Source organism: Battus philenor, unplaced genomic scaffold, assembly GCF_028537555.1.
Source record: "Battus philenor isolate CCGP_79_NKW_IND1 unplaced genomic scaffold, ilBatPhil1.0.hap1 SCAF_22, whole genome shotgun sequence".
Taxonomy (NCBI): domain Eukaryota; kingdom Metazoa; phylum Arthropoda; class Insecta; order Lepidoptera; family Papilionidae; genus Battus; species Battus philenor.
The window spans coordinates 8,257,337-8,377,115 of NW_027181685.1; the positions used below are offsets into that span (position 1 = coordinate 8,257,337).

At 31.9% G+C, this 119,779-nt stretch overlaps 8 protein-coding genes and 1 long non-coding RNA gene across 10 annotated transcripts; 4 read left to right on the forward strand and 5 right to left on the reverse strand.

Moving 5' to 3' along the window:
• Positions 1–7,207: 7,207 nt before the first annotated feature.
• Positions 7,208–9,560, reverse strand: LOC137923833 (uncharacterized). The gene is made up of 3 exons (XR_011107572.1): positions 9,431–9,560; positions 9,096–9,214; positions 7,208–7,534 (listed from the first exon to the last, which is right to left on the reverse strand). It is a non-coding gene; the product is annotated as an uncharacterized lncRNA (long non-coding RNA).
• A 187-nt stretch (positions 9,561–9,747) lies between these two features.
• LOC137923806 (uncharacterized) lies at positions 9,748–13,323 on the reverse strand. Its single transcript, XM_068767079.1, has 6 exons — positions 13,135–13,323; positions 13,019–13,047; positions 12,878–12,942; positions 11,629–11,717; positions 10,595–10,718; positions 9,748–10,328 (listed from the first exon to the last, which is right to left on the reverse strand). The coding sequence occupies exons 1-6, from the start codon at positions 13,193–13,195 to the stop codon at positions 10,178–10,180; spliced, it is 519 nt and encodes a 172-aa protein (XP_068623180.1). The 5' UTR covers positions 13,196–13,323; the 3' UTR covers positions 9,748–10,177.
• A 770-nt stretch (positions 13,324–14,093) lies between these two features.
• Positions 14,094–74,869, forward strand: LOC137923739 (uncharacterized). 2 transcript variants are annotated; one of them, XM_068766999.1, is made up of 8 exons: positions 14,094–14,464; positions 15,223–15,425; positions 16,908–16,943; positions 40,892–41,002; positions 70,765–70,929; positions 71,712–71,803; positions 72,982–73,129; positions 74,478–74,869. In XM_068766999.1, exons 2-8 carry the CDS (start codon positions 15,314–15,316, stop codon positions 74,747–74,749), a joined length of 936 nt encoding a protein of 311 aa, XP_068623100.1. In that variant the 5' UTR covers positions 14,094–14,464; positions 15,223–15,313; the 3' UTR covers positions 74,750–74,869. The 2 variants fall into 2 exon arrangements, with proteins under 2 accessions (XP_068623100.1, XP_068623101.1); XM_068767000.1 differs by lacking the exon at positions 16,908–16,943.
• A 5,131-nt stretch (positions 74,870–80,000) lies between these two features.
• Positions 80,001–82,122, reverse strand: LOC137923695 (splicing factor C9orf78). The gene is made up of 2 exons (XM_068766936.1): positions 81,404–82,122; positions 80,001–80,717 (listed from the first exon to the last, which is right to left on the reverse strand). Exons 1-2 carry the CDS (start codon positions 81,825–81,827, stop codon positions 80,227–80,229), a joined length of 915 nt encoding a protein of 304 aa, XP_068623037.1. The 5' UTR covers positions 81,828–82,122; the 3' UTR covers positions 80,001–80,226.
• A 1,545-nt stretch (positions 82,123–83,667) lies between these two features.
• On the forward strand, positions 83,668–88,346 carry LOC137923772 (uncharacterized). The gene is made up of 7 exons (XM_068767040.1): positions 83,668–84,056; positions 84,128–84,386; positions 84,690–85,017; positions 85,141–85,315; positions 86,107–86,215; positions 87,112–87,366; positions 87,881–88,346. Exons 1-7 carry the CDS (start codon positions 83,806–83,808, stop codon positions 88,130–88,132), a joined length of 1,629 nt encoding a protein of 542 aa, XP_068623141.1. The 5' UTR covers positions 83,668–83,805; the 3' UTR covers positions 88,133–88,346.
• A 1,969-nt stretch (positions 88,347–90,315) lies between these two features.
• On the reverse strand, positions 90,316–95,337 carry LOC137923684 (AN1-type zinc finger protein 2A-like). The gene is made up of 6 exons (XM_068766921.1): positions 95,155–95,337; positions 94,950–94,992; positions 94,405–94,591; positions 93,136–93,290; positions 92,701–92,800; positions 90,316–91,395 (listed from the first exon to the last, which is right to left on the reverse strand). Exons 1-6 carry the CDS (start codon positions 95,207–95,209, stop codon positions 91,249–91,251), a joined length of 687 nt encoding a protein of 228 aa, XP_068623022.1. The 5' UTR covers positions 95,210–95,337; the 3' UTR covers positions 90,316–91,248.
• Positions 95,338–96,166: 829 nt separating this feature from the next.
• LOC137923606 (probable pyruvate dehydrogenase E1 component subunit alpha, mitochondrial) lies at positions 96,167–102,698 on the forward strand. Its single transcript, XM_068766824.1, has 8 exons — positions 96,167–96,199; positions 96,561–96,662; positions 97,656–97,827; positions 98,634–98,857; positions 99,977–100,148; positions 101,633–101,782; positions 101,916–102,091; positions 102,492–102,698. The coding sequence occupies exons 1-8, from the start codon at positions 96,167–96,169 to the stop codon at positions 102,696–102,698; spliced, it is 1,236 nt and encodes a 411-aa protein (XP_068622925.1).
• Positions 102,699–103,451: 753 nt separating this feature from the next.
• Positions 103,452–110,023, forward strand: LOC137923853 (probable pyruvate dehydrogenase E1 component subunit alpha, mitochondrial). Its single transcript, XM_068767135.1, has 8 exons — positions 103,452–103,655; positions 103,736–103,810; positions 104,144–104,312; positions 104,941–105,164; positions 105,761–105,932; positions 106,706–106,855; positions 108,185–108,360; positions 109,146–110,023. The coding sequence occupies exons 1-8, from the start codon at positions 103,602–103,604 to the stop codon at positions 109,323–109,325; spliced, it is 1,200 nt and encodes a 399-aa protein (XP_068623236.1). The 5' UTR covers positions 103,452–103,601; the 3' UTR covers positions 109,326–110,023.
• Positions 110,024–114,491: 4,468 nt separating this feature from the next.
• On the reverse strand, positions 114,492–116,247 carry stops (SOCS domain-containing protein stops). Its single transcript, XM_068767118.1, has 3 exons — positions 116,118–116,247; positions 115,694–115,918; positions 114,492–115,153 (listed from the first exon to the last, which is right to left on the reverse strand). Exons 1-3 carry the CDS (start codon positions 116,245–116,247, stop codon positions 114,492–114,494), a joined length of 1,017 nt encoding a protein of 338 aa, XP_068623219.1.
• Positions 116,248–119,779: the final 3,532 nt, after the last annotated feature.

Consider the following 119,779-nt stretch of genomic DNA (forward strand, 5'->3'; position numbering starts at 1 on the left):
TAACTAGAGCATATAAAGTAATACCCAGACACCCAAAATACACAGGTTCAACAAAGTTTCAAAATTTTTAAGTTTTCATCCACCATGTTTAGTCCTCATTTGGAAATTGTATTTTTTATATTTAATGTGACAAACCAAAGCTTCTGACAGTAAAAAATCTGCAGATACAGATAGTAAGCAATTAATAATTTTAATATTTAGTATTTATTATTTATTTATTATTTCTGAACCCGTTGTTTTTTTTGCTAAGATGTACATTAATCAAAAGCAAATGAGCTTTTAACCCTTTAAAGTTTTCATATCTATAACCAATAACCCTGTATATGCGACCATCATCCAAAATATTTAATGGATTCAGGCGTTACATTGCGGAAGTCCATCCTAAATAAGAAAGGACCAATATCTAGCCACCTCCGCACATGCAGTGGTTGTCGTGCATGAAAGTGCACCGCCCGCCAGCCCGCTCGTAAATGCGCATGCGACAGACAATGCCAACTACACAACCGCCACCGTAAATTCACTCCCGCACATGCAGTGGTTGTCGTGCATGAAAGTGCACCGCCCGCCAGCCCGCTCGTAAATGCGCATGCGACAGACAATGCCAACTACACAACCGCCACCGTAAATTCACTCCCGCACATGCAGTGGTTGTCGTGCATGAAAGTGCACCGCCCGCCAGCCCGCTCGTAAATGCGCATGCGACAGACAATGCCAACTACACAACCGCCACCGTAAATTCACTCAACACGTGTTTCACCCCTCCACGGGGCATCTTCAGGAGTTGTTACACAGATTAGTGCTAAACACCGAGTGAGCTCAGTCCGCTGTCGCTTTGTTATTTATATGTCACCTCCTCCCCACCACAACTTAATGTCACGTGATCGACCACGTGGGTTTTTTTTTATTTTTTATTTTACCCTCTCTTACGCATTTGTTATATTTGAGATTTTACGTAATAGACGAGTGCCCCGACCGATTCCCCAGACAAACCTGCAATAATGGAGAGGAGGAGACATTGACCTGCTCATTAAATACAGGTCCACTACCCGCGTGTCTTATTATTTCTAGCCGTTCCAACACGTCCATACGCAATCCTTTGCTACAGGTGTGCAGCACGTCATAGGAATGACCATGGGGCAAACTATGTCCAGTCTCTAATAAATGTTTAGAAAAATGAGATCTTTCAGGGCGATCATTTCTATATGCGGAAATATGCTCCTTATAACGAATGTTGAAACTTCGACCAGTTTGACCCACGTACACCCCTTCACACCCACCACACTTCAACCTATAAATACCCGACTTTTTGTCAACCTCTGTTTTTTCCCTGCCGTTGCAAATCGCACGCCGAATAGTGTTGTTGGTTCTGAATGAAACAGAAACGCCGTTTTTTCTTAATATTTTAGATAATTTTTCGGATATTGGTCCCAAATACACTAAACTAGACCTACAGTTTTGGACACCGCGTTCAGGTGTCACTGAGTATAAAAGGCCCCTCACTCGCTGGTTCATCTTCTTCCTAATTAAACCATCCACCATTCTCCGCTCGTAGCCATTTGCAACAGCTATTGCATAAATAGTATTAAGTTCTTTATTATATGCTGCTACATTCAACGGGTATGTCATCAATCTATTTATATATGAATTGAAGGCCGCAAGCTTATGTTGCCAAGGATGACAAGAAGAGGATGGAATTACCAAATCCGTATCAGTTGGCTTTCTATATATTTCAAAAACGTGCTGACAATGTTCCTTTTTGATCGTGATATCAAGAAAGTTAATTGAATTGTTAATTTCAACTTCTAATTTAAATTTAATTTTTGGATGAAATTTATTTAAATTAGTTACAAAATTGTCCAAGTCTTGCCTTGTACGTGTCCAGCATATAAGAATATCATCCACATACCTATAATAGTAAAGGATGTTACTATTACCCACAATATATTTATTCTCATAGTTGTCCATGAAGATCTCCGCCATCAAAGAGGATAACGGAGATCCCATAGCCAATCCTTCACTCTGTCTATAATAACTCCCGTTAAACCTAAAATAATTTTGTCGCATGCAAATTTTTGTTAACGTTGCTATTTCGTTCAGCTCCTCCGGATGCAGTGCCCTTCTCTCCAATAGATCTGATAATAATGATAAGCTCTCTTGGCAAGGGACATTGGTAAAAAGATTATCTACATCCAGAGATAAGAACAACGAGTTTTCTGGTAAGGTAACATCCTTCACTTTATTTATCAAATCGAGAGTATTTTGTAAACTATATTTTGGAGAAAATGCCGATTTTGATTTTATTATACTTTTTAACTTTTTAGCTTTTTTTTTATTTTTATATATATATAATAGTTACGAAAGCTGATAAGGGTAATAGTATAGTTATTTTAGATCACAATGATTACATTGGAAAAGTCAATAATATAATTCACAGTGGTGATTTTGTTGCTCTGCGCTCGGACCCAACAACCCGCTACAACACAGAAATCAAAAAAGCTATAGATAGTTCCAAGTTCGTTTTTAGTCACGAAAATTCATCAAAACATATTGTTCCGATGAATCCGCAGCCACCTGTGTTGTACGGGTTACCTAAAATACATAAGGACAATGTTCCAGTACGTCCGAGAGTTTCATGCATTGGCTGTCCAGCATATCAGTTAGCTAAAAAGTTAAAAAGTATAATAAAATCAAAATCGGCATTTTCTCCAAAATATAGTTTACAAAATACTCTCGATTTGATAAATAAAGTGAAGGATGTTACCTTACCAGAAAACTCGTTGTTCTTATCTCTGGATGTAGATAATCTTTTTACCAATGTCCCTTGCCAAGAGAGCTTATCATTATTATCAGATCTATTGGAGAGAAGGGCACTGCATCCGGAGGAGCTGAACGAAATAGCAACGTTAACAAAAATTTGCATGCGACAAAATTATTTTAGGTTTAACGGGAGTTATTATAGACAGAGTGAAGGATTGGCTATGGGATCTCCGTTATCCTCTTTGATGGCGGAGATCTTCATGGACAACTATGAGAATAAATATATTGTGGGTAATAGTAACATCCTTTACTATTATAGGTATGTGGATGATATTCTTATATGCTGGACACGTACAAGGCAAGACTTGGACAATTTTGTAACTAATTTAAATAAATTTCATCCAAAAATTAAATTTAAATTAGAAGTTGAAATTAACAATTCAATTAACTTTCTTGATATCACGATCAAAAAGGAACATTGTCAGCACGTTTTTGAAATATATAGAAAGCCAACTGATACGGATTTGGTAATTCCATCCTCTTCTTGTCATCCTTGGCAACATAAGCTTGCGGCCTTCAATTCATATATAAATAGATTGATGACATACCCGTTGAATGTAGCAGCATATAATAAAGAACTTAATACTATTTATGCAATAGCTGTTGCAAATGGCTACGAGCGGAGAATGGTGGATGGTTTAATTAGGAAGAAGATGAACCAGCGAGTGAGGGGCCTTTTATACTCAGTGACACCTGAACGCGGTGTCCAAAACTGTAGGTCTAGTTTAGTGTATTTGGGACCAATATCCGAAAAATTATCTAAAATATTAAGAAAAAACGGCGTTTCTGTTTCATTCAGAACCAACAACACTATTCGGCGTGCGATTTGCAACGGCAGGGAAAAAACAGAGGTTGACAAAAAGTCGGGTATTTATAGGTTGAAGTGTGGTGGGTGTGAAGGGGTGTACGTGGGTCAAACTGGTCGAAGTTTCAACATTCGTTATAAGGAGCATATTTCCGCATATAGAAATGATCGCCCTGAAAGATCTCATTTTTCTAAACATTTATTAGAGACTGGACATAGTTTGCCCCATGGTCATTCCTATGACGTGCTGCACACCTGTAGCAAAGGATTGCGTATGGACGTGTTGGAACGGCTAGAAATAATAAGACACGCGGGTAGTGGACCTGTATTTAATGAGCAGGTCAATGTCTCCTCCTCTCCATTATTGCAGGTTTGTCTGGGGAATCGGTCGGGGCACTCGTCTATTACGTAAAATCTCAAATATAACAAATGCGTAAGAGAGGGTAAAATAAAAAATAAAAAAAAACCCACGTGGTCGATCACGTGACATTAAGTTGTGGTGGGGAGGAGGTGACATATAAATAACAAAGCGACAGCGGACTGAGCTCACTCGGTGTTTAGCACTAATCTGTGTAACAACTCCTGAAGATGCCCCGTGGAGGGGTGAAACACGTGTTGAGTGAATTTACGGTGGCGGTTGTGTAGTTGGCATTGTCTGTCGCATGCGCATTTACGAGCGGGCTGGCGGGCGGTGCACTTTCATGCACGACAACCACTGCATGTGCGGGAGTGAATTTACGGTGGCGGTTGTGTAGTTGGCATTGTCTGTCGCATGCGCATTTACGAGCGGGCTGGCGGGCGGTGCACTTTCATGCACGACAACCACTGCATGTGCGGAGGTGGCTAGATATTGGTCCTTTCTTATTCATCATCCAAAAGTTTGTTTTTTTGTTGTTGTAAATGTAGGTCGATTTCAATCATGATAACCGCTAGTTGTTTTTTCCTCGCCTTTTCGAAATAAAACCTAATTTAAAAATTACGCATAGATCTTATATACCTTGTGTATAAATAAAAGATGACACTTGCGGAAATTATTCCATTTTGTTTGCGGGACATAAAAAGACATACACAAGTAAAGTCCGCCAAAAACGCATCTTTATCATTCAAAGATCATATCAAGTTTTGTGAGAAATAACATCTGCAGCATATAATGGTTTCCGTATTTCATCAAAGGAAAAAGGCTATTCATATTCACCTATATCTTAACCCGTAACTCGGAATAAAGGGTGAATATAAACAAATATTCATTACTTATGTTTATTGCATAATACCGACAAGGTACACTAATAGGTGTAGACTAGATAATATTTTTAATCCATCAGTCATAAGATAAACGATTAGCTGGCAGTATGTTCTTATCGTATAAACATATAATGCATAGTCACAGTTATAAAAGATACAAGTTACAATAAAACAAATATAATACATACATTACATTCATCTGAAAAATAAATAAAAAGCAATTATTGTATTTTTATACTGAATTTTTTTATGAAGTCATAAACAAGCGAAATTTTTCGTATCAAAAATCTCAATGGTGCACATTTTCATATCAAGTATATGTATGTAAATATTGTATAAAACATACCAATGTCAAGATTATTAAGTGACATTATATATTAAAATATAAATAAACTTAAATGCGAAAAATTATCTAAAACGAAATTTAAAATTAATATCACAAAAATGGCCAAATATTCACACCGATTAAAACTGTAATGGACATCGGTCACACAGGGCTAAATACGGCTAAAAGATGGCTAAATAAATACAAAAATGGCGTGTACCTTGCAGTTACAGTTATCGATTTGTGCGACAGTTTAAAAATGACTAGTAATAAAGTTCATTTTACAATAGAACTATAAATACATATTTAGCACTAAAATTTGTTACACTTAAATAATCCCTATGCATAGAAATAGAGAATAATTTCAAAATTTTATACAATTTATTAAGGCTAAAAATATTTTACGTCAAAATCTATGGGTAATTATTAATATTTAAAAATATGTGTATACATACATTAGCGTTTTCATTTGAATAATATTATCGTAATGTAAAACCAAATGTTTATTTAAATAAATGGATATTTTTTTCTATGTTATAGCTAAACATATTATAATAAAGATATTAATGATAGATTCTAATTTTTAACTGAAAAGAAGTAATAACATAATATATTATGTAAAATTTGAAATTTTTGGATTCCTTGTTTGCTTAAAGTAATATTAATAAAATACAATATTCATTTCAAAATAAAAATAGAGATTCATTTGAGATTATTTTCTGAATTATACATACACTGGCAATATATAACAGAGTTGCCCCTATACTTGTATATTTGACTAATTTAAGAAATCACTGTATTGTTAGAGAGATTGACTACTTATGGTTTATAGAATAGTAACTTTGTTTTAGACCTCAGATAGGCGTAGAAAATTTTCTCGAAGACTTTACAGTAAGAAAATATTTATATTCGAAAAATATATTACGACATACATAAGGCTGCAAATATTTTTGCTAAGACACTCTTACATTATATATTAATATTACATTTTTAACATATTCAATGGAAATATGTTATTTCTTAATAAAATTATTTGTCTGCAATCTTATTGTAAATATGTTATATAATGATGACAATGCAAATATTTTACAATGAAATTAACATAAAATAGATAGAATCAATGAAAACTTTGGTTTAATTTAGACAGTAAACAGCAGTAATTATGGATGGATTTCAACAAAGTTTACAATTGCATTTTGGTACCAATAATTTTATATAAAAAACGATGTCTGTTGAACTAATAACAAATTAAGTGTATATTAAGTACTATTCTATATTCATCTGACAGATATAATATAGCGCATATCTGTCAACTTACATATATTAAGGTAAAATAAATATATAAGTGAACACAGAAAATTTAAAATGTTTTTACACAAGTATGGTAACAGGCAACAATTAATCCAAGAACACTCACAAAATGGAAGCTAAATAGAAATTACTCCAAATACCCAAAGTTGCAATGTAGATAAGAACAATCAATATAACAGTAGCAGAACATATCCACATCATACAAACAACAGATTCATATAAATACATCCTCGTTGTCATTAACAAACAAACTTTTCTGGAAATAACTCTGTCCAAACAGTATAAATCTAATCTATCTATCTATAAGAGGTACTTGATAGTTTAAGCAATTATATATTTAATAAAACTATATAACTTGGTTTATCCCACATGAGATTAAAAATAAGATCTTAATAATTTAGTGTGTATTAATTATACTATAGTAAAAACAAGCCTTTATAATTATAGACTGTATATGATAGAAAGGTTGTAGAAATAGTAAAAAACTTTTATAGAACTTTTTAACTAAACCATTGAAGCTTATGTAAAAAATCATAATAAATATTGAATATGTTGTGCAATTTCATATTGAAACATTATCATATTTTGGACCTTTTTAATATGAATTAAAAAATAAAGTGTCCAGTCCAGTTCACTAAAATCTATTTTTTAATTGAATACTATTTTCAAGACAAATCTAATAAGTATATAAAATACATATTTAAATTCAGATATGTGACACACAATCATGACACATATCATAATATTTTTTATAATTATTCTGTATTTCTCTCAATTTATAGCTGCATAAAAAGGCTAACACATGTCAAATACTTCAAAACTAATAGTGAATAATACATGTCAAAAGTTATATACTACTAAATATTTTAAGTAACTTAGATTAGAGTATTATCCCAACATCAGGTACATAAATAGAACAGTTCTCATTAGCATGGTGTGAAGGACAGCATGGATCTGATTGCAAAGTATATGGTTCCACTTCAAGTCCCTTCTTTTTGGCCAAGTTCATGATATAATGCTGCATTGCTTTATCACTGAAACAAAGATAATACATGTTTTAATTTACAGCATCCACTACTGGACATAGGATGGACCTTAGGTTTCCAATGGGATGAGATATAAGCAAACTGCATCCAGTGTCTTCCAACAACAAAGTTGTGTGTACACCTTGTGGGAGGACACATGCACTGCTCTACCTGGTCTATAACCTCCACACCAGAAATTTAAAGCACCAGCATCTATCCATTTTACATAATATCACCTGCCCGCTGCCACATTAACTTGCCAATATGCTAGACTATGACAATTACTTCTGCTCAAAATGAGCTTATTCACTTCATTATGGATGTTGTAATTCCCCTTCTTCTTCTCCTTTTTCCATCTCATAGAAAACCACACATGGTACATTGACCAATAATTTATAAAAAAATACATTACCATACCACACAAAGCAATCCTAAAACCATTGCAATATTTTTTTTTACTCTCGCGCTATACCTCGCCAATGTAGACCTCGACGAGGTCTGCATTCTCGCCGCAAAACTCTGCAAAGCCCCCGGTCCCTCAGAGCGCTTTCTCTATATTGCGGAGCACTCAATCCTTCTCGCCACCCTTAAAGCGGAATTTAAATAATATCCGCTCCCCCATCTCAACGCCAGGATACACGTCTCACATCGAGCCCCGGTGATCTCAATGTGAGGCACATGTCATGCACTACCCACTTACATATGACACACTGTGTTCGCCTAACCCGCGTTCAAGCAAGGGCGGTACAGAGAGGCCTATGTCTCTCCCGACCACCGAGTACTTTTCGCTTCATGCTACATACACTACACCCCACTCACTACAATATACACCTACACGATTATAGTTCTCCACGTGTGGACGTCTTCTTCGTAACTGGGGTACAACCCCAGGATAAAACTTTTAATTCATGGACCTCTGTTTCCACTGGCTCAATTTCGATGAAGCTGTACAAAGCCTAGACCAGCTAGCAGCATAATTTAGACAGAGCTCACTCGGTGTTTGGCACTGGTCAGTGTAACATTACTCCTGAGGATGCCCCATGGATGGGTTAAACACATGTTGAGTGAATTAATAGTGGTAGTTGTGTAATTCACATTGTTTGCTCCATGTGCATTTATCAGCGGGCTGGCGGGCGGTGCACTTAACTACTAGTGCATATCAGAAATAGCTATATATTAGTCTCTTTCTTACTGCAAAGTAATTCTCGAATAATTATTAAACTATATGCATAAATATTGTGACACTCTTGTCTAGGCAAGAACTTGTGAATAGCTTGACCAAATGAGTTAGTTTTTTTTTTTGTTTTTGGTCAAATGACAAATGGAAAAAAATATATATGTGATTTATATAGTTATTTATTCTATTGAATTACTACGCACTACTGTTTGTCTGATGTAGGTTTCACTGTGGTATCTACAAATGACCTATCAGTAATAAACATAACCGGAATGACTAGTAAATTTAAAAACTTTTATTCTATGACTATCTTCTCATTAAATTTTATTTATAATGAATAAATTTTATTCAAATTAATATATTGATATAATAATGGTAAATTTATTCACTTACTGTGCTCTAATGCAGTAACACCATGTACAGCAAGCAATTGACATGATAATAACTATAAGAAGTGTGAATAAAGCACCATAGTCTGCCAGTCGCATGTAGTTAAAAACCATTGTGGAAACCTGAAATACACAAACAAACATCATTGAAAACTAATGGTATACTAAAAGTATTTTCAATACGTGCTGTTAAAGGTATAATAAAAGAAAACAGTATAATCCTCACAAACACTATTTGCAATAATAATATTATTAATTATAGAAATTTTTAACAGTAAATTTAAAAATGTGTTTAATATAATTAGAAGTGTAGCTACTATTTAAATGATTTTTACTTACCTATGACGTAGTGATTTGTAATCCATCAGCTTACATACCAGACTCACTAAGTTAGCATTTTTGTAGAAGTGGTTCTATTTAAACCACAAATTTGTATCAAAGGATAAATAAAACATATGTTTATAAATGGACGATGCGATTATTTTCAATTTTGTTATTGACATTTAAAAATTATACTGTTGCCATACTACACACATCTTGCCATTATTAAAAACGGAGATTGTAGATTATCTTTTAAAATTAAGTAAGTAAATAACCAATTTTAATTTAAAGATTTTATTATTTTTCACTTAGTCGTCACTGATATGGTCTTCAGATCATAACTTAATGACACATAATTTTGTAAAACAATATCCTAGATAATAACACGTCTACGCTTATTGCCGTGTGTCACCAAACTCGTGTTTTAAATTTAAATCGAAACATTTCCGTATATACCGTATGTCTAGTTTTAGAAATAAACGATGCAATTTTATTCTACTGGCTAAAAATAAATAGATACGTTTTAATAAATATTACATAATAAAGAGCAGTTTCAGTTGGATGTATCTCTGATAAGACGAAAGATCCGTTTTGTGATGATTCCTCACTTTATAGTATAACAACAAAAAAAAAATAACAAAACTGCTTGGGTTTACATTCATAAGACAAAAAAATGTAACAATTTGTTTTACATATTCAAATATACAATGAAAGAACACGCGAATAAAGATTCTGCCTTATTTAAATAAAAATGTTAATAAAAACCTATACAACATAAACACCAGCATCTTCAACCACAATATTGCAACTTTCAGATTTAGGCTCTGTTGTCATCTTTACCTTTGGTTTTTTCAAATTACAATCTCTCTTCAATTTAGATGCTAAAGCTTCAACGTCGCTTTTCAATCGGTAGTCGCTACAACATAACAACGTAAAGAATTACGACACAATACATAAAATGAGTGATCACAATTTTTTCAGAAATAAAGGCAAACTTCACTCCATGAAATGTGCAAGAATATAATAAGAAGTCTAAACATGAGTTAGCCTTCCAAGACCTATGGCTTTCGGTAATCCATTGAATAATTGTTTAATTAACCATATCCAGAGACTTGTAAAAAGTGATAAAAAGGGACGAGGAGATGCATTATAAATGTATTCATTTATGTGTTAAATACTCACATGTAATTGATACGACAGCAATAAATACAGGAACCCAAAACACATATAGTTGCACAAGATACGAATAAAATTACGGATATTATAACACCTTGAAATACACTTAAGATTTCTAAACGGATTTTATCTGAAACAAATGAAAGTAATTTCAACAATAGTTAACTAAGCTGTTAACGCAAAATAAAATAAAATTATTTTGAATGTTCAACAGTTTATGCTTTTTTCAATTATCAAACGCTATTAAGAAAGTGGATCAGTAACAATTATTTACACAGTAAACACTACAACGAAAACTTAGATTATAGTAACGCTATTAAAGTTGACAAAATTTGTAACAAAACGATCATACAAAACTGTCCAGTTCTCTTAATAAGAACTTTGTTCGTACTTCCCAAAGCTTGCAAGAATTATTTATATATTTCAAAAACTTTACAATGTTCATCTTACAACTATATAATTATCTCTTATTTTAGTCATCGTCGTCATGTCAGCTGATAGACCCTCACTGCAAAGGATAGGCCTCCCCAAAAGGTCGCCACGATAATTGGTCTTGCGCTGCCCACATCCAGCGATTACTCGCGGCCTTGACTATGTCCTCTCTATCCAATGCGGCGTGAGTAGACCCTCCTTTAATTTTACATGTCATTTATTCACAGATAAAGTCAAAGAGTTGAGCAATTACGTTAATGACAGCTTGCTTAAGGAGCCATGGAGATTCGAAGACAAACGAAATTAGTTGACATTGCTCAGTGGATTGACAAATTGAAGAGGCAGTGGGTAGATCGTATTGCATGCGCAACGTATCATCGCTGGGCCCTTAATGTTTTGGAGTGGAGACCAAGGACTAGCAAGCGCAGCGTGGGACGCCCAACCACAAGGCGGACAAACGACTTTATTAAGGTCATCAGAAGACAACGGGTGCAGGCTTCTACCTTCTGGTCTTTTAGAAATGTAGGGGAGCCTATGTCGAGAAGTAAATATCCTATTGTTGAAATGGTAACGATGAAAACAAAAATAAATTAATAAAACTTCCTTACCCTGTGTGTCATATTTCTCAGTCAAACTTTGTAAAAGAAGCTTAATGTTCATGACGCAATCATGAACAGTTTCATTATAAAAGAAACCACTGAAAAAAAAAAAATATTTTTATAAACTACACAGCCCGCTTTATCCCTCACAACATTGTCATTTCAAATGGTACTGTATTGAGATTTAAATTAGTTACAGACAAGGCTAATCATTTTTCGAGAAAAATGCTATTTCTTTCGTCATATTTAATATGACACAAGTTCGATTCACTTATTCAATCTTATGAGATCACACCTATTAATTACACTAAATACTAACTTACATCGTCATTGGCTTTACTTAATAAGTAATAGCTTGTGAGTTTTTAATCCCAATAGCGCAAAATATTTTGCACAAAATATTATGAGTAAGCTCTTTGTATGTGGTTTGTAGAGCTATCGAAACTTCTGTACCGCGCCTTAGACAAACGCGCGACAAGTTTTGGGGAATATCGGCCGCTTTGTTCAGTCAGTCCACCGGCAACGCTTTCAGTAGTAACGCACATATTCTTTTTTATAAGCGGTTTTGGTAACTCTATAGTCCAAAGTGTGAAAAGCGCTAATTTTGGTAATGAGCAATATCGCACTTTTCAATGAAAGTCTTTACTTCGTTAATGTTGACTTTTTCTTTAAAACACATCAATTCTTTGACATCCGTCGATCTAAATTCATTAGACAGGGGTAACGCCAGAAAAAGCAACACAACACAACTTAACTAAACTACGAGAAAAGGATGCGTTTACATATAACCAATACATCAGTGTTCCTTTCCTTTGAACAATATGAATGCGTTCCCTTCTATTGATAATTGTTCTTTTTTAGGAAACAAATTTACCTAAACATTGAAACAATTAATGAAAATTTAGTTATTGATGTGGACGAGAGACAAAGTGAATCATATAAACGAATTAATGGATAATGTTAAAAAAATCGTTGTTTGCCCTCTTTTAAAAAAGCAGGCATGTTTAAATGTCATTATTTTTTTATCCGTTAACGGCTACTGCAATCATCTTCCCCTTTCATTCGTTAAAAAATTTCGATACCTTATACATTTGATTATTTATGACTATTATGACTACAATTTCATTCCTGTGTAACTTGTAGATATCTTAACCCTAATCAAAACAGACATCATTTATGGAAGCAATAAAAGCAAGAGGTACGAGAGATGTTTCTTTAAAAAGTCTATGAAATGACTTTTCAGTATAAGATAACTTACATGGTATTATTACAACCATCAATTTGTGCAACGCAATCATTCTCTTCTTCGCAGTCTGTAGATAACTGAAAATATATATTTTTAATTTACCAATTATTCACATTAAAACTTTTTATAATAAAATCGATAAAATGTACGCACACTATCGTTATTTGATCCACTGGCACAATCTAAACAAAAAACAAACGGTTGTTATCATTAATTTTAATGTCTTGTTAAATATTGAAAAAACAATATTCTTTAAAATTGAAACATACATATATGTGAAATTAAAAAAACAATAAAGACTAGTATTACGTTGAACTTGAAAATAGTCATTATTAATATAGTTTAAACAAATTGTAAAGATTTAAACGCCACTTTCACTAATAAATAACAATATATCGCAAGTTGCAATGAAATTATTTTATTTTAATATTAAATTTTCTTTCTTTGATTATAGACTAAAGATATATTAAAACCCTAACCCGTCCTTAACTAAACAGGATTGTAATAGTTTCTGCAACTGTGGGACGAAAATAGTGTGACCTCGAACTAATTATAGCAATTTTTGTCAAATAACCTGCTCAAACTTTAAGCAGTTAAACTTTTAGATTATTAAAATCAAATAATCTAGAATATTTATAAACTAAATAATAACAGGTAATTTAAAAAAATGAAATAATTATAAAGTGCTAATGAAAAACAAACCAAAGAGAAAAATGTTTATTAATAATTTAATGTACTAGTTACTATTAAATTAGTTTCTAACTTTCGTTTACTAACATGAAAGACATAAAAAATATTATTTAAAAAAACATAAATATAAAGTATCTTTATATATTAGTGAGGCATTCAATTATCAGAATTATTAAAAAACTGATTAATATTTATTAAGTTTTAATTTTTATTGTGTTCGACGTTATTTTATTCAATTATATGACATAATTTAAATTAAATTTTACATTACCATGTAGTCAATTTTTACACTTAAAGCCAGCTGAAAGTTAATATTGGTTCTACTTTTTAAAATTAGTCATATATAAAAATATAATAAAGATGTAATACTACATATAAAACACTATAGCATAAGTGATTTTATTAATAAAAATTATAAAATTAAGGATTATTTATCTTTATAATGAAATTTGTTGTCTGTGGCTTAGTTTAAGCGAGACAGTAGATTCGTGAAAGACAAGTGTAATCAAAAAACCAGTTTATTTACCGATCACCGACGATCGGTCGACCGGTGGGACGCGGTAAAAGTTTGTTACGTATCGTGTATTAAATATTTCCTTTAATTTATTTTAGATACTTAAAGCGACGGTAATAGTAACCACTTTCTACTATTATTCTTTTTTCCCGTTGATTCTACGCCATAATAATACTATGAAACGTTTTTCATAAAATATGTGGGAGAGACGAGTATTTTAGCAAGTGTGTCGCAGTGGTTCAAATTTCGAATCTGGTGAACTTTTGTGCATTCACGTGAAAACTTGTGTTTTTTTTATTTTGTTACATATTGTTATTGATTTAATAATTGCCACAACTAATCGTACCTGTACATTTGAGTGAAATTCTTGCAAATTTCTATTGACTGGGAAAACGGTAAGTAAAAGTTTTCGTGTTTTATGAATATTACTTAGAATATGCTTCTTGTTTAATATGAAATACCTATCTTTTGCACACACTGATCAGCCTGAAAAAGTACGAATTTTAAAAAACTACTTATAAGTCTGTGTGCTTTCCCTAGATTTCAAATTTTATCCAACTACTGAATTATAAGGTAAAAATAAATTTGCTCATAAAGTAATTCTAATAATTTATTATTATATACAATAAAAAACTTTTTCATTATAGACAACTATTATTACAAAGGTAACAGGTGAGTACAAATTTCTCAAAGTCAATCAATTGTTATTCCAACTTGAAGATGTCTCTATCTATTGTCTCTCTACCTGTCAAATGTTATCTATTGTAAAGAAAGTAAGAAGTTGTACTGTTATTAGTAACAGCTAAGACACTATATACCATATACTATGGCATATCAGAGACTGCTTAGATTGTTTATAGCTACACCTAGAAAAATTAGCCAAATAAAAATCTAGTATGAACAACTTGTTTAGCGAAGCAATATCTGTGAAAAATATAGTGGTGTGGAAGAAATTATAACACACTAAAATTAGGTTAAGTTACATATAACTAATTAGATGGATTCTACAAGAATTTATTCATGAACAAGTTACACTAATTACAAGGACTCTAGTTTCAACAATTTTTGTTTGAAGGATCAAGATGTAATACAATTTAACGTTTTCAACCATCTTTTAAGATACACTTACAAATTTTTTTTTATTTTCTTTCAGATGATTATCTCCACATTACATTCCCACAGAACATTTAAAATGCATTCCTGATGACTGCAACATCCAGCAAGATTGGCCAAGACATGCAGCCATGGCAAGTGGGAAGGTCCTGTATTCAATAGCTGTTGTCATCCTTGGCTTCATTTGCTTTATTGTTGGAGCAATTGCTGTTGGTCTACCGACATGGGGCTATTTCTTTAGTTGTGAGTATTATGTTTTATATTATGATCATTGTTGAATAACAATTTTGTCTCATTTGTCATCTATATCAAATTTGCCACTGTTATTAAAGAATGCGGAATTAATAATAACATTGTTAGTTTCAATATTCTTAACAAACTCAAATTAGTCTTCATACAGTTTAAAACACAATATTTATATTGTAAGTTACTAAATTGAATACATTCATGTTATTTCATGCCTATTTTTAAATGTTTTTTTAATAAGGTTGAGTCAATTTTTGCACCTCATATTGAGACAATTAATTAACTCTATATTAGGTGTGAAAATTTCAACTTGTTGAGTTGTGTGTGTAATTTTTAACTGATAATGACATTCAACCGCTCTTTTGTTCTCTTAGTTCTTGGTCATATGGAACAAATTAGAACTTTATTCTATGATTAATCTGATGCCTTTTAAGTAATGATTTGGAGTACATTTTGTATTTTCACATTTTACTGTCTTGTGTGGTAAAATTTATCTATCCTTTTAGTCAAAATCTCTATGTAAATACAGCCTATTTTAATTTAAAGCTACATATATGCACAGTGGCGTAGCTATGATATTTGGGGCCTGGGGCAGATTGGGGCTTGGTGCCCCCTCCCCCCCTAAAGAGTCTAAATAATTTCAAAATTCAGAACAGATTGTAGTTTATATTTATTTTTTTGGTTCAAAATAATAATAAATATATATAAAATAACATAAGATCTTAATAAAATTTTTTGGGAAAATTTAAAAACGAACATTCCTCGCTTTTTGGCCTGCAAAGTCAATAATCACATTTTCAAAATCAATAGTGTCGACTAGTTCATGTTCTATTGACATTATTGCAAGATTATTTAATCTATTTATCATTAAATAATCTTACAATAATGTAATAATTTATTATTTTGTCATTTAGGGCCCTTTTAAAAAACACTATGTGTTTTGCGAATGAAAAGCTGAAACACCGTGTATATTATAATTTGTAACGGTTTACTTTTTTTTTAATCTTCATATTATTTTACAACTTTTTTAGCACAAAAATAGTAAAATTCGATATTCTTTACTTTAAATTATGGTTTTCATTTTTCTTTTAACATTTCATTATTCATCATTTAAAAAAAAATTCAAAAAAATTATTTTCAACTTTGGTGCCCCCTCTGCTTGTGGTGCCTGGTGCGGGCGCCCCGTTCGCCACCCCCTAGCTACGCCACTGTATATGCAAAAGGAAAAGTTGAATAAACTTATCAGATTAGGATTTGTAGGACCATGTAGTGTAAATAAATTTATTTTTGTCAACATTTTACAGTGTTGTATATTTACTGTATTTAAATATTAACATAGATATATATTCATTAACAATGGTTTAAATTTTTCTTATTTTTATACTACTTGATAACCATATTTATTAATATAAAAACTAATCACCCTTGTGTTGCCTTGGTGCACGTAGATGCATATCAATATCAAAATAATTCTTTCAGATGATTCTGACATTCAATCGGTCCCGTCATACCATTGTGAGTATCATTTAGAAATACAAGTAGCATTTGTTTGCATATTTTGCTATAGGTGGTGGATATTAAATAAACATTTTTTTTGTAGAATTTTGTCATTGCATGAAACTTAGCATTACTATGAGGTAGTTGAAATGTATGTCGGGAGATTATTTCGTTATTAGATAATTGCACTCATTAGATGTAATGCACTTGACTTGACTATAATTATTGATTGCAAAATAATATAAAGTTTAATTATGATTGTAGTAATTATTAGTAACAATGAGTCATTAAACTAATTTTATTACGCAACTAGTTTCATGACAAATAAACGTAACCAGAAAAAAAGGCTTGTTTGAAGTGGCAGGAGGCTGAAAAGCTCTCGAGAGGCAACCACGAGCCTACCATGATTAAATAACGTATATAATAATAAATTACATATTTATTCCTTTTAATCATATGAATGATATTTTTTTTCTTAAAATATTTCGTGACTCATTATTGAGAAATTCCTTTAAAGATTTATTTTAGTTAAAGTTTCATATGCGATTATTTTATCCCATGTCGGGCAATAGATGTTAATGTTTAGGCTTATAAGGTAATAATTCTTAGAAACGGAAATTTGTAAAAAAAAAACATCGCCATGAACGCGACGGAAGTTGCACTTCCAGACATGTTTAAAAAACGAAACACGCTCTTTCTCATCTTTTTACTTATCTTGGCTGTTCCCTTTCTAAAACATTTAGATCTCAGTATGCTATTTGTTTTTTTTTTGTTACTATCAATTATTTATTTGCTGCCTTTTTCATATAACTCGTGCAGGATGAACCACTGATTTATTTTTAAAATCTAAGCTACTTGCTAGAAACGTTGGTAGTCAACTATTTTCCCTTTGCTTTCTACGTGCCTGTTATTTTCAAGATAAATTCTTGTATTAATGAGTAAAATCTTGAATAAACATGTCTAAAGCGATGTGATTGGGAAGATGTTAGTAATCTTATAATAGCAACCGATCGGGCCATACTTCGTTCCTAAAAGCTCAAGCTTCATTAAGCATCCGCATAAGCGATCTAAAAGTATAGTAGACCTTCCAATCTTGTGGAATATCCAAGGTAAAGGCAAGTAAATATAAAAATAAAACAAAAATAAAAATGTAAAAAGTACTATTGATATATTGATATATAGATGAATAAAGGAAAATATGGAAAGCAATGAAAGATTATATAAAGAATAAAGGAGAGATGTACGGAAGATATTGAGGACAAAAATAAAAAAATAAAATAAAGTTCCTGTACCCAACAACAGGATGTACGATAGGCCTCCAATAACGAGGATATTAAAAAAATGTAACAGCTAACGCATAGAATTAGAAGAATGAGTTACTATAAAGAGTTTTAGTCTAAGCACCTAAGCTCTACCACCTCCAAATCTAAATAACGAAAAAAAATGAATACATATTCCTTTTTCGAAATTCTCTTGACATCCTGTTGGCCAGATACTTTTAAAACAAAATTTTTCATACGTCACGTTTAAACATAGAATGCTACGACTCATCAGACTAGAAATTTCACTGTCTCCGCCGCCACAAAATAGTTGTTACGCATTGCTATTAGAAGGCAGAATTAATGGCTATATAATATATATACAAAGAGGGCCTTTTCTAAAATAACCGCTAAATAAAATACTGCTCTCTATATATGTATAATTTTTCTCTAGGCTTTATAAAATTAATTAACTGTATTGTCTTCAAAATTATAACGTAACAAATTGAAAAACTTGATTAACACAAGTTTTAAAGATAATTATATTACAGACAATTTACTTAAGGCTATTTGTGAAAGAGACCTCAAAAAGAACACTGAGCGTTTTTTGGTTTCATTCCAATAAGGGCGTTGTTATCCCAGCGAAGTAATCAAGTCGAAGTATATCATTATAATGCAGGTTAGTTCGAACCCATTTATGATCCAAAATTAATATTGAAACTAGTAAAATTTAACAGAATCATGTCTTTAAATTTTAAACAGATAAGTTGTAAGGTAAATTATGTGTTGATATTTTATTGCGTAGATTTTATATATACATCACACTATCTACTAAACGAGCGTAAATAGTATAACTTCGTGACATTGATATTCAGAGCGAAAGTAATAATGTCTTAATAAAAAAAAAAAACTACAAATCCTGCTTGTAATGACACGAAGCATGGTATTGATCCAACGCCAAGACAAAGGTTTGTAATAAGTTTGGTTGTGTTCCATGACTACCATTCTAAGATTAAACTAAGATTGCTAAAACGATTATAACAAAACCAAACAGATCAAGTATCTCATTTATTGATGTATTAGGGGGACTGGAAAGCAATGTCGTTTCTGTCGCCATATTTTACAGAAAAACCGATTCATTTTCACCGCTCCGGTATTGAAAATTTGTATACTAGATGACAAAAGGTTGTAGATAACGAAGGCGAATATATTGTTGATTAGAAATAAAAACTTATTAAAAATGTAATCGCGGGAATTTAACTTACGAAAGTGACATTAATTTGCAGTCCTAATATATGTTTTGTTTAGTTAAATTCTTTTCACGATAAAATGGTACACGTGTTTAGAAGGAATACAAATGATAAAGAAAAAAACATTAATTTACTATTTTTATTGCCTATTTTGGTAAGTAGGGATTTTAAAGATATTACTATACTTTATACATCACATCTTTATCACTACAAATAAAAAATGAGGAGATAACCAGAAAAAATTATGTCACCAACGTAGGTCTAAGAATTGCTCGTCAGAAGTGGTATTGACCAGGGCACATCGCCTGTGCAACCGATGATCTTTGGGGCAAAAGGATCTCAAGTAACGAGCAAGAGCGGCGTAGGTAGACGCCCACTAGTTAGACCGACGAGATACGGTTGCGGAAAATCGCTAGATGCGGGCAGGGCAGGACAAGAAGATTGTAGCGATCTTTGGAGGAGGTCCATGTCTTGGAGTGAGTGTCCATGGGCTGAAAATAAAAAGATACAATTTCGATACGCCACGATCTAATTCGTTACAATTTTATCGCCGTTAATATTGTTTGCATGCTCAGTACAGGTTCTAACGTATAAATATCGTAGCGAGGTTTCAAATAGGCTTTCTTAATGTGTCCATATTCGATAAAACAGTGGAGTAAGGACTTCTGAAGAACCTATCTCTGTACAGTCTTTACGCTTTGTAAACAAAAATTAAACTTATTGATATCTTACGGGTCTCCGCTTAACCTAGACCTTGGCTGGCTAATGGCCTCTTTTGGACTCTTGAAAGTTTTCTTGGAATGTTCTTTAGAGCTGTATGAATAGACGCTTTGATTTTCTTAGTTACAATATTTTTTCTCATCAGTAAAGAAAGAACAATCGTACGCTGCACGCCAATACTTAGTACCTATGATCGGTCGGACCATCAAGTAAGAATTTATTTTGTTAGCGACTAATGTCATTAAGATTTCTAAATTATATAAATATTAGAAATCAAACATTGACTAGAATAGCTCCTTAATAATTTTGAAAATATTTTTGTTTAATGTTTATTTAAATATTTTGATATTTATGACAATAAATTAAAGATAATGTGTACGTAGATATACTTGTGGATGCCTAGTTTTAATAACTTAATAGTTATTTATGCATTTTATTTAGAGCAAATTCTTTATTTCATTCTTTATTATTTAGTTACAAAACAAATGTAACAAAAACGAAAAGAAAGATCTCCCACATCGCAGTTAACAATGGGTTCTCATCGCCTTAATGACTGCAATTTTATATTGAAACTAATATACTCATTATTTGTAATGATAATTAAAATAGTTTCATAACATTTTAACTAATCCACTCTTCTAACAATCACACTAAATTCATGACCTTATTCTATTACTCTGTATATTTTATCTGTGTTTTCGCTATGGGTGAAGGTAAAATATTTATAAAAACTCCCCGTGAGCTGCGAAGCAAATTATTTAGGTCACCAGATCGATGCAGTTTGCAGGCGATATCGTCAACTAACTCGCGGCTGTGGTCTACATTTTATTCAAATGACTATAAACAGGATTCCATTAGATTTTTAATCATTTTATCACACCCCATGTCTCTTTAAATTACAATGAGTTCTGGAACCTTTAATTAATTTTTTTGATAAATAAACTACTCATTTTAAGACTAAACCATAAATTCTTCTTCTAACCATAGTTAATTCTATATTTTGTATATTTTTTCTGATTACTGGGAAAGACGACGTAGAAATAATTTGTAAATAATTATAATCGTCATAATTTCAGCCGAAGAGCGATAAGATCCGTTAAAAAGTGGTCGTCGTGAAGATTTTCCGATTTCGTACCAATATTTTTCGATATTCTTAAGAAAGGCATCTGCTACCTTAAGGCCTCAGCGGCTATCAGTTCTGCGTGCTATGTGGCCTGCTCATTGCAACTTTGACTAATCAGGACTTCGCGGTGGCCATTCAACGTGTCTCTTCGAATTTATTATTTATTAATATCTGTGCTGGTATTAGATGTGTGAAAAGTAGCCTTATCCTATTGAATATCAATGTCATGAAGTTATACTCATTGAGCTTTTGAAGATTAGGTTGCAATTATTAATAAGACACAAATATAGTTTATTGACGTTCACCTTTTACAATTCTACCTGTAGTTTTTCGTTGAGGGAAGGCGACGTAAGTGAGGAATGCAAAAAATACAACATAAACAAAAGAGGAATGAAACGATGACATTAAGACATAAAGAAGTTTTCCTTACATCTTAATGGGTGGTATGGTAATAAAAAAAGTTACCTACTATACCTGTGTACCCAGGAGAGGGAAAGTACGCAAGGTCCCCAATAGGGGTGTCATAGATAATAAAACATTTAAAATTGTCGTGTTAAAACGACATTTTTTGTTGCGTAAACCTTTTAATGCTAGATAGGGAAAGTTTTAAACGTAATATTGCCTCTGCTCGTTACTGACAATTTGCTCCATTACGTTATGAAAGTAATCTGTAAACTTTTATTATACTCGGGACAAATATTCTTATAAAAACCACACTTAATTTTTAAGTTTAGGATTCATTACTCGCCTAAAATTGGACAGGAATTGCGTGATAATATGTACAAAAATCAGATTAGATCTTTAATCCTTATCCGTCAAAATGGATTGCACGCATGCGCTTGCATTGTGTGAGTATTCTCATGTTAAAAAGGTGATTTATTTTCTATTTAATAATGCAATTTAATAAGAAATAAAATTAGAGATGGAAAGAAAATTATATGTAAGTAAAAATTTCCATTACATTACATATTTGCATCGTTGCCAAAAATGCCATTTAAATTATTTTGAAAACAATGATTGAAAATATATGTAAATGCTGTAAACGGGCGAATGTATAGGTTAGCATACAGCATACATTTATCAGCAAAAGCTATCGAAATACAATAGGCTAATAACTTCTGGCACGTATCTAACACCTTCACGGAAAAAGTAAACCATAATTAACTTTAATGTACGTTTTTTTAAAATGATTTTTCTTACTATATTATTACATTTCCTATTTCTGAAACTATTGATTTTTGGAAATGGTAGACGATACATTATTTGACACCAAATAAGCTATACAACCTCCTCTTTAAAGTTTTTACACCTATGGGTGGAACCGGAAAGTAATGTCGATTTCTTAAGTTAAATTCACGCGTCTACATTTTAACAAGTTTTTATTTCTTATCAACAATATATTCACCTTCGTTATCGACAACCTTTTGCCATCTGGTATACAAATTTTCAATGCTAGGCATCGGCAACGGTAAGAATCAATCGATTTTTTTGTAAAATATGGCGACAGAAACGACATTACTTTCCGGTGCCTCTAATATTTTCAATTACACTGTATATAGTGATAATGCTGAAATATGTCTCTTTAATTTATTTCTCGAATGGAATGCGATAATCCAGTGACTTCTGGCAGCACAAAGCCTGCAGGAAAAATAGTTAATTTTAATTATTCATTGTATTAATGCAAATTTTGGTAAACACTTTTTCTTACTACATTATTTTCGAAACAAATGATTTTTGGAAAAAGTGCAGTGTGCCTTAATTAGCAGTAAAGGAGCTTTACATTTACATTATAGCTTTTACATCTACAAAAAATCATCCTGTAAACATGTTTTGTGTTTTAAAAAATTCCATTCTATGTTTGCGAAATAAGATAGGCGGACTTAAATTATGAACCCAAGTCCCGTACCCACGCTGCATTTAAAAATGCGGCATGCCCGCTAAACGGGTCGTTGACCTTGAGACCTTTGTGACAAAACTTGTGGGAGATGTACCACAGCGCGCGCTTATGGAGTTGTTTTTCTTTATGAACCAACCGAAGTGCATTCAACTTGTAGAGTTAAAAATGCGCCATTGAATATTTTGCATTTTTATTATAATCTACAAGATACCGTTTTGACCAACATCTCTGCGACAATATATATACATTTATGATATAATTACGTAAATTGAATAACGGTGTCCTGGTATTTTTATTTTGCTTAAGCTTTTTTTATTTTGTGCCTTTCTTAGATTACGGCACTTTTGGAACCTAGAAGGCTTTAAGTTAAAAAATTCCATTATGGAGGAGCACCATCTGATTTTAATTTCTATGAAATTAGGCTCTTCTGCCTTTCTTTTCATGACGTACACGAATCCTTGCTATGATCGATCCCATGTGAATAATAAAATGCATGATTAATAAACATATTCTCATGTCTCTGACAATTGTTAAAGTACGTACATGATATAAAGTATAAAGTTAAGTATTTTTTAAACTTTGTTATTATTAAATCTATTAATGTTTAGGTAAAAGGTGATTCATAACACCACACAAGTAAACTGAAAAATAGACATGTTTTATTTCCACTTTCTCTTAAAGCAGCGAGGTCTAAAGTATGTTACTATTAATCACTTAACATTCAAACCATAAAGAACTATTAGATAGGAGACTCTAATTTTGGAAGAACTTTTTATCATGATCATTATCGTTTCAGCTGTAGGATATACACTGCTAGATATAGACCACCCCATAAATTTCCAACACGACCGATACTGCAGAAGCGGCCAACATTCAGCGTTTTCCGACAACCTCAATAATGTCTATGTCTACTTGCCGCTCCATGATCGTCACTCCGGAACCTTAAAGCCCCTGCGGCCGTTTTTTCTTCAAGCTATGTATTCGGCCTACTGCAACCTCTTCAATTTGCTAATTCCGCTTAGCTATATCGCTTACTTTTGTTAAGAAATTTCCTCATTACTATATATAATAAGGCACTTTTAATTACACACAAAACTTTTGAACATAGTAAATGGATAATATTTCAAGTATAGTTGATTCGTTCAGTACGGAATGTTGGCTTTGCGATCTATCCTCTATAATTTCAGTTCTACGTGAGATTTATCCCACTACAATAGCTGTTATTACAGAATCCCTCGTCTAACGTGTAAACTGCTACTTGCCCACTCTGCTTATAATTGTATATGATTTATAGCTGAAAGCTGCGTCGAGAGATAAGCATAAAAATTTATTATTGCAAAGGTTTGAAATAGAAAAGGAGAATGTATAAGTTTGAATTTCTCGGGAATATCGATTTTTTTTATCTACTTGATTTTTCTTTTCTCGATTCTTTTTTTTCTCTTTACTCGATTTGAATGTACTCGGTTCCATGTGTTTCTTGTGAGTCATTGTAATACAGACAAACAGCAGGGTATTCACTTGGTTGAAAGTCATACGTTGAGTATATGTTCGGTGTTGTCAACCTTTCTGACTCTTACATCTTTTCGAACTCGGAGTACGCGGATCCGGTTAAACATATTTAAATTATTCACAGCCAGTAATAGAAGGTTAAGTAAAACGCGACTAGTTCTTTTATCTCGTTTCTTTTTTTCTCTTCAAATGGAAGTATGTTTGTGGTTGAAGAATTGACGGCAGAAATATCACTATTAACGGGCAAGAGTTCTATCAACAGTAAATATATCCCAATACCCAAACGTGAAGAAATATCTTCAAAAATGAAATCCCTTTTTAACACAAATCTACGTTACGTACATATGTCTATCGACATTGATTATGGATGTTATTTGTAAATGATCTTTTCTTCGGCCCCTCAGTGATTCTTTTCATTCGGAATTTTTAACACGTATTACATCAAGGCTCCCTTAAAAATGCATTATAGACTAAACGCCCGAAGCGCTCTGCCATCTCTAGTCTATGAACCAACTGACTGTTTAATGTGTCTAATTTATCATATAATATATTTAAATAGTTTAATGAACAAAAACTTGTAAAAAATGTCACTGTAAGAGGGTTTTTTAGTAATAATAAAGCTCGGGAATGAATTTCTCTTCTACTGTATTTTGTATATTGTGAAAGTAACCACAAAAAATAGTCTGCATATTGTGGTCTCTTCTCAGGTTAAAGCGCGTTTGAAAGAATCATAGCCTCATGCTATTATAGTACTTGCTTGGTTTCGGTTGAAGTTTATGCTGTCAGCCCGGGGGCTTTTACAGCTTCATCCAAACTGAGTTTACAGGGTCCATAGGGTCCGTAAGATTAAAGCTATTATAATGGAGTTTAATGTTATTACAGTTTTTAATCAGATTCCTCTAACCTATACGAATAGTCTCTAAAATTTTCAGTGCAAATCATGGAAATAAATAATATATATAAATTAATATATTTATTAGGACATTAGAGCTTCCTGGTTAAAAACAATAAAGTACTTACTTAGTTACGGTGTAAAGTGACATTAACTTGTATACAATTTATTGCTTACTTACAGTAATCATAAGTTCATCGTATTTGTTAACAACTATTCTCCTTACGGTTAATGATACAGTCTACTACGCTCTATTAAAAACGGTTCATTCAAACGTTATAAAAACAGCCGGGGATTATGATTGAACGTTTTTGTACATATCGTTTGCATAAAGAAAAAATTGTAGCTCATTTTTTCTGAACGGATCGTTGATAAAAAATCAGTTTACGTTAACAGTTGTTCCAAAATTCTGCATCATCTAAATATCGGTGGGAATAACACAATGGAGTAACTGTGATTGAGGTTTGCCAATGCGTGTCGTGTCCTATCAATGACTGACATGACAATGCTACTTTTGACAGCCGACGCCCTCGTTTTTAGAAGTCAAGTCAAATCGCAAGGCATGAGCAAACTTAGTATGGCTTGTAAACTTTTGTATAGCTCGCTTACCGACTGTGAGTTTTTTGGCAAACTCATACGAGCTATAGTAAGAATTATGCTCGGGATTTCTCTGTAAGATCGATTCGTAGACGAACGAAAGTAACTATTTTTACCCCGCGAATTGGCAAGTTGAAGTGGCAGTTGACAAGCCATATAACACGCATAACAGATGGCCGCTGGAACCTTAAGGTTGTAAATTAGAGGCCACGGACCGACAAGTGCAGTGCATCCATCTTCCTTAATAGAGTCCTTGAAGGAAGATGTACTTAGGCCACTTACAACCGGTCTTATTGGAAAACTCTTGGTATGGCCAATGTCCAGCAATGGACGTCATTCACTTAAAATGATGGTAGTGACCAAACATACATCTGCATTATATTAATAACTAACTTTTTTCTATTTTTCTATGTTATAGAAAATATATAATAATGATATAAACTGTGCATTTTGGCGTAGTTGTTTCCTATTCCCCTCTCTCCCGTCAACCTTCTAATCGTACAAATATACTATTAACCATGTTGCTTCCGCAGACCTCGTACTATTAGTATGTTTGACATGTTACAGTATTATTACTATAATGTCATAATAATAAACTATTACTTACTAAAATAAGTTTTCTATTTCGTACACTGCGATAGTTAATGTGACATATTGTAATGGTACACAATATTTTTTGTTGGATTAATTAAAGCATGTTTTTTGTTTTGATTGACCTGAATTTTTGACAAGCGTTTTTCTGTAAATTTTACATAATTTTTCTTCGTAAAATCCATAAACGTGTCTTAACAGAGTAAATTAAAAAATGAATCTAATTAATCGAGCCATTTTAGTAAATTTGTGCTTAACCAATACATTTAGTAGTTTCATTTTTTTTGTAGATTATCGACTAAACAGAATGATTAGTTATAACTGAAGAAGATTTAAAGGGGGCAGATATTCCTCATTTGCCAGCAAAAAAACATTAAACGTTGTACACCTATCACCAATAACTCTGTATGAAGTGATCACTCTGAAATACGTAACAATAATTTAATATTTCTTTTCGAATGCTACAGGCCAATAATTTATGCCAATACACATGCTGCAAGGGTAGGACAGTAAACTATAATTAATTTTAATATGTAGTAATTTAAATGTATCCTAGCGTGTACAATAAAGAATATTAAATAAAATAAATAAATAGATAATCCGAATTTAGAATTAGCCTTTTCTTGTTGTACTATCATAACGTAATTTATTATTTCTGTAATCATCAATTTTTACATAAAGTGTACCATTAATTGAATGCAAATAAGCTATTTGTTCACCTCTTTAAAGCTTTTATACAAAAAAATGTAATAGTATAAATCGCCCTGTACGAATTTAGATTAGTAAGTGAGAAGACGAGAAGGGCGTTCACCTGACGGTAAATAATACGTCTCGTCTCTTTAATTGTAATACAATATCGCAACAGCCCAGCCACGACGCTATTCATCTAGAAACATGAAATATGTCTCTTTAGCTCATTTATTTCGTCATCCAGTGCTTCCCAAACTATTATTTATTCAGTGATCCCTTTTAGACTTGTGCCACTGCTTGCGACGCCCATCAGCACTTTGAAAATTATCACCAGTGTAGTTGTAGTATATAATGATTTATGAAGTAAAAATTAAATGTAACAACATTATTTTTGATTAGAAATTGATAGAAATAATACTTAGACTTTTTGATCATCATCACATCAGCTATAGAACGTGTACTGCTGAACATAAGCCGTCCCCATACTTTTCTGTTAGGATCGGTTAGAAGTGTCCTGGATTCAGTGTCTTGTAACTACCTTAGCAAGGTTCTCTGTTGACTTTTAAACCTTTACAAAATAATATTTACATAATTTTATATATTTTTAAAATTAATTTTTATATTTGTCGGAAGCTTGTAAGACGTTTGGTGTTTTGAAACTTAACAGATGTGCTACTCTATTGTTAAAGGGACAGCTGTGTGTGTTTGTAGGGGTGTAAAGAAAGCCAGCCCAGTACCTGTATTCGATTGTTAGTACTACTTGGCTCCGCTTACCATGAGCATTACCGGAGTATAAACTCACCACAGTGTCGTCTGTGTGTACTGTTACAATACGGATCACAATACATGTAATATATTTATGTATATATTTGTGTACAATAAGTTATCGTTGGACATAGACATAGAATGATGAACGGTTTATTTTAACCAATAGGTTTGAAATGCCTAATTTACACTACAGTTATATGGAACACAATAACCATGTGACTTAGAGAGAGTACTTTTTCTAAGCGTTGTTTTTGTTCCGCTGTAAATCTCCGAGCGTCTCATTGTGCATGACATTGATGCTAAACGAAGCGCTAAGTCTGGCAATTTGTATCAGTGTGTTTTGAAAACCTATAACTTTTAATAATTACAGTGTCAATACTTGGTTGAATACGTCATCAATGCTAAAAATAATAACATTTTACTATTTATTTAGTACATTATAAAATTTTGCAAATAATTTTTTAAAACAACTTTAGGCTGTTATATGTCAGTGCATGATGTTATTGAATAGCTTAATGCTGCACGAATTAATGAGAGGCTTTAATTATTACCAGCTATATGTGAATGTATATATGGTATCTTAATTTATTATGCTTCCATACAACAGACATTCGAATATTTTTTATATATATAATTTCGACTTTTAGTTAACGAAATATCTAGAAATTATTTCATAGTTAAGTTGTAGACAATGGAGGTAGAGCGAAAAGCGTAACAGCAAAACTTCTATACGCTGCTGAGGAATTCAAACCATTCTAGAGAGAACATTTCTGTAATGAGAGTCCGGTTGATGAAGGTAAACTCTAACGTATATCTAGGAGAACTCTAAACCTGCTATACCCGGCCTCTCTACTCTACAAAGGTTAAATAAAGCAAAGGTTTTCATTGAAAAAATATTACGTGAGTCACTGGAAAGAAACGGCAGCACATTGCATACGAGCACGATTTAGGCTTTACGCAGATTTATTGAAATTGAGTCCGCGGAAACGGGAGGTCCGCGGACTATATTTACGCTAGGTGTAGACGTACGCACAAAGAGTGTAGTGTTAATTATGCGAAGCGAGGACTACTCGACGGTTAATCACTGGTAGGAATTAGGAAGAATACCCACGCGCCGACTGTTATCGGGTTCAATAAGTAGTGGAATAAATAGGAATTAAATAAAAGAATAAGAAAGAAATAGTCAACTAAAATAGATATAATAGTGTACCAGATGTTATCTATTTTGGGTACAGATGGCACGAACCCATAATGGAAATGAAATAATAATAGAATGAACAAGTAGTATTGTATATAGATTAAGTAGCATAAGTTAAAGTAGACATAAAAGCCGGTAAAGCTTTCCACAATAGTCTGGAAAGGGTTAAGGGGAATAGATTTGACTTACTTAATTATAATAAATAATAATAGACTAAGATAATAAAGGAATTAGAGTAGAGCCAAGAACCGATAAGATTAGGAAAAAAGAAATAAGAAAAAGATTAAGTAATAATGTAAAGAAAAATCAAACCGAAAAATTATTAATCCTATATAATACAGGTTTAATAAAAAAGTCTCTGCTACTCAACGGTAGAGGTGACGAGGCGTGAGAAAAAAGTGACATCTGAAAATAAGAAAATATTAATTTTAATATGAAGTAAGCCTAATTTGAAAACATTTTTCTTCCTTTAATATCATTTCGTTATTTATTATTGATGAAAATATTCATTATTGGATGCAGTGTATATTTTAGATCTAATACCCCTATAACCAATTATTGTGTAGATATTGTATTACATTTTATTAAACTATTATAGATTTACCGATAGCAAAGCTGGGTATACGTTTTCAAAATCTAGGCTATCAGTTAAGCAGGACTTGGCGGGATCGTTAAATTTATCGTCTTGCACTTTATGACTTATTGTTCTGCACAGTTCTTAATGATTTTACAGTTGCGCTACGGACTGACGCCTGCGAAACGCCACTGTGGCAGTCACGAGTGACTATTAGTCATTGTAGTTTCGATTTGTTACGTAATTTCAGATTCAATATTCCGCGGTAATATCACGACCGCCCGCTTTATAATAACATCAATGCTATCCATAATTTAGTTTATTTATCTTAAATATATACCTAACAAATAAATAAGACGGAATATTCGAATCTCTATTATTTTTGGTGTTAAAATTTTATGAATATTTACTTACGTTTTCACGTTTTAACGAAACAAAAAGATAAATAAACATAAAATCACTCATAGCGAAGATATACCATAATGCAGTGGCGTAGCTATGGTATTTGAGGCCTGGGGCAGATTGGGGCTTGGTGCCCCCCCCCCCCCTTGCGTGTGCCCTTTTAAAAAACACTTTATGTGTTTTGCGAATGAAAGGATTAAACACTGTGTATATTATAATTTGTAACCGTTTATTTTTTGTATTATTTTTCTTTCAACATTTCATTACAATCATTGAAAAAAAAATTTCAAAAAAATTATTTTCAACTTTGGTGCCCCCCCTGCTTGTGGTGCCTGGTGCGGCCGCCCCGCTCGTCACCCCCTAGCTACGCCACTGCCATAATGCTTTGCAGGCGGTCCCCTGCTAAATAGACCGACGACGAAGTTGAGGTCTCTGGATGCGGATAGCGCTAGATCGGTCATCGTTGCGATCTTTGTTGGAGGCCTATGCCTTGCAGTGGGCGTCTGTCGGCTGATATGTTGATGATGATGATGATAGCTGTTGTTAAATAATCCTGTAATAAGATAAAGATAAAATTCATTTATTCAACATTGGAACGGAATAAACTCCGTAACAATACATATTTTAATAAAGTTTAGCAATACAGATTCATACATGTACACTTTATCAGATAGCCTAAATTAAATCAAAATAATCAAACGACATCACTGCATAAGAGTGTTGTCATTAAAATATTCATTTATGAAATAATGAGACGTTTCCATTAAGTATTTAGAAGAACATATATATTTTTACAAATACTATTTCTTTAACTATTGTTTTGTCATATATAACTATTATTATATTATAAATACACATTAATATTAATTTATCTTAAGGATGTTAATTTAAGTTTTAAAAATCTTCGAATACATAACATTCTTTATAATTGTTTAAAGTAGACATTTGTTCAGTAAACATTTTACAACTGAATGATTAATGTCGCCGTTAATTTAGTAAAATCATTCAATGTTTTCTTGTCACACTTTCTTTGCATTTAGAACATGACTGTGAAACTGTCACTGTGTATTTAGGTGCAATAAAATATAAAGATTAATATATTTGTCTGACAAAGTTAATATAGTGCTCATTCAACCGCACTTTTCTAAGCAAGTGAAAGATACAAGACTGTAGTGGTTGGTATGGATGTCAACGATTGTGAAGATCGTTTAAATGCTACTTTAAACGCATCTTCATATTTTTCCCTTATAGAATATTGCCTATAAACTCTCTTTGTTAAAAAGTTTTTCGATGAATTAACCATTGTTAACTAAGTGGTTTAGTATAGTACGGTAGAGCCTTAAGACAAGAGAACCTAGAAATAAGAAAGAAGAACCTATAAATCTTCTGATCTACAATGTCCATTGCTGGATATAGCACTCTCCTCATAGATTCCTAATAAAAATGGCCGAAAGCATTCTGTAACCTTAACAAGGTCAAAGGTAATTATTCTACCTTATAAAAGGACGGACGTTCTTCGTTGCGATACGTATATAGTTACTGATTATTTGTTACTACTCTTTTTACCAGTCTAAAACACACAAGAAGTCTAAAACAGATTATCATTTGCTTTCCTATGTCTCGTAATATTAATGTTTGATCAACATCTTCGTCATCTACCGTTACGATTACTTGGGTCACCGCTCATCTGACATACTATATATACAATATGACTATATGTCGTCACATAAACCTCAACTTATATAGTATGTCAGCTTAAACCGAAATCCTTTATCAGAGTCCTTTCCGCCCAGACACTCCATAGAACGTCCGCATAAGAGAAATCCAAGAGTTTTTCGGCCTCTGAATCCAGTGAAGTAGATACTCCAACATAGATATGTCAATCTTAAACAAATGAAATCTTGATTAAGGGTCTCCGTTGTTTTATTATATTACTCATTTTCACTTTAAATTCTTTATTGTACACGCTAGGATACATTTAAATAACTCCACAATAATAAACAAAAAAGTACAATGGGCGTTCTTATCACACAAGGCAATTTCTTACAGGCAACCAACGTATGGAAACATTAACATCCAAAAAATACATATGTACAAACATACATAAATATTGTTACAAAGTAGGAGTTACAGAACCGTATATTGAACTGTATATAAAATATATACTTACTATAAATAAGATATAATACTTATTATAAAAATAATACAATAATAAAAAATATATCAAACTAATTTGGATCGCACTTTCTGCCATTTCACACTTTTTTCAATGTCGTTCTTCCACTTCTAATCCCGTATCGAAAACCCATCCTTTTACTTTATTAATTAACAATGTGAGAAAAAATTTTTACCCTGCTCCATCCAAAAGTTTACAATTTAATGATTTTTTTTCGTATTTAAACCGAAGATCGTAAAGTGAAATATACTTTAATCATGAGGCAAATCTTTAATAACAATTATAAAGAAATCGACACGCGAGTCATTGCTCGAATCAAGTTAGTGCCGTTTGCAAATAATACATACGTAGAGCGGAACTCCTATCTTTTACCGTGATTCGTCAATAGACTACCCGCAGAATTGCGAGATGGTTTTACACAAGACAACATTAAATACACCTTAAGTAAGACATAAATAATATACCTACTAACGAACTAAATGCTTATTTGTTAGTGCCACTTCAAAGGCTTGTAGTCTCTTTATCATTCCCATTGTTATTTCTAAAATTCTGTACTACCTCCATTTAATTTTATTTACTCAAGGACTCTAGTGTAAATTTAATCCCAGGTGCTTTTTTATGTTACGTACTTTCATAAAATTTTAACTGATCTTTTAAATAAAGTAAAGGAAAGAAAAAATATATTTAAAGCATCAAATAATATACTCGCTGTAACCCTTAAGTTGATTATTGCTAATTCTAGACAACAGTGTTATCTTTTAAGCATATCTTTATTACTCAGCAAGTGTTAAGTCGTAACTTAAAATAACAAAATGCGCCTCAATGCTATTTGAGTGATTGATGGGACGTGCACACGTAAATAATATAATTGATGATAATAGGATAATGGAATATACATAAGGTATATGATAAAAACAAACAAACAATATAAATATGGAGTAGTTTAAGTAAAATTAGAAAACTAGGAAAATGCATTTTAAGAAAGAAAAAATATGGAATTAATGTAAATATGTAATTGGACAACTAGGCATTGGTTGCATAGACAATATAAAATGAGGAAATATTGTAAAATAAAAATTCATCGAAAAAATATTTACTTTTTAATTTTATTATTGGATTAAATTGAATGAGCCCAGTGGTAGAGAACTGAGACTTGCTATCGCAAGTCGTGGGTTCGATTCCCGGGATGCATTCTTATATAATTCACACTTTGTGCATTATTTATATAGTATAGCCTCTGCTCACAAGTTTTCAGAGGATGGACAGAAGCGTCCGCTGCATACCATAATACCTCACAGCGATCACTAATCCGCCTTCTAAATGTGGCGATTATAGTTTATCCCCCCATAGATCTATGGGGGAGGCCTATGCCTTGCAGTGGGCGTCTATCGACTGAAGATGGATATAAAAGATGCCATAAATCGTTGTCAGAATTAAAAAATATGGTAAAAAAGTCACTCCTTTGGTCTCTAAAATAGATTATTGGGCAGCATTTGTTATTTATTCATATTTATGTAATACCTTTTCCACGTAAATGTGTATATATGTTCGTGTACATATATTTATATAAGTATGTTTGTATATGTGTTTAGTAATGTATGTATTTGTGTGTATGTACACCCAAAACTGCCCTCTCCTTCATGTCTCTCATATAAATCTAAAGGTTGTCTGGTAAAGATCGCCTCGAGCGAAAAGATCGCCTGTTATACCTCATTATGTATTGTTTCTTTTTTAGTTATTATCTGTGGTGTAAATAAAAAAGTGTAAATTAATAAATAAATAAAAGGTCTTTACCATTTGGCGGCAGAGGAATGAGAGACGAAAAAAAAACTCAAAATAACAAAGTAATGTCAATTTCAAGGTACAGATATCACAGTTCTTATCACCTTACCGACAATTAGACGAACGACCAAGGCTCAGCTGTTAATGATGCACGACACAGCTAAGGTTGGTCATGTACGCAATTGACATGTGACATGTGAGTCACTTCCTAATGAGGTGCAAATGTAGACGACGCCGTTTAGATGCAACCTCTGGTCGTTAACGCGTTCCCATTCTACTTGGAAGTTTCACTTTTAATGGCTTATACTATGTATGAATATTGCAAAACTAAGTCATTTTGCAGCGAAAACATACAATGATGACGATTGATGTTTTTTTTTTTTACTTATTTTGGAAAATTTTAATGTGAAAAATTTAGTGATAGGATTGACCGGAACAGATCGTTAAATGAATGAAGAGTTTAATAATGTGCCAATTAATATATGAGGGGGACCGGAATGTAATATCGTTTCTATCGACATATTTTACAGAAAAACCGATTTATTTTTACCGCTCCGGCATTGAAAATTTGTATATTAGATGGCAAAGGGTTGATGATAACAAAGGCGAATATATTGTCGATCAGAAATAATAACTTAAAAATTAAGTCGCATGCTTAGGATAAAATCTACATTAATGTATGTATTTAAGGGCCACCTACCATTACCTACATACGATTTATAAATACATACGCCAACCGTAAATGCTATGTTAGATAACATATGCATTAGCCTTTTGTGATCACGTAATGATAATCAATCATTAATTGACCACACTTATAAAGCTATTATATATATGAAATCATTTCATCTACATTAATGGAATTAGCTTTGTATTTCAGTGAAAGTATATATTTGTGAAATTTCAAGCTTCATTGCAAACGAATAACTTTCGTAATCATTTAATAATGAAAAAAGGAAAAATCGACACTAATATTTACTAATTAGCTTTCAAAAGGATAATTCAATAATCTATGTATATAAGAATTAATCCCTGTTTCTCTTGGTCACGTTATACGACTTTATCAATTACATTAACTTTTATTTATTACTTTCCTAATATTTTCCTATTATTCCTTTGTAAATCGTTATGGAAAAAAAGACAATTTGCTGTGGAGCTTGCATTTCCAATGTCGACATATAAATTTGAGGGCAATTGAAAGCTATAACATAAATCTTGTAAATCCAAGTTGCTTACATTGCCATTTGTATGTTGCTGGTTCCCGTATGGGAATAGCAACAGTAATAAAAAAAATGTTTATTAAGGTTCGAGCTGTCGCGTCTGTCGGATCAACTAGTTAACTATTGTTATAAAACACGGATTTATTTATTAATAAATCCGTCTTTTATTACAACAACATTACTCCAGTCTCTATAATCATTTTCCTATGCACATAACCTTTAAATGTCAAAGTGGATTCTTTATTTACGATCAAGTCTTTGGTAGGGCTATTTTATTAAGAATATATCTTATTATTTTATATTAGAAATACTAGCCAGAAATGCTTTTTGTATTCATATAGATCAGCATTATAATGTTGCCGAGATTGAAATAGTTACTTCCATAGTGTAGAATGAATATGCTGTTAAAAAACTGACAGTACCATTATTGTATAGCTATTTATGTAGTAGGAAATTAGTCATGCAATGATTGATGATAACTGTTAACTTATTTGTTTAGTAAACTTATGATATAAGGTCGAAAAACACAAGAGGCAGGTCAATATAAAATCGATATTATTTTTATGGGAGAAGTAATTTTTGATTCGCATACATAGACACAATTCGAAGCATATTAAAATTGAGCTGGTTGGTTTTAAAGAACTTAATTAATTTTATTTCAATGTATTCTTTTAGTTTATGTAGATTGTTTCTGCAGTTGACTAACAGCACTGAAACGTGGTCACTTATTTGCAAGCTTACAAGTTTAGAGGTCAATCATCAAATGCTAAATTGGTTGAGAAGCCTTCGGAAAACTCTGTAACATCTCTGAAAATCATCCGATGTCTACTACTAGAGACTTTCGACTGTCTAAACTGCTCTGTTACATCGGGCTATACTAACAAGCTTACAGTCACTCAACGAGCAATGGAGTCAGATATGCTCGCGATCTCTGTACGAAATCGAATCAGGAATAAAGTGCATCCGTAGTTCAACGAAAGAAACCAATACAGGCACAGATCAGACATAATGTCTTAAGGTTCTTGATGGGAGACCACGGACCAGCAACCGCAGCGTGAGATATCCACCTACAAAGTTGAAGTCGTCTGAAGACGTTGAATGCAGGCCGTTTACATCCGGCATCTACCTAGCAATCCATCCTACAGCTATATTATATTAATGAAGATAGCCTCTATAACTACGATTAAATATTTGCCAATCGGTTATTAAGTCGCTGATTAGAATTTTTTATGTAAATGAATAATGTAAATTATCATTCTAAACTAGATAGCGCGAATATTTAATGTAAATTAATTCCATAGCATTACTCATCAATACATTCTATAAGTCGAATTGAGATTTTTTTTATAACTTTGGAATTGTACCAAATAACATTATTCGATTTACAAATCATGTTTTAAAGGTATCGGAAAGTATTGATTTTTACCGCTCAGACATTGAAAATTTATATACTAGATGGCAAAAGGTTGTTGATAACGAAGGTGAATATATTGTTGATTAGAAATAAAAACTCGTTAAAAATGTAGTAGTGTGAGTTTAACTTAAGAAAACGACATTACTCTCTGGTCCCTTAATACAAATATATTAAAGATTTCAATTATTACTAGTAATTTTCTTTCTGCAACGAGACGATTTAATAATTTAAAAGTAAATTTTCTATTAGCAGCTGTAAACTGAGAGTTGCAATCGTAGGTCGCGAGATCGCTTCACGGGATACAGTCTTATATAATTCACACTTTGTGCATTAATTATACAGCATTGCCAGTGCTTACAAACAAGTGTCTAAAGGATGGACATCAGTGTCCTCTTCGTACTACAATACCACACTGCGAATACCAACCCGCTTGCCAAGCGTATATATCCTTAAAGAAGGTCTATGCCCCTTAGTGGGCGTCTATGGGGCGAAACTATGACAACGTTTCTAAATTTTTCCTAAATTAATAATTATATACGTGGAAATATTTATTATTTATACTTTGGTAAAATTACCGTTATAGGTTAACGTACACATAACAGATGTAATCTGTGACAATTTTGAGTTATTAATATGAAAGATCTTATGGAATACAGCAACGTTTTCTAAACATAAAAAATAACAAATCTGAATGTACAATTATAGTAAAAGCTCATCGTTCGCTCTTCCTATATTCGCGGCTAAAAATTTATTTATTCGCGTATCTAATAAGTTACATACAAAATATTAATGGGATTTCAATAGGTATATCCTTTGTAAATGCCTGCACTTTATTACACGACTACCACTGCATGTGCGGAAGTGACTAAATATTGGTCCTTTTCTTACTTAGGATGGACTTCCGCGAGGTAACGCCTGATTCCATTAAACAGATAGATACAAGTGACATTCAGGAATTGCTTGAATCGCAACATGAAGGTTTGTGTATATCTGACTTGGAAATGTTAAATTAACAACCATTGAAGAAGAGACTTTAACAAGCACGTCAAAGCAAGTGACGTTGAATTTGAAAAATCTTAAGAAAAGTTTGAGAATGGCAAACGGGGTTTGCAATTTCTTTATGGATATTAATCCGTCTATGATAAAAAGTCTTTTTAAGAGACGAATTGCTAAAGCGACTGCTGCTATTAGTCTGAATTGAAGGATCTTTTAAAAACAGCCAAGCATGAGAAAATTAAAAAATTCTTCAAAATATTATTTAAGACTTAAGATAATTAATTAAAATATCAAAAAACTTCATTTAAATTTATCATTTTATAGTTTTCTTTTTATGTCATCCAAGAACGTATTGTATAATCTTATATAAATTATCATTCCGTATCCACAGTTTCTGTATTCGCGGCATATTTATGGAACGTATACCACGCGAATAAAGAGTTTTTACTGTATAACGCATAACAAATCTTTTAAAACTTTAACACTAAGCATTGCAAATTTCTGGTCTATATTTTAAACGGTTTAACCTTAATGAAATATTTCAACGACCTTAGCTTACCAATGGAAATTTATTCAAATGTAATTCTTCTCAGACCTGCACTCCCGTCAGAGTGGTCGTAGTCACTCCACTGTCAGTTCTGTTGCCTACTCTGCTATCGCTATACATCGCTATGTAGCTCGAGCATTTATTTTTTTTCCTTGAGTTTTTAATAGCAGTTTAATAAGTTCTGTTTTGTTAGAGAGCGTTCGCGAGATTGCTTGCCTTCAACTTTTTTATGTACCACCAAACGTTCCATTGAGTCTTCAATACGGGTGACATGTCCAAATAACTTTAGGATTCGTAGTTGCAAAACCGACGACAACTTCTTCTTTATGTTGAGTTCTTTGAGGATCAAAATGTTGGTTCGGTGCATCGTCCACGGGATTTTAAACATCCATCTCCAGTACCACATTTCTATGGCGTCAGTTTTACCATTATCAAATCAAAAAATAATATGTAACTTTATATTTGAGACTCGTTTTCTAAAACAATAATAAATATTCAATTAGTATTAATAAAGTTATGCTATAACTTTGGATTTTTTAATCAGAAACAATGTAGGCGTCAATGTTATTTATTAACGGATTAATTAAGCAAAGTGGACAGATCACCTTATTAAGGTCGTAAGAATAGGCTGAATGCAAATGGCATCCTACAGGTCTTATTTTTAATGTATTGGCCCATCTCCAGCAGTGGACGTCCTATGACTGAAATTATGGTGATGGTGAAATTAATATAATGAACTACATGTATACGGAATCTTTACCTTTCCATAAGGTGTTTGTCACTAGTCCAAACAAATGTGTAAAAAGTTAATTACTTTTTAAATATGAAGTTAAATGATAGTAACGCGATATTTGTAGCGTTGTTGCCTGTAAATGCTGTTTTGTTACCTTCAAAACTGCTTACGTAATAGTCTAAATATTTGCTCACGAATAATTCCCGGCGGCTACATTATTTAAGTTTAGGGGGTCTCTGTCACTGTTTACGGCGAGAGACTCGCCGTAAACCTGTTTGTTTGTGACATGTCTGACCTCTGAATACTAAAATTATACTAATTTTGCTCTCAAAAGATGTTTTGTTTTTGAGTGCAATGACCTCAATTTGACTTGCATAGCCGTTTCTCAGCGATGTTTAATATGTTCAAATTAATATGTTTATTTTATAGAATTATTTTGTTTTTATTAGATCGCATTTTTACATTGTAGTCAAAGAAAAGAAATAATAAAATTAACACTAAATATATTTATTCACATAAAATATTAATTCATAACATACAAATAAATATAGACATATATTTACATAGTAGTATAACATTATCCTCGCTCCCTGGAAAGAATGATATCGTGGCATTCATGAACATTCCAGAAAGTTCATATGTTCTATACATGACCTTGAAATACTATTTCTTAGTAGGTAACTGATAAGCAATAATGCCTCGCCTACATTCTATATTTATCTATTCTCTATAAAGACGTGAAGCTAGTGTCTATGCGAGCTCATGATCTAAGAATAACTAATGCCTTAGAGTCACGTAGATAACACATCAATTAAATGTAATTTGCCTTATAATACTATTAGAATCGTAACAAGAACAAAAAATAATAGTAATCACTACTAGTAATAAAAATAAAGATATACAATAAGACTGATTGGAAGCGTCCCGCATCCAATTATGTCTGTCCACGTCTTACATGAGAGGATATTCTACGGCCGGTCTCCACTTTTACAGCCTTAACCTCTCAACTGTCTATGGACATAACTGTCCGAACTCCCCGGGAGCGTACGGGTCAGAGCTGCCCGTAACAACGTAGGCTACATTATATCAAATCACCTTAAAAATACAGTTTAAAATTGCCTGCTCTGGATGTACTACAGACGACAGGATCATAAATAATATTATTTTACTTATCATTTAAAAAAAATCATTTCTGACACAAACAGGCGCCATGTTGCAGCACTCGAAGGGTTAAATCCCCAGCGATAGTCAGGTCGGCAGGCTATGTGGCTTGCACGCTAAGTGACCTGCCCATTGTCACTTCTTGTCAATACGCTGGAATATTTCGGTTCTTGCTTTTTTAATATTACTTTTATTTAATTATACTATTAGTTATGCATGATAATTTTATGAAATACTGCTACGTGTGAGAAAAATATGTAGTGTATTTATCCCTCGTAGTAAAACTGTTAATATAATAAATAAGCGTCTAATGACTTTGTACAAGTAATATGCTTTATCGCTCTTTTTATTATATTTAAATGTAGTCATTTCACGGCAGAGCGGCCCTATTAAATATTGTAGTGTAGCTTAGCTTTAACAAATTTTAATTCAATAAACAGTATAAGTAATTTTAATTTCTTTTGCAGTGGAGAACCCGAACTTCGACCAAGGCTACTACGGACCCTGGCGCGTTTGTAAGAAGCTTTTATACAACAGAGAAAAATGTGGAACGGATGTCTCCAAGTTCCGACCGACAAGTAAGTTTAAAATATTATCTGTCTCAATCCGAAATAACACTACAGATGTGATAAAGTTATAAGTTAATCTATATCTTCTCTTTAGTTTATCATTAAAGATTTATTTACGTAGTTTTACATAGTTCAACATAACTGCATATCATTAAATATTTTAATACAATTATTGTTCAATCCTCTGACTTCATTTCTAGGTAAAAAAGGGTTAAACATGTAGATAATGAAAGGAATTTATACCTGTGACAATAATAAAGTCCAAAGAGAAAATATTTATATATAAATAAGTTTGAATGTGGTAGATCCGAGTGCGTGTGTATGTGTAAATGAAGATCCTTACCGTAAAATTGCAACAACAACAGAAATTACACTAGTCTTACAACATAGTTAAATAATATGCCTCTTAAAGTGTGTTGTATAATGCCACTTATCTCACATTAAGGATTTTAAAGATAGTTAGTGTGTGTGTAGTAATGAAGGTCCAATAAAGTAATTGTAACCCTCACAGATTTCTATAGGGAGATATATCATAACCGCCCACTTGACAGGCAAGTTGGCGATCACGTTGTGGTACTATAGTACGCAGTGACTCTGCTACCCATCCTATCGAAACTTTTTTATGACCAGTGGCAATCCTATATAATTATTAAACAAAGTGTGATGTATATAAGATTGTATCCTGGAAATCGAACCCGCGACTTGCGATCTCAAGTCAGTCTTTACCACTGGGCGGCCACTACTCATGTATGTAATAGAAAAAACACTCCATTAGGCTCGATTCATCAGAAAAGAATTCTTAGATTACTTAATCATTTTCCTTATATAATTCAAATGAGATATTTAAACGCCTTTAATAATTAATGTTACAACCATATAAATAACATTATTTAACCCTTTCACGACCACGGGGACGCCGGTGTCCCAAGCAAAAATCATGGATTAATTAAATATTTACGTAACCATTGTAAATTATTTTTTTGTTTTAATATTTCGGAAAGTACCTTTTTATTATTTTTTACTGGCAATATAGGAAAACTAACACCGTTTATTGTTTATCGTCATCGGAACGTCAGAGTTCTTTTGGCGCGAATGATCTGCTGTTTGGAATAAATAATTGATATTGTAAAAGTGCTTTTCAAGTTTTAACAGTGTCAAATTATCATTACCTGTTAAGTAAATTGTTATTCTAAATATTCAGTAGTAATGTATTTATGTTGTATTTTGTGATAAATCGTTATAAAGATTATGGGACACGGATGTCCCTGTCGGCGTAAAGGGATACTTTTTATACGGAATTTCTTAACTTTTGGTTTGGTGATATACCAAAATACTATCATTTTCTTATTCATATTTTTCTCAGAATATGTTTCGTAAGGGACGTGGAGTTTTTGAACTTCGAAAAAATAAAATTCTTCAAATTTTTGTGGGTGACGATAGCGATGAGGAAGATGATTTAGTGCTTGATGACGACGACCAAAGACTTCTAGTACAGGATGATTACCAAGGGGTATTTGATGTCGAGGTTGAAGAAACGACGACTCTTCAACGGCAAGAATCACCTGAACCTTCAACGTCTCAAAAAAACAATCCATCTAATCACTAACCAATCATCTAACAACAGGAATTGTTTCGCCGAGTACCACAAATAACTTGCCCTATTATATTTATATTATTCATAAACAAGTAAAAAAAAGTACACTAAGTAACAAATGTACATTATTTACAACAAAACAGACTTACCAATAAGTAAACCAAAATTTAGAGTTTAAGTAGAAAGTAACCCTTAGCGACCATAGGGACATATTTGTCCCATAAATTTCCAAAAAAAATGTAAAACTTTTTTGAATTTTTAGTATAAATTATGTTTTTAGGATGCCTATTAATTCATTACATCTAGCTAAATTGATTAAATAAGGTACCGTAACCTTATGGTCCTGAAAGGGTTAATTAATGTTGTAATTTCTCGTATTTATTATAACAGAGAACTTAAAAGGATACATACTATGGATATAAAGGATACATATGTCAACACTTGTCTAAATTAAATTAATTGTAAATAGTTGGAAGATTTAAAAGATGTTTTCTCGTCTGATGTTAAGTAATGATGAGGTCTACAGTGCTACATGCTTGCCTAGAAGAAACCAATTCACTTTTAACTTGAAGACTCCATAGTTATAGTTAATAGGAAACAACGACCGGTAGGTTATTCTATACCATGGTTCGCACTATAAAAGTCATATCAAAAAGCTTAGTGCGATTTGAAGGGAATTCAATCGTGTATGAATATCTTGAGTCCGTTCGTCTTGTTGTCCGATGGAAGAAAGGAGACAAAGAAATTAATTGATTAAAAGAAACATAATTATACATATGTGTGTAATCCAAGATATTTCACGGTCGGGGAACAAAGCATAACGATATTAATAACCGTTATTTTACACACCCTTGCGCTTGTTCACTTATAGCATCCCAACCTATCCCGCCTTGCCGAGAAAATAGCTTGGTTTCTAAATTGTTTATTATAGAACATATTTATCTATTAAAATTATTATCTACGTGGGATGATTAAAAATCTCCAGTTTTGTACGACATGTGAAGAATGCCAGAAGAACCCAGATGGAAACTAATCAGATTAAACTCCCCCATAAGGAATTCAACTTAAAGCAACCAAGGTTCTTAACGCGCCCTTATATGACAAGACCCCATAACAAACTCAGACGAATTTTCTATATGATCACTTCTAAAATATTTTTTATAGACTAGTTAGAGCAATTCATTCTCAAGCTCTATTATCAATTAAAAAAATTTTTGCAACTTTTTGCTTTATGAACTTCTGTAAAAAAAATTAGATTTATTTAATGATTCAAATCATTAAGAATAGTGACAATATCGGAAAATAACCTTTATTCGAAATGATATTGGTATGTACTTTTATTAGAATTACCTATTTACTTTGGTCATTAATATTGGCTCAAATCTGTCTATCAAATATACACTTTTCATACAGAATTATTTAATTTAACCGCAACAAGTGCCGTTCATTTTAACCAAATGATATTATATCAGTTACACAAAATACAGTGTACATTCCCAAATAAAACGGATACTTGTGCAATAACCGCTTGGGGAAAGGAATGATTTATCAAGGATATTTTAAAACAGGAAAACAAACGTTTGATTGGTATTTTTATGTATTAAATTTCCTCAATAGTCTTGGCTAAGAGAACGAGTTATATGCAAATATTATTTATTTTATTTAAAATTTGCACAAAACCGAATGCATCCGAAGAATGCAGGTTCGAGTCCTGACATGGCCGCCAGTTGTAATGGATGTTTCTAATTTCTATTTATTTTAAAGCTAAGGACGTTTTGGCATTACTTTTTTTTCTTTTTGTGTTGACATTTTTAAAATTATTATTAAATAATTTAAACTTATAAATTCTAAAAGTTACTATGTGTCAATCCGTAACAATATGGCAAGCGGACTTAATGCCTATTCCCCGTCAAAAAACTAAATTAGCTTAATTTGCCGCCACAAGATGTAGTTTTACGGTTTTCTAAGGTTTTTCTAACTTCTTTCAGCTAACATGATAAAAGTATATATGGGCAAATACATATTTATAAATAATAAGGATACACAAGAGTGCCTGGTAGCAAATTTGTGCTTTAAAATAGGATTATTTAAAAAAAGTAATAAACGGTGCGGGGGAAAGGTGGTGTCGCTGGAATAACTGACCATGCGGTTTTCTTAGTCACGATGTTGCAGTGGTCGAGTGAGCATCGCGCGATTACGTAAATGCTCGTCGATAATTTTATTAGCACTTCCGTATTAGATACATAAATGATGGACCGATTATAAATTTAATTCGTTCCTGGGTGCAGAGATTCCTTTCAACTGCTTCGGCTATGAACGCCGCACGGCCAGTTCCCTGTCGATCTTCAAGGATTCTTAAAAACATTGAAGTGGTTGACGTGAAAACCTCAACTCGTATTCTCATGGTCAGTATTATTATATATAGACAATATAATTATAAACAAATGCACCGAGAAGAACCTACTGGGTAATATTGAGAGCGAAAGCGAAGTAAGCAAAAAGAGACAAGTACGAATGGGAATGCTAGATTGTGACAGAAAATAGTTGACGAATGTAAGATATTGTGAAGAATGCAAGAAGAGAAAGAAAATATATTAAAAAATGTCAAAAAATTATTAAAGTAATAAATAGACCCTGTCCCTCACCAGATAGGAGTGAACGAGAGGTCGCTAATAAAGGGCGACACATCAAAAAAAAAACCAAATGCACCAACAAGAATATATTAATTCACATTCCAGCCTTGTCATCGATAATGAAGGTTAATGAATATTAGGTTATAATACATATATGTGCTGTACGTATTATGTATGTGGTTACTTAAAGTATTCGCAATAGAAGACGAGATTAGACACCGAGGAAGTTAATTGAGGAAACATTACTTTCCTTTGTTCTTTGTTAGTTTCACCTTGAGCGTCCGTCTATCCGACATTGAAAATTTAAATTTAACAGAATCGTGTAAATAAATAAAACCTTCACGGCTAATAAACAATCACGTCAAATATTCACAATTATCTTAACTGACTTGTATAATAATGGTTTTCATTGAACATTAAATAATGATTGATAAAAAATTTGGATATACAAGCTATATTATATCGGTGCATGTTTATCTTAACATCACGTAACATCATAGTGTAGTAAATAATTGATTGGACAAGGTTATATGTGACTACGTTTGCACGTTGCGTGCATTTCCTTTCACGTAGATGTACGTGACAACATGCGATGCAACTTGAAACAAAAGACATGCAAATCCTATTTTTTATCACTTAGTAATATAATTGATCTACTATAGGTGTAAAAGCTTTAAACGAGTTAATTCGTAGTTATAGACATCGTCAATTATCGTCCAGTTGATGTATGGTACACCGTATTCAACATCAGTGGTTTCACATATAACTAATATAAAGATTACTATGTAATAAAATTATTCTCTATTTACTATCTGACCCTGCAGACTTTGTATTACCAGAAATTATTCGCCTGTCGCGTTTCAATAATGTAAATAAAATATTTTGAGTGATCACTTTATGCAGGGTAATTGTAAATAATTGTAAAAGATATAAAGCTTTCTGTAAACTAATAAGCTATACATTCATAATGATTAACATATGAATAAAATGTAATTGTAAGTGTAATAAGATGTAAATAGCTTATTAATCACTTACATGTATAATAGATTAAAGGCGCTTAATGCGTCATTTTTTTCTGTTACTTACTCACGCTGTTTGCTCTTTGACCACGCTAGCTTCATTGAATTGTATGTGTGTAGAAATTGGCTTCCTAAGAAATGTAATGAAACGTCCAAATAGAAGGACTCTGGTGAAAAAAATTAATACTTTTTATGCATAAAATATTGTTGTGACTAATTCTTATGAATGTGTAAATATTTATATCTACTTAGGTAATAGAGAGGGAAGGGACACGAATTAGTTAAAATTCAAATGAAAATTCTTATAAATATAACTTTTTATTTACAGGAAAGGTAATTAGTTGGAATTTATTTTTTAAAAACTATATGATCCTAATGAAATTTGATAATACTTGTCGGCAAAAAGACCGCGAGATCGACCACATTTCTTCGCTTATTTTTTTTAGTTGACGAAACGTATTTGGTTTATAATTATAGATACAACTCATTAAATAACCCCATGAAATGAAGTCGGCTAGAGATAGATAGCTCCTGGGTGGCCATGGAATGTCGCCTCGTCTGGAAATCAGCTTTTCCGGAACCATTTCTTTGACCGTCAGTAGGGACTTGTCTGTTCTGTGACAAGTGGCTCCATCTTGCTAAAACCATGTTGTAGATAGACTGTACACACTCCAGTAGCATCGGTGCCAAGAACTTGTTCGTTGTGTTTGCTTGGGGTGTAGGGTTTAAATGTTAACGAATTCTTGGCCCACCCTATATATTGGTTCCTTGTCTCCAAGAGAGCCTGTTTTGCCAAAAAATTGTGTACAGTTTGGCGATTTTGTAGTCAAAAATTAAAATCAAAATGCTTTGAAAACATTTTCGATAAACATTGATATTTATATCATTCTAAGTTAATTTATGTCAAGTCTCCACATGTTATATTTGATACACTTATGTTTTTAGGGATGTAAATACAGCCAGTGATAATAATAAGAAAATTTAATCTTCGTTTATATCTTTATTAGTAAAAATCACATTAACCTAATTTGATTTTAAATAAGTTAGCATAATTGTGCCACGGCTTTAACTACAAGTACTTAAATAATACTAAAACCAAGATATACGAAAGATCCTTAAAATAAACCCTGCCGTTAGAAGTATAATAAATTAGACGTCTTTATTGAGAAGCTTAATGTTGATTGAAATGTCTTGTTGCGTAGTTCGAGCCCCGCCTCGTGTGCTTCACGTAAAGCTATTTATTTGAAACGTCTGTGTAGATAAGTAATTTAGGTATTCTATATTTAGAGAACTTTTCAACAAAGGCAATGTATAATGTGTAAATATTGTCACAATACTCAAGAATTATGATTATGTAGATGTTACAAATTTGTTTAACAATCAATAACTACGTTTATAATATGATAATAGCAACCGATCTTGTCATGGATCAGCCATCACAAGCACCCTTGGAATACATATATCGAATGACAGCCCAAGTAAAAGGTAGAGGTCTTTAAATCAAGTCACTCCATAGAACATCCACCAAAAACCAGTAGAATACGTGACGTAATGATCCAAACCGTAGCACCAAGAACCTTTAAGCTTAGTTGCTGTAAAAAGCCTTAAGTTTTTGAAGGTTAAGCAACGGGCAAACAGCTTTAATATGTGATAAACGAAAATTGTGTCTTCATTTGTTTTCCGTTAAATTTTATTTATTTGTAGCTACACTCATAATTGATTTACTTCTTTGAGATAGAGTATTATTGCCAAATTTGTATGTGTGTAATAATTCATTCCCGATTTTTGTTACATATTTGAAGTCTACATATGTGTAACTACTTTTTTGTTATAAAATAACAAAACATGTAATTCCCGATGGTTAACGGCTTTCTTTTCTGTGACTATGAAATTCAGTTTCCTTGACACAAGCAGACCTTCATTTTCTCTAGTTTTAAGTCGTCACGACATATTTTTTTATCGAATGATTATATGTACAAAACCAAAACTTATTAGTTTACATGATATGAAATTGAGAGATATTAAGTTTGATGATTTTTGGGCTTGAATAAATTTTTTCGTAAAATATATCATCATAATATTAGCCGTAGAAAGTTACTGCTGAACATTACAAAAATATATATACATATTAAATTAATGATACTGTGTATAATAAAATAACAATTTTAATCATTTGTTCTTTTTCTCTAGAAAATTAAATAACATCAAAACGGCTATGGTTCGAAGCCGACACCAATAATTACCAGGGCATTAATGAAATCGCCAATTAATACTTCGACTTTTTTATTATCTAGCTGGTCTTGTCAGTTCTTTCTTTTTATTAAACAAATTGATGCTCAAATTACGTATTTCGAATGTTTAGTTTAAAATAAGAACTTGAATGTTCGACTGTTTATCTCTTCTGGTTTACCTATCTTTTTTAGAATTAATTAGTAACTATTCTACAACAAAAGCCTACCAGTTGCTCCTGTCCTAATCTGGTAAAAGATTCCACTTAATTGTTTGCGTGATATGCTTGCAACTTGTTAATGACTAAACACAAAATAACTGTTAATGTAAATTAATTCCATTTAATGTTTTAAATTCTTTGGTGATTTTATGATGAACTAAAAGTTTAACAATGGAACCCAGGTTATTAAATACATGACTTTTTTTTAATTATTAACAGATCAAATGACCAAAAACTTTTACTTTAAAGACCTTTACCACGGACTGACTGTATCTAACAGTCAACCCAGGGTAGAGTGGAGAAGGAATGTGTGTAAATGTCAAATTATAAAAGAAATTAATAAGACACTTATAAAATATATCCATTATACATATAATTAATGTCCATCATCTAATTCTTACATATAGATAAATAAAATTGGAGTGTCAGTGTGTAATATTATAATAACCGCTTTTTACTATATTCATATGTGATATATGTACATATACGCATATATATTCCAAAATTAAATTTTTAAAATTGTCTGTCTGGTTTTTCCGGCTAATTTATGAAGTGGCTGGACCGATTTCGACAGAAATTATACTGGCAGGTAGCTGATATAATAAGAAATATCATAGACTTAACTAATTTATTTAGAAAAATCCTTTTATGAAAAAAAAATCTTTTTTGTTAAATTCCACGCGGACGAACTCGCGGGTACCGATAGTTATTAATATAAACATACTTAATTAGAAGATTTTTGTCGTAATTTAATCCATACGATGTTCACTGCTTGTCTTAGGCCTCACCCATAAATTTCCGATAAGGCCAGTTGGAAACAGCCTGTATCTAGTAGCGTCTTCCTTAATTAGGTAGGAGGATACAGGAGGCTAATATACGGTTAGTATATAAGTTTCAATCAAGCTAACTATCGTCGGACGAATACGAACATTAAACTGTTGCTTTTGCTGATACTTAACTAACCAAATTGTTTACTATAATTAATAAAATAACGTTTCTCAATATGATCTTTGTTTAAGCATTTTATATTATGTTTTACTTTCGCAATATGGTGTTCTCATTGATAATTGCTGTTCGTGTGTAAACATTCGAGCAGTACATACAAAGATTTATTGTATTGAGATATTATATGTAATGCCATTGATATATCATATAACAATAACATATATTTAGCATGTTTATTAATTAGCGGAATATATAATTATATTAATGTTATTTAATATTTCTGACAAATTGTTTCGGCAAGGCGTGACCCGTCGGGCGTATTCATTAGGGCCTTGACACGTTCGTCCTTTACCTGTTGTAACTATTCGCACGACACGCAAATGTCACGTTTTTACCTAGACAACAACTGTCCTAGCGATGGAGATTTAAGCTTGTACATTTGTGTAATTACAAATTGTAATCTACTTTTTTTTATAAAAACCTAAAATCGTGTTGACGTTCACAACCAAGATGACGCACAAGTTTTTATTATATTTTGACGGAGAAAAAATTTTAAAATGCGAAGCGAAATATTTAAAATTATTTGTATATTTATTAACATCTGTCCCAGTAGGCATCGTAATGACAAAAGTTGAAATTACGATCGTAGGTAGCCGGTTTGATTCCCGGGATACAATCTTATAAATTACACTTTGTGCATTAATTATATAGGATTGCAACTACACACAAATAAGTTGCCAGAGAATAGGCAGCAGCGTCTTTTTCGTATCCTACCACACTGCGATTTCCAACCTACTTGCCAAGCGTGGCGATTATTTTGTATCCCCTATAGATTACACACTTAAAGACGACGATGACAACTGGACTGCCTGATGCTGTCTAATCATCACCATCATCATATCAGCCTATAGATACCAATTGCAAGGCATAATAGGCCTTCCCCATAGGTTAACACGATGACTGGTATTTCAAAGTTATCTTTTAATAATTGATTTATATCTTTCTAATAAACAATTTCTTAGGAATGAAAGTGTAAAGTTATCACTTTCGTCACTTAAAAGACTCTAGTAATATTGTGTTATATTTCCATTGTAATGCTATATTGTACGCGAAATTATTTGATTTAATGCTTTTAATTAACTAACACGCCTTCTTTAGTTTTGATTAACTTCAAATGTTTAACCGTTAGGGATAGGTGTTTGAATTTACTTTGTGATTGCCTTGGGAAAAAATATTGTTTTAAGTCATCGATTTTTCCTTTTTTTTATCTTCATCTTTAACAAATATTGAAGAAAATAAAAATGCGATTACAATCAAGCCGTTCTCGAGGTTAGAAATCTATTTGGTAATGCATTTTTATTTATTCATGTAGCTAAATGAGTATGTAAAACACTGTATAAAAATGTATGTAAAATAATAAGTTTGTCTCAACAAACTCAAAGCAAGAAGAAAAAATAGCCCGCCCTATTTTCTTCGCCGCTGTTTTATTTGATGTCGTTATAGATAACACTTATTCTTCTATTATTCAGACTCTATAGATCAAAAGAGGTAGGGGTACCTAGACTTAGGTCAACCTGTAGCTTGCGAGCGACATTCAGCTCCTTGAACAATTATTTGCGGCTCTTGATAAATATAGGATATATTTATCAGCACTCTTTTAATTTTTGTTTTATGTATTAAAAAAAGTTGTAGTACATTTAAAACACAAGCGAACCAGCATCTAAAATAATAATCTAAAAGTGCTGTATTCAAAACTTAAAGAATTATCAAGAGATATTAAATACATAACTTTGTCAATACGAGTATTAGGGGAACCGGAGCGTAATGTCGCTTCGCATGACTACATTTTTAACAAGTTTTTATTTCTAATCAACAATATATTCATCTTAGTTATCAACGACTTTTTGTCATCTAGTATACAACGTCTTCCATGCACGTTATGAGCTACCAAATGACAATCGAATATCGACATGCGCAGAAACGATATTACTTTCCGGTCCCCCTAATATTTAAATTCTGTACATATATATCGTACTCTTACATATACGTTGTCAAGAGATATGATTACAGCAATTTTTAAGACATTTTTTGTATATTTTTAAATACGTATATGATTGCTTGTATGAAAGGGCTTGACCACCCCTGCTATTTAAATATTTACAACTTATCAAACGAAAATGTTTCAACTACTTACTATAATAGTAATGTTATTTTGTAATGCCGGTTATAATTAGTGATGATATATCAATTTAGAAGCTCTTTATGTGTAACATATGATGTGATACATAATGTATACTGCGTCTAACGCACCGTTGCATGTACCGCAAATAAGAAGTGACGGCCGCATATCGCTGCGGTTGGCTTACCACAGTTACTCATAGTTTAGGTTCGATTTTGATGAACATATAACATTTTTATTATCATATTTAAATTAGTGATACTTTTATATTTGATATTTCAAAACGATTTACCTAAAGACTGGTTTGTAAACAAAAATCGAAAGGCAATGGCAATCTTTGATAGCATTGCTACCACAGTAGAGTCTAGACACCGTGGAAATACAATCGTATCGTTAAGCATACAAACGACATTACATTGAACGTCTTAGTCGTAAATTCGCTCGAATGACTTGCATAATACAATACACAATGCATTTTCTTAGTAATATGTAAAGACAATTGTCGTAACGTTTCAATAGTTACGTTGGCATATTTGTGTAAATGATTTTGATTGAAAGTTTTTAAACCTACCCATCCTTTTTATATAATAAGTACTACTACTATTTTTTTCTTTATTTACACTTTTTTTTTCACCAAAATAACAACAAAAATATATCTAAAGGTAAATTAAACAAAAAAATGGTAAATAAAAATTAAACGATTTACACAGTGGTGGTACAACAAGCAGTCTTATCGCTCGAAGCGATCTCTTCCAGACAAACTTTGAATAGAGATAAGAGACACGAAGTAAAAGGGCGGTTTAGGGTATACATATTTAAAAAAAAATATAAAAACTTACACACAAATACATGCATCATTTATATACACATGTATACATATATATAGTACATATATATATATAAATATTTATATGCATATTATATGAAAAAAGTATAATTCAATATGAATAAGTCAATATTCTATTCTAGAGACCAAAAAGTTAACAGCTATTTTGCGCGTCTGACTGGCTGAGCCTGTTCAATTTACTTACATTTAGTATTTCGCGCTAAATATAAGTAAATTGGACAGGCATTGTCAATTTCAAGTTCTTAGATGATCTGAGCAACTTTACGTGTACTGTTTGTTATATGTTTAAGAATAATAACCGATTTCAGTTAAAATTTTGATAACATTTGTTGGTTACATATATTTAGTAATTATAAATAAACCAAATATAAGAAAGCTGCAGTGAAAAGGTTCAAGAAAAAGGGTAGAAGATCCGAAGTAAAACTAATGTGTGCACTTATATTCTCTATATTTCATTAAGCCTTAAGCCTAGCGCTTAAGCCTCGTACAATTCAAACAATAGACGTATTGGCAATTTAATGTTAGCGACCAACTTTAAGTATCCCGTGAAAAGCGATCTGTACTAATTTTTCTAGTCTTAAAAAGTTCAATGTAAATATCCGAATATCCACAGTTTTCTATCAAAGAATCCTCGAGAACCTAGACTTAGGTCTTATTGCTCAGAAAATCTAAAGAAGCTTATAAAGCTGTAAAATATATAGATGTCGTACACTTACTTCGTGTTACTACTACTGTTAAACTGGCGCAGTTAAAGTATACAACACAACCGTGCACGGCTCCATAAAACTTTCAGGAAACTGAACTGACATGACTTGACACGACCCTCCATTATGAGGAAATGACTAAGAAGAAAAATACAATAAGATACAATCTTTATTTGATTTATTCGATGCGCGTTTTATTTTGTTTTAATTAAAAACTATATATTTCTTCAGTTAATGAACCAATAAAGGCATCGTAAATATATTTGTAATATCGGAGAAATATATTTTGCATACAACACGAGTGCACAAGGTAGTGTTAATAATCCCGAGGTCGATGCTAGCAATATCACGATGGTATTTTTACTCGGAAAAAAAAAGATGTCGAGGTATTTGCGTAGGCTGTTAGCAAGGGAAGGGTCATGTTGCGAGAAAGTAGTGTTCGCTCAACCATTACGATGCATAAATATCATTGAGGCTTTTTTAGATTAACCTTTTTAAATAGCAATTTTAATTTCTGTCTTATTCATTATAGGAACGTTTATAAATATTACTTACACTTATATTGTTGTAGATCTACTTTTTTAACATAAAAATATCGATTGATGCATTCATTTTGTATTTCTATCTCTGAATGTTTCTATTTATTCGATAGTATAGAGTTGTTATGTTAAGATTGCTTATATTACTGACCTGATAAAAAATAATTTAAAGCTAATATTGATTATAGATTAGACTTAACAGTTTCACGCTTCGATTTAAGTGGAGCGATGACTATTTGCTATTGTCTGAACGTTGCCGCGGCGTGGGTATCCTCACCACAAGGTGGACCGACATGGTTAAGGTGGCGGGAAATATCTGGATGCTGTCAGCGCGAGACTAGGCATCGTGGCGATTTTTGAGGAAGACCTATACCTTGCATTGGGCATCTATCGGATGAAAACGAAGAGTGGACGTTGTTTTTTTTTGTCTTAAATCATAACTTTTAAATTAGTAATACCGGTAATTATAATCTTTACCGCTCCTACTATGTTAAATTAGATACTCCATTCGCACACATCGTATGGGCGTATGAATTAATTAAACAGGTGCGGTTGTTCTATGTTAATTATTAATCAAATGTTTGGATTTGACTGTTCTGTTCAAACTTTATAAAAGTTTAAAAAATGATAATTAATAAAAGGTTGTTATTATTATTGAATTCGGTTTTTATACAAAAATTTTACAAAACTATTTTTATATGAAACTACACACACACTTCGTGTTCAAAATGAGTTTCTCTTATATAGCAGTCTGTTTTATAAAAACCTTAGTGTTTGGTCATTATTTGAATATTTTTAATAGCAATTTTACTTCCACGCTTTCAGAAATAGCAAAATAATTTTGAGATGTCGATCAAGATATACTTAAATAAATATGTATATATATATATATGTATATATATATATATTACTATAATAACAATTCATATGAACAGTAGTTACTATGTGACTAAACCCCATTAAATTCATAATGTTGTTTCAGCTAATGAACCCACTCCAAGGCAAAGGCCTAAAAAATATCTATGGAACAATATACCATAATCGCCACGCTTGGCAAGCGGGTTGGCAATCGCAGTGTGGTATAATCGTATGCAGAAGGCGCTCATCCTCTAGAAACTTGTTTGTGAGCAATGGAAATCCTATATAATTAATGCACAAAATGTGAATATATAACATTGTATCTCGAAAATCAAACCGACCTACGATCGCAAGGTTCATTCTTCTACAGCTGCGCATACTATTATATTTATATAGATTTTAAAAATGATTAGTTTTAATCATTTATACTTAAAATCGGTGTCTTAAATAGGCATTATTTTAATAACATGTAACATGTAATGCTTTTACAAAAAAATACTAACTTAATTTCTAAGTTAATTACTAAGAGGCTCGGCTAAACTTTCCATCAACTAACAAACTTGACTCATTAGACTTATTGGAGCGGCTGACAGTTTTCCCAGTTCAACACTCCCAGGCGATAGTCTAACGCTTTAAGTCATTTACTTGTCTTCGCATTTGATGCTTAGTGTAAACTCGATAATATCTTTTTATCGAATCGTCTGCATAGTTTTGTAAGTGTTTTTTTCTTATCAACCGTCCAATGGGAATAGGGTTAATAAGTTTTACAAATATATATGATCGTTTAAATAAAATACATTATTCATACGTTTAAAAACAAAGATTATTTGTTGCCAGATCAAATAAATTTTAAAGTAAATGAAGTTATGATTTTATGGAATTAGTCTCAATTTATTAATTTAATTGAAAATAACTAATAAAATCATACATCAAATCATCATGAGAGATTCAGTTTAGTTCTTTGTAGGGACTTGTCATTATCGCCATGAATTGTTTTTCTTTTTTTTTAAGATAATGTTCCAAATCTCAACAAAAAAATTTTATCTAGTTATACTCGTAGAACAATCTTGACCAGTATGATGCAAAGAGTATAAGCAACCGACTGCTGTGTACTATTTATGCAATAGCTGTTGCAAATGGCTACGAGCGGAGAATGGTGGATGGTTTAATTAGGAAGAAGATGAACCAGCGAGTGAGGGGCCTTTTATACTCAGTGACACCTGAGCGCGGTGTCCAAAACTGTAGGTCTAGTTTAGTGTATTTGGGACCAATATCCGAAAAATTATCTAAAATATTAAGAAAAAACGGCGTTTCTGTTTCATTCAGAACCAACAACACTATTCGGCGTGCGATTTGCAACGGCAAGGAAAAAACAGAGGTTGACAAAAAGTCGGGTATTTATAGGTTGAAGTGTGGTGGGTGTGAAGGGGTGTACGTGGGTCAAACTGGTCGAAGTTTCAACATTCGTTATAAGGAGCATATTTCCGCATATAGAAATGATCGCCCTGAAAGATCTCATTTTTCTAAACATTTATTAGAGACTGGACATAGTTTGCCCCATGGTCATTCCTATGACGTGCTGCACACCTGTAGCAAAGGATTGCATATGGACGTGTTGGAACGGCTAGAAATAATAAGACACGCGGGTAGTGGACCTGTATTTAATGAGCAGGTCAATGTCTCCTCCTCTCCATTATTGCAGGTTTGTCTGGGGAATCGGTCGGGGCACTCGTCTGTTACGTAAAATCTCAAATATAACAAATGCGTAAGAGAGGGTAAAATAAAAATACCCACGTGGTCGATCACGTGACATTAAGTTGTGGTGGGGAGGAGGTGACATATAAATAACAAAGCGACAGCGGACTGAGCTCACTCGGTGTTTAGCACTAATCTGTGTAACAACTCCTGAAGATGCCCCGTGGAGGGGTGAAACACGTGTTGAGTGAATTTACGGTGGCGGTTGTGTAGTTGGCATTGTCTGTCGCATGCGCATTTACGAGCGGGCTGGCGGGCGGTGCACTTTCATGCACGACAACCACTGCATGTGCGGAGGTGGCTAGATATTGGTCCTTTATTATTATTTTGGTATGAACTGAGACTTGTGGTCGTAGGTCGCGGGTTTAACTCCTGGGATACAATTTGATATAATTCACAGTTTTTGCATTCGTTATATATGATTACCACTGCTCACAAAAGTTTCCACATCATACATACTTCATTGCGACCGCTAAATCTCCTATCAAGCGTGATGATTATATATCTCCATATACCCAATAGATATCTTTGAAGGCCTTTCAGTGTGTTCATTATCTTAAACTAAATTAGTAAAATTTAGTAATAAATTTGAATTTGGAATTCCAAACGAACATGTTAAAAATATAGTTAAAATTTTCCAGTATCAAAAATCAACAGTTTTATGTGAAAGATAAATAAGTAAGGTGTCTGTAAAACACTTTTATTCATAGAACTATAGGGAAGTTAATAATCGTTACTGTTACAGTGGTATAAAAGTCAAGATGTCTCTGATAAACGCTGATAAATGTTCACCCTACATGCGGCTCGAAAGCCGTCACGACAATGCTGAGAGTCGTGAGCAATGGTACGAGAGTCGCACGCGCCACTTCCTCCACAATAGCACTAGCCGACGTTCTAAATTTAAAGATTGCACTTATAACCAAAAACAAACGAAATAATTGGCATTCGTGTAGAGTTGATTTTCTCATCGCAGAGATCCTTGAAATTTTTTCATTTGCACATATAAGTTAATTTCTTTGTTATTGACATATGCTGTTTGCGTCTTAGTATTTTCAGTTTTACAGAGTTTATTGTGGCACAGCGTTTAAGGCAGTGTTTGCAAACCTTTTTTGTACCATGCCCGACCTAAGCTTATATAAAAATTCTTATGTATGTTCTCATATGTAACATTCATAATTTATAATGTTAATAAATTGAACTGTTCGCTTAATAAACTTAAATACTCTAAGGAAAAATCAAACCATAACGAAAAACTAAAATTCAAATTATAAATGATTTAATAAAAAATTCATCTAATAATTATTTATCGCACCTATTAATAATTTCCCTTTTTCCTTAATATTAGCACCGACATCTAGCGTTTAAATGGCCCTGGAGCTAAAGGGTTAAATTCGTGTCGAGTCCATTTTCGAATTCCCCCGAAATGGGGAGTAGGCTTACATTGGGAAACACTGGTATAAGGCGTTCAGGCGAGACCTATTTATAATAACATAACTCGTGGGTTACCTCTGGAACCTTGGATCAGGCCTTTGTATTTATTTCATATTTGAATGGTCACCATTTTTTAGTATTCCAATTCGTAGTTGATCTAAATAGTCATGATGGATTATCATAAAGTCTTCGGAAGATGCTGTATGCAGGCCGCTTCCTACCTGTCCTATTTAAAATTTCTGGTGTGACTAATATCCAGTAGCAATCTTAAATAATAATTACAAAAATGTAAATAAAATATTTCATACGATGTACGAGTATGTCTGGTAAAGGTAGAATTATTTTGTTTCATTTTTGTCATTAGTAATTGAAATGTATTGATTGCCTTGATATATTTTCTCTTGTACGGCTGATGATGGTAATCAGGGATATTGTTGAATACATAAACTATTATTTAATTACTTTCGGTTCCAGTACTGGATTAACCCATATAAAATGTATCTACCTTTTTTTTCTCTTAGTAAAATAGCAGATTGGATGTCTTATAAGCATTCTTCACTAGTCCATCTAGAGCGGTGCAAATATAACAAATAGGCAGGTGTGTAAACGTGTTAGAAAACTTATACAAAATATGTATAACACTAATTCTATTTGTACTTGATAAATACTACACTTATTATTTAATCACTAGTAAACAATTGAGAAGTTATGAGAGAACATTCTTCCGTCTATAGGTCTCAAATATTAGCATTTTTTTATTCATATGGAAGTCTTCGATTTATTTGATATTTTGCAGCGACAGCAAAAAAGTCTGAATTTTAATTAAAAATTCTATCCGACTTGAATTTCAGGCTTAATTAGACTTCGGGAAAATGTTAGGGGGAATGGTGCCTTCTATATAGCATTTTATTTCTTTCAACGATATAAAAGTACTAAATTGTTCGACTCAAGCCATTCTTTTTTATTTTTTGTGCTTAGGAAGTTACGTACAAAACGATAGTTCTCATATTAAATATTTAGTAATTTTGCTCCTTTAGGATTATAATTGTATACCTATAATAATAAATGTGTAATATATCAGAATGTATTTCTTATGAAACAGTATTTCTGTTCTAACATAATGTCTACAAAGTGTCTGTTTTCCATCAATCTTAGCAACGGTATCTTGTTAGCGGAATTAATAGCGCATATCTAGTGATCTTATTAAATCCTTATCAGAAAGAATCGATTTTTTGTTATAAAAGTATTCAACAAAGACATCGTTGTTTTTTATAGCACTTTATCTTAATTGAATGTAGAAAAGGTGCCTTATTCGTCGCCTTTAAAGTATCAAATATAAAGTAAATAGAATTATTATCGTAGTATAAATTTTGTGTTTGTTACCAAGCTATGAATATTTAAATTTATTAATTTATTTATATTAATATCGTCTTAGGAACATTTACAATGATCACTTATACGCGTCATGAGAAGAAAGCCAGAACAACCCAATTTGATAGAAAAAAAAATTATGTTGAGTTCAAATTCATGTTGACTCTAATATAATGAACTCCTATAATAAAATGTCGTCTGAGTTTTAGTAGGCTCTCCTCACTACCCTCGCTATACTACCTGTACTATACTATTACTATAGTAGTAGAGAATAATGTGAATACTAACTTTCCTAGTTTCTACAGAGGATAACCGCAAGACACTAAATTTTTTGTTATAGAATTGTTATACGAAAATGTTTGATACCTCGGTAATTTACACCGATTTTGAACAAATAGTAAATTTGTTCTTATGCAACTAAAACACGTCTCATGTTACTTTTTAAACTTTAAGAATATTTTATTATTAGATATGAAAAGATAAGTTGAAATGCAAACTTAGCACACCATAACTTGCACTTGAAGTCTGCGTAATGTTAAAACAATGTTATTGTATTATAAAAGGTACCTATTCGAGACTCCGTCATTGTTCGTCGGGGCGTCCTCCGGTTTATTGCACTTGCGGACCGTGGAATAATTAATGTCGGTGAACGGAATTAATTTACGATAGCCTTGTTAGATTCTCTTCTAAATCGATTCGTTTTACTTTCGCTTAAGATCTACGATAAATGACTCTTTTCGCTTCAATTTGCGTAGGTAACAGACGCTTACGCCTTTCAATGTTTACATTTTTATTTCCGTGTTGATTTACGGGACTGAAAGGTTGTCCCACTTTCCGCGTGATAGGGAAAAAAGCTTAGTTTGTCAATAAAACATGGAGAAGGTTATGCTCGGTTTATGTCTAGGAGATTGAATTATATATAAGAAGATTCGTATAAAAGCCTTATTGCGAGCAGAACGGTTGAACAGTTGTGCCTTAAGGCTCTGTAGGTGGGTACCATGAATCGAGAAGTGCAGCGTTCATGTGTGAATGAAGATCGTGGGACGATGATAGATGTATGTCGCTTCCAATCGATCTTTTTAGAAATATTTCGGATATGTCTAGAAGTTGACGTCCTGCTGCTTCAACGTTGATTTTTCTCTTTTTCCTTTAAAAATTAACATATGCCCGATAATCGCGTTGTCTAATCATTTATTTTATAAAAAAGTATAAGTAAAAGATAAACATATTTTGGAATTATTTTATTGTTAACAATTTTTTGTAAAGGGTATACGAATATTTGTAAGTTTTGTTGGTTAAGCGACGTGTCGTTTGAATAGCCTTTTGGATCTGAAGACATTGTTACGCTGTTAGTCGTTTATAAGATTCTTTGAAACTGTGTTTAATTGTAACTGCTAACATCACTTTTATATTTTTTTTAAATTGCGAGCCAAATAGCCACACTTTTAGACCACTTTACATTATCTACCGGACCATCAGGCGCCGCTGATTGAGTTTGTATAATATAAATAGGAAAGTTAGAAGTTGTTAATATATAAAGTAGTAAAGTAGTAGATTAGGTAGAAAGGTAAAAAAATGTAATAGAAAAGAAATACGGATTTCGTTTTTTAAGAGCATGTCATTCAATTGTCTTCCGTCGAGTTGTACACACTTTAAAACGGAGCCTTGCGTTCTGCGCAATACCTTGCTGTAAACTTTTTAGAAAATTGTAATTTGTAAAATTGAGCCGATTTCTCAACCCGGTAAAATCATATTATAACTAAAGTCTTACATATAGAATTTTGTTGTCAAAAATCAACCTGTTGTAAAGTATTTTATAAAAATTTTTGATAACTTTTCACAGACTGTACTGTGTCTGTGTCGCAGCAGATAATGAGAAATAAAACGTAGTAAAATATTCAGTATTTTTCACAGTACAGCTGTCTGTGTATTATATACATAAGTCGTCTTTTGTGCAGATTTCTTATTACGTTACTGTTCTCTAGACTAACTCGTGACCCTAATGCTCCTCGCGGTTGCAATCGTGAGAACTGAACACATAGTAGTGAGAAGTAATAAATTTATGTTTTCCATTACATTTTTTTCTTATATATTCTTGGTAGGAAATAATAAAACGTGCAACAAGTTTGTGTTTTATTTTTTACTTTAAATTTCTTTACAATAATTTACGACGACTTTATCTTGAGGCGTCTATCGACGTTGCGTTTAACAGTATCATTCTTGTATTATTACAAAGTACCACCAGCTGCGATGAAAGCTGCTAGAGTAATAAGATGATAAAGAGTAATAAGACGTCGCATCATTTGTTGATCAATTTTTGTAGGGTAAAAAGCTTTCTAAATTTAATTCTCTAAACGTTTATTGCAGCCCAGAGTTAGAGGTCGAGACTTGCGATCCTAAGTCGCGAGTTCGATTCCCGGGATACAATCTTATGATTCACTTCATGCATTAAATATATAGGATGGACACTGCTATCGCCAACCCGCCTGACAACCGTGGCGATTACGGTATATTCCCCCATAGATATCATCGTGAGGGGTGTCTGTAGTGTATATAAAATTGTCAATTTAACATCTTATGTTAGATTTCCATTGAATTTATTTAATGCCTTATCACCAGTAACGGTCTCATCCATTACTCGCTGCACACAAAAATGGAAAACGACCTCTGCTTTACATTCCTACCTTAATAACAATACTTATTATTGCTTATTTCAGAGTTTTATCCTTAGTGTGTTTTAATTAAATTTACTGTTATTTCATATTTGAATATATATAGAGAAAGAGACTTGAAATCGCAAAGTGGAGGGGGGGACTGCATTTCTTGCGCCGCTTAGTCACTTCATGCGGTGACTGTCTAAACAAGGAACACATCCGCTAGATCGAATTTTCCCAAAAGAACCCTCGAGTTAAGTTAGTGTAATAATGTCAAGGCTTTACTTTACATACACAACATACCTTTATCGCTATCTCTCTTGAAGCTTTAAATACCAATAAAGAAACATCATTTCGTTATGATGAAAAACTAACATCTGTGACAATATTAAGTATAGTGTTATCTGAAAACGCGTCTCAGGTATGCGCGCGGCGAGACGGGAGAAGTATCAACTGCTTGCTTCCATTACTCCCCCATTCCCTCGCGCTTTCAAAAGGCGCGGTACAGAGGTTACAGCAGCAATATAATAAACAGTTTAGAAAGGCTTTTCATGGTATAAGGAAAAAAAATGGCTAATCAAATAAAATCTAACGTCCGTCACCTTCACTGCGTCATCGGATACCTGAGAGTGCAGTCTACGGTCTAAGAATATTAAATACGCGACCTAAAATAGCGTCGCAGGTGTCTGATCGTTTGCCGGAGATTCACAATAATACCGTTACCCATATTGGGAACACAGTTGTTATTGTTCTAGAATATAATTCACGGTGTACCGAAGGGCTTCACTGTACTCTTTGTTGGTATACACAGAAATTGAGCTGTGTTGCAACGCGTTTAAACAGGTTTTAATGTTTACAATCGCGGTTCGCGTGCCTTTTATGCATATATATCAATATATAGCCACTGATCAGTATTTACGTTCGTACTGTAAGACATTAAACAAAACTAAATTAAGAAGGTGTTACTAACAAATTGTATGTAATTGTATAAGAAATTTCTTTGTAACATTCATGTACATAAACATTTTAACGTTATTCGATACTAATAAAAATATTATAAAAGTTATTTATACTTAATAATCAAAATATTTCTTATCATGAATATTTACAGTATTTTATCGATTTTTAGATCTTTATTTCTTGCACGCATCAGCTGGTAGATATGTAATTATAATCTAAAATTATCTATTGTCAAAGGTATGGCTATAAATCATGCACACTTTTCAACAGAAGATTGTGTTATATTTGAGCATAAAGATAAAACTTTAATAAAAACAACAAAAGCAAAAGTTATTTTATGTTTAAATCTTATTTTATATTTAATAAATATATCATTTACACACCACAATGATAAAAATAATAATAGATTTATATTTTCGGCTTAGTATACAAAGAGTCTGTTAAATCGAAGCAGAGTGTGTTTCTTTTAATCATTTTGTTATTGTCGTATGGATCGCCATTGGCAATCAAAAACAAGTTCATGGCGCACTATATGTCAAGAACATTGTAAGAAGAATCAAATCGCGTACACTATTTAATACAGCTTCGGCATTTCAGACATTTATATTATTATATTTATATACAATTATATTGCAAAAATACAATTGAATTGAAACAGATTTGTATTTTAATAGAGGTGTGGCTGACTGTAATAAAATAGGAGGAATAATATAATATATAAAGAATAAAGAAGTAGTTACTAATATAAAAATATAAAATACGCAATAAATATATAATATGTGACTAGGAGCTGGTTGAGGCAGCGTGGTTAGTCCCACCATTAGGTGGACCGCTGACTTAGGTCTTAAGAAGTCACTGGATGCAGGCGTAAGACCGGTTTTCGTGGCCATCTTTGGTGATGATGATGTTGAAAATATAAAATAATATACAAACACTAAGTATATATAAAGAAACATTTTAACCACTGTATAACAGTTCGAATACCAAACTTTACATATATAAAATGTTTCTATGTATTAGGGGGACCGGAAACTAATGTCGCTTTCTTAAGTTAAATTCAGGTTCACCTCCGTTATCAACAACCTTACCCTGAACCTGGTATAAAAATTTTCAAAGCCGGAGCGGTAAAAATCGATACGTTTTTCTTTAAAATATGTCGACAGAAACAACATTACTTTCCTGTCCCCCTAATATATTGTCTTTATCATCCTGATTGTGATGTAAATATTTCACATGCTTCATGATTTCATAGGTGTTTCCACGCTGAATGAATTCGACCTTTATATAGTTTCCAGCGGATAACTGTAATGTAAACTGTTTATGATATTGTTGGTATGACATCATTCAGTTCAATTGTTTTACCTGGATATTGATGTCTAGGCATTATTATCTGACTCATCATGTTTCCTGGCCTGGACCGGTTTGTTTGTCCTATGCGATGTACATGTACAGTCACGCACAATATAGTTATAAAATTATTTACAAATTATTAAACTTTGTGAAACTCTACGTACGGTTTCTTTATAACATAGGTTACTACACACATTATACTACACTTGAATATATTTTTAGTACATATAGAAATGTAACAGTGCATCTATTATTTTAAGTATATTAATATGTCCTTTTATTATTTTCTATAATACAATGGGAGCTAGTAGAGATAGATAGTAGGTCGCGGATTCGATTTCCGGAATAAGTTATAATATATAATTCACACTTTGTTCATTATTTACATGGGATTGCCACTGGTCACTAACAAGTTTAAAGAAGATGGGCAGCAACGTAATCTGCATACCATAATACCACACTACGATTGTCAACACGTCTACCAAGTGTGGCGATTATGGTATATCCTCCATAGATATCTTTCAGAAAAGCCTATGCCTTGCAGCGAGCGTGTAGGCTGAGAAGACGATTTTCAATTAAGATGTGTCCACTTTTTTGTAATCACATTCTTAAAAATTATTAGTACTTTACGGAAGACGGAAATTATTATTAAAAAAGTGTGTTGTTAATAAATTAAGGAGTCTTTTTCTGTTTACCGCTAAATTGCATAATTTTAACCGTGTAATATAAGAAAATTGCAGTGTCCACTTATTTAGCGGAGATCAACTTTGCAAGTCACTGTACTAATGATAACAATCGAACGTCGCTGGCATAAACGGTTGCAAGCGGCGAATCTGTTGCGAAGTATTTGCATATAAACTTCCTCTGCATATCTGCCGGCTTTGTACTACAAGAGATAATTTAGATTAGCACTTTATCACCACATGCGCACACGATCTGAAGATATGTTCCAAATCACAGTTAACATAGCTTTATTTTAACTGCAAATTTAATAAGGGAGACTTGATTATAGTGGATGTCAATAACTGTACGATTAAAAAATAATATAAGCTGTGATATATTCCGTTAAATTTTTGTTTCTTAACCTATCTAAATATATTTCTAGTTAGATTATTAAGGGTATATTTATTTTGTCTACAGTATTGTCATCAGGTCATAGACGTCCACTTTAAAGCATAGTCCTTCTTCAGAGATATCTATAGTAAAAAATACCATAATCCCCACGCTTGGCAGGCGAGTTGGCGATCTATGGCATCCTCTGGAAACTTACTTCTAAACCGTAGCAATCCTTTATAATCAATATACAAACATACATATATAAAAATACTTATAAAAACGTACAATTATATATTTACGTGGAAAAAGGTTTTACATGAATACGAATAAATAACAAATTGTATACAATATCCTATTTACGAGACCACAGATGTGCTCTTTTACCATTTTTTTAAATGTTAACAGCGATTTATCTCATCTTTATGTGCCTTATGCCTCCCCTATTGATATCTATGGGGGGATAAACCATAATCGTCACGATGCTGTGCTGCCTATCCTCTGGAATCTTGTTTGTGATCAGTGGCAACTCTATACAATTAATGCACAAAGTGTGAATTATTTAAAATATTATCCTGAGAATCGAATCCGCGACGCACGATCGTAAGTCTCAGTTCTCTATCACTGGACTACCACGGCTCCCATTGTATTATACTATACTATTTTTGTCGGAAGACAAACGATCCGATTGGAAATCTATGAGAGAGTCTTAAGTTCAGTAGTGGACTTCATGCGGCTGAAATAATGAAGATAATGTTTGCTTTGTGTATTAAACATTAGTTACATAATATTAAATTACACTTTGAATGTACGTCATGAAACTGCGTAGAAGTTGTTCAATCTTTAGTTTCTGGTCGAGATCACACGGTAGTTGAAATCGTATCCTTTACACGGGGCAGTAATAGCGCTGCCCGCTATAGCTAGCATAATAAATAATTAACAGGTGTGTGGGATATTAAATTTACACCCTGTTTAATATTTTTAAAGGAGAGCAATTTACAACGTGTGACAAATCGCGGGTTCGAACGATGTACGTGACATTATAATATTGTTAATCGTAAACGGTTAATATTGATTTGACAGCGTAATATTAAATTAATAATAGAAAATTGAAAACCGTTTCGTAATCGATCATATAATTTTAATATTCGAGTCCAATGAAAACATAATTAACATAAATTAGACAATAGTTTAACCTTTTGAATTCCAAGCAGCGCGATCGCGCTGTTCAGATTTTATGTCGAGAAAACTCAGTACATTTCGAGTACTGCGGACAACTGATAGTGCGTTACAGTTTGCCGTTTTGGAGCGCTCAGGTTTACGCAAGTACATCACAGAGCTCCTTTTGGAGTAAATAGTATGTTTTACAACAAGTAGAATCGTACTATAAAATATAATAATAAAATACAAAATAAAATGTTTTATTTATGTTTTTATCTTTCAAAAACTTTTTATCGTACAAACTTGAAATATTTATTAATAAAGAATTTAAATAGAGTGTAACAATTATAATTTGTGGCATCTGTGTTTATCAAAACATAATGTATGAATTCTTTTTCTACATCGCGCGCAAATTAAGCGTGATACACATACAACAAGCGCTGTCGCGCTTCTAGAGTGTTTCCGTATTTATACGAGGCAAGCGCGATCGCGCTGCCTGGGATACTTCAACAGTGTTTTTTCAATACCGTTTGGGACTCAACCGGTTAATGTAGTAATTGTTTAAAAAATGACATGTTTTTATTCACACTATCTCCATTTAATACTTTCTAAAAGCTTAGAAACAATTATGTAGACAACCATATGCTTATTTTATTTAATTTAACAGCTTTCATGCACATTCGCGTTATGAAAACATAGCAGTGTTACCAGTTAAATACATAAATATTAGTCTGAATTAAAAATGAATATTAGTATTAAACTGAAATATTTGAATAGACACTAATACTATATACTAATATTATTAGGCGTTATTATTAATCCTCAGCGGATACCTGTTGTCGGTAGTAAATTACTTATTATTATTATTAAAAACAATTTATATCTTCGTCTCTACCAAACCGGATGCGTATTTATTATGCATATAAATACATTTAAGTATTCTATACAGTGCTTCAAATAACAATTCATTTCCGTGAAAACATGAAAAACGCTTAATAACAAAGTAGAAACAGCATACAATTTTTGCTAAGAAATTAAATGAAAATCACAGTTAAGTGGATGCAGGCTCACAAAGGCGCCATTGTTACAATGCGCTGTTTGATGATGTTTATTGCATTGTTTACTACGACGTTGATATTTGTAGACTGGATTAATCATTAGACGATTACCATAAAAACAATGCAGAGAAACTATGTTTTAACTTTACGTAGACGTTTAAGACTACAATTGACAGTATGGGAACGTCCACAACTGTTCTCAAAGAATTAAAAACTATTCTAGCGAAGGCTGTTATCAAATACAGAAACTTCAAATAACTAAGGTATTGAACATTCTAGATCAAAGGCCTTGTATATTCGAATATTTGCCATCAATTAGTTTCCGTATCTCCTTGACCTTGGTGTTATCTCTGATAAGAAAAATAACTTAAACTGTAGGAAGATCAATGTGAAGATAAGTCAAAAAATAATCTATAGGTTTAACTATGTTACAAGACAATAATTGTAGTTGGGCAAGAATTTCTCTAGATTTAATATTATGTCCAGTTATAATTTCTATGTTTGCTGTAAACGTCTTGCGACTGAAATATTGATGAAGATTACCGCTGTTCCTACCAGGCGATCTTATCAAACATTTAGATATGGACTGTGAACAGTGGTAGCTCAGCAATAGAGGGCTTAGATTTGGCTTGGACGATCGTAAGTCACGGGTTCGATTCCTGGCATACAATCTTATACAATACCTACTTTGTGCGTTAATTAAATAGAATTGCCATTGCTCACAAATAAGTTTCCAAATGATGGGCAGCAGCGTCCTCTGCGTGCCATAATACCGCAATAAGATCTTCAACCCGCCTGTCAAGCGTGGAGTAGTAGAGATATATCCCCATATATAACTTTGGAGGCGACCTATGCATTGCAATAAACGCCCTATGGGTTAAAACGATGAAGTAATTAAACACCAATGTTGTTTCGTACAAAATACTGATTTTTACAAGTGACTGCATCACTGCTTTGTATCACGGAAGATCGCAGTCAAGTGCTAGCCTTTAAATAGGAAAATAAGTTGTTATTAAAAATATACAAATTAGCATGACGTACTCTGACGACAAATAAAAAAAAAAACATTGGCTACTTAAAATGTTTGTAAAAAATATTAAAATAACATACGTAATGTCGCTGTCTTTAACAGCCTAAATTCAGATCTGGGGATGTAGACTTCGCATATTATATATTTAAGTATCGAAATGACTCCTAAAAACATATCCGATCAAAGTATATCAATTTCAATGTTTAATTTCCTTACGTAGTCAGGTACCAATAGTAAAAGTTACTCTGTTTAATCGACGGATAGAATTCGTAAGTGGCATGAATAGTAGGTAGGTATGTGTCAAGTTGGATAGGTCACAATTCAGTCACTTGACAAGTCTGGGTGGAGACAGATCCTGATAGCTCTTATTTTCAATATCTTTATATGGCCTTTGTAAATAGTATCATTTGGACTCATTGTATGTGATTCGTTGTTGAAACAAGTTTAAAAAGTCGTAAGTTGACCTGGTTATTTTTCTGCGTATATAACTTATTATTATTTAAATATATTATTATTGCAATTGTGTGTGTGTGTGTGTATAAAATGTTTTATAACATGCAGAATGTTACGGAGACTTGTGTATATGTCGTATATTTTCTATAATTTGACAAGATGGTGTGTAAATATGGATCAAAAAGTTAACATTAGACGCATAAGCCTGTTCGAAAGAAATCGTTATGTAAACCTCTTTTTGTGCCTGTACAAAACTTTTAATAATGCTCTTTCATATTCGTATTTATAATAACAATAATAATTTATTTATTTATTTGAATCAAAACCTTTACAGTAATATATGTAGAGTATAACTGTTTTGTTAATCGCAGCAGTTAAAAATAACAGTCGCAGTAAGCAACGCTTACCTATAGATGTGCGAGATGTTAATAGAAAATTGTGTAAGAAAAATTGTAAATAATTATAAAACGCTGTCGTACCTCGCAGCTAGGAGAAGAAAGATTCGTATCAAATAGCGGCAACCCTCTCCCGACTGTCTGCGATTAGTAAAAGCGAAAAAAAATATTATAAAAAACACTGCCGATACAAATTAAAATTAATAATATAATAAACAGGTAACTAGTTGAAATAAATAGAATATTCTAATGGTTCTTGTAATGCAATGATCAAATGTCACAATTATACCATTGCAGTATGCTATCGTGTAAAGGTCGGGCAGGGGTAGACCAACGGTAGAGGACTGAGACTTGTAATGGTCGGTCGCGGGATCAATTCTCGGGATACATATTTCACACTTGGTGGATTACTTATATATGATTGCCACAATCCAAAAGTTTTCAGCGTATGTGCAGGAGCGTCCCTTCTCTTCGTACCATAACACCACACTGCGATCGCCAACCCACCTGCCAAACGTGGCGATTATGCTATATCCCCCAGAGATATCTTTAGGAGAGGTCTATGATTTGCAAAAGGCTCTTACGGGCTGAGATGACGACCGTGTAAGTGAAAAATCTGAGAAAACTGGCTTTTATGGCTTATCTCAGAATTATCAAAAGACGCTAAAAATATAGCCTTTGATTCCATATTAGATGTATTAAAAAGGCATTTTTCAATACCTACGAATGTGTATAAAATTTTATGAATTTTTTTTACTTCATAATAATTTTTAGTTTATCCCGTGGGTAAAATACAGTTATAATTTAAAGTTTTTTTTTTCGAAAGTCTTTGAAAGTTTTGTTCTTGGTCAAAATTTTATACACGGATATCATAAATAGTAGTTTATTACATAATTTGAATACGTAAATTGTTAAATAAATTACATTGAAATTACATTCAACTGTAATAAAATTAAATCCTGTTTAGAAATATAAAATAATTCAAAGTCAAACAAAAATTTTTAAGACTATGAAGTTTGTTCAAACAACACAGAAAATATGTTAAATTTTAACGCGCCAAACTGTCTACTCTTTTCGACGTTGACGTTGAGAAACTGTATTAGCAAATCCGCCTTTATGCACCTGATTTGAATAGCAATCGTTTCACGTTCAAACATTGTGATTACTACAAAATTTGTTGCACTTTCCATTTGAAACTTAAGGCCTGAAGTCGAATTTACTGCCAGTAACTATTATAGAATTTACATAGACTTATTTACAAAAAGTTTAAATTCAGTTCGTTCAACTTTTAGTTGTATCAAGTTAGTTGAAAAATTTGTTTCCTGCTTTGCAGTCGCCGTTTACATTGCCGGTGTGGTGGCGGTGATCGGCGTTGTGGTACTTGGAGTCTTCTGCATACTGTCCGTACTACAGCTTGCGATGATATCTTCAAAAGAAAAAGTGGCTTTGAAGTACACTCACCTTGTTATGGTGAAGTTGGCGCTGGCGCTTTTGGCAAGTAAGTTTAAGAAATCTTAGAGTTATTTGTTTAACTTTAGACAAGAATAAGGTCCTAGAGTGGAAACCACGAACTTACAAGCGCAGCATAGTACGTCTATCAAACTTTGTAATGGTCGACGGGAAACACTGTATACAGACCGCTACCAATCCGCCTAATTATATTTTTTTAGGAAGCTTATATCCTGCCGTGGATGTTCTTCAACTGAAATGATGTTAATGATGAATTCTTTGACACTTACACTTTTCACGGCCTGCGTCTCTTTGAACCAGTGTTATTGGAAATCTCGGGCTAGGTCAATGTTCAACACGGAAAGTCTTATGGTTTAAATGATAATGAGAAAAGTAATGAATGCGATACATTAAACCAAAGCAAATCTGAAGAAGGTAGCAACATTAGCATAAATTCAAGATATTTATGAGCAGTGGCTACACGTATTGACTATAAGTCTGACCGGAACCGCTATACCGCGCGTTGTGTTATCAGCAGTACCTAACGTGCAGTATACCAGTTGGACTGTAGCGGTTTAATTTGAATGTCATCCTTTGACTGCCAGTCACAACGGTCAGCGTTATCCTTTCGCAAATGTTATCTGACTAGGCTATCATTTTATCTAAAACCTAGTTGGATCATAATACCATCAACAATCATCACAACATAGATTTTGGTATAAAATAAATGTAAAACAACGGAAGTAGAGAAATGATCTTAAAAACTTTTATGAATAAAAACAACAACACGCTACGAACAAGAAAAAAGTTTTTCTTTTTTACATTTTTCAGCGCTACTGTCTATCGCAGCGGCCGGTCTCTTCGCAGTACAGGTCGATGACAGGGGCTTCTATCAAACGAGAGGGGAGGCATTTTATGTGCAGGTAATTTCTTATTCTATATACACAGGTTGATTAGTTGTAGGTTTAATAAATTTAAAGTTGTGAATGTATAAGTTACCCTTGTTGTTACCATACATTCTTTATGTATGGTTATATCCTATCCAAAAATCAATGGTTTAAAAAGATAAAAATGAAGTAGAGTTTAAAAACAGTTTCAAAAATTTGTTAACTCATACCAGGTTTTTGCTGACAAATAAGCTGTACACACATTTTAAAAGCTTTTATAGCTATAACGAATCACCTTGTATTTAAAATTCTTGACAATGGTTGTCTGGAATAAATCGCGTTTTGAGATAAGACCGCTCTCTGTAGTTTATTTTCTTAGCTCTCATGTGATTTTTTTATAGTAGTAAATACGTATATTGATCACTTTCAATAAACTTTGATCATGTGTCATTATACATTATAATCATAATTATATTACACATTAGATACATACTAGAAAAACATCCACTGCTGGACGTGGGTATCCACCATAGATTTCCAACGGGATCGATGGTAAACGACCTGCTATCAAAAAAGTAAAATTGACTATTTTAAAAAAAATTATAGTAATATTTAAAATAAATGCGATATATGGTTATTTATAAGTAAAATATAGTACAAAGTATTGTCTATAATATATTTAATATTATTTAATTAAAAATATAACATATATATGTAACAGAATTTGTATTAGAGTATACCTAAAATATTTTAAACCATGAAATTATGAATAAAGCTGCGCACAAGAAAATGTAGTTTTCTATTAGATTCGCCTATTCTTTCAAGTTACGAGATTTTTGAGAACTTATATTATTTTATGTTATTTTATTTCATACTACAATAAAACACACAATTACATATGCAAAACTATAAGAAAAGATAAAAACTAAAGAAAAAATGGCTACACTAAATCAGGATATAAATATAAGTAATTAAGTAAAATATGTATACAGGTATAATTGATGTGTATCGCATGTATACATTCTAGTATTCTATTAACTATTATAAAAGGTCGCTTTTCTGTCTAGTTCACTCCTTAATATATTTAATAATATACAACACAGTGAAGCATTTTGAAAAATCATACAGTGAAGGATGTCAGAAAATCAATAACTTAACTCAATTTTTACTTTATCACTTTTTTAATAATCTATATTATTGCTCTGTCTTTTCAGATCGTTTCAATAGTAATAAACTCAGTGCTGTTTATAATGTCACTGTACGATACATTATTCTCTCGACGGGTTGGCGGCGATCCGACCAATCTAAGCGGCGAACCTGAAGGAACAACAATTTGCAACCAAGGCTTTAAAGAAGGCAGAGGTAAAGCTTGAAAATCCTTAAAACCATTTACTATAAAAAATCTAAATTTATTCCTCATTTTAGGTCTAAATTACATGTAGGTTTTCACAAAGAAAACATATAACTATTTCGATAGGATGGAGTAATATATTAGTAGACAGTTTTCTTGATAACCTTATCAAATATATACTCGCCGTTGGACCCTTTGACATACGTATTAAAATTTAAACAAACAAAAATTATTGAACATCAAAAAGCATTACAAAGAAAATTCAGTTCAAGTTATTACTAAAATCATCACCATCATATCAGCCGATAGACTCCCAAAACATAGACTTAGTCCTCCAAAGATCGCCACAATGATAGGTCTCGCAATCCGAAATCATCATCACCAACATATCAGCCAATATACGTTCACTCCAATACATAACCTTCCTCCAAAGTGCGCCACGGTGATAGGTCTCGCAATCAGAATACATCATCACCAACATATCAGCCAATATACGTTCACTTCTATACATAACTTCCTCCAAAGATCGCCACGGTGATAGGTCTCGCAATCAGAATACATCATCACCAACATATCAGCCAATATACGTTCACTCCAATGCATAACTTTCCTCCAAAGATCGCCACGATGATAGGTCTCGCAATCAGAAATCATCATTACAAAGATATCAGCCAATATACGTTCACTCTAATGCATAATCTTCCTCCAAAGATCGCCACGATGATAGGTCTTGCAATCAGAAACCATCATCACCAACATATCAGCCAATATACGTTCACTCCAATGCATAATCTTCCTCCAAAGATCGCCACGGTGACTGGTTTTGCAGTCTAAGATTATCACCATTACCAGCCGATAGATTCTCACTGCAAGGCCTCTCCCAAAGATTGCCAAGATGACCGGTGTTGTGCTGACCGCATCAAGCTACTTCCCGCGACCTTGACTATGTCGTCTGTCTACCTAGTGGGGGACATACCCACGGTGTATCTCTAGCTCGTCTTCGCCATTCCAAAACCTATCATGCAATGGACAAAATAAAAAATAAACATCAAATCAATAGATGAAGTGGTGATTGTTTTGGCCTTCAGAGGACCAATAACTTTAGCTAGTACAGCCTTTTACGACAGCCAGTAATCATGTAATTTTAGGTAGGTATTGATCTCAAAATGCTGTACTTTATGTTATGGTTTTATGCATAGAAGTACAAAAATAAAATTAGGAAACATAATGTTTACGAAATCACTTGTTATTATAATACATTATTATAATCTATAAATTAAATTATAATCAATAGTACAAATTTATTAAGTCATTGGTAAAAGTTGATAAAATTCTTAAAATTTAAAATCTATTTTCTAGGTATATCAATGACAGATGCTTCAGGTAAACCATATAGCACAAATGGTCATGGGAGTGTGGCTTCAATGAATACCACAGCAACAACGCTGACAGGACTCTCGGATGCCAGCACCATCACCAGATCACCACTCAGGTCCTCGTTAAAGAAGCCCAGACCACGTGATCAAGGTCTTGGCATACAGAACCCAGGCTTCCCGGACCATTCACCGCCACTTAACAGGAACGGAAGTCAGAAAAAAGTTCGCATACAAACACATAGTACTGAAGTGTGATTAGATATATTAAATTGTTATTTTGCAAATATTTGTATCACAAAATAAAACACATAGTTTGCAACATATATTTTGTTCAGTTTGATCAAATTACTACTATTATTGTATAAAAAGCAATTAATGTTTTACACAACTCATATAATCACTTAAAATTGGCATATTCTCAATAAAAAAACATGAAAAATAATTTATAATAGATATAAAAAAGTCATTGAGAAATCATTAGAGATAATTAATGTCAGAGCTGACCATATACTTAAACATGTACTTATGTACCTGAATTTTCAATTCAGTCATTTTAAAAAAATGCATTATCATTAGGGAATGGATATTCAGATGTGTATTTACCTAAAGTAATTATTACTTAAGAAGATTTAAAGGTGGCTCAATAAGTTACTAATAGGTAAATGAACAATAATAACTATTTCTGTAGGGTCTTCATGGGCACAAGCAACTGTAGTTCAGTGTCTCACTCACAGATGAAAGTATAGGTAGTTGTCTGTCTCACTCACACAAACCGGTACAGTTATCTCTCACACACACCAGATATAGTTATCTGTCTCATTCACACAAACAGGTATATCTACTCGTCTCACCTACATATATGTATAGCCATTATCCTAGGATTTTTTACTTACAAGTCAACACTTTATGTAAATATTCATTTGAATATCCAACTCTTTATTTTAATATGTACACCATTTCTGCTTTATTGTATTTTCTATTACAAGTATTAATATTTTCACAAAATAATAGTTTGTCTATTGCTGGCATAACTATGAATAAATTATGATATAGATTGAAAAGTTATTGGAAATATTGATTTTTAATTAGTGATATAAGATTACTAAGGTTGTTCAAAGGTGTCGTTAGTTTTGAAGTCCAACAATCACTTATTGACAAGTAATAATATAGCAATGGAAATAATATGTGTGGCATGTTTAAAGAATTAATCACAATTATTTTTTTAAATAGTTTTTATTTACCCTCATATAAAAATATTATGGATCGGGATTTTTTAACATGGTTGATTTTATATAGACTTCTTACTCTTTTATAATTTGTTACCAAATAAAAAAATGTAATGAAATTTACAAAAAATCCCTCAAACGTTTTAAATGTTTACACTATCAAAAATCATTGATGTTAATATATTATACTGGTCTCATAGACTTACAATTTATTTACGACCAATGTAAAATGTTTTATTTGTTAAGATACAAATTCACAATTATACTATATGCTTGTCTGTTCGAATATTTGTACATTTTACATGTAAGTGCAATTTATCACAATTATTTTATGTATATTTTGATTGAACAAAGTTCTTATATTGTTTGTATATATTCGGCACAAAGTGTTTGACATATTTTTATAATAAATTCAATATTTTTTCTCATAATTTTCTCAATTTATATACAATAATTCTATTTAAATGTAGCTGCAATATAGAGAATAGTATAACTATGTTATAAGTTATTGTAAATATTTATTATCGTAAGTGGAACCCACCAGTTGCTTTTCATACTGCATCACGTGTTACGTTAGTTAGTAGATATCTTTCTTTCTAACATAAAGCAAAAATTTGTGCCTTTGCCTCTATACATAAAATGTGCCTTAACCTTCGCCTTTCTCATTATTTAGGTAAATATAACTTTTTATCTTTAATTTTCTAGGTTAATTTTTATTCCCGTCCAAGAATCTGGTCTCTTAAACTATAAGATAATTCAGCTTGCAACTGCATTGAAATACAAAGTGTTTTTGTAATTAAAATTATCTAAACTTATATATATGTTGCTCCATATATAAAAATACATGATTTTAAACTTAACAGTATATACCCCTTATAACGCGGTACTCTTATAATGATAATTCGTGGTCCTTATAATAAATATTTCAATAACATTACATGTGATATCCCACATTATATGTCATATAACAAAATTTCTTTCTGGCATAGTTTGTACATAATTCATCATAAGGGGTTATATAAACATATATAAGAATAAATTTGTGGTGTGTTTTTCCATAACACTGATTAGGGGGATTCCTAGTACTGTAATGTATATAACATAGTCTATAAACAAGATATTAAAAACAATTGCACCATAATAACATAAAAGTTGCGAGCTATGTTCGCCCCCGACTTTCCTTTGCAATTAACAATTCACATAGGATTTTACAATTTAAACAGATCGTTTATTGTTGTTATGTTATGTCGTTATGACTTACCTGTATTGCCAAGCAACATTATGTTGAACTTGTGTTAAATTTATTAAAAATATATAACTATGATTTTGAGATTACTTAAAAATGTTTCGACATTCCATTATTTACTTGACTTATAATTTTTAGATGTCATATTATTATTATTTATATAGGGACCAAGTTCTTTATTTTGCAATATATTTAATATTTTCATGAACTCAAAGTCATAGTATAAATTACATCTTTATGTACCATACATTGTTTCCGTCCAATTTTTAGTTTATTCTTATGTTTGTTTTATTGACAATTAAAGTTAGATTTTGCTGAAATTTGTGTTTTAATATTCCTATTTGCTACAAAGATAATTGAAGAGTCGTCGATTCCTTCTCGATCGGGGAGGGTTTGGGAGACTATGAACTATCTTTTGGTCCAATAAGTGTCTTAAGACAATTGTCTATGGCCAGAGAATTGTTACTTAGATTTTCGAAACATGATTAGATTTTCGAGACTTGTTGGCAAGCTCGCAGTTGCCAAATGAATCTAGTTTTAATATATGACATCAACATAAATATAAAGTAAACTTAATTTTTGGCTGATGATTATAATAAAATCGATTATAATCATCAGCTAAAAATTAATTTTACTTTAGTTCGTTACGCGCCTTCTACTAAGAACTAACAAGAAACTCAATGGGGTTTGTAATTGTGTAGAACCGATGACTGTTGGAGCCTAGGGCTTCTGGAGTAGATACCACGGAATGGCAAGCACAGCATAAAAATACATCCACAATATGGACAGACTACCTTGTTAATGATGTCAGAAGGCGCTAGATGCAGACCGCTACCACGGCGAAACAACGATCAAAAATTAATTCTTAATTAGCTTAAATTTGGCTTAATTATTATTACACACGAGCAACTTTTATTCACTTATTGATTGTTTAATTAATTACATGTGGTTAGCCAGTGCCTGTCCCGTAGCCTCGATATTTACATTAATTTATAGGACACCTTGCATTATACAAGACAATATGTAATTTAAACCTCCCACATCCTTTACTTTATAGATGAAGCACATGTAATAGATGAAGATATTTTTTTGATAATTGTATGTATAGTCAATAAATAAAAAACAAGAATGATTTTTTATGTAATAATCAGCTGTAAAAATGTTAAATTCAATCACCATATTTAAGGTATTCTTCAATGTTCATTACATTTTGTCTTTAACTTCTTCATGTTGATTTCCAAAAGGTACGCTTTTATAAGATACCCTTAACTTTTTCGTGCAAGATTAAATTAAGAAAAAAATATTTAATTACCATCTAAAAATGAAAGTCGATGTTTATTTAAATTATATTTAATAAGCTCATTACACGTACAAAAGTGATAATGTATAAAATATACTATCATCATATCCCAGAAGCGCATATAACAGAGGTGGCCAAGCTCTTTGATAGTGCGAGCCATTTTTCGGAATTTGAAAATTTTGGTAAGCCGTAATTGAATATTTAAAACACGAAAAAAAAATGTTATTTTACAAAAATCATGTTTATTGAAATTATTTACATATAAGTACAAAATATGTGTATTGAAGTTAGATATAATGGCACACGTATATGACAGCAGCCCTAATAATACTTAAGATGACGCCGGTTAATTAATTATGACCGGTATTTAAATTTCGATAAATTTAAAGTGCAATAATAATAATTGTGATTCACACCAATAATTATATACAGGCTATATAAATTTAAATATTTAAATAAATCAACAAAAAACTGCATCCAAAAATAATCATTCAGAGCCACAGTTTGGCCACCCCTGGCATATAATAAATACATTCACACACCAAATAAACAGTTTCAATAAGGCAACTGGCTATGTTTGTTTTCATTATTTACTTAATCTTAATAACAACAACAAAATTGGCCCTAGGGTCTCATTGAGGTAGTACTACACATTAGTAGCAATGAAATTTTCCATGGCAGTAGTGGGTTCAAATAAAAATGATATTATGTATGTCTGTCTCTCTATAAGATGACTGGAAATAAGTGATAAAAGTTTTAAATGAGTGAATGTTTAGAACTCTTAAAGTCTATTTTAATGTGTCAAGCCAATTACTTCTTGCAGAACAAAATCTGCAGGGATAAAAAACAATTATTGTGTAGTAATAAGAATTTTTAAAAAACTTTTTCTACCTGTATTATCATATTTATTACTAGCTATGACCACGACTTCGTACGTATCGTATTATAAAAATATAATATAACCACTGAAAATTAAGTAACACCCGTCACCAATAGCCCCCTCGCGGGTGGTTGACAGCGTAGTGGTGACACGCGCATGGGCTGCGCGCGGTACTGGACAGTCCTTAGATATTACAACATTACTATAATTCATGTTTTAATAATTTTTCTAAAACATGAGTGGCCTAAGTTACTCTTATTACATCAGCTACCTGCTAGTATTTGTCCTGTTAAAATCAGTCCAAATTTCAGAGATTAGCTGAAACAGACAGGCAGACCAAAATTTTTAAAATGTGTTTTTGGTATTACATGTGTATATTCTTATGCATGTAATAATTAGCGGTAATTAATATTACAAACAGACATTCCAATATTAATTTGTATAGATTTCTAAAATCATTGATTTTTGTATTTACATACATTAATTGACCACAAATGAGTACACTCAACATTTAAAAGCTTCTACAACTATTTCCAGTTATACTGTATATTTGTGAACAAAAATGGTGCCTAGCTGATGAACAGACATTGCTAGAATTAACTACTTTGTAAACCGGACAATAGTCCAGTAATAGATTGGGAATTTTATACTAGACAAGATCACAGGTCCAGTGCAAATTTTTCTTCACAATTTTAGATCATAAGATTAGTGATAGTTTTCTCATAACGTCTTCTTATAACATTCATGGGCAGTGCTTGTTATGTAATTCAGTGTCCCTCTACTGAAACAAAACTGTAACCTACAATTTTAAGCTACAATACCATTCCTCTAGACCAGTGCTTCTCTCTATCTTTCCTAGAATTTTGTGGCACACCAAAAGCTTAATTCTAGAAATGAGTGAACATGATGTGCCACAGTGTCTCAAATATAAAATATGTATAATGAAAAAATTGTAAAATATCAATTTATTAATTTTTACCACGGGACACTTATATCCAACCTACGGCACACTGGTTGCGGAGCATTACTCAAGGCAACCATTGCATTTATGCAATTACAAGTATTGTTAATTTAAGATCTCTAATATCTTCTGAATTGTTTTTTAAATCTTTCATAATGATAATCATCAGTAGCTCTCTCTCCCTTTGCCTTTTTAACAATTTTATCTACGCTGTCATCAATAGCATTTGCTTCTGTCTTTGGTAGTACAGGTTTTTCTGCTTTCCTTTTCTTTGAATTGTCACCATCCATAGTAAATCTATTATGTTGAACAAAATTGACTGCCATGTTCGTTGGCACAAATTGAGATGGTCCATCTTTCTTATTATTTCTCTCCCATAATAATTTCATTTTGGCTTCCTCTGTGGCCTCAATATTTTTTATTTTAGCATCTATTCCTAAATCAACTTCTGGAATACCACTCAGCATTTGATTTGATAACATCTCCTCTGATCTATGCATTGATGACACTCTAAGATGTTCAGGAAGAGACAATAATGCTGCTTCTTCAGGGGATAAGTATTTCAAAGAATCATTGTTTTCAGATTCTTTCTTGTCTTCATTTTTACCTTCTAAAAATGAAATTATTTTTATATTAATATAAAGACTAAAAAAATTGTGAACGTAAATGTTGGCAAAGTTTTAATTAATCTGCTCAAGATTGTAAATATAAGAAAAAATAAGAAATGCATAGATCATGTGAAAGTGCTACTGCATGCAACATGTCATTCTGATTTCAAATATGCTAACACTTTCATTCTAAATATTTAAATTACACCACACTAAAACCGTTTTTCAAATACAACAACAAAACTCCAACACTACTTCAAGGAGGTTATTCTATTATATCATTTCAATATAACAGCATGTTAGATTGTATATATGGAGGATATAAAAAAGGTTTAAACAGTAACAAATGTATAAGGCCTTAAAAATTTCTGGTATGGAGTTTGGTAAGAAATTAAAGTAGTATTAAAAATCCATCTTAAGATATTTTGAGTTAATTTTGAATTGGAATTGTTATTACTAGTAAGAAGTAATTAATTTTCATCCAATTCTAAGTTATTTTGTGCTTACAATGTATAAGAACTATTTGTTGGAAGCCAAATAAAAAACCAAAATCCAAAACTATTCCTTGGCATTATCTATTACCTTTACAAAAACAAATCTGGTGTATTAAATTAAAAAAAAAAGATTATCGCTTTTAAGAAACAAGAAATTATAATAATTATGAAAATAAACTAAAATAGGAACAAACCTTTTCTTTTTGCTAATTGTTCTTCTATATATTTCATCATTTCTTCGTCTTCATCACGCTTATTTGTTTCTGCTGAAAACTGTGTTCCGATACCAGTATCATAAGCATCATCCACCTGTTTCACCTTACCACTTTTTAAAGCTTGCATGTTAACTATCCCGCCACTTTTTATTTTAAATGGGTCCTTACAAACAATTTCCTCTTCCAATGTAACTTTCTGACCGGTTGCCAAAGCAACAATACTCACGCCATTCGGTCGTTCCCGAAGTTTTTGCGCTTCTTTGGCTTCTTCCAATTTTGCTAATATTAAAAGCTCATCTTCAGAGTCATCATCTTCAACTTTAACTCGTTGTCTAATGTTCCTTCTTTTTTTAGGTTTGAATTTTATTTCTACTACATCAGATGATTCGTTAGGTTTTTCCATGTTTAGAAAATATCACCAAAAATAAAGTTAATGTTGCTCCTTATTAATAAATAAAACAAACTTTAATTACATGTCAAATGCTTGCTATAAAGTTTTGTTTATGATGAAGATGACACAACGCGTGTCCAAATACATTAAAAGACATAGAGCCGACTGTCTGCCGCTAACTGCCGAACTAACGTTGGACAGACATCACCGTAATTATTTTTAATAATACAATACGCTCATAAAATACATTTTTTTAAAATTATATAAGTGTTAAAAGAGGAGAAGTAACGTGTTTAAATTATTTTTACTGTTTATTAATTAAGGACATGCACTGTTTTAAACCTGGTTTATGAAACGTGACAAAAAACCTAAACCATAAACAATCAATTAATTTGAAACTAGTGATTGTTAATTAGTTATCTATTTAAAATTTATTATTGTTCCAGAGGCCATATAAAATTTCCACAACGACACCACCCCGACCTCGTCTGTCCATTTTGTGGGTGAAAGTCCTACGCTGCGCTTACCAGTCCTAGAACTTTACTCCAGAATCTTAAAGCAACAGTAGCCATCTATTCTGTGGGTTCTATGCTTAGTCCGTCATTTTGTGTTTCATTCTTTGGGACATAGTAAATGAAATACCTGTACATGTTATTGCATACTTCATAAGGTTATAATGACTTTTTTAATAATATTTGACCTAAAACTCACTTCATAGCAGAAGTTATCGCTTTAGTAGATATCAGGTCTACTTTATTTTTATTTGTATGAAATATACAAACCATATTCAAAAATCGTTTTTTGGCCTTATGTGTTTCAAATTTGCGTCATTGTCAAATTAATTATATTAAAGAAATTTTGATAATGTTTAAAATGACAGATATGCCGTTTTAATTTATATAAGATTTTTACACAAGGATCAGTCTTTATAACCAGCGATGCTTACATGTGTGGAATTCCCTGAATTGCGGGGCAAGTCGATCGGGAATTGATTTTAGGAATTGGTATTATGCGAGGAAAGCGAGGGTAATTTTATACTTATATTATACCAAAACGACCAGTAAATAATTCTTCAGCCGTTCTTTTTTTCGTACGAAAATAAATTGTTTTGTCGATTATTAGTTGGCATGCTACCGAATACTTTTTCAATATAGGACACCCCTAGTTTGTGTATAGTAAGTAGTTGCACCATTACATGGGAAAACCCCTTGTCTAGAAACTAACACTATTACTACTGTGTAATTGAATTAGAATCAGTCACAGCCTAAAAATTTACTATTAAATCTTTGACGCCTGTACATCAGCGATTTCCTATAATGGAAACATTCGTACAAGTCCAGAATTTAAATGATGAATGGCGAGCTCACGCTATGCTGGATTACACTGAGCTCGGGCTTGATGCGGACAATGACGCTGAATGCTACTGGGGAATAGTTTAAAAACAACGCTGGACATGATTTGTTTCCAAATTTGAAAATAGTGATCCAGTTTTTAATCGTGCGTCCTTTTGCTAACGCACCAGTCGAGAGGGAGTTCAGTGACTTAAAAAAAAAGCAGGGTGGCTTTGTCAAATTTATACCTTCTAAAAATATTCTGAATTGTAAGGTATGGCAAAAGCCTTAATAAAAACAAATAAAAATCACATGATTTTTTTCTTTATTTCTGTGAGGAGAATAGCGTTTTTTTTCATTCCGATTTGGGGTATTTCGCTTTGATTTCTGGGGAATTGGGTGAATAGGTATGGGCAGCCCTTTTTGTATCACCAGCTGTCAATCTATATTTTAAATTGACATACGTTATCAGTTATCACTATTTATTATGGGTTTGAATTTAGTAGCTTGATTACGTACAATTGGTTTAATTTCTCATTAATTCTTAACGTTATCAGAATCTATACATAAAAGTAAAGTAGTTTCTTTAAAAAAGGAGTTATCTAAAAGTGTTAATATTTTTTAAACAATTTTTATCTGTTATTTAATTAAAATTTAACATGAGTGATGTTATGTTATTGCAATCGGCTCCACCGAAGCTTGTAGAAGTTCAAAAGGCAGTTTTTAGCCCAGGCGCAGTTGAATTCATATGGAAGTTGCATGAAACCTTTGATTCTAAGACAGAAAAACTGTACAAAGATCGGCGCGAAAGAAATGTTGAGATTCAAAATCGTAATGGTTTGGATTATAAAACTTCATTTGAAAGAAATGATAAAACTTGGAAAGTAAGCCCGCTCCCGTCGCGTCTTCAGTACGTATTATGGTTTAAAAATGCAGCTCTGTGGACTAAATAAGTAATAAAATAAAGCACTGATATTACAGAAATCGTCATTTAGACTTAGGAGACGTGTCTGCGTCAAATTCAGCACATTTTGTTGCGGCTCTTAATGCTGATGTCCAAGGCATACAGGTTGATTTTGATGATGGTCATTGCCCAACTTGGCGAAACCAACTACTTGCTTACCATAACATAAACTTGATTGTTAACGGGAAACTTCCGGGCGCACCACCCAGCATCACTACATGTCCCATATTGATGTTAAGACCCAGAGCATGGAATATGATAGATCATGATATACTGGTTAGTAGAAATTTTTATTTTTTTTATTCAAGGACTATACCTTTACAGCTGGCAAATTCTTAGTAATATCTCTTTTAGTGGAATATAGAGAAGGTAATTTGTTTTAGGCAAAAATAGGTTCAAAAGTTTATTCTTCAGTACATTGCATTAATTTTGAAACATAAAGAAGATTTTTTATAGTTTATTAATTAAAATAGTCTATAGATTTATAGATTTGCCACAAAGGCTATATTAATTTACTGTAATAAGGAAACTTCCTGGATTACCATTTGAATTGTAATAATAAAAATAATATACTTTTAGATAAATGGCAAAGAAGCTATAGGACCTTTAGTTGATTTCGCTATTTTGATGTTCCATAATGCAAAAAAGTTGTATGAAGCAAACAGTGGACCATATTTTTATTTATCAAAGCTTGAAGGTGCATCTGAGGCAATGTTATGGAATGAAATATTTGTATGGTCACAAAATGAGCTTGGTTTACCGCAAGGAACAATAAAAGCATGTGTTTTAATTGAGAACATTATATCAACTTTTGAATTGGAAGAAATTCTTTATGCCTTAAAAGATCATTCCTTGGGTCTTAATTGTGGCATCTGGGATTATTGTGCCTCTATTATAGCTAAGTTTGGTGAGTTAGACCTTGTTTAATAGAATATGATATGATGTTAATAAAAACAAAATGTATTAATGTAACAAAATGTATTATAATGAAATCTAAATGTTTTTTAATTTTATCTAAAAACTTCTGTAGGTGACCGCATGGAGTTTCTTTTGCCAGATAGAAATAAATATGTAAACATGGACCGTCATTTTTTAAATAGTTACATGAAACTAGTTGTAAGCACTTGCCATGCTCGAGGGGCTCCTGCTACGGGTGGAATGGCAGCCTCCATGTTGAAGCCCGGCTCCAGTAATTTAGATAAAGAGTATGTTCATTATATACCTATTCTTAAATTAAGTCTTTATTACATATTATATTGGTCTAAAAATTTTTTCGGTTTAAAAGTTATTAATTAATTCTAAACAAATTAATAAATATTTTTTTTTGGAACTCATGTAAGATATCTCCTTCATTTTTTACCAAGAAAATAGCTTTATGTGAATATGTATTAGAATACCTGAACTCTGATAATGAATTATAATAAATAAAATAATAGTTTAATTAGATATTAAATCAGCTTTAACTGGAATATTATAATCAAAATATCCAAGTTTTGTTTGTTTTTGTCCTGGTTTTATTTAAATTATTAACATATTCCATGCTATATGGGGCGTATATGAAACCCCTTGTACTTCCCATTCAGGCCATTTGCAGTTCTCATTGAAAAACAAAGGATTCTTTAAAAATGTGTTTGTAGGGTCGAATATAGATAACTTCACATCATGTATGTGCGTAGATAATGCATATTAAAATTTATAACTTTTCCTGTGAATTTTTTGGCTGTATTGGAAAAGTGTAAAGCATGTGTCTTAAATGATTTTTTTTTCGATTTTTAAAGTGTGGGTCGTATACGCCTTACGAAGCCTGAATTGAAAATTTTCAAAAATTACCTTGACACCTAATACATTAATAGCAATTTCAATGGTGTTAGCTATATATATATTTATATATTAGAAAATTATATAGGTTTAATTATATACGTTTGACTTTATCATGGTGTTAAAAAAACATGATATGTTGTAGTAATCATAGTATCTTATTATTAATATATTTCAGATCTAAGATTATCTTGAACAAGGTGTTAGAAGCTAAATTGAAAGAAATAGAAATAGGTGTAGATGGATTTATGGTCTATGATGTAAGATTAGTACCATATGTAAATGAGGTAGGTACATGTTTTTCTTATAAATCCTCTTACATTAATTATTTATGCAAAACATCTTAGTCATACAGATATATTTATATTTGTACAGAATACAGTGTGTTCTTGTTGCGATAGAAGTATCTAGACATTTTCTTAAAAAAGTTCCAGATGACATAATAGAGTTTTTCTATCATAACAATAAATGGGAAAAGTTTTTATTGTACAATTTTACAGAACATTTTTATTCTACTTCTCATAATAACAAAGGACAGAAAAAAATGCTATTGTGGTGTTAAATCTTTTGAATTGAGTTTTTTATTGCGTAACTACGCACAACTTCCTATTATATTTAATAGATTGCAGTTTCAATATACTATGTCTAATGGATCAGCACAAAAATAATTTAACTACAGAGATAAAATATAGTTTATGGAGTAATGGAAATATAAAATTTGTTATGTAACGTCAGAGACGTGATAAAATATTGGCATTAACTCCAATCTGGCTCATCCGACTTTAAATAAAATATAATGTGTTGATAATAAAATTGTAAACTGATTCAATATTTAACCTTTTACGTTTAAATAAAGAGCTACTACTTTTTATTTGATTAAAGCCGCATGCATTTTATCTAAAATGTCGGCTGCTTTGCGATGACAAAATATTGAACTATCAATACAACGAACAGACTTTCGGTCACAAAAATAAAACCTACAAAAAAATATACTAAATGTAGACAGAAGTGTTTTGTGAACATCATATATGTAAATCTTAATAATATATATGCAATTCAGTAAATACAATTGCAAAGGTTAAACTTCATTAAATAGGTTATCTTTTTGAACGAAATAATAAACAACGTAGGATGCTCATAAAGATGTCTCTACAAAAATATATAGTGTTTGTATAAATTTTAGCTTTGGAAGAAAAATGGTACGGCGCCGAATCAAATAGCACGTCAATTGGATGTCAATATTACAGCAACCGATCTTTTGACCATACCTAAAGGTGGAGTTACATTGCAAGGTTTGAAACATAATGTAGCAGTTTCAATTCTGTTTATTTACCACTGGTTGGCGGGTATAGGTCACTTCTTTTACAATGGAAATGTGGAGGATTCGGCCACTGCGGAAATATCAAGGGCTCAGATATGGCAATGGATACGATTTTCGGTAAGCCATGTACAGGTTTTTTTTTTCTTTATAAAGATTTTCTTTTCAAAAATTGGCCCTTTAAGATACACAGTTTTGAAAATTGCCGACCTTAAGACAAAAATGCGATAAAGGAATTATAAATAAACGCTCATCCATCCACTGTGAGAGAAGAGTTATGTACTACATTGCTAATCTTAACTAATAGCTCTATTCTCCTGCTGTTATTCATATTAGTAAACTTTTTTCATTTACAGTAATAACGAACTAAGGATGCGTCACTGCTTTCAAAAATTAACTAAAATCTTAAGTTTGTATTAATCGATTACTAAATTAAAATATTTCAAAAATAATTTCGTTACCGTAGAATGGAAGTTTCAACAATTTTTTTTAATAACTATCCAATGCAAATATAGTAAAGATAAAACTAATAGTGTAACTTTTTTGACATTCTATGTTGACAGACATCTGCTTTGACTTTTTTTTTTTAAATTATTTCCTTTATCTTATCTATATAACAATTTTCTCTTCTCAGCCTCCATTAGAAGATGATACGGAGCGACATGTAACACCTAATTTAGTTGAGAAGACAGCGACAAACTTTGCGACTCATGCGCATAAAAACTTATGTCGATCAAATGCAGAAAGAAAACGTTTGACTGCAGCCAAATATATGAGTTTGGAATTGTTTTTTTCTCGGAATCCTCCAGAGTTTATCACGAGTTATTTAAACGATAATCATAAATTCCGTACCATACACAACAAAGCGCTCATTAGTAATTTATAAATTAAAAATTGTAAAAGGATATTTCATCACTAGACGTGAATAAGTTAAAATTTTAAAAACTCTAATGTCGCTAGTTATTTTTAAGTTTGTTCTGGTTTTAAGGTATTATATTAATTAAACACTTACAAATTAATTGGTACGCAAATTTCAGATAGTAAATTATTTTCACTTTACTGTTTTAAATAAAAAAATACTTGTGAAGTGATTTTTAAAACAATATTTTACAAGTCAGTGCTACAAACTTTAAAGATTTCTGGCACAAATTTTAAAGATAATTTAGGGTCCACGATGTTTTAAAAATATACCAAAAATAGCAAATAGGTGTCCTGTTAAGTATCTATTAATTTGTACAATGAAATGGGTCTTAAAACCTAAAAACAAAAAAAATCTCTTTTCTGTAATTCTTTGTTTATAATCGTCTTATTGCGTTTATAAGCCAGGTGGCACCATATACTAATCTAATCTATAAATGTCAAGAATAAGGTGAATGTGGTGAAGGCCTAATTGAAAATTTATTTCTAAATATTGTACTGTGACTGTTTTTGATAAACACCATTAGTATATTAATACATTTTACTAAGAGTCAAAAAGATAAATTGGTGTAATATATATACATCTTTTGATACTTAAAATAAAATAACTAATAAATCTAATTGAGAAAATAATAATAAAAATGTACACAGATAAAATATATGAACTGTTCAGGTTCTAATCTGTTTATATTAGGAATAAGTATCACAAAATTTAATTACTAGTGAAGTCATAATTTGGATGTATCTTTACGTCATCATCGAGATAAATGAAATAATGGAAATGGGTTAAATTTTAAAATGGTATACATATAAAAATTTTTATGGGTGTTGACTATTACGAAATAAATTTTTGTACCGAAAAAAATCCGGGAGCAATAACATAAATTCTAATTTGATTAGTAGAATTTTCATTTAGGCTGACTGTAGACATGTATTTTTAAATAGCAAAAATTTCCTCATGTAAAATAACTGAGCTCCAATTCAAAAATCAAATATACTAATGGTGACTGATGTTCGTATGCTTTAAAATAAGATTTTTATTTCTTCAAAGCTAAAAATAAAGATGTTAATATTGATTAAAGTTTTTACGTTATTTTAAAACCTTATCTTTGTCGTGTTAGTTGATGTTATTTGATTGCTAGTAAAGAAGTGGCCGCTTTTTAGCGATAATAAATTTAGCCAATACATCTCTGTTAAAACAGGTACCAAAATTATAGTTCATGTCCCTATCAACTATATTGATGATGATAATTTTTATAGTGTTATAGGGTTTATAAGCTTTATGTGGAAATTTATAAAATGTGTAACATGTTTAAATACAATGAGGATAAAATAAAACAATTTTTAACGAGAATTTGTTAAAAGTTTATCTCAAAAATATTTTTATTTTGATGTTAATCGTATAGTATTAAAATATTTATAAGTGAATACGCACAAGCTGTGTGACATCATTTATTGTCAGCCTTTTGAAGTAACTGATCTATGTAAACATTGTCCAAAAACAAAAACGATGTTCTTTACTAAGGATCGGCAAACTGATGTTCACAAGAAGGCATAAAATGTCTACAGCAGGTTTACAAATAAAAAACAAACATTTATTTAGATTTCATTACCTTCTCTTCAAGCATTTGCAAGGACATTTCACATTAGATGATAAAAAGAATTGTACAGAGGATGTTCTTTGGGTATTTACAAGCCACTGATGACTCTAGCACACTACTTCAATTGGGCCAGGCCTTATCAAACATAACTTATAATGTAATTATATAAATCTGTATTATAAAAGGTTTATATACATTTAGAAAAACGTGACATATAAATTACTCTGTGACGAAATTGCTTTATTGCACTTCCTAAAAATGTCTACTATAATCACTTAGTGTTTTAAATCAATCATAATATTGTTTTATATTTAGATGACTAATTTGCCGACCCTTATCCTAGTAAAAGACAAACTCCATACAGATTAAATAAAACATGACTAAACAACTTTTAATAATTGGTGTTTTATATATTTAATAAAGATTACATAAACATTTTGATTAATCAATGCAATCATTACATTAAAACTGGAATGTGTGTAAAGTATTCTTGATAATCATTATTATAACAATTGAAATACCATAAAAGCACCATTGTGATATATTTTGGATCAATATTTGAAAATGCTAATGACTATCTTAATATAATTAACTTCAACATTCATATGTGCTGCATTTTGATTTTTAATGATATAAATTTTACATTGGTACAAATTGAAAATATGAATACTTTTGTGTGGTGCACAGTAAATTGTTAAAGCATATTTGACAATTAGTTTCAATGCCTATTATGAAATTGGTGTTTTCATTGTTTATATCTATAAATTCTATTTTTAATAATAAATAAATTTTACTATACAAACAGAATGTCTCAAAAATTTGTATTAAGTTATTAAATATTAAGGCTTAGGCACTTGTGCAAGAAGGCTTATGTCCAGCATTGGATATTTCACATCTAAAATAATGATGAGGTGCTCTATCCGATCCTCGATTTACGGAACATACTGTATAATAAACTGAACGTTGATTTATGATATCTTGTATAATAAACCAAGCATTGATTTATGGAACAACTGTATAACACGGTAAAATACAAGATTCTATTTATCACGTTATTTTTGTTTTAAATAAGAAGGCATGTCCCAATGGCTTTGTTATTTTACTAAATTAACGTTCAAACTAGGAGAATTAGCTCGTAATTTTAATAGGTGGATGTCCATCGGTGGACACAGGTCGCTTGTTGAATTTTGCTTACACACTATCTTGTGCAGTCCAGAATTTTCCTTGCTCGTTTTTGTAATAATTGAAAAATTTCTTTTTTTCATTACAGAATTATTAATTCTTTTATAGCACAGCACAAAGCATGTGAAATATGTAAAAATATGTTAAAAATACGTAAATATTTGCAGTATAACGTGAATACAATTTACCTATATAAACTGTTACAATAGTATTAATTTTATAATCTCTTAATAATGCGTAATTTTGTGAAATTATTAAGCTGACCGACGAGAGGTAATCATTTTAATGTATATAGATAATGCTAAGAAACTGAACACCTTGAATTCTGTTCTCCACCAACACGCTGTCTTAAAAGAGCTCTAGCAAAATTTGTATCTCTTGTTTGAAGATCACTATTTTGTTCTTGCATTGAGATTGCCAGTGCATGCGCTAACGCTTCGTCCTCCGTCTAATAAGAAAATTATAGACATCTTAAAACATTTTTCTTTTTATATGAATAAAAATAAAAAAATTAATGATATAAAAATAATCTAGATAGGATTATCATCATCATCATGTCGGCCAATAGACGCCTAATGACCAAGTGCCAACCGGTCTTTTGCGCGTGTCCACGGGGGGGACTCCCCAAGACCTTTTCAAGTCGCAATGGCTGTCGGTCGCATGAGGCATGTACCCCAGCCACAGTAACTCAAGTAATTCTTCAAGCAATGTCAGTGACCTTAATTCTTCTGCAGATGTTCTCATTTCTTATTCAACCTCACCTCGCAGTGTACGTCCTAGTATTGATCTTTGGGTGACTAAGCCTTCATTGAGATGAATATCATCGCTTATATCCATACAGAGAATGATTGTAAAGATGTGTAAAAGTTTAAAAATGAAGAATGTTTGCATCATTTCGTGTCAATTAATATATGGTACAATGCAAGTATGCAAGCTAAAGTAATGATAATATATATATATATATAACGGAAAACCATTTCCAAAATGACGATTTCACTCAGTGTTTGGCACTAATCGGTGCCCATCGTCTTCGTCCTTCGTCTTTGCTTCACTATTAAGATGTAAAATGAAAGAACGACATCTATATATGCACTGGGGCCTTGAGGTTCTGGAATGCACCCTATGGAGTAGCAAGTGCAGCGTACGTAGAACATCTACCGACAAGATGGCCAGGCTTGTTAAATATCTAATAGATTCAGTATAACATCTCCTGAGGATGCCCCGTGGAGGGGTGTAACATGTGTTGAGTCATTTAACGGTGGTAGTTGTGTAATTCGCATTGTTTGCCGCATGCGCATTTATCAGCGGGATGGCGGGCGGTGCACTTTATTGCACGCCTACTGCGGCATTGGCGGAAGTAGCTATATACTGGTCCTTTTCTTACTTAATTTGGGTTCTCTTTAGTATTTTTTTATGTATGAAATCTTTTTAATCTATATATTTAGAGTAATTTTTATAGAATCATCATTGTATCAGCCGTTAAACGACCACGGAAAGGCCTAGGCCTCCTCTTAAGACCATCCCAAATGATTTTGCGCTACCCACACCTAGCGACTTTCCACAGCAACCCTAACCATCAATCACCTTGTAGGGAGACTACCCAGGCAGCGTCTACCATCACGTGGTAGCCACTTGATAACCTTTTGACCCCAACAGGCGACAGTTGCATAATGTGCCCCACCCACTGACTTTAGGAAATCAATTCTTCAATCTATGTCACTTAATATAATTTAGTGATAAAAATAAAATTTACCATGTTTCCTTGTACTTCTGAGAGTGTTGTAGAAGATACTGGTATTGGTTGTGCATTTTGGTTTATGCTTAAACCGTTCATCCTGGCCATTGCAGCCTCACTGTAAGGAGATTCTACATTAAGTTCATCAGATTAAAAGTTTATTTACAAACACTATTAGCAGTAAATTATTATATATCATCATATTATCATGATGGCCATTACATGCACTCTGAAAGGCATCGGCCTCTACCAAAGATCGTTACTTAAATTGACCTTGCACTGCCCTCCCCTCCAGTGACTTCCTGCAACCTTGACTATGTTATTGGACTTAGGAACTAATAGTCTCAATTTGAAAACATTTTGACTCCAACGGTCATTGATTGCACAATCATTGTATCCACTGTCATTAAAAAATTAATCATAATTTTTTGAAATGTCAGAAAAACCACATACGCTGCTTTTCTTCTTTTTGCCGCTAATTTTCCTTCACAAGCATGATCAGAGGCATGTCGGTGTCTTAGACAGTAGTTCAGGGTACACTCATTACATATTAAAGGCACCATTTCCTTTGTTTTACATCCTTTGTATGAACATTTGTTTGTGAATACCTGCAATAATAATTTTGATTCTTATGTTATTGTGTATTAATGGTGAAGGTAATATAAATTATGGTTTCTTATAACAGGAATGGTTTGTCAAACTCCTACCACACATATCAGGATCATCTTCTTTTAAATTATCCTTATCTGATAATCTTAATGAACATATTGACGCTACAGCTGTTATATCTACTAATTGCTTTTTAAAAATAGTGATAAACCTAAGTTATGTACAGTGTGTATCGCATAAATTAACAACCACTTGAAATAAGATAACAGGATAGGGTACTGGTTAATCCTAATATATTAATTAAAAAAATGTCAACATTTATTCTATAAACTGCAGACAAAATTTTACAACACTGATTTTTAATTTAAAACCTTTTGTCAAATCACTTATTTAAAATTACTAGTGGCAAAAGACATTTAAATTGATTTCCTTGGTTTTTTTCAATCCTATTTATTATGGAAGGTTTTAATTTTATTATGACACCCCCAAAGCACCATTACAAAGCATATAAGTACAAAAAATTATATTTATAAAGGAAATTTTATAAATTAATTAATATCTTAAAATTTAAATAGTAACATTACTGATATAGGAAAGATCAGAATACTGTTTATTAAGCCTACAGATAGCTAGTTACATGCATCAATGGATTTCCACAATGCTTCCATTTGGAAATATTCCACTAGGATATGGTGGATATCCTCCACCACTCTCAATTTGGTGTAGATGATATACCTAAGACTGTGACAATATTCCATCTGCAGATTTATGCTTGCATAAACCAGGGAATATTGAGCACATGTGGTTGGATAGTCCTGTACCAAATGCATTAGATAAAGATTTGAGGTTTAAATACTTTATCTACACCATCATCATGAGCATAATATGGTAAAGCACTGAATGAAATTAGCCAATTCTTAAAAACTGATATTTTTGTACCACTGAATCATGGTATTCATACATCCACAATTACGAAATTGCTAATTAATGCATATAAGACTAGTTCGAGCAAATAAACTATTAACCATGCTAAATATAGTTCACACTTCAATCTGTGCATTCACATTTATCTATGAATAATGATTTTGTTTCAATGTTTATATATCAAGTTACCTTGTTTCTTCTTTCTTTTGCTGGGTCTGATGTGCATTGATTATCAATATGGGCACCAACTGCTACATCAGGTGGCTCACCTCTGCGTCCTGGTACTGGGGCTCCACATAGTGGACACACTGGTACTTGAACATCTATGGTATTTGGTCCTGTACACTCATGTTTAACATATTCAAAATGTTCCGAGCTGAAAAGTAATATATATCATTCATAAAAAAAAAATCAAATATTGAGGTAAATAAGAGATAGCAAATTCCACTTAAATCAATAAAAATTAACAGTTTATAAGAACAGTTAGCTGAGTATTAATAATTTATGTTTTATTTTATTATCTTCGGAAGACCTACAGTTATGATAAATAACATTGAAAGAATATAAACATTACAAGGCCACTTAAAGATTTCACAAATAAATTTCATACAAATCAAGATTTGACTTTTACATTGAATTTAATGACTAATCATTATATTACGGTTTTGTTATAAGAATAAATTTTCATGTAATATCTTTATAAAAGTTGACAAGAGAAAAAAAATATTACTTACCAAAATATTTCTTTGCAAGAACCACATTTCATTGGCAGGAAATCTAAATACGAAATTACAACTTTAGTAATAAACAAAAGGGGTGGTAAAGTTATTGGTCCCTAACTCAGATATTATTGTGGTGTTAACTGCATAATAATTTAAGTGAAACTAACTTTTATTTAAGATAAATAAAAATGTTTTGCAAGGATTTTGACACACTTACCTAATTTATTGCAAGATGTGTAGGAACAATTCTTTCCAATGTGAGGAAACTCCATTTTTATCTTCCAAAAACCATCAATCTTTTACCAGGTAAAGCAATAATGTCTTTGACTAGGTAACGTTCGAGGTTTGTCCTTATATACTAAAGTAATGTACAATGGAATCAAATTCGTCATTCATTCAACGTAAAGATGAAACGACAGTTTTTGACGTATCGTTATGACGTATATTACATTTACGGAGAAAACTTTTGTCTAGAAAATTCGACAAAAGTTATAATTTTAGTTAGTAATGGTATATTACTTTAAATTTTCATCTAATTTGATTTAACTTATTACATTCTAATAAATAATTTAATAAGTGCGGCCGCTGTTAATTATTGTATTAAAAAATTAAAAACTTAAGTATTTTATACTGTGTATCTTTGTAAACAGAATTTAAAAAAAAGTTACTTTCAGTGACTTTTACTTAACACTAAACGGCAAAGACATTGAAATCTTTAAAATAATAATAATATTGAAATATGACATGTATTGTTTTCTATTTATCAAATAGAAAATAAAATATTTAACTGTTGATATATTAATATCGTAACCGTTAAAAATTATTTAAATGAAATTTTGTTAGTTTGTTAAACTTTACACACTAGTACAGTTTATTAATATTAGTCTTTTTATTAATAATAAGAATCATTGCATAATGTAATGGTTTATGGCTATAATACAATAGTGACGAATGAACAAAAATTTGGTTAAAATAGTATCTTAATGTCTGACGAAGAATTAGGGCAAAGTATTAGTAATAATAAAAGAAATTTTGATGAATAATTTTTATTACACAAAGAGATGCTTATAGGACATAATATATTCAAATATCTAGAAAGCAAAGGGTCACACAGTTTTGACATTTGTCATATTTATATTTTGTCCGCTACAATAATGGAGATGATTACTTTCTACTAAATATTTATGTAACTTTTGTAAAACTTAATAAATTACTTAATTAACTAAAATATGTTTAAATTCATGCCTACTTTACGTTTATTGGTAATTCTTTTAATTCAGTTAAAGAGATTAGTTTTATCACCATAGCATGTAAATAAAGCTGCAAACGCCTACCTGATTATAGATAGAAATAACTAGAATAGACATTTCGCATTAACTCATTATTAACTGAACTAGTTTAATTATAATAATTATTGTATATTATTTTTGTAGCTCAGAAGTTAGTGATATAATAAGTACAATAGCAAATTATTCCTACATTAAATTCACTATCGGTAAACGTTTTTGTATTAGGATCTAATCTTTTTCTATTAATAAATGGTTGAACCAATTAATATTACTATATACATTTACATACTGTTAGAAGTAAGATATAACGTGTAATGAAAATTTCATTTTTCAGAACGGAAATTTTCCAAGATTATTCTGTAATTTGAGTCTTTCCATTATATTTAATCAAGAAAATAAATATGCTACTAATTGTAGTGCTACTTTTCAAATCGAGGTAAGTATCAACGACGCAGATGATTGATGTTGTAAAAAGGCTTGTCAAAGTCGTCGGAAGAAATTGTATGCAAGTTGCATTTAATCAGTCCTATTAGTAATCTATGGGGAGGTTTATGTCTTTGTAAATGATAATGATGATTATACCAAAAATATTATAACGATACCCTCAGCCTACTTCGTGTAGAAAAATTAAAAGAATTTTTTAATAAATTTGGTTAACAATATTATATTTATACTTTTGCTAGCTAAATAGCTTTGAGACGGGCGGAATGACACATGACTTTTGTTAAACCTTTTTCACAACTGTATGATGAATATCTAGATATCCTAGATACACAAATTTCAAATATTCTTTATCAATATCGTCCTTAGATGCATGTACCTTTTTTACGGTATACACGGTAATGTTATAATTAATTTTTTTATTGAAACATTTTGATAAAACAACTAATAAGTAAAGGCTATAGCTCTTCGTGCTTAGTTACAGCAAACGTAAGCGCTTTTAGCGCTTACCACCCAAAAACAAGTGAAGCTATAATTTTCACAAGCCAAATTCCATTTGTTAGTAACAAAAAAATCTTGGTCTTGGGATTTTAATACACCGACGGTCATAAAGTAATAATTTCAACATACCCAGTATGTTAATTATCACAATTTCGGCCAAACGACGTCCACAGCTGGGTATGGACCTACGTACAGCGTCTTATGACCTTAACAAGGCAGTCGGTGCACCTTGTGGGTGGAAGTCCTGCGTTGCGTTTCTCGGTTCGTGGTATCCACTACAGATTCTCAATGATCCAGTAGGTATCCATTCTGCCCGCTGCGAGGTGTGACTTTTACGACTCTCCTCATTCCTGATTCGATCTCGTAGACAAATCTCGAGAATAGTTTCTACATAGTTCGTTGAGCGACTGTGTCCATGCTTATAAAGCTCAGAGTGAGATATCATGTTTCAGTTTTATTGACGAGAATTATACTTTTTTCTCTACAGAGACAATATAAACTTCATAGATTAGATAAAGGACCATCCACAACCGCCACCTTAACAAATGAAGACGCAATGAACATTTATGAAAAGTTATCAATATTGCGACAAATGGAAACTGCAGCGTGTAACATGTACAAAGAAAAAGTTATTCGAGGCTTTTGTCATTTGTACATAGGTAAAATAATAATTATCGTAAAGCGGGAACGAATAATGTTTGATTTATTTATGTAGATCATATGTAATGTTTTTTTCACTTTAATCTAACCGTATATGATAAAACTTACACTAAGACTCAACACACATAGTTTAAAATAGACATTGTTTTGCAAAAATCTTTGTTCTAGGTAATAGAACGAGAATATTAAGATACAGATTTCGATCTAATTTGGCATTGCCGTTACTATGTACAATCATAGAGGATAATTTAACAGCATTTGTTCATGATGAAATAAAAGCTGTCATAACTTCAATTTATTTGGAATAGTGGTTTAAAACTCATGCATTCTTAGATTTGTTAAATTTATTCATGATGAAAAAAAAATACTTTTACTTTACTTATTTACTCACATTATTTCCGTTTTGGGTAATTTATAATTATGTACATCAAAAGACAAAGGGCTGCAGATGCTAATTTGATAGAAACTGCAACGTATTTGACCTCCTTTAGAGATTTTAAAGCTATTTAAGAGTAGAAAGGTTCTCTATCTGTTCGGCTGTCCATACGGCTTGATTTTAAGAAATGAATTTTATTGATAATATTACATGTCTATTCATATACCAGAGGGAATAATAACATAAAGGGTTTCATTAGTCGCTCGTCGTATGGCGTGCTATAGCGATGTTTGTCAACGCGATGACCAGTTGCAGCGACGTTACTTGAAGCTCTATCCGTTTTCTGCCTTTTCTTACTCGGTTATTTTCTTTTGTAATTGTGAGGTATAGATAATAATAATGAAACACTTTTGACTAACAATCGATCAGGTCAAGAAGCTGTAGCCGTGGGCATGCATTCAATGTTTCGGAAAGTGGACACTGTATTGACCTCGTACAGATGCCATGCATGGGGGCAACTTATGAGTGGCGATGTACATGGCGTGCTAGCAGAAATTGCCGGTAGAAGAACCGGACGTTCGCGTGGGAAAGGAGGATCAATGCATATATATGCTAACAATTTTTACGGAGGCAACGCAATTGTTGGGGCGCAGGTAATATTTTAATTAGATGGTGTTATACAGAATGATTGATTATAGGTGTAAAAACCCTAAAAGTGCTCACTCAGATACAGCACAAACTCTGCAGGGACAGATTTATTAACAATTATTATTATAATATGTAGACATCGAATTTTAATAACGCTTTTTCTTGTAATATTATAATTACGTTAATTATAATACATTAATATATATTAATTGACAGGCAAATGAGCTATACATTCACGCCTTTAAAGCTTTTACATCTATAACCCATCACTCTGTGTATTAAAGGAAATGTTTTAATTTTAGAATTTGTAATATTACTTACTTTTAATGTAATATATTGACTGTTGCTTTTCAATACGTGAGATTTTTTCGTCTATCAATAAGAGATGTAATCCATTATGTTCAATTCAAAATATATAATTAAAAATGGCCCATTGGGAATTACTGTCTGTTATATTTATAGTTTCTATATATAAACAGTTATAGTTACATATTGGTTCCACTTTTTTAACATCACCACTTGCGCAAAAATGTCAGAAGAAGAATCAATAGGAAAATCTGTAATTCTGATCACAAATCGAGTAGCTGCATAATATCAATTATTATTATATATAATCCCGCAACTTCCTCCGACCGATCGACGAGATCGATCTCCCGGAAGGAGTAGAGATGGAGGTTCGTTTCAGTTAAATAAATATAGCGTCATAATATACAGTGACGTCATAGATTTTAAACACAAACAGCATTATTAACACTTGCCTGCAGAACTTGGGTTTTATTTTTTAAGCGTCATTTGTTTATAACAATAAGCCGCCGAGATTTGTGACTTTGAATTTTTTCAGCGTCTGTGAGGTCAGAACGCGGAGGTATATGTATTTTTTTGCGATAGATCTTATAAAGGCTTCAGATATATACAAAAAATGACCGATTGGATTAAATATGAGACGAGAAATGTTAGACACGGATATTTCTCGCACGGTGTTGTAAGTCGTTTTGTTATTATTTTATGATCGATTCTTGCACGTGTGAAAATTTTTGGAAGGTGAGTAGGCGCACAAATGCTGCGCAGCAGCGCGCTCAAGAAGCAATCTAGTTTGAAATTATTAATAATTAAAACTTCTTCAGATTCCATTAGGTGCTGGTATTTCATTTGCAAGTAAATATCGCGGAGATGGGGGTGTTTGTTTCACAATGTACGGTGATGGTGCATCAAACCAGGGACAAGCTTTTGAGGCTTTTAATATAGCTAAACTGTGGAGTCTTCCTTGTGCCTTCGTTTGTGAAAATAATATGTACGGTAAGTACAAAAAGGTACAGAATTTTGTTACATTTAGAACGCGAAAATGTTGTGTGATTTAAGATAAGGAAGTAAACCTCCAACAAATGCTCTTTGCCTGTTGGCATAAATATAAATCAAAACCCATAAACCTAAACATAGCTATTTATACAACTAGAGGAATAATATCATAAAGGATTCCTATAGTTTTGAGGCGTTTTTCGTCCTATTGCACTTTCGGAGTAATATACTCCTACTACAGGCGTTACTCGAAGCTCTTGAAGGCGAATTGAACGATAACAAACGATTGTCTTCGCTCAGATGTGCCGGTGGTCTAGTCTAACCTCGAGGTTTAACAATTGTGCCATCTTTAGCTGCTAAACTTAAAGCTTAACGTTTTATCGCAACTACTAATCCGCCAGTTATACTTCAAGTAAAGAGTGAATAATCTTCTTAGATCAATAAGGATATGGAAGGAAGGAACGAAGGATATGGAGTATCTGCTAAAGTGAGACAGAACTTTAACTCATGCGTCACGCGGTGCTGGGAAATCCTAATTTTTCCCGCGAGTTATTAAATAGCTACGTAAGTTTGGCATTACAAGCTCCGCCCTCTAAGGTCTGACGGCGCGCGAATGACAACCGAATCAGTTTTCATACGCGCTAGCCTCGTGTCCATGTGCGACGTACTGCCACACACCGGGGACTCAAAACGATCCTCTCCCAACTTCGACATCGGTTCAACTAAAATGTCTTCGGAAAAAAGGATCACACCTTTCTCCGAAAACCGAGTAGATAACAATTAGTCAATACAATATGTCAGGCGATGCTTTTTTCGATTTTTTTTTTAAATTTATTTGGTCGAATCCGAAATCCGAAAGCCCTGAGTCAGAACGGCTAATAACACCCAGCACCAATCGAATATATCTAGCGATACAAGCATTATGTAATAGCGTTCCGTATTGAATAGCCATATGGTTCTCTACACACCAGTTTTTTTAATTTAATTTAGGATAGAGATCCTTTCTTTACTACAACGGTTGTCTACTAAACATTGTTTATAACTTGTAGACATATTTATTCTGTTAATAAAAAGTAACTTTGACATGAATACATTTGTATGATCATTAAAATTAAATAATTAACAATACATATATTATTGATATTGATATATTCTCGTGCTTTCTCGTATCTTTTAAAAGACAATTTCGTTTGAAATTATTAAATACACACAATACAATTTAAAACTTATTGGAACGTGACGACTTGCTGTAACTCGTAATTATTGCGGTGTGATCTGCAGAATGCGCTGGATCTTTGATCCCTGTTTAGTAATGTTTTTCTTTGTTTTGTCATTGTTTGACTTTAAATCATTAAATGTTCTGAGTGAGATAGTTATAAGGTAACAATTGTCACTAATTTTATATTTCTCTGTTTCTAACTTTGTACTTTCTTATTGCCTTTTGTTACTGTTTATTTCCAATAAAGTAAATAAATAAATAAAAGGTATGGGCACGAGTATAAAGCGGTCATCGGCAAGCACAGAGTTTTACAAGCGTGGAGATTACATTCCTGGTATATGGGTGGATGGAATGGATGTCTTAGCAACAAGAGAAGCTACTCGGTTTATAATTGACCATTGTAGCAATGGAAAAGGTCTGTAATGTATTGTAATAAGTTTTAATAATAGTCAAGTATTAATATTCAATGTATATGAGAAGGATAGACTTTGTCAATAATGTTAGGATGCCAAAATTTTAAAATGTTCCATGTTTTTATTCTATCAAAGGTCCCCTTATGGTGGAAATGGGTACATACCGTTACACAGGACACTCGATGTCAGACCCCGGTACATCATATCGACCTCGAGAAGAAATAAAAGAAATGAGGGATAAACATGATCCTATAAATAATTTTAGAGAAAAAATTATTAGTAAAGGACTTGTAACAGATGACCAAATAAAGGTAATATTATAAAATCGTGGAATATTGTATTTATACCGGGTAATCAGCTATAAATGTTGATAAGGTTGAATAAATAGCTCATAGTTTCAAATGTTACATAATGATAATATAACAGGAAAAAGCTTTTTCAAAATCGTATTACTACATATTAAAATTAATACGGTTTACTATTTAGCAGAATACGTAGCAGAATTTGTACTGCCAGAAGTTGTTTGTTTGTCGCATTCGAATAGTGAAAGCAAATTAATATATCGATAGTGGTGGTCACTTTATACAGATATTGGATATAGGTGTAAGATTTTTGTTGACAAATGAACTATACATTAATCTATTTAAAGCCTTTACATCTCTAAACAATTATCCTTTATGCTTTTAACAATAGTCAGAATTTTTTTTACAGAAAATTGATAAAAACATACGAACTGTTGTAAATGAAGCCGTCGAGCAAACCAAATCAGAAATAGAGATTGGGCCAGAAGAACTCGCTGCAGATATTTACAGCAAAAATCTGCATCCTTTTATACGAGGCATACGACCTGATACACCTTTAGAACATTTCAATGTTTCAAAGGGTAAAAAGGATATTATTCCCTATGAAATAAAATAAATGGAGTATATAAGGCGTTTAAAGTGATTTACATTTTTGTTTATATTTGTTAATGTCGTTTTATTACAGTGTAAATTTTGTCGAACATTGGAAGCAATTACTAATATATTGCAATAAAAAGTACATTAAATGCATGTGTTTATTTTATTTTTAATGTGCGCATGCAGAAGGGTGGAATCAATTTAAGCGTGATTGAAAAGAATAGATTAAATTCTGAACTAGTTCCTATCTTTTTATGTCAGTTTAGCACTGTCATTGCGATCTGATCACCTATGGTGAGTAAAAAAGGAACTTTAATGGCTAGTCGGTATGGATGCGAGCAAGTTTGTTGCCAGAGAGCGCTTTTGGTCTTGACTTCCATAGTGAAGTTAATGCGTTGTCAGTATTAAGTTACACTGACTGACTCTAGCCTCTGCGACTAAGTGGCTGTGAAAGGAAAAAATATCCTTCAGGTCCAAAAATTGGTTAATATTGGAATAAATAGACTAAACCCACTGTTACTAAAAGCGGCTAGTACTTGTGAGCGCTTATTATTTTGGCCTTTTAAGTTACACAAGACTTTCAAATATTGTAACAACACAGAATATTATAAAAAATTTTAAACAAATATTTAAAATGTTGATAATTTTAAAAAGCGCAAGCAAAATTCATTAACAAATATTCAGTTAGATAAATATTGTATATTTCCGAACGTATTCTAACGTAAGTAGAATGACCTTTTTGTCCTGAGATAAAACTGTCAAAACTGTGACAGAATATTGTCATGTTACCGAATGTCACATTTGCTGTATAAGTTTCGGGGTCGGCTGTTTAAACTTTGAAAACCTAATTGCCTACAAATAAGTGATCCATAATTTGGATCACATCTTTACTCTGGGTTTCATTAAAAGTTTAATAGAAAAAATGAGTAAACTAATACCTTCTGCCGCCAAGTTCCTTACAGGTTCTGCTATATCGGTTGGTTAAATGTTTCCCTTTTATTCGTTTTAGTCTTGCGTGAATGAAGTTGGTTCTAAAATTATATGATTTTGTTATAGAAAGCAGCCGCCCCGGTAGTGTCAACAGCAAACTCGAAATATAGCACTAAATCCGAAGCTACTTTTGAAATTAAGGTAATATGTGAAATTTATAACCAATAGGAAGTCATTTGTTATTTGAAATTATTAAATATGCGTATAATCAATGTCAAGTTATAATTAATACTAATCGAGTTTTGTATGGTGAAAGTTTTCACTATAACTAATTATGTAACCTAACCTTCAAATGTCAAGTGTAAAGTTGTTTTCTGTCATACATCATTTGTTCTTATTTGATAGTATCCTTCGATGATAAAAATTTCTTTATTATCGGATAAACAGATTATTAGCAATTTTTGTTTTTATGTTTCATGTAGTTGTTAAGTTTTTTCTAATGTCCATATATTGTCATGGATTTATTGATTTTAGCCCTATAAACTCCATAAGTTGGAGAAGGGACCAGCAACATCAGCAACACTTTCATCCGAAGATGCACTCAAAATTTATGAGAAACTTGCAGTTTTGCGCAGAATTGAGACTGCATCTGGCAATCTATACAAGGAAAAAATCATTCGAGGCTTTTGCCATTTGTATTCAGGTAATTTTATTTAGATGTTGCAGTTAGAAAAAAATTCTTATTTTATTAGTGTGGTATTATTATTCAACAAAATTACACTTAAAAGATTTTTATGTAAATTGAATCATATTATTTAGTTAGATAATTTAGTAAAAATGTTTTAAGAAATGTTAGCAGTAAAATTAGTTTCACTGTGGCAATATATTGCCAATTTATCTCACAATTATATTCTATATTTTGTTGTTGTCTTTTAGCCACGGCTTCCACCATGCTGTATCTTTCAAAACTGTTTCACTAATAGTATTAAAGAAGTTTATTTCCATATGGTGTTAGCAAGTTGTATGTTGGGTACTTTAATTTCAAATCTCCCATAGCCCTCTCTATGACACATTGAGAAACTGAGTTTTCCTTTTAGGCCAAAAGTGAGAGACTGTTTCCATGCTGAAACTTAACACAGATAACACACATTTTTTAAACCATCATCTTTAAAACTGTAGCATTTTCATATTAGACCTGCATGATATTAATAGGTACAATAAGTTAGAATAAGTTTTGACTGACATATCCCTGTGGTAGGATTTCATACAAATACTGTATACTTTGTATTTTGCTCTTTACCAGTTTATTATACTCATAAATCTGTTCTTAGGTCAAGAAGCTGTTGCAGTAGGAATGCGCTCAGCTATGCGTGATGTTGACTCAGTGATAACTGCCTACCGTTGCCATGGATGGACTCATTTGATGGGAGTTAGTATAGTTGGTGTACTTTCGGAGTTAACTGGCCGTAGAACAGGCTGTTCAAGAGGCAAGGGTGGTTCTATGCACTTGTATGGGAAGAATTTTTATGGTGGCAATGGTATTGTTGGAGCCCAGGTTAGTACTTCATATTATAGTTAAAATTATTGTTTTTATTTTAGATTATAGCTTATTTATTAATATGGTGTTTTAATCTTCAATCAAACAGATTTAGGGATGTATGACAATACATAGTCTATGTGTATATAAAAGCCTTGTCTATATGCTTTCATTATTTATATATATAAAAATAATAAATAATGAAAGCATTTGGAATAAAAACAAGCTTGTTATACCTTTTGAAGGTTCATAAAATTAGTAATTTCCTTTTTAGACAAGTGTATCCACATTTTTAACCTGTTTGTTGAATCAGCAGGTGATCTTTGTCCTTGTCTGTTTATCTTTAATAGAAAATGCAATTTTTTAAACAAAGCCAAATATTTGGTGTATTGCTTCCCAAGTAGAGAATAAAACTTTTAATGAATAAAGTAGTTATGTACTATATCAAACAATGGAAATAAGGAACTCTAAAGTGGCAAAATTGATGTTGTCTGTCTGTATCTGTTATATTTTGAAGATTAGAATATTCTGCAATTGTTGGTAGCTGCATACAATGCATAGAGTTTTTTTTACTTAAGTAGGGTAGCTACATGTGATATATATTTTTATTTCAGACACCAATGGGAGCTGGTATTGCATTAGCGCACAAATACAAAGCCGATGGTGGAGTTTGTTTTACCCTCTATGGGGATGGAGCTGCTAACCAGGGTCAACTGTTTGAAGCTTACAATATGGCTAAGCTATGGGATTTGCCTTGTGTGTTTGTTTGTGAAAACAATGGATATGGTAAGTCATAAAAATAATATAATAATTTATCCCTTAACAACTCATTGTATATATTTGGGAGACCGGAGAGTAATGTAATTTCTGTCAACATATTTTATAGAAAAAACAATTGATTTTTACCTCACCCGCATTGAAAATTACTAAAAGGCAAAAGTTGTTGATAATGAAGGTGAATATATTGTTGATAAGAAATAAAAAATTGTTAAAAATGTAGTCATGTGAATATAACTTAAGTAAGCGATATTACTTTTCGGTCCCACTAATAATTATGACATAATCATAACCATTTCTACAGACTGTCAATAAACCAATATCTCCTCCAACTTGGATCATATTGATTAATTAAAGCTATGTCACACAAACTACACATTCACGTTTTTTATCTGAAATAGTTTACACATGTAACTAATCACCTTGTATATTGCTGAAAAGCATTGCATTATTCTTATTGCGGAAGCATCAGAAATGAATATTTATTAAATAGAACATTTCTTTTTATTTAATGTTTGCACTATGGAAATAATATAAAAATTTTATTGTACAAGCACGACTTTTTAAATTAATATGTTTCCTTTTTTTGTTATTATTAATTATTAAGTTATTTTCTTAAAAAATAAAGGTGTGTCTGTACTCTATAATTTAATGCATAATCATTAAGCTTTTTTTAATACTATTACAAATTAAATAAATGTGAAAATTGCTCAACAAGTCTGGTCTATGTAATGTAACAACCAATATGTGTTTTAGATTCATTAATAAAATTAATTTTGTAGGTATGGGTACAAGTGTAGATAGGTCATCGGCCAGCACAGACTACTATAGCCGAGGGGACTATGTTCCCGGAATATGGGTGGATGGTATGGATGCCATAGCAACTCGTGAAGCAACTCGTTTTGCCATTGACTATTGTACTAGTGGTAAAGGTAGGTACTTAAATCTATATTTATAATGAATACCCTCTTTTGGACAAATAACTGAAAGAAATGTAACACATTAACAATGGATAGTTTTATCATTTAAGGTAATTTATTTTATACCCACTTTTTACTGTCATTGCTTACTCGTTTATTATGTTATACCTCTAGAGAGTGATATTCAGATAAATGCATGTTGAAGTGTTTGCTAAGTATTGAAAGCACTTTAGTATTGAATAATTTGGGAAAGGAATGGGCAAGTAAGATGGATAAATATTTTGGTAGTATTACTATTCGTTATTAGCTTACCCAGAGCAGGTGTACTACATAAATAGTTTCTTTTTTATTTAGTCAGTTAGCAACACATTGAAGGCGCGTCCATAATTCATAAGCATTATATCTTTAGGCAGGCAAAGATATATATTTTATGCCTGCCCTGTAGTCCGCCTGTATGTTACTGAAAATTTCATGTTGTTCTTAATTTTATGATTATATCTGAATAAACACTTCTCGGAAAATATCTTAAGTGTTTACTTTATGATAATGTGCCAGTAAAAAAATTAGTGGATTTATTATTAGCACTGGCATCTAAACTAAGCCTGGCCTGTCTTAGATGATCAAAGTATCTAAAGAATAACAGGTATTTCATAGTATATCTCTTTAAAATGAATAAGTTTTTTTTTTTATAACGGAGAATTCATTACAATTTTTATAATAATTTTTAATCTATAGGGACTATGTATGAAAACTGTAAACATGCACAAACTGAAGATTGCTGAACATAATTTTGTAGTACGAACTACTAAGCCTTGCATTGGCAGAAGGGTCCTTGCATTCCAAAAAATTAGCAATAAAATTCGAGAAATATTTTTAATAACATAATTAACGCGCCATAATTTAACTTACTACAGTAAATAATATATAATATACCATACATATTTATTTGCGCGACTATTTGTTACAAAAAAGTTTATACTCATATTATTTATTATGCAATACAATTTCGTTAAGATTTCGAAAAGATCTCCAGTGGCGACAAAACTCGTAGACACGGTGTGGGTGGGCTCTCCACTAGATGGACCGATGACATAGTCAAGGTAGCTGGAAGTAGCTGGACGCGGGCAGTATAAGACCGGTGATTGTAGCCATCTTAGGGGGGAAGCCTATGCATAGCAGTGGGCGTCTATCGACTGACATAACGATGATGGTGATGACGTAAATTATATATTGTGAATTGTTATTTTATAATAATTATTGTTTAGGCACCAGTATAAAGAAAAATTTAACTGGTATTTTTATGCTTAAAAGAAAAGATACTAACTGAAGTTTTATTTTTAGGTCCGCTGGTGATGGAGATGGAAACCTATCGGTACTCCGGTCACTCGATGTCGGACCCTGGTACGTCGTACCGAACTCGCGACGAAGTGCAAGAGGTACGCCAGACCAGAGACCCGATTACTTCCTTCAAAGAGAAGATTCTCAGCAGAGAACTTGTGACTCCGGAACAACTTAAGGTAATGTGTTTCTGAGTAGGTAATATCATATTAAAAAAAATATACAACGGCTAATATACTTAATACAGTTAAGAAATAACGATCAGCTCTCACCACGCCGTGGTTTTCTAAGGCTTTGCACAGCGTTTTTATTATTAAAAAGTTTATTCCAGGGTGTATAAAATTCTCTTACTTTTTTGAATGGCGAAAATTTTAATATAAAAGATGATTATAGGTTATAGAAATAAAAGCCGTAAAGGCGTGGATGTATAACTTATTTGTCATCAAAAAGCTTTGAAGCTTTTACATCTAGTTTTAATCACCGCTTATAATTGATCAATCTGAAATATATAAATAGGTTAATAATTTCTTGCAATATTAAGTCTGTAGGGACAGATAGTAAACAATAATTAACTTCAACATATATTAATCCAAATTTGGAAAATGCTTTTTGTTACTATATTTTTAGTACCTTATTAACTACTTTTTGAATGATTGATTTTGGATAGGATGTACCATATTTTAATAGACAGCAAAGGAGCTACTTGTTTACCTCTTTTAAGCTTTTACACTTTTGTAATTAACCATTCTGTAAAGTTAAATGTTATCCTTTATTTTTAGAAATCTAATAATCAGATTGTTAAAGTTATTTTTTGTTACTAATTCATATTTATTAACAAATTCAATGAACTAGAAATAAACTATTTTCGGACAAGGCCAATGATTATTAAACAATAATAAATAAAATAATTAATTTACAATTTATTATCAATTAATTTGATTATTAAAATAACAAACAATAACAGGAGATCGACGCTCAAGTACGTAAGGAGGTCGACGAAGCAACAAAGCAAGCAAAGTCAGAGCCAGAAGTAGGCATTGAAGAATTGTCCGGTGATATATACAGGAACAATCTTGAACCTTTTATCCGCGGCATTCACCCTGGCGCACCGTTGCAGCATCATGAAATAGTGCCACGTAATTAAGTCTTTGGTTATACATATAGGGTTGATTTTCCTCTGATATTATTTTACTAATACTTCTATGTATATATTATTTCAGGAGTTGATATTTGTATAAAATATACTCAACTCTTTTTTTACACGATTATGAGATAAATTGTATATTCATATGTTTTGTACCTGTAGATTGAATTTTGTCTGAATAATAATTAATTTTTTTTGTAATAAAAATAATTCATTTTTAACGGTTTTTGAGGAGATATTTGGTATTTTCATCTTGAACATTTCTTTAAATTTACCACGACACATGTATTTTTTAATCGACTATTTTGATCGTTTTTCTTACAATAATATCTACAGTGTAAAAAAAGAATTGTGTTTATATTTAGCTTATGAAAAAATATGCAAAAGAAGTATTATGTATAAATAATAAGAGGGATATAATGTCTATATTTAAATATTATCAAGGGTTGAAATATCATTTGTTAGGTATATATGTAGTTTATTATTAAAAAAATCAGGTTGCAAATATTATACGAAACGTTTCAATGAGTATTTGATGTATATTGTTTTATTTCGAGTTGCCTGTTATATTTCTGATTTTTTTGCCAGTGGTTTTTGTTATCCTTTTTTTATCATCTAAGAATAAGTGTTAATGTCATTTATCAACATGCAAAGTGAAACGGATTTATCAAATGTATTTCAAGGTTATCAATGGTTCATCAGAGATATTGATTTAATAAATTATACTATTATTGAATTTTGTTTTATTTAAATATTTATTTAAGCATATCAATAAATATTGATGTATGCTAGCTCAGCGTCAACAGTATTTTATATTTTATCTGGTTATAGTTATTATTAGTTTATAATTTTACATAGCATACTATTCATTACTGATACAAGGGAAGACTTTTAATGTACAAATAAACTAAAGCATCAAAATTCATCAAAGATTTTTAGTAATAAATGTATAAAATAAATAAAAACCTTTTAATCACTAACAAGCGTTCCTAAAGCTACAAGTGCACAAAGGATATCACAGAGTAATACCTAAAATAAAAAATTAAGGCTTAGTTCTTTTTATTTATTTAATATGTACATGTTTAAGGTTGACTTGTTTGTATTGTATGACAAGAATGGTCCTTTCAGTTAAACTCGTCGCCGGGTCAAAAAGCTAGATCCACATATTCTTGGTTAGAGACTAACGTTCCGAACTCCTATCTTATTACACTGTAAGATATGTATACTGATAAGGTATTGAACCCCATGATAATTTAGAGCCCCTAAAATAATCTAAACGATTGACAGTGAGGAATTTTCCCATAGAAAGATTGCGTGCTATTGTAACTGGCTTCAATGTTTAAATTGTATTGCATTCAGTGGGGACCAATTAGAACAAGCTTTATATATTTTTAATGGTTTTATATTACTGTATTTAACGAACACATTGTAATTACTTTTACGTACAATAAAAATGTACTTTGTAACAATATTTATAGCAAGACTAAGTACAAAACTATTAACATTTATATCAAATATAAAACAAAGTTTAGGCGACTAAATGTGGTATACATTAAGTTTTTCATTAATATTTGTTTCTTCCTCAACGGCTACTATTATTTGCGACAGAAAGAAAATAAATATCGAAAGATTTACTTTTTGTTATTTCTTTGCAACTTATCTTGCCCTGTAAACTATACAAAGATCTTTTCCTTTATTTAGTTATATTTAACACACACAGACAGACACATCTAGGCATTGTTAGGATTTTTGGAAGAATTGTTTTTTAATTGTTGTTTCGTTACTGAATTTGTTTTAGCTTTTCGTAGTATTAAGCAATTTTCAGGAGGCATGTTTTATTATCACTAGAATTTTATTAAACCATATTAAACTACTACTCATTAGTTTTGTTTGAAAATATGTTATTTTTTGTTGTGAAAACATAAAAGCATTACGTATTTAAAGTTTTTTTTAGCAGCTTTTAAAAATCTTTTATAAATTGAACATTATTTGATTTTAAAACATAATTTATCCTTTTGTATTAAAGTATTAAAATTATTAACACATCCAACTTAAACCAACCGAAAAATACGGCCACTAATAATCCTTCTACCAGATTTTATTTTGAAGTTGATTTATGGCTCAATCTATTTGTAACGATATTTCTATATAAGATTAACAAAGAACGAAGAATAAGAATATTCACCAGTACATTCCAACGGTAGTTACCTTTTGCAAAGTCGTACAAAACTGTTGATGTTTAATTTATATACATATAATAGACACAACGATGACAAACACGGCGTTTTGAGGTTCACGCGTGAACTTTAGTTCAGTTAGAAGTTTGCATAGCAATCATAAACCGCACTATAAGATCACCTTGATTACGAGCTTAATAAAAAGTGTTTTTTTTTTAAATAAAGTAGCACTTTTATATCAAACTATGTACTCAAAATTGTATTAAACATGTAGTACTTACGTCGAATTTTAAAAAGGTTGACGAAAATTGATTGAAAATATGCATTTATATAACGAACGCTCCTTCAACCACTTTTATTAAGAATGTTTACTTTTTCTTAATAAAAAAAAATAATTCTCCATTTATGTAATTCTTTTGATGTAGTAAATTATTTTACATAAACATCAAATTTTAAATCACATTTTTTACAATGAAAATATACAAAAAAAAATCTTTAAGTGATGAGCGTGGAGGAGGGTGAAAAACGTGTTAACTTATCTCTAACTTAACAACACTTAAGTGATGTCCTTGTAAAATCTCGCCCTTAAATCTTTTTATAGTCCTATGCTGTTGTCTACTAGCTTTCCGGACAGACTTTGTGCTGATAGAAGTTATTGGCCTGTAGTATATAAATCATCATTGTCATTTAAGCCATAGTATATCCACAGTTAGACTGCCTTCGCCAAAAAAAATTATAGGGCTGTTTGGAAGTAGATTACATTTAGTCTTCTGACGACCTTGACAAGGTGACCTTGAGGGTGGACGTGCTTCGCTGCGCTTGTCGGTTCATGATCTTCATTCCAGAATCCTTTATTTTAGTATATAGATGTTAGTGACGCAAAGCAACCGGTAGATACAAAGATTATGTGTATTTTTATGAACTTGTTCCCTGATGTGGGTAATTTTTGATGGAAACGGTTGAATACGGTGGTGTTGGGTTTATCTGAATACTAAATGGCACATGCCAAACAAACTTCTTTACTGGCCATTGAAATGGTAGATTTGTTAAAGACGTCAAAACGAACGAGTCGAAAACGAAAACGTGGTAAGTTAAAGATACCTTCATACAACATATAAACGCTATATTTATATACTAGCTGTCCCGATAGACTTTGTACTGACAAAAATTATAGCTTGTGGTTTTCCGACAAAAAAAATTATTTCAATTTATTTTAGAGTTATCACTTTATTTACTGATTAAAATTAAAATAATAATATAATATATATTTATTCCATACATAAATACTGTAAATATTGACAAACGCTGCTGTTAAACCGCGATATAAATTTACAGCATGTAAACTATCAAACGGGCGAAGTTCATAGCGAATTGTCAAATGCGCAATTTCAAAATTTTCTTATTATCTTTCCATAAGAATTTTCTGCAAAGTATTAGAAAACTTAAAAGATATGTAAAATCGATAAACTCATTGTGATGTTATGATGTGACCAAAGGAAATAGTGATTCTTTTAAGTATATGAATTAATGTCAGTTAGAATTCGGAGTTTATATTCAAATAAAAAAAACGTTTATTTCAATAATGTTAAAAACAATTGTGCGGTTTTAAATTTTTGAAAATTATGTCGTCAAAATTGTAACCATTACGCCAGGCACACTATTAAAATCTAGCCTCGGTATTTCGTGCAATTAGCTGAAGAAGTAATCGTGGGGTAGCACTAACCTCGCTAACGATATTTTATTTAAGTGCTGAGGTGGGCTTTGGATTTGTTTCGTAGATTTTGTCCTTCAGATACTGCCTTAAAAAAAGTCCATGGGTGTAAGGTTCGGTAATCTGGATAGCCAAGGGTTGTCATCAAAACGACGTCTTTTCTTCAACAATTTTTCCGGAAAGAAATCACGAAGAAGCCACTTGAGTTCTCTAGCCGTGTGAGGCGTGGAATCATCTTGATGAAACCAGGTATGCGAACTAATGGCGGGATGTTCTCTTTAAAATGGGATGAAATAAACATTCAATGTTTGCTGATAAGAAACGCATCGATTTTCGAAAAAATATTGCTCGTAGATTTCTTTTTCGTATTGTCCTTTGAGCGACCAGTAACGACAATTTTGTTTATTGACATTTCCATTTAAATGAAAATGGTATCATCACTTCATGAGATGGTGTTTACTGTACGAAATCGCTGTAACATAGTCTCACAGACATTTTTACACAATTTGTTATTATTCGGTTTTTAGGGCTTGCATGATCTAATTTTTTAAGGGGTGTAATTTAAAATATTTTGTAATTATTTTGTGCGCGATAGTCTTGGAGACATCGAGAGCAGTCGCTCCCTTACACGCCGATTGACTTAGATTATCGTGCAAGCTGTTCGCGACGAGTTCCATGTTTTCGTTAGTCCATGACGTTAGGCTAAACACCGCGGATTGTTTGGTATACAATTTGTTGCACGGAACTACTACATCCACCAACGCATCAAATCTTCACTTGGTGCATAAGGTAACCGTCGAATAAAACACACAAATCATAGGGTTTAATAAAGCTTTGATTGCAAACGTACGTTGTTCTTTTGTTCAACGTAACATCGTTACTAAAAATCCACACGAATAACAATGCTATCGTTGCTCCTTCTTTAGTCCATTGCCTGTCAGTTACGGAAAAAATTTAATTTAATATCCGATTTCTGTCACCGGACATCGTACATATTGTTTTTTTCTGTAAGATAAATTAAAACGCCTGTGAAATTATATTAGCATTTAATTGCATCAGAAACTTTTAATTTGTAAAAATACATAGTAAATCACTAGAATAAATACCATTTCTCCTAATAATATACAAAATCTGAAATATTAGGGTGTAACTATTGGTCTTTCTTTGGCAACACTTAACCTGACTGGTCGATGCGAGATTACCGGTGTAACCGGAACTATTAACGTCAGCGATGACACTTACAGATAGTAAAACAATAAAACGGCTGCAAAAATAAATTTAATCATCAAGCAAGTCTAAATATTTTTTTAATTGCATTGGGATTGGTAACTTTTGTATACCAAATGGCAGTTCATAATTTTCCCACAACATCTGTCGAATCAAACATCTGCACAGATGTTTCAGCTCCACAGGTTTCAAACCGCATCGAGAGCTCGGCATTAGATGGTCCTCTAGTATATCACTGTATTTCTCTAAAGCAACCTTTCGATCGTAATTGTAATCATCTGGCAACTCTAAATGTTTGTACACAGCCTTGTCAACTGTAAGAAGCACTTTTGGCACTGCTCTTAGTGACAGTTTTAAACAGGTTACCAATTCGTAAGGATATTTCCTATTGTACTCCTTCAGTCTATCAAGTATTGATTCTATTGGGTTTGTGGATACATGATCGGATGTAATACGCGCGCCAAATCTTAGTAATATCATCAATACTTCGGCAGAACCCATTTGTATGACCACCCTTACTGGAGACGCCTTGCCACAGCTTTCTAATGGTACATCTATGAAGCGGTACGATTTTAAACCATCTTGGAATTCTAAATTTGCATTAGTCGCATGATCGAGAAAGAAAACCAGCGCGGATACGTTTTCTTCCTTATCCATGAAATCCGATTTCCATCCGGCTAAGAAATAAGGCGCTGAAGTTCCAAATATAGCGCCTGAAACAAAAATAAAATAGTTAAACGACTTTAAAAATAGAATGTCTATTGATGTACTCTTTATCTATATTGGTTGTTAAGATTAAAATGAGTTATTTTTAGTCTGCATTGTAAATGTTATTAATATTATATAATAACTAATAAATTTTGAACTGTCAATAATTATTGGTCTGTCATAGTTCGATACAGGAAATAAATAGATAAATCATATTTCATAGTGATTGCTTTATTTATTGATTCAGATAATTTTTGATCGATTTATATCAGCAGATATGTATCTCAAATTACACTATGATTTGTATGAGAAGAAAAGTGTTATTTTTAATATTTGCCGCGAAGTTTTTCCTCCTAGCAACAAAATAGCTAAATTGGTTAAGTTTGATCGTTTCGCCTAACAACATTTTGGGCGATTTATTATATTTATAGCTATGCACAAATAATTGCGGGTTTTGTTAGAGCGATATAAGCATCTGTTTTGTTTTTATTACAGATGCTATTACTTTATTTAATATATAAAACTAAGTGTTCGTACGTCCTTACCGAGAAAAATTCTCTCAAACGTTCCTTCGCATGCATCTAACAACGCGGCTACCACTCCATTATCTTGCAAACTCCAGTCATATGCTAATTTCATTGCAATGTACAACAAGTTGTGGTACTTCCCCATTAGGCACACATCGCCGTTACTGGATTTACAATTGTTATGGTATCGAAGTGCCGACGTCACAAAGTTCTTACAGGTGGTATTGTCAGATTGGTTTTGTCCTAGAAAATAACCAAAATGTATTTCATGTTTATACACTATTGTTAAACTTTCTTAATTGAAATTAAATAACAAAAAACTTTTTATATACATGTTATCTAGAGAAGAGTTTTATATTATCAAAAGAGAATTTCATAGAAACGTGTACATATTGTCATTTAATTAATTTCTCGACACTTAATATTACGTAAAAGGAAAAACCTTTTGCACAGCCAGAAATAACAGAATTGAAATACTCCACTAGTTCCCGCCTCTTGAATCTTTCGTTGAGACAATCTCGTTCCAAATCACAGAAAACTTCTTCGAAATAATAATCCATAAATGCGTCCATATTTACGTGAGATAAATTATCACCAATTTAAATATTACTCGAAATTTTATAAAGAATATATTTTATATACACATTACTAAAGTATTTTGACTTGTAAACTTTTTTATTAAATTGACATTCGTGACAATTTGTCTAAAAATTGACTAGAATAGTTTAATATAAAAATTGTAACGCGCCGGGCAATAGTTCGTATTGTAATAAGCGGAAATCAGTTACGATGGCCCTCACTTTTATTTAGAAAACTTGTAAGTGCAGTTAAATCTACTTACCAACGCAACCGATGACAGGAAACCTTTGAAATTTTAGTTCAAAGTATACAAATAGTAATAGTTTTGAAGGTGGAAGGTAATTTAATCGCTTTTATGGACATTAAAAAATATAATGTATTTGTCAAAACAAAAAAAATTATAGTTTTTTAAGTATTTTTTCATAGTGTGGATGTATGACATGGATGTTGTAGACATTGGATTTATGAAAGTACACACAAACGTAATTTCATAAATCGAACATAGTTGTCTACTATTATGATTAGGTAACGATTCACATAGCACAATACTGAGATGGTTATCTGATTGTCACATTGCAGGTATGCAACGGTGCCTGTTTTTTTTTTTTAATTACACATGCGTATATTGTGTTAAATGTGCTAAAATTATTTTGTATGCACTTTAAATGATTATATTACCTTTTTTCCACTTTTTATTTAGTTTCTGTTATACAAAATTGCAACGTCGCTTTTAGTATTTCGATATCTTTTTAATATACGGAAAACTGTGTATAATAGAAATCAAACTTTTCAGAATGTTTTTATTCAATATCTCAAACTTTTTGCACACAACAGATATGTCTTTGATAACGAAACTATGCTTTATAGTTACAGAAATAACACGATACCTTGATTTCAGATTATCAAGGTAGGTGATTCTCTTTCTTTTGTATCAAAAAAAGACTTCGCAAGGCTTCGTAAAAGGACATCTAAAAAAGCCAGAATTATTTATTAGACATACTGGAGTTTTTGTCGTTGCAGTTTTTTGTCTTTGTTATTACGGAACAGGATAAACTTTCCTAAATTATCGGAATATTTTGCATGTTTTCCAAATTGTTTTAAATTCTGCGGTTAACCAGGTAAACTAATTAAGGAAATACGTGTACTTGAATTTGAATAATCACGCTGCATTATTAACTAGAGTTTTAAGTGTGATGATATGTTTTAGTTTTTCACAACATAATAATATTTTTGTCTGTAGTAAATCTAATAACGTACATAAACTCGAAAAATTGGACACCGTCAACTCCTTTAAGAGTATGTGTTTGGTTTAAATTCGAATAATTCCATAAAGACGAACTGTAATTATCTTGCATAAAATCTCTCACACCGTAAGAAAATTGCTGTTAAAATAAAGGTTTAGATGTAATTATGACATCTTAGCCTATTTAAAATAACTTCTCTTCTAATTCTTTTCGGTAAATAAATGTTGTATCAAGGAAAAATACATTTCAAAATAAAGAAAAAAAAATGGAAGAGAGCGTGACAGAAAACGTTTTTCTATTCTTTCATGATTACTGATTGCAATGTTTTTATTATTTCTAAAAACATAATTTAATGTCCCGTATTGAACAATATTTATAATAACTATATTCTAGGTCTGTATTGTTTTTTTTATATTTGCAACAGTTTTACATGTTCTGTAAGTAATAAATAGATAAAATCATAATAAATAAATAAGTAGATAAATAAATAAATAAAGTAAAAGCAGTTGTGTTTTAATTCGATTATTAAATATAAATGCTTCGTTCTTTAGCGATGGCCGTCCAATGAATGTTAAAAATAATTCGAAAGGAATGCCGATGGACGACCTCAGCCATCCGGCCATTTGATATTATGGAATATTAAATCCTTGTCGTGATAATACCGAACTTTCATCGAACTGTACTCTTTTAACTATAACTTATGTACAATATTATTTTCCTTTTGATAATTCCATCTAATCACCTATTTTTGACTAAGTAATTAATTATCAAATGCAATTAAAAATTCTGCATAATTTTCGGTTAAATCGAAAGTCAAAAAATTGTAGTACTAATGTAATTTTGGTTTTTGTGAAAGTGGAATAAATTAATAATTGATTTTTAATTTAACTTTATTTATTTATAACTAACATTTTTTTATTTATATACATTCAGCAACGGTAGTAACAAATACATTGTGATCAAACACAATATAACTTAAAAGTAAGAACTATGAGTACCATCAATATATATGCTATGCAACAATGTAGTTTCTAATATTAATATTATGTCTGAAACTAAGATTTGGAGATACATGATTTAGTAATGAAATCAATTAATGTATAATACATTACTTTGTTGTTTATGTTGTTATCAAGAAATCTACCGGTCTTTATACCAGAGTAATCGCAAGATCAGTCAAGGGAGCCATCTTCCTCGACGTGGCTAAACCGATCGCCTCGTATGCATATTACGAGATAGAGACATCGCACATTTCAGTACGGCGACGAGAGAATTACCTCCCGGTCTAAGGGCCAAATTGTAGACGACACCTGTATCTATACTTATGGCGTCCTAGTACAATGGTTCTCGTAACAATCGATATCAATCGAAATAAAACTGTGTTAATGCTCACTTGGTAACGCAACCGTTCCCTTCCAAATCTCACCGCTATGGGTAAAGCAAGTTCGTTGTTAAACTGTCGTCCTGAACGAAGCGCTATAATTTAATGGGAGCGTCGCTAACGCGAGAAAAATACCGCCTTCGTATTTGGCTGTCTCTGTTTCTAAACAGTTGGAGTAAAAGGTCATTGTTAAATAGAGTGACATTTTATGTAGCTGTAATCAGTCTCGTTCTTACATCCGTAAACCCGTGCTTTACGCATGCAAATCCGCATCTTATTCACAATCTCCATTTCATACAAAACTCGTTCATGCACAGGGTCACAAGCGCGCGGTATATGTACGTTTTGACCTGCAAGAAGACTTGGATCTGCTACTTTGACTCTTCCGTTCAACGCACAATTTCTTTAATTGTAGGTATCGCCATCTTAAAAACAATTACACCTGACATATTCAGACGCCGCGCTGTTCCGAGACACTTGCTTAAGTCTCCGGACAACGCGACGATTTTAAGACAAGTATCGTACGAAAACATTTTATAATGGTAAAGCAACCGACCTTGCAATCGAGGATAGTTCGTATATTGCAGGGGTTGTCAACCCTCGATCATTCTTGATTGATTAATTTTGATTCTTTTTCTGAGCGCTAACGCTTTTTGAAGTGGTGGTAATGTTAGCCAGGTAATAAAAACCGACCAAGCCGAAGTTCGGACCTCCCCTCGAGCTCCCTTGAGTCGGAATGCTAAACAGAATGAGTGACAGCCGGAGGTACGTCGAGGCCTTTGTACCAACTTTCTCCATGGACCATCAGCCGAAGTAATCTAGGAGCTCGGCGGCTGCCCAATCCGGGTAAAATTGTAGTATGTAGCAGTCCGAACCGAGGCTTCTCAGAGAGCGCTCAAG

What these genes read in the sequence shown, in the direction of transcription:
- LOC137923806 (XM_068767079.1), bottom strand. Translation starts at nt 13,195, where the DNA reads ATGACTATTTTCAAGTTCAACGTAATACTAGTCTTTATTGTTTTTTTA. An exon ending in GATGGTTGTAATAATACCAT is followed by an intron (nt 11,718 to 12,877) that starts GTAAGTTATCTT and finishes TTTTTTTTTCAG; the next exon opens with TGGTTTCTTTTATAATGAAA. An exon ending in TGCTGTCGTATCAATTACAT is followed by an intron (nt 10,329 to 10,594) that starts GTGAGTATTTAA and finishes GTTATGTTGTAG; the next exon opens with CGACTACCGATTGAAAAGCG.
- LOC137923739 (XM_068766999.1), top strand. Translation starts at nt 15,314, where the DNA reads ATGGCAAGTGGGAAGGTCCTGTATTCAATAGCTGTTGTCATCCTTGGC. An exon ending in ATGGGGCTATTTCTTTAGTT is followed by an intron (nt 15,426 to 16,907) that starts GTGAGTATTATG and finishes TAATTCTTTCAG; the next exon opens with ATGATTCTGACATTCAATCG. An exon ending in CTCCAAGTTCCGACCGACAA is followed by an intron (nt 41,003 to 70,764) that starts GTAAGTTTAAAA and finishes CCTGCTTTGCAG; the next exon opens with TCGCCGTTTACATTGCCGGT.
- LOC137923695 (XM_068766936.1), bottom strand. Translation starts at nt 81,827, where the DNA reads ATGGAAAAACCTAACGAATCATCTGATGTAGTAGAAATAAAATTCAAA. An exon ending in ACAATTAGCAAAAAGAAAAG is followed by an intron (nt 80,718 to 81,403) that starts GTTTGTTCCTAT and finishes TTTCATTTTTAG; the next exon opens with AAGGTAAAAATGAAGACAAG.
- LOC137923772 (XM_068767040.1), top strand. Translation starts at nt 83,806, where the DNA reads ATGAGTGATGTTATGTTATTGCAATCGGCTCCACCGAAGCTTGTAGAA. An exon ending in TGATAGATCATGATATACTG is followed by an intron (nt 84,387 to 84,689) that starts GTTAGTAGAAAT and finishes ATATACTTTTAG; the next exon opens with ATAAATGGCAAAGAAGCTAT. An exon ending in TCCAGTAATTTAGATAAAGA is followed by an intron (nt 85,316 to 86,106) that starts GTATGTTCATTA and finishes AATATATTTCAG; the next exon opens with ATCTAAGATTATCTTGAACA.
- LOC137923684 (XM_068766921.1), bottom strand. Translation starts at nt 95,209, where the DNA reads ATGGAGTTTCCTCACATTGGAAAGAATTGTTCCTACACATCTTGCAAT. An exon ending in GCAAAAAGAAGAAAAGCAGC is followed by an intron (nt 92,801 to 93,135) that starts GTATGTGGTTTT and finishes ATCTCCTTACAG; the next exon opens with TGAGGCTGCAATGGCCAGGA. An exon ending in CAGAAGTACAAGGAAACATG is followed by an intron (nt 91,396 to 92,700) that starts GTAAATTTTATT and finishes TTTTCTTATTAG; the next exon opens with ACGGAGGACGAAGCGTTAGC.
- LOC137923606 (XM_068766824.1), top strand. Translation starts at nt 96,167, where the DNA reads ATGTTTAAATTCATGCCTACTTTACGTTTATTG. An exon ending in ACGCAATTGTTGGGGCGCAG is followed by an intron (nt 98,858 to 99,976) that starts GTAATATTTTAA and finishes AAACTTCTTCAG; the next exon opens with ATTCCATTAGGTGCTGGTAT. An exon ending in TTGTGAAAATAATATGTACG is followed by an intron (nt 100,149 to 101,632) that starts GTAAGTACAAAA and finishes AATAAATAAAAG; the next exon opens with GTATGGGCACGAGTATAAAG.
- LOC137923853 (XM_068767135.1), top strand. Translation starts at nt 103,602, where the DNA reads ATGAGTAAACTAATACCTTCTGCCGCCAAGTTCCTTACAGGTTCTGCT. An exon ending in TTACAGGTTCTGCTATATCG is followed by an intron (nt 103,656 to 103,735) that starts GTTGGTTAAATG and finishes ATTTTGTTATAG; the next exon opens with AAAGCAGCCGCCCCGGTAGT. An exon ending in ATGGTATTGTTGGAGCCCAG is followed by an intron (nt 105,165 to 105,760) that starts GTTAGTACTTCA and finishes TTTTTATTTCAG; the next exon opens with ACACCAATGGGAGCTGGTAT.
- stops (XM_068767118.1), bottom strand. Translation starts at nt 116,247, where the DNA reads ATGGACGCATTTATGGATTATTATTTCGAAGAAGTTTTCTGTGATTTG. An exon ending in TATTTCTGGCTGTGCAAAAG is followed by an intron (nt 115,919 to 116,117) that starts GTTTTTCCTTTT and finishes GTTATTTTCTAG; the next exon opens with GACAAAACCAATCTGACAAT. An exon ending in GTTTGAGAGAATTTTTCTCG is followed by an intron (nt 115,154 to 115,693) that starts GTAAGGACGTAC and finishes TTTTTGTTTCAG; the next exon opens with GCGCTATATTTGGAACTTCA.